Consider the following 144179-nt stretch of genomic DNA (forward strand, 5'->3'; position numbering starts at 1 on the left):
GAATCTGTGTAATGTCTAGACCGTAACCAAACAAAACCTGTGTAATTAGCCATTTCTCACCCTCCTCAGGATTTAGCAGAGGTGTTGAGTAGATGGAGCATTTTCTCAGGCGAACAGAAGGGTGAGGTGTTGCGAGTTAAATTGTCAGTTGTAAGGCTGTCAGAGCTGTCATGCGGACATTGGCTGGATTAGTAATATGACATCCAAGTACGAATGCATCAACTCACTGTATTCACTATGTTTTTACGACTATTATGAATGATTATGAGGATTGTATTAACCTGTTAGATCTGTGTTTGGGCTCTGAGATGATACCAACACTCAGTCACACACCTTTTACTCAAAACTACGTCTATCATTTAAACACACCAGTTTCTCACCTTTGTTTTCCCCCCTCCCTCCCTCCCTCCCTCCTCTCCATCTATTCCTCTCTTGTGCTCTCTGCTGCTGTAAAGCCTTTCCGTGACTAGCTGTCATTAATCTTCCCTCTCTAGGGGCAGGATCTTGACTGCGTGCCAGCAAGCGCTCATACAAAGCCAAGACAGCCAAAAACAGAGCCGCTTTTCTTGTTTCCAGAGCACCACGTAGTTTATACTCACGCTGCTGCAGCCCTCGGGGCAACGCTGCTCCACGCAAAAAAGGAATGGCTCTGGATGCAGCTTCACACATCACACCTACCGTAGGCTAATATGCATACATGTAGACACACATGCAGTTTAGCACACACTCCTCTATTTCTTCTTCTCACACTGATTCAGTTGTTCCTCTTAAAACCACTTACACATCAGGTATTGTTTGCATGCATGCTGCATAAAGTCAAAGTGATTTATGTATGTGCTTTTCTTTTGACAAATCCTTATAAAATTAATGTTTTAGGGTCTATATTTGATTATACTTTGTCACTATTACCAGTGTCTAATTTGAAATCATCTAATCAACAACACCTGCATCACCTTCTGTGAGGGGAAACACATATATAGTATAGTTCTATACATGCAAGTACATTATTCAGTACACTGCTGTTGATATTTGAGTGTGATAAATCCATTCACAACTATGTAGCCTAATCATACAACAACAAGAAACACCTAAATGAAAAGTACATGCAATTATATCCAAGGATACAATGTGCCTCATTAATGTTGAAGCATTAACTGAAGGTTTTTTCTTTTCCTCAGCCAACAAAAACAGTTGTGTTGTGTTTGTATGTCATTGTTCACAGTCTAGATCAAAATCAGTGTGCCTTCATGTTTTACTGCCTTTGTCAGTCTCCTGGATGACACTTTAACCCAGAGAAACTGTGGGTCACCTGACTGTTGTGTTGTCCTGGCAATCAGCTCTATCAGGTGTTCAGTAGGTGAACAAATCTCCTCCGTCATCCTCAGTGTGTTGGAAGCAGACTCTGGACTTTGTGTCTCAGGCGGAAATCACACATCGCAGCGCTGGGGAGAAGAATGGGTAGTGATTTCAACAGTTACCTGTAATAAAAACCCAGATCCTTCTCTATCATAAAGAGCTACTGTGAGGTTAACAGTCTATTGTTGGTGCTATAAATGTCAGTCAATGGAAAGAGATGAGAAAGAGTTCAAACTAAGCTGTGTCGAAACTCCTTTTGTGTGTGCTCCACTATGAGTGTATTGTCTTTAGGGTGGGCTTACTATTTTTCAGGAACGGGCTGGATCTTTCTTTGTTATCTTATCACAAGCCTTTTTTCTAAACCTGGTCCCCCTAGTTTCTGCTTTCCTGTGAGAAGAGATACTATGCACAATAATAAAAAAGGAAGGGGCCACCAGCAGTGGTTGTATTGCAAAATCTCCTTTTTTAACAAGTGCCCCATTCAGCCCTCATCAACCACTCCAAAACACACACATACTTTTCCCCCTTAGAACAAATCATCCAAACTCTACAAACCACCACCACATACTACTTAACTTACCCACTTCCCCTTGCCCTCAGATCCTCTATAGCCCCTTCGCTTCAATCTAGCAGGACCACCATGCTTTCCCGAAAGAGTTCCCCACGCATGCAGTGATCCAACCACAGGAACTATGCACGGTTTACACCTCTTACTAAATAAACATTAAGTGATTATAATGCTGATATGGTTCTGAAAAGCTTTCCACTCTTTATGTTTTTGCTTTTCTACACAAACCCACATCGTCTAGCTATATGGGTGCACAGTAATGTGCTCCGAGTCTATTGCAGATGATGTGAAATATGTTGCAAAGTCTTACATCAGATGGCCTTTTTATGGTGGAATTAAAAACATAGAACCGTTTTTAACCCATCTCTATTTTACCCTGTGCAAGAATTGTCTGTTTTCATATGTTCACCATGAAATGGCTTTTTAATAAAGGCATTTTAACTTCTTTGCCAGAGTGCCTTTTTTTCACGCTTTTGTGTTCCCTCGCACCTTCTTTGAGCTTGTTGGACTTTTGTTTTTGGTGTTGCATGTCGCATTACATTCATCTTAAAGAATCCATAGATAGATTAAATAATTTGCTTTAAGTGAACACTTTTAGCACTGTTGTTCAATCGGACAATATTTCCCTTAATGTGTTTTTCTTTCCATAGCTTTGACAGCTGTCTGAGAAACTTGAACAGAAGAGTTTAATGAGTGGTGTGAGTGTACAGTATGCGTGTACAGATCCAGGGCTAAGGTTGACTTAGACTGCTGTTTGTCTTAAGGATCAGACATGTCATGCGCTGTTCCGTCATTGTTTTCACAATCAATCATCAGTTATCACTTCAGATTTATCTTTTAAAATATTTGTACTTTTTAGCTTGTGTTCTCATGATTAACAGCAACCCAAAACCAACATCAGGCTTGTATCCAGTAAGGACCTGAATACTCATAAGATGTGGAGTTAGTGGGGACATAAAGGTAAGACACTCGTAGGGCTTTTTTAACAGTGCTCAGCGTGTTCCATCTTCCCACTTGAGGATTGAAATGGGCTTGTAATGATACTTTTCTAAAATGGGGTATAATGTGCCTACAAAAATGTGGTACATCACAGTAATTGCTTTTACTTCTTAAATACAAAGACAAGATAAACCCTATGTAATTACTACTCTTTTTATGCAAAGGACTCGCTAATAAAACTCCCCAAATGTTACAGGGAAGTATCTTTCCACCGCGTTTCATCTCCTCAGCCTTAAGGCAACAGTCAGGCAGTCGTATTTTATTGTGTTTTTTCTCGAGGGGGAACACATTAACCTGCCTCGTCTGTCACGCTAGCTCCAAGTTGAGTGAGTCAGCGTCAGCAAGAGAAGTTAGCATACCATTCTCACACATCAAAGGGAGGCTCCATGGCTTGGTATTCACACATACAATCCTTTTTCTTGACCAGTTATTTTGACTTGCTACAAACAACATATTGTGAAGTGTGATCTCAATGTAATGCCAGGTACGAGGGCATTAGTGACGATATACTGTACGTGTCAATGTTAAACATACTGGATTTTCCTGTCAGATAATCTCTTTATTGTTCCTTTGAAGTGGTTGTTAGAGGTGTTACCTGGGGTTGTTTTTTCATTGCAGGGAAACAAGAAGGGCATCCCTCTATTATGATGTTGCGCAAACGCACAAGTGAATTGTGTTAGCAATTAATGCATACAAACAAACCGCAAACCAAATACCAACACCCTGGCCTTGTGGGTGGGTTGAACAGTTTTAAGATTCCTAGTAGAGTATTTCCTGTTGATGATCCTGCTGAATTAGCTCTTCTAGAAATGTCACTGATTTCTTGAACTCTAGCACACAGCTGTTAGAGCTACTATAAACAAAACTAAATGAGCCATAAATGTAGAGCAAGGATTATTTTCATTTCTTGCAATGACAAGAATTTTGTTTGCTTTATTCAGATTAAGTAAATCCAACTACCAACTGGCCCATCGACTGCATAGCATGTGTGAAGGAACGTTCATCAACGGTCCCCAATACATCCAACGTGAAATAGACAGCTATAATGTTTACTTGATTGTAGCTTATGAACTTCTTGTTTTCATTTCAAAGCTGCTTTGTCAGTGTTGCTCTTTTCTCTTTAGAGCGTGCCCGGAAGCCACCATTGTATCCCAGCTCAACCCTGTCATTAGCTGGCTGAGTGTGGGCTGTACTGTTTACAAACAGCAGCCTGGCATGACCTGAGAGAAAGTGACACACACGCTATGCACTGCAACAACCCCCCCCCCCCCCCCCCCCCCCCCCCCCCCCCAGAGATTAACTGAACATGAAACAATAGACAGAATACCAGAAAATGTGAGGTATTAAAATGAGTGAAATTGAGTCTCTGTAATGGGATCAGTGTGCATGTATCAAGGAGTCCAATGACAAACAATGGAGGCTGTAAAAAGTATCCCTTTTGTACTCACACACCAATTGCTTCATATTCCCAATCAAACAGTCCCTTTGTCTCAACACTTCGTCCGTGTACAGGGAAACGGTGCGCTGCAACGACGAGACGTAGACAGATTATCTTGTTTGAATGGCTTTTCCAGAGCAGCAGAAGGCCAACACAACAATAGGTAAATTGTTGTAGGCGCAACAAATATAATATTCATTTAACATAGCCTTACCAATGGGGGCTGGTACAGTAACTGTTTGTATTTTAATAATACACTCCACCTCAGCTGGGCTGCTAATTGGGGCGGTTAGAGAGCGAAAAGCCCCTAATCAAAGAGCGCTATAACCTAGTTGTTATAGGAGACACAACAATGCAGGGATTGAAATAATTCCTATTATGCCTGCATTGGCAACCCAGTCTCATGGCATTTCGTGTTCACCAACACGATTTTTAATCTATTGATTCGTGTTCCCAACACGATTTTCCCCTTTGTTTCGTGTTGCACAGCACGATTTTAAAAGCAATGTATTTCTACGGGTAATGTGTTTTGTGCATAGGTTTTGTGCCTGCAGCACGCCTTTTTCTCCGGTCGGGTCGTGGAAGACCGGAAGCTGTGTGGTTCATAAAAACATGTCAATATCAAGCCACAATTATTGCTTTTATTTTAAATCGTATAATTTCGGACTTTAAATGGGGCTCAGAGCCTCAGAACACTGAAATCTGTATTTTTAAAATCTTTTTTTCCTTCTAATTTGTTATTCTTTTCAAAATAACACACTGTTATTTACTCACCAATAACACACAATTATCCTTGCTTTTATTTATTGCTTTAATTTCATAATCTCGTGCTTTTTTGGCGTCCGTCAGTAACTGAATTAAAATAAATATAAATAAATAACCGAAAACAGACGTAGGCATTTCGAGCGATTACCCAAGATCCTCAGCTATGGTTTAAGCTCGCTGATTGGATGTATTAGGCGCAATGCATGCTGGGATTTGGTGTTTTTATGATATGAAATCCGTAAAACATTTAAAAATAATAAAATAATACTTAATTCTGAGTGTTCTTGCCTTTCTCTTTGAAAGTCATCACATAACGACATTGTAATACACGGTTCGGCTGCATTAAATATTACAGATCTGCCGTAGTTCTTTATTTATAGAGCCCTGATGAGAAGACCTTTGGAAAAACTGGAAGAAATGCCGCCGAAACTGAATACTTGACGTGGATCATAAATATATCAACAATTAAACAACATCTTCAATTTCTCTTCACACAATACGTCTCCTTGCAGTATCAACACTAATTCGGCTGACTTTTACATTTGATCTAATTCGTAGATAGGTTATATTTACACCATAACGGTGCACAGCTGATAGAAAAGGACTTGTAGTTTTTAAAAATATTACTGATTTTCTTTGAATATAAGAATGTAAATACTGAGTCTGAAATAGTATAGCAATATGCTGTAAAATTATGTGAAAGCATGAATAAAACTACACATCTTCAGATGTTGTACATACATAAGTGTCCTACACTAATACAAAGTTATTATGGCTGTGTGTACCTTGTGTGCACCGCCTAGTGATTAAAGCACGTTATTGAATTATTGTTTTTATGTGTTATATTTGATTAAAAAAATATTAAGAGTACATACTTTCATAGGGGGAAAGTAGAAGGTCTGTGATAGAAATATAGAATATAAAAATAAACCTTTGAAAAAAAAAGATCTATCAAATATCTCTCCTGATTGTTGGCACTTGACAATCAGGAGAGATATTTGATAGTTGGTGCTTGAGAAGACTAAACATTTATCTGCAATTGACATGAATGGAAACGAGTAATAAAGTATATTCATTACTCGTTATTCTCTACTAATAGTTAATTAAAAACTGTATGTAATTGCTATTTTGCACATCCCTTTCAAGATTTCAAGATTTTCAAAGGTTTATTGACATATCATACGGTGTATGCAATGAATGAAAATCTTGGGTCACAGGTTCCTCAACAGCACATTACAAGACATCTATCAATATGTGTGTACCTCCACCATTAAACTGTCATATTCTGCACATTTCTTAAACTATCTACATACATAAGAGTATAAATTATGTATAATATCAGTTTAATAATAACCAAATAATAAACAAATAAGTGCTTCAACATAGTTAACATTGCAGGAAAGCAATATATTACTTTGTCAGGATTAATATTTATCTGCAGATAGATACCCCCAAAGTGTTTTTCTTATTTAAAAGAAGACCTTAATCTAAAGTATTATTTAATGTTTAAATAAAGGTTAATTCATTTTTCTGTTTTGCACCTCCTCCTATTAATATATTTGTAGATTCAGCACTAAACTGTTTTATTGTAGAGATCACTTATAGTATCTTCTTGATTTTTTATATTCTATATTTCTATCACAGACCTTCTACTTTCCCCCTATGAAAGTATGTACTCTTAATATTTTTTTAATCAAATATAACACATAAAAACAATAATTCAATAACGTGCTTTAACCACTAGGCGGTGCACACAAGGTACACACAGCCATAATAACTTTGTATTATTAGTGTAGGACACTTATGTATGTACAACATCTGAAGATGTGTAGTTTTGTTCATGCTTTCACATCATTTTACAGCATATTGCTATATTTCAGACTCAGTATTTACATTCTTATATTAAAAGAAAATCAGTAATATCTTTAAAAACTACAAGTCCTTTTCTATCAGCTGTGCACCGTTATGGTGTAAATATAACCCATCTACGAATTAGATCAAATGTAAAAGTCAGCTGAATTAGTGTTGATACTGCAAGGAGACGTATTGTGTGAAGAGAAATTGAAGATGTTGTTTAATTGTTGATATATTTATGATCCACGTCACATATTCAGTTTCGGCGGCATTTCTTCCAGTTTTTCCAAAGGTCTTCAGGGCTCTATAAATAAAGAACTACGGCAGATCTGTAATATTTAATGCAGCCGAACCGTGTATTACAATGACGTTATGTGATGACTTTCAAAGAGAAAAGCAAGAACACTCGGAATTAAGTATTATTTTATTATTTAAAAAGTTTTCCGGATTTCATATCATAAAAACACCAAATCCCAGCATGCATTGCGGCTAATACATCCAATCAGCGAGCTTAAACCATAGCTGAGGATCTTGGGTAATCGCTCGAAATGCCTACGTCTGTTTCCGGTTATTTTTATTTTGAAATTCAGTTCCTGACGGACGCCAAAAAAGCACGAGATTATGAAATTAAAGCAATCAATAAAAGCAAGGATAATTGTGTGTTATTGGTGAGTAAATAACAGTGTGTTATTGGTGAGTAAATAACAGTGTGTTATTTTGAAAAGAATAACAAATTAGAAGGAAAAAATATTTTAAAAATACAGATTTCAGTATCCTGAGGCTCTGAGCCCCATTTATTTTCCTAACAGACGGCAACAAAAGTCCGAAATTATACGATTTAAAATCAAAACAATAGTTGTGGCTTGATATTGAGTAAGAACATGTTTTTATGAACCACACAGCTTCCGGTCTTCCACGACCCGACCGGAGAAAAAGACGTGCTGCAGGCACGAAACACATTACCAGTAGAAATACATTGCTTTTAAAATCGTGCTGTGCAACACGAAAAAAAGGGGAAAATCGTGTTGGTGAACACGAATCAATAGATAAAAAATCGTGTTGGTGAACACGAAATGCCGTGAGACTGGGTTAGCATTGGAGTCTTGTCTTGGACAGTCTGATGCAGAGGTTGCGCTAGACTTTTAAGCTGCACGCTCGTGAACTGTCAACGGGGGGGGGGGGTGGACGCTCGCGGGAGCGTGCATAGCGTATAGCAAATACTTTTGTTGATCTGTTCGACAAAGTTAAGTTTGGAAACTATATAATTTCCTTTTGGGCGGGCATGCATAACACGACATAATACCAGAGCCCCGCTGCGGGGAAACTTTGGCGCTGTTCTGAGTTTGTTCTAATGACGGACGGCTTTCAGATTTTTCAGTCATTGTTAAAATAATTCCGTCATTGATGACTTTTCTAAATAAAGAGTAGGCTACAGGAAGGACTCAGCTGAACTTCAAATCAAATCAAGTTTTATTTATAGAGCACATTTAAAAGCGATTTTTGGTCGAGCCAAAGTGCTGTAGGCCTACATGTAATAAAAGCACACTACAATAACATAAGAAAGAAAAGACAATAATTGACAACAGAAATATAAAAACAAAACACAGGGAAATGTCAGGGGTCATGCTCAGCTCTGACTAGAAGGCCAGAGCTTAGAAAGCCATGATCTATGCTTATGTGTCTCAATCTTAATGAATAGTATACAGGAATAATGTTTCATGCAGTCTGAATTTCCCTAACTGAACCCTCATGTCTGAGTTTGTCAATAGGCAGCACATGAGTATTTGTGCTGACATGAATCCGTGAGTGGGTATTTTGTATTGTTAACGGGCTGAAAGAAATCCATCTGTGCCCATAGATGAATTAGCTCTGATTGAAATCATATGTGGTGCTGGTAACATTGGCAGAGAAGTTAGTTGTTTCTGTGCTTGGACACGATGATTGCCCTTGATGTGTCAGAACCAGTCAGAACTCCCCTCAGTCTTGCAGTAACTGCTGTAGTGCAGCTTGAGGGATGTGCGTGACTGAGATTGGCATTGGAAAGAGAGAGCTGTAGTTCACACACCAAATTTGGGCTTGTTTTATTACCTTCTCTTAGTGTTTAACATCTGTTAGATCACAATCATTCACACGCAACAACAAATATTTTGGATGTAATTCACACATTTGTCTTCCTGGACGCTTTAAACGCTGCATTTTAAGCAACAACACAGTACTAGTGAATTGTGAAAATCTTTTAAAAAACAAGGAGATTCTGTTTTTTAATGAAGAATCTGTATGCAAAGGTACAAGATTTTGGCAATCGAAAGCATTGTGGTTTCTGTTTGTAGTCAGAGTATCGATCAATCACATAAGATCAGGCATTAGATTGATGCAGGTGAACATTACGGGAAGTCAGGGGCAAAATGCAATTTCTGAACTAATTGGCTTTTATCTGATGTTGATTTAGCTCCCATTAGCTTAAACTGGCTACTTGTGAACCTGTGGTGTTGTCTCAACTTGTACTCTATACTGCCGTTTCAAGTTGTTATAGAACTGTAAACAATGAGCAGCATTCAGAAAAAGAGGTAGATTGTTGTATTTGTGAATTATATTTACGGAAAGTATATGTTTTAGTATACCATTGTGTGCGTAAGTGTGCAGAGCGTTTCTGATGGACTTTTTCTATTTGTATTCATTTTTTTTTACTCAATTTTTTCCTATTAGCACCCTCACAAAAGCATACTCTTAAAAAGGGAACCTTTAACTCAGAAATGTCCGACTGTTCTGAATTATTAAAGCCCACGAAATGTACATCTTCATTATAAGTGCATAGAGGAAGCCCAGGCAGATCAATTGTCTGCCTGGATACTTGAAATAATTTTAGTTTGATTGTATTTCTGATTTAATTTGTCAGTCTTTTCTATTCCTTAGCTTTGTTGTTAAAAGAACAATGCTGAGTGCAGGAGGTATACTTGGTTTAGATTTGTCACATCAGTATGGTTAGATTTTAGTTTAATTTTGTTGTCATGGGTTACTTTTATTTGATTAAATAAAACCATTTTGTTTCTCACAATAATGGCATTCATTTTAATAAAAGTACACAGGGATCCAGGCTATAAGAAATGGTGCCAAGCTAATTTTTGACTGCAAATAAGACCCATGACTATAAAGTTTGTTTAGACATAAACAAGCACAAGAAGTAGATGAAAGATGAATGCTAGTGAAGCGTGATAGTGGACAAGTGTTTCCAGTCAATCAAAAGTTCTGTCGGTCATTCAGCAACAGAGAAAGACACTTCATAACCTCTAAAGGAAACAGGTGCTGAGTCAGGAGGAGAGGAATGTCAGAAAAATGGGGAGGGAAGGGTAGCGTGTCTGTGTGTGCATATCGGAGAGAGAGGTGTGTATGTGTGTCTGTGAGAGAAAGTGTGAGTAACGCTGAGTGGAAGCCAGGGAGCCGAGGAGAGAACAAGGGGAGGAGACTCTCTGGGGATTGCGTGCGGACATCAAATGTTTACCTGTAACAAAAAGAAAGGGGAAGGTGTAGAAGGGGAAAAAAGCAGAGGAAAAAAGGCCGTGGTTTACAGGGGTGGGCGGGGACCCAAAGCCTAAAGCATGAGCTTCGCACGCAACTTAACAATACTACCTTTATGAAGACTGTATTGCGTTAGTCAGTGAGCACACACACTCACACACCTACACTTACTCACACACACACACACACAGACACACACACTTATTCATGATACCGCTGGTGTTACACAAACACACACTAAACGATGCGGTCTCACTGCAGTCACCTTGTAACCCTGGAAGAGAGGTGTAAAATAATTGTGTGAGTTCTAGATAATGGATCAAAGAGGCTTTGACTTTTTTGGGCCCACACATTTTACACCAAATAACTGACCCCATCTGTAGAACAGCTGGAGTTCCTGTTTGACAGAAGGGGTACTTGTGTCTATCCAAGATCAACCAAGCACCAAAACTCCTGAAAGCAGATGTTTGGCATTCCCTCTCGTCCCCGACTCTCTCTGCGGTTGCCATGTTCATTTTTCTTCATAATTAGCCAACAAATCAAGACAAAATGAGATTCAGCCTAGTGGAAGCCACAGAGAGCCCCAGTGATTTACAGACAGACTCTTGCTTTCTCTTGGGGTGTCTTTCTCTGTCTGTCTCCCGCTGTCTCTACATCTACAGTATCTTGGCTCTCCATCTCAAGGTTGCCTTATCTGTACCGAGAACAAAAAGCCTGGAAAATCTTAGGCTGGTGTAACACTGATAATAGATTACTTAACAATAGCCACAACAGGGATTTATATTTACAGCTCTTTATTATTATATACCTTAACAGTACATTAGTTATCTCTGTGAAACTGATCATATCTGAAGAGTAGTATCCTTATTAACTTTGAAATACTCTCCAGAACAATAACAACAAAAATGTTATACTTTTTGACTGTTTAACAGCTGAGGAAATATAATACACTGCATTTCATAAAATACTGTAATAATGACATTCATACAAAGTGTTCATAGGCCAATAACACTTAAAACCAAACACTCTCTGTGTCCTTTTTCAGTACTTTGTTTCTTCTCTTTGATTGGAAGTCAAATCTGTCACTCACAGCTATGATTGGCAGCTTGCGTGTAAAAGGCAGAGTTTTGGGGGATTTAGCCCAGGGCGTCTGCGGTCAGCACAATATGTGTACTATAAATAATTTGACTCTGTATGTCGTGTGAGTGTGTGTGAGCAAGAAGAGAGAGAATGAAAGAGAGGGAAAGAGAGCTACACACACTGGGCTCAGGGCTTCCTCTCCTGTGAGTGTCTGCAGTCAGAGCGCAGGTACAATAGGGAGCATTGTTCGTCTGGCAGGCCTCTGCGTGCCAGCTCCCCCTCCGTACCTGTGCTTGGAGACAGGTGTATTTCTCCTAGTCACGCATAGCCCAGGCACACTCCCAGCTGCCTACACACAGCCTGCCACTGAGAACACACACACACACACACACACACACACACACACACACACACACACACACACACACACACACACACACACACACACACACACACACACACACACACACACACACACACACACACACACACACACACACACACACACACACACACACACACACCTAGAAAAGCATACAGAGAGCAGATATTCATTTTATTCCTCACAGTAGATCCCTAATTTAAACCCTTAACATTTACATGTTTCTAATTCAAATAAATGTACACTTTAAAGCAAGATTAAACAGGTAAAATGGAGCCAAGATGTATGTCCTGTAAACACACAAACTTTCAAAAATGACACGCATGCAGTTAGACAAATGCATGCCAGGGTGGTATGTAGTATTTATCCTGTAGGAAATGAAGGTGATTTCTGTTTAAAGTTAGTTATTTTTTATGTTTTATTTTCCTTTACAAATAAACCTAGGCACCTGATGCAGGCTGAAACATTCTCATGGTCACACTATGGTAAGGCTCCAGGAAGCGTGTGCTTGTCCAAAGAAATTCCCCCTTTGCTCAGTGTAAGAGAGTGTTGGGGAGGAAGGAGGAATGAGTCATGTCAGTGGTACTGCACTGCCAGTCCAGGCCAACAGTTCATTTAATTTCTTCTTAAGTGGGAAAACATGTTTTAGTAAACATGATAACCCCTTTACAGTTTGACATCTTAATGCGGGGCAAGAGGGGGAAGGCCTGAAGGCAGCGAGAGATAATGGGAAATGACAAGTGCTCAAAAAAAAATACACTTTAATCACAAAAGTTGACATTATAATCTACTATGTTAAGACTAATATAGTAGGTTGGGGAGGGGGTCATTGATTACATGGTCTCCTTTGAGAAAGCCTCCCTTGCAAAGATCTGGCACCCTGAGGTGCTGGAAGTACTCCAACCCTATCAGTCTCATAGCACAAGAGGATTAGCTCCTTATCCTTATAGAAAAAGGGTACACAGCGCATTATGTCTCATTATGTCTCATTGTGTAGAGCAGGCACAGGCCATTTTTTAAAACCGTTTTCCCTTGAGTAATCTTCACTCATGCCACTGTGAAACCTTGCATTGACCCCGGTTTAGCTTCACTTTGCCCGTTCCCATGGATTGGCAAAGGAAGTCAGCAGGCGGAACATGAAATAACATAAGCTGCTTGGAAACCAAACTCAGGTTTCCTGGGTTATATTTACCATATTCATTTCCAGTCAAATGTAGAAATAATAACACCTGTGTGAACAGTGGAGCAGTGGGAAAAAAAGGAGGAAATCAAGTGTGGCAGGCTACTGAGCCTGTGGGCCATGCCAGCAGAAGGGCATTCTGTTAGTAGGAAATACTTATGTCTCATCTAGCTTTTGGTTTCCATGACATCAGCCCCCCCCATACACACACCTAATAATGCAGATCATACTTTAAGATGAGCTGATTACTTAAATAGCGCCAGCATATCCTGCATTATTGTAACCTTCTGTCTTTTGGTCTCATAGGCTCTTGCTCTCTATCCTGTCGCTGGGTTTTGGGCACTCAGAGCCACATAAGGAAACATTTGTTCCCAGTCTGGTTGAATAGAGCCTTGTGTTTGAGGTAGTCAAAGAGATACAAGGGGATAGGACATCCAAACAGTCCAACACAAGAGCTCTGCTCTGAAGCCCCTCTCTGTCTGAGCCGGGCCAGTAATGAATGTCCTCTAGTCTTAATCACTCTCAGAGCAAACACTGGAGATATGACTGGACTCCATTGTCCTCTCTATGTGTTGTATGTTGAAGCAGCAGTTGTAGAGGTCATTGCTTCCAGTAAATATTAGATTTGTTTTAACACAACCAACAGGTAATGACTGCACTGCTTGCATGGACTTTTTGCACAGAGGATATTGCCACATATGCATTTATATATTTCTGCATCACACATGTTAGAGTTGTGCCTTTTGATGTGCATGCTAGGCAATTTGTGCAATTTGCTGCTTGAGAATGTCTACATTTTCTCTTCACTCTCTCAGCCTTGCTCACCCTGGATTCCCTGATGCATTCTTTCTTTTTCCGCCCATCTGTGTGAGCAGTGTTCAGAATAGTTTTGTGCTCTCTGGATATGATTATCCTTGTCACACCAATCTGGAAAACATTTGTGTGCACATTAGCACATACCCAAGAACACACACTAGTGTGAGTAGAAACATGGAGGAGGAAGATGCACAAAGTATTCACTTGCACACATACAATCCTGCAGACACACGTGCATTATGCATGCACACATGGAGAAATAATCATTTTGCAAATCAATTGGTTTGGTTTCAAGGTGGAGTGATTGCTGAAGATGAAAGCAGGATTGCTGCTCCACTGTTTACAGTCATCACCTCGATTTAGATAAGAGATCATTACCTCTGCAAGATAATTGCCTCTGCTAATACTTTAATTCAGCCTTGATTAATGATTAATGAGCTTGGGGTGCAGAATGGCTTTTGTGGAAGAAGCGAGGTCAACACAGTGAACCAGATACAAATGTCTAACCTTCTATTTCTTTCTTTTTCTCAAAAGGAAAAAAATCCTTCACACAGCAGCGGTGGCTTAGGAATGCGAGACAGGAATGCTGTTGAGTTACTATAAAGGGGGTTTGATCACTGAAAACAATGTCTTTGTGTTTTCATCCCCAGCTCTAGTCACGCAATGCTGTGTGCACAAACCTCCAGCAACTTTCAACCCCAGCACACAAGAAAGCCATCAAGTACCTGCAATTGACAGAATTGCGTGCAATTCAGGTATACTCTAGGATTGTACTGGAGCACGGCCAAATGGGGAGTAAAGGAAAAGGTGGAGTGGAGCTTTACCTGCCCTAAAGTGTAATACACACCGTCATGTGGAGATCAGTAACAGTGGTATAGTGGAAGGTAAACCACTTTGACGTTCAATACATTTACGCCAGTATTTAGAAAGATGTTAATTCCTAGTGATAAGTTAATGATAGGATGATACAATCTAGTGTGTATAGAAAATATTATTTATGTGTCTTTTTTTAAGAGGTTATTTTAAGCCACACTTTATCAAAGACTTCCATAATTCACACACTCATTTACAGTATGTTTACAATGTTTTCCTCAGTGTACTTTTTCCAACATATTTTATTCATAGGGAAATCTAATTGTCTTATAACAATCACAGAGTAACACTTTAATTTAATATAACTTTCTTTCTGATTTTAGTCTTTGAGGTTCCAGTCCATTCCAGGGAATCCACTACTTGTCTTGAGTTTTAAGGGAAGCTATGATCCCAGAAATACAAGCAAGCCTGGAGGTGGTTAAGACATGAAAGTGAGGTAAGAAAGACAAGAGATTCATTCATGGGAAGGTGATTCAAGGCACCGACATCCCTGTATCTGTGCACAGCGACAGAAGATCAGTATTACTCACTCACATGGCTCACACGCAAACCTGGGATCAAACTGACAGATGAGTGATTGCACCATACAACATAATTATACCAGCCTATATTCATCACATAATTATTTACTTAGGTTATTATAGCCAGGTAATACAATAAATTGTGCAATTATGCAAACATTACAATTAATTTAATTTAAATCCTCAAAAAGTATAGTCAAAATTCCAGGAGAAACACTTTTTTATTAGTAAACAGGCTTGTTTAACATGGGTTCAAATAATGTGTGTGAGCAAACATGTTTCACCCTCCAACATAAGCAAATTATACAGTACGGTCAATTACACTCTACTGCCACTATTCTTGTTTTGATATGATTATTACATTTTATTTGTATTTAATTTTAATCGAATGTCTTACTCCTGATCTAAAAGAAATAGGTAGCATACAAAATCAACTCTATTTACCATCATGCTTTGCGCCCCTACGTTGGCTGAGGGCAGCATGTGCTGTGCTGCGCTGCTCTGCTCCAACTATGGCTCAGTGCTGCTCAGGCTCTTCACAGGAGCGCATCGTAGTACCGGCTACATAGACGCTAGCTGGAGCTCCAGCAGGGACCATCACTGCACTGGAGACTAAGGATAACCCGGCTACTTTTACTGCCTTATGGAAATAACCACACCGATCAATCTGCTTGATTTACCAAAGCAGCAATCACTTTACGCATTGGTTCTTTTGGCGCATAAAGAGGATTAAATGCTGCTGTTACAGCACTGACACACGTGGAGGAGTTATTGTTATTATTCTTTTTTTAAATTTATGATGGCAGCAGCTGATGGATTCAACGCAGGAGTTGTATATCGTCTTTTAGGATATGAGAAAATAATGTCTCTTTCACGGGATGAGTGGTGTACATGTCTCCTGCTGCCTAAGTCCTGCCGCTGGACCAGCCGTTTGTCGGACAGACGAGTCTCTTGGGATACTTCGCGCGTGTGGCCAGTGTCATAGTTGGCTAACTCTTTGATATGATTTGAACATCGATATTTGTTGCGGTGGATTTTGGCACAACGAAAGGAATATCCTGGAATATATTTTGAGAGCGATGCTCAGCAGATGGCCAGCTGTTTGGATACTGACAGAACGCATCTCCTCCTCCAGCAGGTAAGAAAATGACCTACCTTGAGCACTGAAATGTTTACTTAATATCTGTCATATTTAATGTTGTCATTGAATTATTATAAGCTGTAAAAAAAGGGTCAGGTTGTTCTGTGATGTTCCAAAGGGTACCAAATTAGGACTAACTTCATTGTATTCGCTGTTATTTCACAAATGAAACAACAACGTTGAATAGTGTCTGTTTTGACCAAAGGTTCTGTCATTATCTCAGCACACACTCATTTGGCCTATATATTCACAACCAAATCACTCTTAACAATCAAACTCCTTTGAGATAAGATCCAGTTAGGACAACACTTATTTAGTTAGTGTGAACGGTTTCTGAGGGGGTGTGTTCATACAAAAGTCCTGTCAAATTTGGATTCACCTGTTGATTGGGAGAGCACTGCTCCGTTATAAACCCTCAAAAGTACTCAAATTGATGTATTTTAGACACATGACTTGAATACTCTATTTTCAAATTGAGCTCTTTTTTCACCTGTCCTACACCAGACATAGCCATACACCTGCAGTCCCAGGTGACCACATACTATTCACAGAGCCACGGTCTATAATAAGTTATGAAAGGCCAGGTGCAGTAAAGTAAATGAACAGTGTGGATACAGTGACCATAGAAAGCGACATGCAGTCCACTCACCTCTCCCACAGTGACTCCATTCAGGTGAGAGTAAATCTGTCTCCAGAACTTTGCCCACAGGGAGGGCCTTCAATGTGAAGTGACTGTCAGTAGAGCAAGCTGCTGCTACCTGACACACGGCATGTTTATTCTTAAAATTCAGAAAGATATGGATGATGTGTAGATGCTCCCTTTGAGTGGAACCTGCAGGTGTATGTTAACACAACACTCTAGAGACGATGCACCCTAAAAAGTCAGGATCATGAATGTTGTACCAGTTCAGTGTAAGCATTTCCATCTTTATTGAGCATACTTGTGACATATGTGGCATTGTATTTCAAGTAGTTGTGTGTTCATGCAACTTATCTGATGAAGGAGCTTCCTACACCCCTTCAGCTCTCACTCCTCAATAACGTCCACTTCCTTAGTAATGAAGAATTCCATCTATTGTTGGGGCAGGGGACAGAGCCCCACTATATGTCTGTATACAGCGCAAAGCACAGACCGAGCACCCCCTCTCCTCCGACTCAGCACCCCCCACACACCCCTCCATTAAAGATCTTCTCCAAACAAGACCCCCTTTCTCCACTGAAGAGGGACCCTCTGTCTAATGCCAAGTGACTCTCATGGCCAGCATTGACGGTGGGACACTTGCTTCACAAAAGGAGCTGAAGTGTCAAATAAACTCGGTCAGAGCCCCCGACACACAAGAATTCCTTTATCTGGCACCCTGGGAGGCAGACAAAGACAGACTTTGTGTCAGTGAGCAGGCCTTGACTAAACACTGGGGCTTTTTTTACTCCTCTTCTACCAACTTCTGCCTCCTCTTCCTCCTCCTCCTTTTGTCGTTTGAACGGTGTAGCGGGAGCATGTCTGTTGATGTGACCCCGCTTGCCCAGCATCTGTCCTGCACACAGCCAACATCACCCCTGTGCTGTGTAAGCACCATACAGACACAGATACACCCCTTCAAACCCACTCTCCTACACCCACTTCTCTGACTGCAGCCAGAATCTTTCAAACTTTTCAGACCTACTTTTTTTATTTTGTACATGTTTGTTAGCTGAAAATGACCAAGCAAGAATTTGCTTTCTCTCAGGGCTGAGTGTGCTGGCTGAGCTGTTATATGATATGCTTGTGGTGAACCGCAGTAGAGAGCCATATACACACACCAGGGTCAGAGCCACTTAACAACCCTGTATTTACTCCACCCAACATTTCCTAAGAACTTTCTCATCACTAGCAATTCTTTGCATTAAGTTTCCGCTGTATTCGCATTTGTTTTAAACTTACATTTAACCATATTCAGATACTTATTAAGCTACCCACACCACCAAGACCTAGGATGATTAGCTTATGTTTGTTGTTACCTATGTGAATCAAGTATCATACACACTTCAAACTAAACAGACACTCTTTCCAAACTCTATAGTCTGCATCTTGAAGGTAAAAACCTAGTCTGAATGAAGCAAGCCGAGTGCTGGGAAATGACCTCATAAAGTGTTGAGACAACGTTGAAGCAGCGCCCCTGAGTTGTGGCCCTGAGCTGGAGCTTGCCGGCCCCTGTGACAGACATGTGCATCAGGCCCCCAGGCATGCTAATACAGGCCTGCCTGAGAGCGATAGTCCCCAGCACAGTGGTTAAGGTAAACAGATCAAGTTGCTGTGGCCGAGCGTGTTAATGGTGTGTTTATGAGCTTAAGTTGAGTGGTGATTTATCATGTCTAAACTCAAGGCTCACTTTGGGTCATGGCCTTGATGGAGCTCAGTATCTGGCTTATGTGTGTGTGAGTGTGTGTGGGGTTGTATGAGACATTGCACACAGGTGACAGTACCAACGGAGCAGTGTGACCCCCGATTGAACTATGTCTCGATGTCACGTCCATTGTCGACCTCTGAAGGGACATGTAATACATTAGGAAAACATTTATTAATTACCACTGTTTTTTTTAGCATAATATGCCCTCGGCATTACCTCATCAGACCCCTGGGGCACAAGCCCCAAATCGCAGGAAAATATCCTTCCATCATTAGTGTCAGATAACCTTTAATGAGCTCCATGAGAAATATCAGACTGTAAATAAGCTGCTGTGTATTCTTACATATAGAGCACCATTTACACTCAGTCTTTGTGCATTTGCGTCTGTCTGTCTGTGTGTGTGTGTGTGTGTGTGTGTGTGTGTGTGTGTGTGTGTGTGTGTGTGTGTGTGTGTGTGTGTGTGTGTGTGTGTGTGTGTGTGTGTGTGTGTGTGTGTGTGTGTGTGTGTGTGTGTGTGTGTGTGTGTGTGTGTGTGTGTGTGTGTGTGTGTGTGTGTGTGTGTGTGTGTGTGTGTGTGTGTGTGTGTGTGTGTGTGTGTGTGTGTGTGTGTGTGTGTGTGTGTGTGTGTGTGTGTGTGTGTGTGTGTGTGTGTGTGTGTGTGTGTGTGTGTGTGTGTGTGTGTGTGTGTGTGTGTGGTGTGTGTGTGTGTGTGTGTGTGTGTGTGTGTGTGTGTGTGTGTGTGTGTGTGTGTGTGTGTGTGTGTGTGTGTGTTTAGAATGGACTCTAAAGTTTGTCTGAACAGGAGAACTGTCATTTATTAGCAGTGCAGGAACAATGGGGAGCTTGTCTCCGGGGTGGTGGGGGCCGGTGGAGCCAGGGGAGGGTGGCCTGAGATTGGGCAGCAGCCTCTGACCAAGAACAAGCCCCTGTCTGATGGAGAGAACTGCTGACCCTTCCTGAGTAAATGGCACCTTTGTTTCTAGGTGTATGTGTTTGTGCCTATGTGTTTATGTGTGAGACTGAGAGAGGTTTTGAAAAGCTGGGAGCACTGTGTAAAGTTTTCTTTTCCTCAGCGCCTTGGTGATTTCCCCTCCATTTGTGATTTTCTCTTGACTTTAAGTTTTTTTGACAGATTCTCTGGGAACCTGTTTAAGGAATTGCATATCAAAACATGTCTATTTATGAACAGGTAAGAATTTGCCCTGAATTATAAAAAATGTTTATGCTGTGTTTTGAATTTCAGCTATGAGGACACAAACTTTAAGACCTTTTACTGTCAAGATGCCAAACAGAGGTGACCAATACTCCCATCATAGTGCAAGTGCCTTCAGTTCTTCACAACAGAGTAGCATGTCTATCAAGCTATATACACACAGCTAGGGACCTATGTGATGCTATGACAACAGACCAATGTTAAAAACGAATGAGCTATTTATGTTTTCCTTTGCCTTGTTGTGTGGTGCTCTCTTTCTACTAGCCTACCAACAGTTGTCTTCTCTCTCTCTAATGATGCTCATGAGAGAAAGATGCTTTGTCTAAACAGGGGTGGTAAGGAAATGCAAGGGGGGGGTGTAAGGGAGCAGAGAGAGAGGAGGGGGGGCGGGTAAATGTTGGTGGGTAATGGCAGCAGATTGCTGATTTCCTACAGGGAAACCACAACTTGCATAGAGGGTGGTGTGTGTGTGTGTGTGTGTGTGTGTGTGTGTGTGTGTGTGTGTGTGTGTGTGTGTGTGTGTGTGTGTGTGTGTGTGTGTGTGTGTGTGTGTGTGTGTGTGTGTGTGTGTGTGTGTGTTGGTGTGTGTGTGTGTGTGTGTGTGTGTGTGTGTGTGTGTGTGTGTGTGTGTGTGTGTTGTGTGTGTGTGTGTGTGTGTGTGTGTGTGTGTGTGTGTGTGTGTGTGTTATTCTGCTTTGGGAGTTATCAGGAAGTGGGAGGCTGAGACAGCTTTTGCTAAAGTGAGAGTGTGGCAGGGAGGCTTTAGAGGAAGTGGTGAACATAAGTGGGGGATTCCTTAAAATGATGCCTCTGGGTCTGACTCTTAAAGCCTGTCTTCTTTGATAAACCTCTCTCTGCACCTGGTGTTTAGATCTTTTAACTTGACTCCATGCATCATGGCCCGCTTTTCCCTATTGGGTGATTCAAATCTGGCACACTTCCTCTGAATTTTTATTTTAAATCCTGCTATCCCTGCTCTCCTTGACCTCCTGTGTGAGTACAGCCCTGCAGGAATTAAGTAGAAATAGCATTGGGGAGATGGAGATCACAGAAAGGCGAAAGGAAGATGGGAAGAGGACAGACTCTTTCTCCCAACATGCCTCTCCTCGACACACAGAGCAAACAGCAAAGACACACAGTACAGTATAGGGGCATCTGTGTTGGCCCGGACGCCGACAGACAGCACTCCATTCAAACTTCCTCAGCCACAGAAAGGCTGCATGCATCACCCACCTCCCTACAAGGACACTATGGATACACACAAGAGTGATTGATATGATATGCTAAGAACAGGCCCAAACGTTGCACTCACTACCATATGTTTTTATGGTGATGGATCGTCAGGTGTCTTCTTGGCCTTCCTTGCAAGGAAAAAAACAAAAAACTTTGTTTTGCAACGCTTTAAATACCAGATATTCCTCCTCCTGTTTTCTCACTTGTTCTTTTTTTGTGCTCTCGTTTTGGAGGGAAAATTCTTCCCTTTGTGTTTCCCTCTCACAAATGTCACATTCCACCGAACCTGTGACCATATTCAGCCTTTACTTTGCTGGGTGTGGGTTGCCACGGCAACTCAAGCGCGTTTCAACGAGTCACACCTACACAAGTAAGCAATCCTCATTGAGGAGTTGGGTCCGTTTTTTTCATTCGATCCACTCTTTCAATCCTCCTCCCTTTTCTTTCGTTCTCAGTGGAGAGGATAAAGGAGACATTTTCAGTGTGAAGAGGAGCGTGACATTTCCTGTGTGACCTCCCCGGGACACAGCAGACCACCAGGCTCCTCAGACGTGTGTGTGTGTGTGTGTGTGTGTGTGTGTGTGTGTGTGTGTGTGTGTGTGTGTGTGTGTGTGTGTGTGTGTGTGTGTGCGTGTCTGTGTGTGTGTGTGTGTGTGTGTGTGTGTGTGTGTGTGTGTGTGTGTGTGTGTGTGTGTGTGTGTGTGTGTGTGTGTGTGTGTGTGTGTGTGTGTGTGTGTGTGTGTGTGTGTGTGTGTGTGTGTGTGTGTGTGTGTGTGTGTGTGTGGTCCTGCGCTAGCTGGGAGATCTGTAAGAATCTTGCTGACAGCTTTAGGTGCGTGTCTTTTTTTATTTGCTTTGTTTAAAAGAGATTGAATGAGGTCAATTTAGACTCTACTAAACATATACAGTGCTATTAAGCTGGATTAAGTGTGCTGACATTTAGATTGTGCACACAAATTACAATGTCACATTAAAGCATGTAGGCTGGGAGGCAGATGCTCCCATGTGCAAGGCTCTCCCAGAAGGCCTGTAGGTTTGGCGGTGAAGCTACCACAGTGAACCCAGCTAGACTTGCTGTGGAAGTGGCTGTCAGTGTCCCTGACCAAAGTCTCAGATAAGCATACAGAGCCAAAGTGCTGTAATGACAGCTAAAACGACTGGAAGTTGTCCAGACGTCAGGCTGTCAACACAGTGCATCACTCATTCAACAGACTGAAACTAGACACATTAATTTTCCTCACTGGGTCTTTCATTGGATTTGTGTCACATTTGAAAAAGGATTTTAAATGTTGGTACTAACTTAAGGGCTGTATAAAATGGTTTTATTACGATTAATTTACATGGATTAATATTTGGACTCTCAATCTTTCAACAATCTTGGTTACAGTATTGTAGTAGAGTCTCTGGTTGGTTTTTTGGGTTGCCTTTGTGAATTTGTTAGACTCTGCTGCGCTCTTGAGGACAATGGTGGTAGCAACATCAGCAGTTTACTGGGCTGCATTTCCTCTTCTGGCCACTAAAGATTTGTGGTGCTAATTGAAAACCTTAGTAAGAACATGAAGGGCTTTCAGTAATCTTTGTATTCACATACATAACAGTTAACCATTAACACTGTCAGTCATGATCGAATATAATAATTAATAGTATTATATAACGTTTAAAGTTATGTAATCATAAGTATAGCTTTGCCAAATTCCTCAGTACATAATCAAAGTTCCTATTTAAGTTTTCTTTGTGCTGTCCCAGTGCGATTGGATATCAGTCATCATTGAAAATATAAAATATATTAAATCTCCAACAAACCACCAGTCTGTCAATATATTGATTCATTTGTATAGGTTTAATTGTTTCCATCTCTGTATTAATCCTTAACTTTATTTATATTATCTAAAGTCAACTTTAAAATTGGTTAAAATACCACTCTACAGCCAACCCACCCACCATTGTAAGGATATCCTGAAACCACGTCTTAGTTAGGCCTTATGTATACAAATGTCATTATACAACCTTAAAACATGAACTCCAAACTTATAATGTTGAAAATAATGTACACATTTAACATTTAGCAAAGTCTTGCAAGTTTTGGCATACTGATTGTTTTTTATCTATTTATCCAAGACCCTCTTTATTTATTCTAAATGTTATATAAATATGTAGAACAATTGTTTTATGTTATTATTAAGCATTTTCCACATAGAGATGAATTGTGTAGGACAACATTACCTATTACTGCATACCTTAAAGCAGGGGTGTCAAACTCAATTTCATTGCGGGCCACATTCGCATAAATCGAAAGGGCCGGTTGTAATTATATAAATATAATATATATATACACTGAACAAAAATATAAACGCAGCACTTTTGTTTTTGCTCCCATTTTTCATGAGATGAACTCAAAGATCTAAAACTTTTTCTATATACACAAAACAATTTCTCTCAAATATTGTTCACAAATCTGAAAAAATCTGTGATAGTGAGCACTTCTCCTTTGCCGAGATAATCCATTCCACCTCACAGGTGTGGCATATCAAGATTACATTACATTACATTACATTTAGCTGACGCTTTTATCCAAAGCGACTTACAATAAGTGCGTTCGACCAACAAAATACAAACTTGAAGAAAACAGAATCATATAAATACATCAGGTTTCATAGAGCCAAACATTTCAAGTGCTACTCAACTGGCTTTAGGTAAGCCAGTCCTTTATTAGTATATAAGTGCTCTGTTAATAGTTCTATCGCTCGAAGTGGAGTCGAAAGAGATGAGTTTTCAGTCTGCTGATTAGACAGCATGATTATTGCACAATAAAAGGCCACTCTGAAACGTGCATTTTTGCTTTATTGGGGGGGTCTGGTGGGGTCCGAAAACCAGTCAGTATCTGGTGTGAGGGGTAGGGTTAGGGTAATGTTGTGAATCGAGTGGCCCATGGTGGTGGTGGGGTTATGGTATGAGCAGGCGTATGTTATGGACGACGAACACAGGCCACTCGATTCACAACATTACCCTAACACTAACCCTACCCCTCACACTAGATACTGACTGGTTTTCGGACCCCCCCAGACCCCCCCAATAAAGCAAAAATGCACGTTTCAGAGTGGCCTTTTATTGTGGCCATTCTAAGGCACACCTGTCCAATAATCATGCTGTCTAATCAGCATCTTGATATGCCACACCTGTGAGGTGGGATGGATTATCTCGGCAAAGGAGAAGTGCTCACTATCACAGATTTTTTCAGATTTGTGAACAATATTTGAGAGAAATGGTTATTTTGTGTATATAGAAAATGTTTTAGATCTTTGAGTTCATCTCATGAAAAATGGGAGCAAAAACAAAAGTGTTGCGTTTATATTTTTGTTCAGTGTATATAAAATAATGTATTATATTACATTATTGCCTCTGAATTGGATTATTATCGGATAGGATAATAACTTAGTAATTAACTACGTCTGAAAGCAGAAGTCCAGGGCAAATAATTGCAAGTCTCTTCAGTGCACATGTCACAAAACGAGATGCATTGTGGGACATGTAGTTTATGGGCAACCTTCTTCTGTAAAGTGGCATGTAATCATATAATAAACGTATTATATTCATTGCAAGCTCTTGCAGGGCCACATAAAATGAAGTTGCGGGCCGGATTTGGCCCCCGGGCCTTGAGTTTGAGACCCCTGCCTTAAAGTCACAAAAGCATGTCACTTTTTTCAATGCCACTAGAGGTCAGGGTTGGATCCTTGTCTGGAAACACAACGGCATTCTCCACTGCTTACTGACTGTTAACTACTGCACAGTACATTGGAGTAGTCATTGGAGTCTACTATCTATCTGTGAGAATTGTTTTAGTTCAGGGGATGATTTGACTATTTGGCAGAAAGTATTACAAAATAAATGGTAAAACTTAATGGTTTGAAGTAAATAAGTTATCTTTAAACTTGAACAAAACTAAATGTATGGTTTTTGCAAATCTGCGAATATTAGAGAATGTTTCATTGTGTATAGATGGAGTAAGTATAGAGAAGGTGTCTGAATTTAGATTTTTGGGTGTTATAATGTCCAAAAGTAATTTTGTGTTGAATAAAGCTAAATATGTGCTTGACTACAAGTCAATGCGCATTTTGTATTTTTATTTGATATTGCCATATTTAAATTATTGTGTTGAAGTGTGGGGTAACACCTATATGAGTTAAAACCTTTAATTACATTACAGAAAAAGCTGCGAGAATGTTGCATAATGTACAACCTAGAGAACAAACAAACAATTTATTGAGACAGAATACTGCCAGAAAATATACAAAACAAATTTGTTTTAATTTCAGAGGATGAGCATCACAGGAGGAAATTACATCAGTTTGCACGTACTACTTTAAAGCAGATGTGTGTCTCTGTAGTTGGCGTAAAGACGTGGAAATCTTTTCCGAATGATTTAAAGGGCTGTAAGAACATTTTTATGTTTAAGAAAATGTATAAAGAAAGCGTAATTAGACAGTATGAAGTTGACTTGATTGTGTTCTGGTTTTATGTTTCAGTATTTGTAAGCAACTGTGACTGAAAGAACATTGCTTTTATTTAACTTTGTAATGGTTATTTAATTGTTTTAAAAAAAAAGGACTTTGTAAGAAGGGGCAGGTAAAATAAGGTTTTCTTCTCCCTGCTCCTTTCCACCATGCAAAAACAAACAAAAAAAACCAGTATAACTGTACATGTTTTGTAAAGTGTACATGTTTTGTTTTAAAATAACTGCCATGTGTGGAATAAACAAATAAAATAAAAAATAAAATTCAACTACCAACCACTGTTTCATTTGATCTGAAGAAGAATATTCAACATATTGTACAGGTACTATGTAACAAAACGGTTTCTCTGCATTTGACCCATCCTAGTGTTAGGAGCAGTGGGCTGCCATTATGTACGGCGCCCGGGGAGCAGTGTAGGGAACGGTGCCTTACTCAGGGACACCTCGGTAGCACTTGGTCTTTCCTGGACTTGAACTGGTGACCTTCCAGTTGCCAAGCCAAGTCCCTCTGGACTTCGCCACCACCGCCCCATGATCTGCTTCTGATTCAGCTCTTTAAACTGATTTCCTTTTGAATATTGGTGGTTTCTGTTAAGGTCTCTATTGTTCATTTTTGAAGTCCCTTTTCACTTGTCCTATCAGGGTGTGTGTGTGTGTGTGTGTGCACTTCCTTGTTGTGAAATGTTGACCTACTTGCTTTCAGGTAAAGAGATTTCGGGATATGTAGTTATTCAGGTTTCTGTCAGTTGGCAGTCATGGGAAGTATTGGCATTGGCAGAAGTTTTACACGTACGCAACTTGTTCACCTGTGTGTTGTGCCACCATTATTACATGTTTTAAGATAAATAGTTTCAAACTCTCCACTGATAACTTACTGTTGCATACTGTAATGTAACGATTATTTAGTGTTTTATTATATTTGCATAAAATAGTACAGTTTTCTTCTATTTGCCATCACAAAGTTAGAGCGTTGTATTGTGTATTTTGAGTTTAAACTGTTTTAATGTACAGTGGTGATTTTATTAGCGTGCTCTTTTCTCCTCTTTGCTTGACTGCCCATAACTACAAAGTGTCATTGTTTTCTTGGTGTGCAAAATATTTCTGCAGAACAGTTGACTGCATTACAGTGCATTAGCCACTAGATGCTGCTCTTGCATAAGACTAGAAAGTATGGGGAGAACATTTCTTCTGTAGTACTTATAGCAGTTTTCTACTTGTAATTCCTTAGGTATGACAGTACACTTATTCACTCTTTGATTTTCATTTGTTGTCCAATTAGCTTGTTACTATCCATTAGTGAAACACATTTCCAGAACTTAGAACAAATACAAATCTTTGTGAAAAGCTGTCTCACAGATTGTTTTTAACTTTTCAATATGTTTATTTGTAAATTGTTAAGTAAAGATGCCATTTAATGTATTTTACAATCAGTACATGTATGCAAGTCTTTCCAGGCCATAAGACTGTTAAACACCTGAACTAAAAATATCCATAACATTCACCTGTTTGCAACTTACAAATGATGTATCACTTGTCACTATTTCTATTCTATTGTATTGTATTTACTTGCACTATTTTATCTGTTTATTGTGTTGCACTGTTGGAGGAGCCTCGGACCTAAGATTTTCATCGACATAACTACACTGTAGCTATGTACGAATGACAATAAACACCTTGAATCTTTAGTCCCAAGTTGAATCACTAGATGGCAATGTGGTAACATGAAATACGTTTTCCCCGTCAGAGAAGTCAAAGCTACTCAGCATGTCCGGGTAACCCTGTGATCTATGGAGTAATGGATGAAGATTGGCATTATTATCTTCTTATTGCCTCTCATTCTAGCTCATCTCCCTTTGAAGATCAAAGTGGCCGTGTGCCTCTGTGTGTACCGACACTGATAAACCCAGAGTGAACTCCAATAAAGCCAACTGCTCACTTTGTACATCTGTCGATCCTAACTCCTTTCTGGCCTTACTTCAAAGTTAGAGATTTCAGACAAAAGAAATCAGCAAAGTAGAGGATATCATTTTAAATGTATAGTAGTGTAGTTCAGCAAATAAACCAACAACAGACAAGCTAAGTAGCAATGCAAATCCGTAAACAACCATCTGCAACTAGTCTGGTTGTTTAAATCATGATACGGAAACTTGGTAAGTCCTTTGACGCTTTGTTGGCTTCACTCTGTGAACTTCCGACATTGCAGAACATTGAGAATGAATGAGAGAAAGATGCAGGTGACATGGCCAAAGAACAGGTGGGGCTGCTTATTATTGTGTGACAGTAATAGCACAAGTATAGTGCCAATTACAGTTTAGTTCCCACTGGTTTCCTGTATGCGTCTACTGTTTCAGGTTTATGTGTGGAACGTACAGTCATTTACAGGCCCAAGTGGTCATTCACAATGATTGTTCTTTCATGCATATGGTTAAACCTACAAAAAACGTTCTTTGTGTTCAGATCTGTATTTCAGACCTCGGCAAATTGTCCTTTTGTTGTTTCTTTTGAGAGCTTGCTCACTTTTTAAGCTCTTCCTTTTTTTCTCATTGTGTGTGTGCTCTACATTTTTTAACTTTCACCAATTTGCTTTAAGCTTATGCGATTTCTAGTTATGAATATGAAGTTATTCAGGTTTCTGTCAGTTAGAGATCATTCGAGGAAATGGCATGTGCAGAACTTGTTTACACATATTTCATTTGCGTGTTGTGCAGCCATGTGCACATAAAACATGTTCACTATAAATAGTTTTACCTCATTTAGCCATACTGCATTTTATTTAGTATGTGTAGTAAGAATCACAAGGTAAGGGTGTGTAGCACTACATTGTGTTTATGTATACACACTTATTCAAGCCTCTTGCACTGATAAAAGTCTACTTTCCCATAATCAGCTAATCAGAGTTCTCCATTTTGATTGGTCACTGAGGGGACTTTATCCACCTTGAAGACATGTGCCAAGTCACACACACACACACACACACACACACACACACACACACACACACACACACACACACACACACACACACACACACACACACACACACACACACACACACACACACACACACACACACACACACACACACACACCTTCTAACCTTTGTGATATTTTATAAACTGTGTCCTTTTGTTTATTACCAAAATCAAATTTGAAACAAAGCGTATCAGTTTCTTCTAGTTTTTTGTTATATTCTCAGTGAAAGTGGAGGTTTGCCTTTTATAGATAGCTTGTTGACATTAGCACTTGCGTCAAATCTCATTTTCAGTGTTACAATTGCTAAGCCACACAGCAGTGAATGGTTGCAACACTTCTACATCCTGCTTATCTTCTCCATCTCTTTCTGTATAAACTTTCCTAAATTACTCATCTCTTCATAATAATCGATCACCTAAATTCTTCAGCAGCTTTTGATAACCCCTACCGCGCGCTAGTGGAGCTGAGAACCTGACCAGACGTGTCCAAGCCAGGCAGGTAGAGTAGGAGCTCACTTGCCCTCAGGGAAACGTCCATGTTTTTCCCAAGCTGAGGCAATGTGTTGAGGCATGGCAGAGTGGGTAGAGTGAGCAAGTCAAGGTGGAGCTTTTGATAGAGGAGGAAGTCTGAATGTTTATCTGTCTAGTCGATTTCTCAGGTAAACCTCTGTCTGTTCAAGTTAATCATCAACTCGGGGGTTTCTGTACTTTGCAGGCAAGCGAGGCATTAGGAAAACATGTGTTCATTAACTGCATTTTTCACATTTTAAACCTCAGAATGCATATGCTGGCTGTTGTGTCAACCACATGTTTGCGGCAGTGCAATAAAGCATTAAATGGTGAGCCTTTTCTTTGACTATTTCTAATGATTCTGTGTCTTTGCTCCCTGTGGTTGATGTTAATGGGGTGTTGTTAGTGGCAGCAGCTCCTTTTACAGGCCTTCTCATCGTACAGCAGCACCCCCACTTCTCTCCGCTCAACACTGTTTCACCCTTCCACGGGGGAACCTTCACTGCAACACTGGGCCCTCAGGGATACCATTGGCAATACTTCAATTAAAAACCAAGGGAACTCCTAGTGCAATTATATGAATAACTACATCTTCCCTTTATGCCGCTACCCCCAGTCAGTACTGCAGCTCTTAAATAGCAGTGACCTAAATGGGGTGCACGTGTGTTGGGACGTGTACAGCTGTAGAAAGTGAATTTTAGAGCTTAACTTGTAGCAAAGCTGGAGCACACATAGACGCGTGCACCTACTCTCAAACCAACCTAAACCCAAGAGGAACACATTAGCGCCTGATGCTGTTGTAAGCTTGGGTTTCAGTGTGGTGTAAGGAGGGGAGTTTATGAGGTGGGTACGTATGTTTGTGTGTGTTCCTCTGTTCGTTTACAAAGCCTGCACTCCTCTACTGTCAACGTTGCCTACCTAGCCTCTTCCAGACATCTGTCTCTCCCTTACACACATACAGTATATGCCTCTGTCACCTTCTCAGTCAAGTTCATACAAGCTGCAACTTGAAATCGAACCCGGTGTCCCAAAATCTGTGCATATTAAAACAGGTTATCCACCTCCAGATATATTGTTACTGCAGTGACATTTCTAAAATCAGGATCAACTGTATGAATAGTGCATTATGTGCACTGTGTGGCCTGTAAAGGCAGGGAGGTATGGGAAAGTTGTACATGTTTACTTTTACTTAGAGGCTTGATGGAGAGCCTGGTGGCCTTGAGGACAGGGCAAAGGTCTCGCAGGTGAGGTCGGCCTTTTCCATCCCTTCCAGAAGTGTGGCGCCATGCATCAACCCAGCTGGTCTGTCCTCTGGATGGCCACGACCAGGCAAACCGGGAGAAAAGGCTGAGAGCAGTTTGAGAAAAGGTTTTGGAAAATGTGAGTGAAGTGGTCGGGGACCTGGTGGTTACTGATGGCAAGTTTCCCTCCTGCCAGCTGCCAGCTTATCGACTTTAACGATGTAAGCGAGCGATGGCCAGTCCCTCTAACCCCTGGGTCTCCGTGTCCTTCTTGCCCGCCAAGGCAGCAAGAATGGCAGCAGCACACCAATAAAGCCCCACATGGTTCTGATTGAGGGGTATTAAAGTTCACTTTTCTTCGCTGGCGTTCACCTATTCGCTGAATCATGGAGATCAAAGAAATTGGAACAGCCCGGCACGTTTGATAAAAGTTGCGCCTCAAAGGTCTTGCTTTCTCAAATTGTCTCAGTGTAGACTTCTTTAATAATCTAATGAACAGGTTTGCTTAAATAATATAACCACCAACCTAGGGCTGAACTGATTTCCCAATTAACAACTTTTTAACACAACAGTTTTTCCTTGCTTTTTTAAAACCTTTCCTTTAGGGCACTGCAGGGCAAAAATGATTTGTTAGTTCCCTTCTTACTGTAATTGTAATCCTACCTTTCCTATTACCTTGTTCCCTTCTCTTCTCCTGCACTCTTCTACTGAGCTGTTTTGGAAGGAGCTCCAGGGGCAGTATTCATTTAAGAGTCGGATATAAACAGGCATTAAAAGGCAGCGTGGTCTTAATTAGCTGTAGCTGCTGGTATGTTTGGTGTGATTGTGTAATGTTTATACTTCAGTGTGTGTGTGCGTGCGCAGGCTGTGTCAGGTCACCTTGCTAATCACCCTGCCTGCGCTTTATTGCCCTATGCGATGTTGTAACGATGCTGTAGTGAGAAAGACTCCTGTCACAGTGACATTGATGACTGATAACTTTTAATATCAGCAAGAAAAGAGTCAAAGTTGCTTTTGTAGCACAAAAGCACAAATACATACCTTATCTTACTTTTTGCAAGATTATGCCTACCTTTACATCACTAAACATTTTAGAAGTAACAAGACAGAATGACACTGATTTGTCTTTCTTAACCAACAAATATCTTGCACATTTACAGAGGCTCCCATAAGGCTTGGCTCAGTGTGTGACTTGCTTTTCAAATTGGTTGTTTTGTGGAAGGCAACAGAAAACACATGAGCTGGCAGAGTTTATGAGGCAATGTAGTGTAGTTGCGGTCTTTGAGTGCAAACTGTGTGCGTATGTGTATTCCAGAGCCAATGGTGTACTTATCAAGGCTTTCTCATCCTGACCACCACTTCTCAGGTGTATATCACTGATCCTACAGTGATTATGAAAAAAATAAGTGTCTAGTTCCGTAAAACTACCTGCCCCTGTACTGTACAGTAAAGCTATGACATTTTGCCCAGTCATAAAGGAACTACAAGAACCATAAAAACACCTTATGATGTCTGGGTTTCTGTAGCCAGGCTATTAAGCTATAAAGCCCTATTGTAAAAACCTAGATTGAAGCGATATAGTAGAGGAGAGTGCAGCAAAGATGAAAAGGGCCATACTTTCATAAACCTACAGTGGGCTTGGTTCTTACCGGGAAGCACACAGGAAAATTCTTTGAATTCCCCGGCCTCACACCCTCACTCTACTTTTGCCGCCTTGCAGCCAATACCTCTGGCTACATGCACTTGTTTGTGGCACGTTTGACGTCAGTTCCTCAAATAAACGAGGTTCCTCCCTCCTGCTTAAAAAATATCTTTCACTTTATAGCTCGTACATTGGACTGAATGTGATAAGAGAGTATTAGGTGCAAAGGGATATTTAACCTGGCCAATACACTAATATTTAGCTACTACTGTGTAGGTGGGCCAGATCACACAACTGTCTGACCATACTGACTCACTAACCCTCCCCGTTTCCTTTATCCTTCGCCTCTTCTATCTATCTTCCTATAATTGTGTCCCAGACCCAGACATGTCCATAAATAAACGGGGTCTCCCTCTCCTCAACCAGACCCAAGCCATGTTTATGTTCAGGCCTGTGATGGGGGGCCATCTGGACCACTGGGCCATGCCTCACCGCCTCTCTCTGGGCTCAGGTGGAATCAAGATGTGCCACCAAACACCAGCATCTGCCTAATGGACTAACAGAGGCTTAAAACATAACCATCGGGTCATTGGAGATATATATTTTTAAACTTTCATTGAAGATTAAACAATCCTTGACTCGTGTTCCACACATTTTAGTTTTAACACTTTGCAGTCTTAGCGTAGCACTTCAAAACAAGAAAATAAAACGACTTATCAAAGAGTCACTCTTGTTTTATACTGTAGTTATTTATTCTGTACCCCCAAGAGCATTAATTATTTTTGTAAATGTTCAGTTTTCTATTTGTAATTAGGCTAAAACTCAAACTGTTAGGTCAGGATGGCATAATCTTTCAGTTCCTGCTTTACTTTTATGCAATCTGCAAAGAAAGTGAGAATATTAGTCATGACAGACAGTGGAGGAGATTTAGGTGTATTTACATTACCTGGATGTGGTCTTCATTTCATTTGCTCCAGGAGCCATGCTATTAAAACTAATGAACACTTATTACCTCAAGTTGGATCCTGAGCTCCTTGCTAAACATCTCTTCTGTAGCTGTTTGTTTTACTTGTACCTGATTATTCAAACAGAGCAGTAAAACATGTGGCTGAGTCTTTGCCTCTGGTCTTTACAGGTTGTCTCATAAACAGTCTGATCTATGATTCGTGATTGGACCTGAGAGTCACAGTTTTTATAAGAAAGAACACGGGTGGTCTTCGTTTTTTTGCTAATCATCTTGGACTGAAACTATAGTATTTTATTTACTGTGCAATCTGACGTCCTACATGTCAAATCTTCAGGATGCTATGTTGAGTGGTTTTATTGTTGAACACATTGCAGGCTTTGCAAACTTACATTTATTTGTGTATTTCCATGTCCCTCGTCTTGTCGAGGGGGAATGACACATTTTCTTGGTATGCTCAAATCAAGACATCTGCTTTGCAAATGTGAAGGCACATGGAGACTGCTGTAAGACTCCTCAGCTGACACACAGTTTTATGTATTGTGATATCAATAATGCTGACAATAAGGACATGCTTTTTGTGTCTCTTACTTTTATTGTAGGTGGAAACAAATTACATCTAAGTGTGCTAAATTCACAAGAGTAAAATGCATGCCTCTTGTTTCTAACCATGCTTCTTATTACGTTTAGATTATGTTATGTTAGGATTTTTGAAAATATGCCGTTCCTACAGTTTCAATGTAAATGATGTCACCAGTCTCATCCCATCGCCTTTTTATTATGTTTCCACACCAACAGGATTGAATAGCTTGATGGCTTAATAATTGTTTGCTGATCGCCAGGTGTCAGAGGAAGATAATTAGCCGCAACTGTGTGTGTGTGCAAACAGTATGCCCATATATATTTCTGTGTACATGGCAGCTTCAAAGTGTCACTGCAGATCATCGGTGGCATTAGAGAGTATTAGTGAGTGACACATGAGTGTGTATTTCTTTTCCCCTGCTGAGACCTTTGTGCTGCATAAATCAGCCCGAACAGCTCGGGTATTGTTGAGGGAAGGAAAGAGCCCTTTCTTTTGAATCCTCTCCCGAACACTTGTGGTTTTTAATATGATATGTGCATACGGAAAGCATGGTCAAATAAACAACGTGTAAAGTTTCCCTGTCTGTACCAATCCGTCAAAAAGGAGATGGAGCTCAACTTTCACCCTCCGGCGATGCTTCACTCCCACCAAACCCCTCCCACTGCCCCGCAGCCCCTATCAAACCCCAGCTGGAATTTCCCTGGAGTCAGAGTTAGCCATTTCTACTAGTTTAATGAAATATTGTTAGAAGGCAGGCCACTTAATGGCACCTTTGTTTGTCAAATACAAGATAAAAGTGCACCTTCGAGAGAAAGGGGAAGAAAAAAAAGGAGAATGGGGAGGAGCGAGTGAGCTAAGACAGAATGCAGCGATAAGCCTGAACATGAGAGGCAGATTGAGGGAAAGACAGACTGGAAGATAAAAAAAAAACCTTTCCTGTCTGCATTTCTGACATTACCTCTGCACCCTTGAGGAGAAAGCCTATCAGCCCATTTAGCTGAAACCTTATATGGTGAAATTAAACAGTAGGGCTTCGTAAGGCTGCTATGTCTAGGTCAAAGCAATGGCACTAACACTCTTGTACTACATTTACTTAACAGGCTTATCATTGTAAAAATCTGTAATTGGATATAGAACACAGGGCACCACACCTATACATCTAGCTCCATTATAAAGGCCTGTGCTGGCTTGATACTTGGACTCCACCTACGTCAGTGACACAGCTGGCTCTCTCTCTCTCTGTGTGTGTGTGTGTGTGTGTGTGTGTGGTGTGTGTGTGTGTGTGTGTGTGGTGTGTGTGTGTGTGTGTGTGTTGTGTGGTGTGTGTGGTGTGTGGTGTGTGGTGTGTGTGTGTGTTGTGTGTGTTGTGTAGTGTGTGTGTGTGTGTGTGTGTGTGTGTGTGTGTGTGTGTGTGTGTGTGTGTGTGTGTGTGTGTGTGTGTGTGTGTGGTGTGTTGTGTGTGTGTGTGTGTGTGTGTGTGTGTGTGGTGTGGTGTGTGTGTGTGTGTGTGTTGTGTGTGTGTGTGTGTGTGTGTGTGTGTGTGTGTGTGTGTGTGTGTGTGTGTGTGTGTGTGTGTGTGTGTGTGTGTGTGTGTGTGTGTGTGTGTGTACACACAGGTTATAGACTATATCAGTCCCTGTTGTACTTAGTCGTTCTACAGTTTTGCTCTAATGGGTTTTGAGACCTCGCAACAGCACGGAACCTCCTTTTACTACCCGACTTTCCCTGTTGGTACTGAATATCATAGAACATGCTGGCAACTCGGCAAACAATGGAAAGAACAGATTATAACATTACAGCATGACGTTACAACTACATATTTAGTGCACGATTGGGCCCTGGGCAGCTGTGTAAAGTAAGTAACATAAAGAAACAGAGCAGGACAGATTTGTGCCAAACATTGTGAGAGAATATCCTGGCATGCCTATGGAAAGAGTTGTACGTCCTCAGAGTATCTTAACCGTAGCTACTGAAGGAAATATTGAATGCTCACTGCAGGGGCCTTCCTCTGTTCTGTCCTAGAGAGAGGGTGCCTCCGAAGTGCCTGATAGCACACGTTTTTCTTGGATGCCTCACAAAGTCTCCCCACACATCTGAAGATGTATTTTTATCACAGAACAGATGACAGGGATAATCCTTTGGTATCTTGCCACCCTCCTTTCAACTGACCGTTCACTTCCTCTTTTGTTTTGGTTTCCCTCCCTTTCTTTGCCCCCTCTTAGCAGGGAATCCCTCCCTGTAAAGAACGGTCAATTAAGTAGTTTAGTTGAGACCATTTTGGAGGTGTTGATTGTATGAAAATTCAGTGACAAGAAGAGGGTTGTGACTGGCCTTCCAACAAAAGAAAAGAGGGAAATGGAGCCTTTTTGATGAGATTATTTTACCAAGGAGAGTTTGTGTCACTTCTGAGGGGTTGGACACAGACCTTTGAAAAGTGGACCACAAATGAAGCAGAGATATCTTCCAACCCCGGCTGGTTTTGTTACACAAATGGTTTAAATCAGGTATTTAGGACATCACAGACACGTTTGTAAGTGTATCATTGCTGACCTTTTTCTTGGATGTTGAAAAAATGTCACAGTAACATCAACAAAGCAGAATAACACCCTTGTCTGTCCACACACACACACACACACACACACACACACACACACACACACACACACACACACACACACACACACACACACACACACACACACACACACACACACACACACACACACACACACACACACACAGTTTCTGATCAGTTTAATAAGATTATGTACAAATGACTAGGCTTATGACACAGCAAAAAACATGTGATTAGGATTCATAGAGTTATGGTTTTAAAGCTTTTAGCCATCTACTTTTTTCATTAAGGAAAATACATTTCACAAGTTCAGCCCTGCAGTTTCCTTTTCCAATCTTCTGTAAACTTTTATTCAAACAAAGTTTTATAAATAAATGTACTTGTCATTTTTTTAAATAAAACTTTCATTACATGTGATTAACAGAAGTACACTTCAAATGCATTTATGTGACTCTGTCCAAAGCCATTTTTAAGTCTGTAGGTCTGTAAATTGTAGGTAACATTTATTAGTAATTACTTGGAGGTTGGATCTTTTCTTATGCTTCTCAAACTAAGGAATTCCTATTCAGCACACACTCAGCCGTACAGGCACATCTAATCCACCTTAAATTGATGCGTAGCAGGCTATTTATGCCGTCAAATGTTAGATTCAAATGGGGCTGAAAGAAATGCTTTCTGTGTACAAAACATAAACGAGATGTGCTTTAGAACAAACTCCGTGCTGTGCTGCTGGAGAGGAGAGAAGAGGTAAGGGAGAGGGAAGGGGAGGGGGATAATTGCCACATTAAGGGGAAGGAATTCAAAATAAAAGTAATCTCCAAATCCCTTTCACCCCCCAAGAGGTTTACAGTGAGCATGCTCCGTCTTGTTGTGAGACACAAGGAGAGTACAGAGAGAGTGAAATGGAGATGGAAAGAAAGAGGGCGAGGTTCTGATCGAGGTAACCAACTGGCTCCTTACCAGGATGAACTTGTGTGGGAAAAGTTCACCCAGAAGGAGTAACTTTGTATGGAAAAGCTTTTTAGCCATCTCTAAGTTGGTTTTGCCGTGTTTGTATTTGGGTGAAGTAGCTCTGATGACCTTTGCTGCCAAAGCCGCATTTGCATTTACTGTTCTTTGCCGGCACCTTTCCCACAGTGCCCCACTCAGTAGCTGAATGGTGCATCAAGACCAAGGAGCGTGTTTTCAGCCTAACCAAACACACTAGCTAATTGCACTGACTGGCACATCTTCAAGAAAAGTATGGACAAGTGAAGGGAGTGTGGACATCATTAAAATCAGCTGCTTATGTGTTTGGTTGGACTTAAAACAAACTCTGGGGTCACAACAGCAGGATTGAAAACCAAGGTAGCTGAAGGCTTTCAAAGCACACATTCTCCCTTGTCTTTCTGTCCAATTTGACCATCAACTATAGGGACTTTCTGAATAAGCATTAGCTGTTTAAGAAGTCACTCCATCGTGTTCTTTGTCCGAAGATGAGTAAATTGCCAAAAGTTGCGTTGAGGCTGTGTCACCTTGCGAGCTGCAGAAGCGGGGTTAAAGGCCTGCTAGATTCTACTGTATGTCACCTCATGGTTTGATCTCTCACTAGGACATATGGTGCGGTGTATTTTTATAATGTAATCATTCCTCCTCCTGCATCAACACAGTTAAAACTTTCTTCATGCTGGGGCAAGAATTCAGTCAAGAGCCCTGCTGACCCAGACACAGCAGAGCATACACAATGAAACTAGGGCTTTGGCAACACACAAAGCACACATGGACACACAACAGCACACACTTGCCTCACAAAACAGTTCTTGCTGCCCAAAAGTTGCTTCACTTCCTGCAAAGTTGTCTAGAGTAGCTTCAGTATTGTCTTACCGTATTTGACATCTCTGTTATTAGTGGAAACATGGGTACATGTGAGCCCTGATGAGAGTTTTTATTGGTGCGATGTGTTTACCTGACCAAATATAACCTGTGGTATGCTGGAGTGAGTCATCTTCCGCTGTGAAGGAGGGACGGCAAGGTCAGCTAGAGTTCTTTCCTGCAGGAGCACTTTAAGTGACACTGATTTGGCTTTCAGGTAGTAAAGGTAATTAAGACTATTGAACTAGCCTATAATTATGGCCTCTCCCCATGCGTCACCTATGTCTCTTTCTACTCAGATTATCAGCTGCAAATAGCTATACTGTATGTTGTTGAACACCTGTTTAGTGCTCTACCTATGGCGTTTGTTTCTTGTGTTGCTGCAGACAAAGAAATACTTCTTAAACTTTCCATTCAACTTGGACAGATGTATTAACCCCAGTGTTAGAGAAGTTATTGCAATCGAAAGAAATATCACCTAACTTGCTGTGTGGCACAGGAGAATTAAAGGCATGATTGAATGGGATTGTCTTTGCCCCCCTCCCAGCTCATTAGGGAAGCATCAGCCTGGGTTTCAGGGTGATGACAAGCTGATTTGGTGTGATGGGGTGCCCCTTCGGATGAACATGCCATCTCCTTGGCTGCCGGGTGAACACTGTGCTCTGTGTTGATGGGGACGACGGGCACCGAGATCACATTTCCAGCAGAAGCAGGAAGTGAAAATTGGAGGGTTCCTCTTACCAGGCCTCTTCTTTCCTCCCGGTCCTACACAGAGGCAAACTCAAACCATGTGTGTTCTCACCCCATGGACCTCCGCATAAAGCCGGACTGCCTGGCTTGTTGGCAAGTGCCGCGATCTTCTTAACAACATGTGATCTCAGGAAACATTCAGGCCCTCCCTCTTGCCATTGTTATATGAATCCCCCCTCTGTGTAACGCCATTGGGGTCCCTCGGGGAAAGTGGTAAGCGATTCCTCTCTGTGTCCGGTCTCCAAAGACACCCCCTCCCTCCTGCTTGGAGCTTTCATTCAAGGTTAGGCACACGATGAATGTGATTGAGGAAGTACAGTAGTCTGTCCCCAGGGCCAAAGGTCGTTTCCTGATACTCAAGCTGCCACGGGTTAACTAGGAGCAGATTAAGAAAAATGGCTTAAACTCACAATGACAATGGATGAATTAGCCACCGATAGTGATGTAGTTACACAGTAGTTACAAGAACTGGTCAGACTTTGTTTGTAGTTTGAAGCCGATGGAAAACATAATGTAATCATTACAAATATTTTGTTTATGATTTTTTTTTTTCTTTTCGTATGCATCTATATTTCTCTTTCATGTTGGAAAAAAAGGGCCTTTAGCACTTACCTCCCCTTAAAATCACCCATATCACTTATGTGATACAAACTTGCAAATAATACAGTGTAAAAAACATGTCACAAAGGGAGCATCAGTCATCTATTTCAGAATACACATGTTCACTGTATTAGATGTATGCATGTATGCATTTAAGCTACCTTAGTGCATTTTGATTTAAAATACCTGTATACCTGATTGTGCACAGTGTTGTAAAAGTCAGGATATTCTAGTCATTGCTGGCATGGGAATACCCCTAAGATGAGGTATTAATGTTGATGGAAAGCAAGGCTCAGGCTGTTTAGATGAAATACCTGTCTTTGCTTTCAATCCTTGCACTTCAAAATAACTGTTTACAGAAAACATCCACTGATGAGGGGATAATCTGTCAAAAAAAAGTGCCACTTCTTTCTTTCTCTCTCTTACTGACTTCCCTTGGTTCCTACATTTTCATGAAAATAGTTAATTCAACCCCAACAAGGCATATAGGCATTATAGTATTGGAAAAAGAAAATAGAAAAATAAATGTTGCTGTGTTTTTTGCATTTCTGCAGCCGTTGTCATGCCTTTTTGTAAAGGGTTGTTCAGATTCCTGCCTCGTTCTTCTCCTCTGTCTCATGAGAAAGTCGTCTCTAACCTAACTCCAACCACCCATTTTTTGTAATGAGACACATTGTATGGACACCTGTGGGCTGCCATTTCCACTGGTGGGTGTTTGAGGGCTCGGGGCGTGTCAGCATTGCCAGCTTTTAATCGAGACGCGTTGACTAATCGCCCAAGGATTAGCCTCTTAGACAAGGCCTCTTTCATTCTGACACTCCATATACCTCGAAGACTTTGTATGGAGATGGAGAGGGCGGGGGCGAATACATTTTTGCGGGGCTGGGGGTAAGTACAGATGGCAAACTGTACCTGGATGTGCTTTGTTTGATCATGCCTGAGGCATCTTTCCCCAAGTTCTCTAACTGGAGACAGCTCTGCATATTTCTCACAGCAATCACATATTGTGCCTCAAACAGCGGAGAAGAAGGAATACGTTTGCACCGCTCCTTCCCTTGTGCTGTGGTTTAACGTTAAAAAAAACATTAAATAATTATTTAATATTGAACTGATTTTGAAAAACATATTGATTGTACCATCTCACTACACCCCTTTCAAACCCTCTTCATACTGAATGGATGTTTCTCCAGAACATTACCCTTTCTACAGCCCATTTATAGACACACACACATCTACACAGACATTCTCTGGGAGAGATTGAGTTTAGCATGCTGTGAATGGTTTGTGTATGTGTGTTTGGGAGTGGGCTGTGGACCTGTATATTGTTGTATGTAAATGAAGCGGGGAGACACCGCCAGAGCACTCTAGCATAGCTCGAAGCTGATGTTTCCCAGACCCCCTTGCTGTATATTTTAGGGTTTTATGAGGTCATTTGTAACACATAGCAAATAAACGCACATAGGCAACCCATGCGAACACAGTTGTAGGCACAGTTATAAGGTCAGAATCCTTACATTGCACATGCATCTTTTAATGACCAGTATTAACTGTTTAAATGTACCTACGGTCAACTGACTAATGGCAAAAGAGCATTCCAAAGATTAAGCATAACACTCCTTCAATCTTTTTTTTTTAATAAAAAAGGGGATTTAAGTAGACGCATCAGAACAAGAGATATTATCTTTTATTTACACACATTTCTTTTCAAACCAAGTGCTTGCCATAACCCTCTATGCATCTAGTCTGGTGACAGATTGCCTTATCCATGCATATAATATCCTACACCTGACATCATGCAATAACTAATTTGCAAGAAAACACATTTTTTGTCCAAGGTCCTTGAAATAAAATTCCCTTATATTCAAGATTCTCAAGGTGTGACGAGCCGTTTTTCAGGAATCTCCATTTGTACAGTTTACTTCTAAAGCCTGTTGGTTTCAGATTTCACACACCTATCAGAGTAACCTGTTACATACTAAGCCCTCCCTGAATAGAACAGGCTGCAGAGCAAGCACAGGCCAAAGACAAGCTTGTAACATGACAAAGGAGGGCAAACAGCACAGTGATTCTTCTCCTTTTCAAAGGCTTCTGTTGGGGTAGCACGTTCCAGTGGTCCCCTATTGTTCCCTCGATTGACTCTGACTAAAGTGTGTGTTTGTACAGAGCAGCCCTTAACAGGCAGGCTGGGATCATACAAAGTTATTCTTGTGTCTGATTTGTCATGATGACAGCTTTTGTAAAGGTCACGCCTGTGTGGCAGGCAGGCCGGGCTCAGGTGTGCAACGGCAGCCACGTGTTTGCTCAGTGGTCTCATGTGTTCTTTCAACTGTGTGCACACTCAAGTTGCCCTGGCTCAAGCAAACATAGATGAAGAAATGTGCAAGGAGGAAGACATGCGATTAAGTATCAGGCTCGTAGATTAATAACAATCTCTGCCTGGAAATGGATTGGAAAATTATTTTTATTTTGTTTAACAGGGGGAATTCTCAGAATCTGTTTCTCTGTACTGTGCTTGCTCTTGACTACATACTGTGGCATGTTATTTGTGTAGTCAAAGGAGCGGCCTGGAAGCCTGTTTCACACAGCTGGTGTGGAAAATGATAGCAAGGAAATACATAAAAAGTACTAAACCATTTATGTTTGGGGAGATAGAAAAGTAAGACATACTTTACAGCGAATGGGAGGAGCAAAGTAGAAGCTGAGGCTGCAGGATATGAATAGGTGTGTGTGCATGTGTGTGTATGTGTGTGTTAAAAGGTGGTGTTTACGAAGCACAGGGCTGGGAACTAAGTGTTTGGCCCTCCAGGTGTGTGTGCTGGTGGTTGTCGGGGCTTGTGAGGCCCGCTGCGGAGGTGGCAACGTGACAGCGGTAATGATAGGTTGTGGCGGGTGAAGACATGAGTGTGTGTGTTGCTGCAGGCAAGTGCTACCTTGGCTCATAAGACACACACACACGCACATACAAGCCTGCGCACACAGTCAACAATGTACCTAAAATTCAGACTTCACATCCCACGCAGCCGGAGCAATTAGGCACATGACATCAGGACAAGTGAACACTTGCGAAGTGAGGAGGGACACGTTTTTAAGTCTGGGGTCAGATGATCATTAAGCAACCAGCTCTGTCAAAAATACAGGTTGTTGAATCAGGTGACAGAGAGTTCAAGTTCAGGTTGAGTTGTAATCTAGCACAGCGGGTCAAGTGCCTCTGCCCGTCTGATTGTCTTTGACCTGTTGACTTAACAAGATGATCTGTGTTTTTAGCCCTTCAGGGGGACTTGACACCAAGACTTACAATGCACACATACATGTGAGGGTCTAACCCCCTGATCCCACCGGAAGCGTCTGCGCCGCGCTGCGACCTCCTCCTGCGTCGTAACCCACCAGGCGCGTTTCGAAAGGTTGCGGAAGCGGAGCGTCGTGTGTGCAGCCTCGCAGTATTTCACCAGACCCGCTGTGCCGCGTCAAAAATAGGATTCATCCTATATTTTAGAAATTCCTTGCGGCGAGGAGCTTCTGGGACGCTTCGAGCCGCGGCGCAGCGGGTCTGGTGGAATAGCACCCGTTGACTAGAGTGGCCGCGATCGCTAAAAACGCCGCAGTGCAGCGCAGCGCAGACGCTCCTGGTGGGATTAGGGGGTAAGGACAGAGGGTGTCGTTTTCTCATACTGATGCTACAAACTGTGCTGTTGTATTTGTTGTAAAGTGTCTTTATTGTAAAGTATTTTTACTGTATGTACAGCACTTTGGCTCGAACAAAAATCGTTTTAAAAATGTGCTATATAAATGAAACTTGATTTGATTTGATACGTTTGAAGCCATATTTGATTTTGGTTTAACCTGGTTTAAAGAGCACCAAAGTGAAGTCTGTAAACTATCAAAGGCATCCAAAGTTTTATCCAAGTATATTTTGCATCCAAACATATTCAAGCACTATTTCAATTTTAGATTTTGAACCTAAACAAATAATAATATTTCATTTCACATTTTCATTTATAATTTAAGAGAGAAAATAAGAAAAACAGTCCATTGCACCCTCAGAAGATCAGTTTTAAATGCATTTGTCAAAAATAATTCTGTGTCATATTCCAATTTCCTCGGAGCTTAATCCTCTAAAAATAACTTTGAGGAGCAGTTTTCCAATCCCCACTTACATGCTCTTAGTCACAAAAGACTCTCGGTTCTGCAGATGTTTAAATTAGTTTCTTGTTTTATGACAAGCACATACCTGGAGCTCATTAGTGGGATCTCCGACACACTACCCTCTCCTGTCATTTACAGTAATGTGCTAAGATAATAGTGTTGCTCGACAAAGATGCTCATTGTTGTGGCTTGTAGCAAAGCCTTGCATCTCTGGGAAACAGAACTTGCTGTGGCTAGCCACCCCACACAATAAAGCTCTCAGGAGGACCTTTTCAGTGCTGGGGCGCTCCACAGTGGTCTCACCACTCCGGCCGCATCCGTATACCCGGTGCTGCGCTTCTCTCTTCTGTAATACCGCAACAATGCACACATACACATGTGCACATATAGTACAGGGGGAGAGACAACAGGCGAGCTATTGTCTTTTCTTATATAGGGTGGACTTAGAGCTACTCATGTCTGCATGTCTGATCTCAAAGTATGGACTGTTTTTTCTTTAAGACTCCCAAGTTGCTGCTAAATGTCAAGATGACTTTTAAAAATGTCGGCTCCCTTTCAACCTCTCAAAAGTAAGACTTATAAGAGTAATGACACAGAGGGCAAATTCCCCTGTCATGTTGAACTTTGCAACTTTCCTCAAACAATTCTCAGGAGCAAAGTAATAAAAATGTACTCCAGGACACTTGAACAGTAGGAAGACATCGGTAGCTTTTATCCACAAAGATCAGACGCTATTGTGAGGTGCATCTGCATAAATCCTTGTGAGATTATTTTCTTTTACATTTTTATGTTCTGAATCGAACTCTAATGGGGCTGAATTCAAAGAGGATATTTCCTGCTGTCTCAGGGCTTAGTGATAGTTCAAAGCCTTCCAACTGTTGACAGCAGCTGTTCTTCTCAGGAGCGCAGACTTTGTCAAATAAAGAAGCTACTGCTCAGCTTTAGTCAATCACAACAATACAACACTATAGATCCCCCACTGTAAAAGACAGCTTCATGATTTAGATAGTATTAAGCTGTCTGGAGCATTATCAAAGCTTCCCTCTTCCTACTCTGACTCTTGTTGTTTCTCTTCAGTTCATTTATTTTCCAGTCCCAGAGACGGCAGTGCCCAGAGGCGATGTCAGTGCTTTATATTTGTGATTTCTTTTGGCAGAGGAACAATGGTTTAGTTTAGACAGTGCATTCCTGATTATTGACACACTTTGGTATGGAGGTGGATTAGTGAGTGCCTTCTGATTCGTCTGCCTTGGCTCGGGAGCAACACCTGGGTGTATCCATGACAACAGGCATCACAATGAACAGTGATTTCGCCACCAACCGGTTCGACAGAGAGTCTGTGGTGCTGCTTGTGGAAGGAGGGTCACTTAAGTGAGAAGAAGTGGGAAATGTTTACTTGAGACAAAGCACACAGTGAGTCCTTGCAAAAGTGCCCAGCTACCGTCAGAATTTAATTATACTTGCTCTTAAAATAAAAATCATAAAATATGTTTATATACAGGTTTATATCATGAATGTTTATAGTTATATAAGGTGGAGATAGTGGTTTCTGCAAGAGGAGCTGCTTGCATTCTGACGGCCCTGATTACCTGTGTCCGGCTGGCCCACATGTGGTCTGTGGTGAGATGCTCCGATAGCTGGGACTAAGGCAGCATTGTTAGCCAACAAGCAGTTCACTGAGGGTTTCCAAATGACCTGCGCCTCAATCTTATCAGTAGGAGCCCACAGGACCCATATCAAGCCATGGCAAATACTTCCACTGACATCATGACATCATGGCTCTTCCCCAGCTATATTTTCACCCTCAAGAACCTGCTACTTCATGGCAGCATTAACACTTTTAACCACATATTGTCTTTCAGTTGTAATTTGAATATACTCCCATGTAAAGGTGTCCTGTGTCCCGCAGACAGCTTTTGAAATTCTTCCCCTTTTTTACAAGCAGTATTATTGTTGGTACAGAACTTGCAAAGACATGCACATTGCTTTTTGTTTTATTTAAAAACGGAGACAGTCATACAACATTTTCATTATTGATTTTCATATAAAAAATATGAATCTACTTGGTTTTAATGTTTTTTTAGACATGACATACATTTTTTGTTTTAATAAAAAAAAACAATCCAATTGCTTGTTGTCCTGGAAGGTTGTTTGAAAGTTAATTGATTGACTTCTGCAATCTGTGTCGTGCATCCCAGAAGAGTATTACATTATACTGGTATCACATACAATAGGTAGAGGAGCAGCAGATTACTTGGTGTAATGTTTGAATTTGTCCTCACAGTGTTTCGGCTCAAATGTTTAAGCGTTGCGTCAAGGCTGGGCATTGGTTAGTTACTTTTTTGTAATTAAAAAAAGTTGTTTAAATCTTTATCTTTTCCTGAGTAAAAAAACAAACCTTGAAAATAAGCTGATACTGTAGATATGAGTGGTTGTTAAGAAGAAAACAGTGTGTCTTCATAAAGTTACTGTCCAGAGGTGACTGTAGTCTAACGCAGGAACTTTATCTCTTACTTCTGAAACTGTGTTACTAACGAGCACTGATAAGTGAGGTATTTAGGGCAATTGACTGAACTGTCATTCACAATCAGAGGTGATGTTTCCTGGCAGGCCAGACAGCTGACAAATATGCCAAGTGAAGGGAAAACCCATTAGTTTGGAGTCCATTTGAGTCACTACATTTCTCCAACCCACTCAGTCTAGCTCACCTTTTGTGTAGAAATAATGATTTCTTAATATGTTTTTAGAGATTAGAAATGTCCTGTACCTTTTGAAGATACGTTTCCCATGAGCCTCGTATAACCATGCCAATCATAAAAAATATTGTTCTTCTCACACCCTGGGGAATGTGGAAAACCTGCATAGATAAAACCCTGAGCAGTTCCAAGACTTGTTGCATGTCAATTGTCATAGCCACCAATATAATAACCCTTTACAGTATATGTAAAACATTTTGTGTATACTGTTGATAGTTGTGAGGTTGAATTTCTTTATAGACATAAAGAAATTCAACCTCAAAATAATTAATATTCTCGAGTGAATGTTAAATAGACGTCATTGAACTGGAAATGAAGGCAGAGCAGAATGGAACCGGACCTAGCCTGTTCAGGAGCCCTCTGGCTAACAACAAGTGGTTTTGTTTGGCACTGTCCCTTTTGTTGACACTGCAAGGTTCTCATGCCTATTAGGTTGCTGTCGGCGAGCGGGCACCATGATGACATGTCCCGCACAATGCCACTGGCTGGCACATTGTCACATTATCACCTGCTCGCTTGACTGGGATATTTCTAGACAGCTCGAGTAAGGTGCACAAGCATTTTCTTTTTAATTGAATAACTGTAACATCCCTTGCATAGATGACACAATCTCTTGCGAAATGTTTTTTATTTGTGCAATAATGTTTTTTTAAGACACTCTTTCATCCTCAATGTGTAATCAGTCTGTTAGCTTGGTCATGCTGATGAGGAAGTCCTGTTTGTTATGTTTTCTGATGGCTCATCTCTGTGCTGACTAAATTCTCCCTGCCAATAATAAAGAGTTTGGTTGTGATCTTATGGCGTAAGGCAGCGTGGGAAGTTTGGTGAACTTCCTGACCCCACGCAACACCGCAGCACATTGACCCTCATCACGTGACAAAGGAATGTTCCACATCTTTTGTTTTAACATCCACGGCACTCATGGAGTTGAGAGCAATTTTGCATACTATAGAATGATCACTAGCTTGGCATTTTGCCTCCCCATTCTCCTCCAGTGTTATTCCCAAACAGGATTTGCAGGCAGCTCTCTCCTGCATCTTTTAAATCACTTCAAGTGCTACTGAAGCCTTTTTCACCCAAAGCGGGCACCAATCTAATGGCATCATTTGGGCCTGCACACATCCAGAGAATCGACCCCTTTTTTTTCCACGTTTAAGGTTTTGTGAACAGGGGAAAACAAAAGGCCTGCCCATTGAAGCGCATCTTTGCTAGCGGGCTGAATAGAGGGGCCCCTTTCATGGCTGTTTATGAGCACCCCTCTTCAAAAACACACATACAAATCACATCCAGTTCTCCCAGTGGCTCCTCTGATACGAGGATGATGGCAGGGAGCATAGGGGGCTGGAATCTTTTGGTGCCTCTCTCCCCTTTCATATGTTCCAGTTGATGAATTTCCACCCAGCTTTACTATCGGATCCATCGGTTTGTTTTAATGGGCTGAATCACCTGTTACATAAGAGCAGGTCAGGCATCTCTCACGAAAACATCATTAAAATGTTTCATAAAACAGCTGCTAGACAGAAGGATGAAAAAGCCAGGTTATTAAACTGTCTGTTGCCTTTGCTGTTTTAAAATGTGAGATACAATTTATTGGGATATCATCTATCATGACACCCTGCAGCATTTTAACTACCAAAACAGTGTGCATCCAAAGTATAAATCGGGGCTGCAATAAGTGTTTGTTGATCAAGTCATCTACAATTATATAGCATTTGTATTATTCCTTTAAGAAATCTTTTAGGCAATATTGATACAATTGTATTGTTACAACTTCACAACTTGATTTTTCTTTTTCTACATGTCACTAAATTAATGTTTAACCATGGATAAAATACAATAATTAAAAACAAGAAAAGGAACCATTTAAACAATTATAATAATAATATCTAGTTTATGCCCCATTTGTTTCATTGTTATTCCATTTAGAATAAAAAAAAGAAGATCAGAACGTAGTATACAATTCTAAATATACATTTTTTTAAAATGATATAATCTGATAAACAGTTCAATTATGTAAAACTAAGAAATCCATATTTCAGGAGCTGTAGCTGATTAGAAAATATTGTGCATTTTACAAAAAAAATGCATTAATTATTAAAATAGATCAGATCAAATTGATTTTTCATTTTATATTTTTATTTTTGCTATTATTATTATTGGAAGCATATGGGTATTTCGGATGGTTTCATATTTTGACCTGTTTTGTCTTTAGATCTATTGATCTGTTATGGAAGGAAGGTTGGGACAGGATTTAGATGCTCTCTGTAGAATGAAGAAATTAAAGGTCAAATTTAAACTTTAAACGAACAGCAGGACATCAGAAGTTTGAGTGATGACTCAAGTGTGCTGTGTTCCCAATTTTTCAAAAAATGATGTTTGCAAACTCGTATTGTTCAGCTGATAAACTGTGCTGTAGACATAATTAACAATGTTGCAAGGTCATTGTGGAAGTATTATGCCCAGGTGTACATAGGTCCAACAGTATATCTGCAGCGTTATTGGCTAAATTATATAACTACATTTTAAGGATCACTATTCAACTACTCACACATTTAAATTAACGTATTATTTACTCACATTACTAAATATCATGTGTGTTTAATGCCTGCTTGTGGGACCAATTTTACAGTATTTATCTGCATTAGTGTGCACATGTTCATACTCAGAGGAGAGAGGGAAAGAGCATATATACTCATGCAAACGTGTGGATGCATGCCTCTTTCCTGAGGTCAGATATGAAGGTCAGAGAGCTGACAGCTTTTGAACAAATTGCAAGTCATCCCGCCATGAAGTAGATCTTCTTGTAACTACCTCTTCCGCTCTGTGTCATATCTTGTTCAGCAGGTAAGGTTTGATGGACAGGAGGAATGCTGGCTGAGGGTTTTGTTTTGTAATGGCAGTCCATTCTTTGGGTGTTCTTGAGCAAACACAGTGGCGCTATGTCCTGTTTTTACTGGTTTCACACGTCACTGTTCAAACTCTCAAACAGACTGGTCCCCAAGAGTACATGGAAGAGAGCAAACAATACTTCACTATTCTGACCTTCTGTTAACTTGGTACACATTTGGATACACACACACACACACACACACACGCTAGTTTGGCAGCTAAATCAACTTAAGCAATGAAGACAGGCCTAATGTTGATGTAAATTAAACTTGTTTTCTTATCAAAGATAATAGATATGTGTGGATTTTCATGATCCATCCCTACCAATACGATTTTACTCAGTTTTGGTCTCAGTTGAAACTTGTTTTTTCAACTTCTCTCATTTAATTGTATTTAAATAATGTTCCATTGTCCACATATATGGAACTTTTTGTTGTTGTAATACAACGGGTCTCATAAACTTGAGTGTTATATGTCATGTTTAAGTAGCATACAAGTGCCACATTTCAGGCTGCGAGTGCCGCTCTAATTGAGTGCTACTTTAATGTGTGTGGGTCAAATGCACGGAAAAAACTGTGGGAAATCTGTGGGAAAGTTTAAAGCTCATAAAATGATGGATTTCCAAGTGCTCCCTTAATTCCAACAAAATGTATTTAAACAGAAATGTCTATTATTATTATTATTATTATTATTATTATTATTAAAGGAATGGAAAAATATAGATGAAACATGCAGTGCTCTCGGGTTGGTGCACACAACTGTGTTTCTCGGGCTGATTTAGTTTATGTAAGCTTGTGTGAAGTAGTTAGGTGCGTATGTGTCTGGACTTGTGTGTCACTGCAGTGTGCCTTTCTAGTTCTCTCATACAAACTTTTATACAAACAGAAAGGAAGCAAACAATACCTACTGCTTCTATCCCTCTGTGATCCCCTCTTTACTGTTTCTTTTCTTTCTTCTTGTTTTAAATCTGTCTCCGATATACAAGGCATTCCTTTGTGGTTGTGTAACATGATTTGAGGCGAAAAAGCGAGAGGGCAAATGAGACAGAGAGAGAGAAAGAAAGAGAGAGGTTTGTCTTGCTGGATTTCATGTCCTACTGTGCGCTCATATTTCTCAGCTCGCTTCACAGTTGTGGGTAGCTGGCTTATCGTTGGCCTCCTCAGCCCTTTCCGTCATGCGTGGCCTACGATAATCTCTCTTGTGTACTGTAAACCGCCCCTAATAACCCTGCACACGATTAAAGCAAACATCTTAATAATGGCCTGCCTCATTATCAACTCACACTGGGAAAATGAGTGGTTCAACCTCACCTCTGTAATTGTGCGTATGTGGCCCAGAAATAATCCAAAGAACAAAACAACCTGCTTATTTGGTCAATCTTACACAAGAAAAAACACAAGCCTGTGGGCTTTGACGGATTTTCATATTTTGACAATTGAATGGATTTCTTAGCATTTTATGTTAAGTAACTGTTCCTGATGAATCTTAGTATATGTCTTGATTTTTATAAAGAAAGTCAGCAACAATGAGAGTGAGGGGTAGGATTACATGGAGAGTGTTGCTCTAGAGGGTGCTGTTTACTGAGGAAATGTGCTTTCCTCCCCCCTCCCTTGTTACGCTAACTAATGCTCTAGAAACGTAATGTTAGTAAAAAGGTTTAAAATGTGTGTATCTTTGATTTATTGCTATAAGCGTATGTTCTTATTTTCAAAATATATATCAGATCAGATTTAACTCCCAAGGTAAAGTGAGACAAATAATACAAATGTAAAAACAATAACATTGATTCTCGAAGAAAAATGTACAGTGTGTGGTATTGTGCTGCAAGGCTTCTTTGACATGACATTAGGCCATTGTAATCCTTCTCTGTGTGTGTGTCCTCCTCACCTGTGGTTTCTACTATGCTCACACACACACACACACACACACACACACACACACACACACACACACACACACACACACACACACACACACACACACACACACACACACACACACACACACACACACACACACACACACACACACACACACACACACACACACACACACATACACATACATACACATACACACAGGCTAACACGCATGTGCACAGACATACATATACAACCCCCCTGCAGATATTTACACAAGTTTCACACAGCCAACAAGGTTAGATGATGTCAGTCAGACCGCCACTGGCAGAACGGAGATGTGGAAGAATGTGTGCTGGTTTCCTGCGGCGATATTGCAGGGTGAAATCCCTAACATCGCCTGTGTTTATGCTTGTGTTTTAGTTACAGGCCTGATACTTGCATGCTTTAGAGCTTAGATGGGACTTCTGCTTCACTTACTCTTCAGCCTGGCCCAGGGGCATCCTCTTCCCCAGCCTGCCGCAAACAGGCTCATTCCAGGCATGTATGGAGACAGTAAACAAACACAGTAGCTTGCGTCATGTGTCTTACATCCTTTATTCCCTATATGTACACACAGTCAAGTATACATTCATTTAAACGCAAATCACTTTAGTTCTCAAATACAAATAGAGACTGTCTTCAGTTAAAAGTTGTTTTGTAAAAGGTGATTCATGCTCAAAGTCTAAAGGTCTAAATTTAGAATGAACACAACCATATTTCTCTGTTTATCTGGACCTGTACTGCCATAATAAGATCATTTATAGGGAAATTAGATTGTGGTTGTTTGCTTATGTACTCAGGGTATTTGAGGAGGTCTTTTTTCGTTGTTTTATATGGTTTGTATTTCGTCATGAGTGACGCCGGCTGCACCACTGAGGTCATAAACGGGGAGGAGAAAGTTCCAGTGCCAGCGACTGAACTCACTTTTTATTTTAGTAAATATGCTAAATTTAGAGCTCGGCTGCAGCCAGAACTTCATCCCAAACTCCCTGAATGACACACCTTTCGAGAAGTGACTCTCAACATCTGCTATTTTTATCATCATTTTTATTTTCCACTTGTTTTTGTTCCTTCCTCACTCTTTTTCAGACACACTATAAAATGATGCAGTCCTGTTTTTCATTTATATGATTTGTTGGGTGGATTATTATAGAGAGGATACTAATTCCCACTAAAGGAAAGACATGCTTCATGAGTGTTTATGAAAACTGCGCTCTGACGTTAGTAGCAGTAAGGAACCAGTAACAAGTCCTCTCTGCTTACACACCCTCCTTACACTGCTGCCCAGTGAAAGGTTTGTTGTAATGGTGGCATTTCAACCCCTGAAAGTAAGATGGCCAAATGGATAATGGGATTTGGTTTGCCTTTCTGGGGCGCAAACCAAGCCGTGACAGTGCATGAAGTTGTAAATGACGGCTTCTGCTGACTGAGACAAAACCTTACACTACTAAAAGTCTAGCCTTTTTTAAGTACAGTATTGAAGCGATGTGGTTCTTATTCTGTATGATGTGACATTGATGATATCCACCCGTCTGTTATTTCTATCCCTGAACTATTATTGTCAAGCAGCGCACTGCACCTCTGAAAAGTGGTCAGTGTTTTGCAACCTGGTCCTGCCGGTTGAGGCTTTGAACACTTTTTCCGTTTGTACCTCATATTACATGCTCCAACACTGTTTTACCTAAATGAACCCAGCTGAACAAACGGATAGTGAAGAGTTAAGCAGATGGAATATTATACTTTAGTTGGTGTGTGAAGTGACGTTTGTCTTCTTTTGATTTTTTTCACAGTGAAGAAATCCAAATTCTTGGAATGAGATGTCAACCTTTAATTGCTTCCCAGGGATCCTCTGGTGAGTATATAATGTTTCTAAAGACTGCAAATAGTCTCAGTGTGCTGATGGTGTTTCAGTGTTAAAGTTATCTTCTGTAAACCTCTATGTCTTAGCCGTGTCCCTATTGGGCAAGCTTAACTGTCATAACGTGATGTTATATTCATTTCGCCAAGCTTTTTTGTCCAGTAGTGTTTTACTTTACAGATCGTGTGGCTTACGCAGATGTGCTGACTGTTTTTACTATCCTAAACAAAGCGGACATATGCCAGGGACTTTTAGTGTTACTGTGGTTTAGGCTTATAAAAGTGACGCAACACCTACTTTAACTGTTGGCACAACTGGCAGCCAAATGTTAATTATTTAGCTTAACATGAAGAATTTAAACATAATTTACTGGGTGGTATTTGTTGTGGTTTACTTAAGAGATTGTTCTCATCCTCAAAATGACATTTTAACACAAACCGTTTAATGACACTGCTTTTTAAAGCCACAGCCATCAATACTGTTTTCTGACTGTGCTGTAGCCTGGTACTCAATGTACTTAGCCCTTCTCCCACATCCCATCAGCCCCCCTCCCTTTCCACTGGTGCCCCCTATCCCTTACTCCCTCATTCAACTGGTCCACCCTCTACCAACCAGTGTGTGCCTGTCAGCATGTCACCCCAGGGTGATGCACCTCTCTCAGCCCCTTGGGGCCCTTTTGACTCCGCAGCACTCCGTGTTTGCCCAATCATTTGGGAGCCGGATACGGGGATGAATTGTTAACTACAGCAGGTCACCCTGTGCCCCACAACCCCCGGCCCTCTCTGCGCCCCCCCGACCTGCTGTTGACTCATCTCCATGGCAATGGGGCAGGAATTTGTTTTCTCTCATGCGTCCGCTGCCAACAAGCTCCCCGCCACCCTCCACCACAACCGCACCACTCTTCTCTTCATCCTCGCTGCCTCTTAGTATCCAATCAGAAGGCAGCTGGAGAGAATTACATGGTCAGGAAATGTTGAGGGTGCATCCCGCTGAAGCTGTGCTGTCACTTTGCTTTGCTGGGAAAGAAGGCCATGGGGGGAAATGTGTGTGGTTTGTTTGGGAGCAGTGGCGGTTCTAGACCAATTTGACTGGGGGGGCCAGTTATTTTCTGAGGGGGGCATAATAAATGCAGGACGAAAAAGAGAACTAGACAGTATGAAGTAATTGCGCTTAAGAAAACAATGCAATACAGTTATTGGTATTTGTTTCAGTACACTTATTTATTTCAGATAGATCTTATAGTTATTACTGTTAGCTTCAGCTTAAGTTATAGGGCAATGTTTGCACTAACACCATATTCATATAAAAATAAAGGCAATGAACAGTTACATCTCTACTTTACATAAGGGTGTCTGCACAATCTCACATTACAGCAACAAAATCCTGCGGTTTTTGGCAAACCGAGTACCAGAAAATATACATTTAAAAAATGTCACTTTATCAGAAAAAAACATTATGTGTAAGCCTTATCAAACCTCCTCCTGCAGCCATTTCGTTGGCCATAGTTAAAAAAATTAAGTGTATGTTAATTGTTTTGCTTTGTTTAAAGTGGACCTATCATGCTATATTTGAATAATATATTGTAGGGCCATACCTATATAAAACATGTCTACGATTTATTTTTTTCAAAATACCAAACAGATCATGCATTTTAGCCATGCCTCATTTCGCTCTATTTGCTCTTTTTTAGCCCTGTTTTTGCAAGGGCTGAATCTGTGAGAAGTCTTCTTCTCTGCTTTTGTGGCAGACTACAGCGCCACCTACAGGCCCGGCATACGTACTACAGCGTCTCCAGCGCTTTCGAACGGCAATGGCCGTGGCTGTCTCCTCCTGATAGGTGGAGAGTTGCCCATATAGGCAGAGCTCCTCGTTTCTGACGTCAGAGATATTTCAAATCTGTATCAGATCCGTTACAGCCCCGTTTTTAGAGATTTGGGTATGGAGGAAAAGAGAGAGGGTTGTGTTTTCTGACACTTGTTGAGTTCCATGACACACCGGGGACACATATTCATGTATAAAAGACGTATAAAAGTGCATTTTGCATAATAGGTCCCCTTTAAGAGAAACCTTAAACAGAGCAGGCCTATACATTATAGTTGTGTACTAGTCAATTTTAACGTTCTATAGCACAGTAAAATAGTACAAATAGATCCTGCTTTCCTCTTTGGTAGGATTTTGTTATGAAAAATACTACATTTAGATTTTTGAGCTGAAATCATGTCCTATTTTTATTCTAGCACAGTTTTCAGCAGTTCATTTTCCCTCATTTCAGTGGCCGGGTGTGTGTTTGCCTCCACACGAGTTATTAGCTTAGGGCAGGTGAGTGTTTGTCTACCCGTCTCCCTTTATGAGGTGAGTGTTTGCTCAAGGAATGCACCATGTCCGATTTGTCATTGAATCTTATTGTTAAGCCCATCCATCTGATGCCTTGAGGTTGAGTTGCGCTGTGCCCCGGCAAGTGATAAATATGTGCTTTTCTTCTTTGTTTCTCTCTTTTGCTCAGTATATTTGCACATGTTCCTAGATGAAAATGTGACTTGGTGGAAAAGTATTAGGGATAGTAATTGCATTCAGAATGAAAAAGCGGAGTCCAAACCTGCATCAGGCAAAAGTGGAAAGTTAATTATTAAACATCATGATCAAGTTAAATGTCAACAATTTTAGAGAGTTTACAAAATTGATGAAAACCAGAGTTCGGGACCAGCTTCTGCTCGCCATCTGTCACTACATAGAAAGTTTTTGTTTAGGACTTGGGTCAGTCCAGATAGAAAAAATATGAACATTTCGTCACCCTTCAATAACGCATTATGCTAAGTTATGTGAGAAAGAATGACGTGATTTTGAGGAATTACTTCTATCAAGGCACATCCTGTAGATACATATGAACTTTGATGAGCAAAGTTGGTTCATATCTTAAAGCTAATATAATGAGGAAGCCTCAACTAATCCCTCCTAGTGCATGTGTGTGGTTAGCAGTGTCATTAAAAATGGCATATGCAGTTTTCATGCTTGTTTATTTCCACAATCTTTAATATTTAATATCCTGATAGCAAGATTTTTTGTCTGTTTAAGTCACTATTTATTTAAGTAGATTTATTTGGGTGTCTGTGTGAAGAGATGCATGTACAGTAAGTGCTTGTATGATTGTATAAGTATATTTAATTGTGTGTGCCTGTGTGTGTTTGTGCGGCTGTCGTCCTGTGCCACCATCTGGGTGGTCCTCACGGCTGGTTTGAAGGTAATCCCCCTGTCCCATAAATCAGTGTCCGGGCTCGGGCCGGGAGCTGATGCTGTGTGACCATTGGAGCGAGGGGCTTGAGGCACTAAGCCGAGACCCCAGCCGCTGCCCTGGCCTGGCCTAGCCACACGTCAGCTCTCCACACCATCTTTAAAATAACTCGTTATGCATGGCTGACTTCGGTAAACGGCCTCAGTGCAAAGTCAATTTGAGCCGCAGTAGAAATAGAGGGCACAATCATTAACTGTAGCACCAGAAAATATATTTTCATAATTTATAACCTGAGCAGTCCGTGACTCCAAAACCTTTCCCTGCATATTAGGGGTGTAACGGTATCAATATTCGTCTCGAACCGTCACGGTTAGGACGTCCCGTTTCGGACGTCACGGTTCGGCACATGCAGTCACACGACGAATACGTCTTTTTTTTATGAGTGGGAAAAAAGTCTGTCACTCAGGGCAGTATCCACACTATATATAATCCAGGGGGCGGTATTGCGCCTAAAAGCTATTTGCCAGCCGACCTTCAACAACAAATGAAGAACAAGAAGAAAACACAACAAAACAAACAAAACACAAGAAGAAGAAAAGTTAGTATGGCGATCCAGATTGTCACCACACGATCCGTCCCCCTGCCCGATCGGTACTGCGCATGTGCGAGATGGTCCGCCATATTGGACAACTCCGGACGGCAACCCAAGATGGACACTTGACACAGTGGCTTTTAGCAAAGCTCAAAAAGAAAACTCGAGAGGGATGAGTTATTGTTATTACAATGTGACGTCACTATTATTTAACAACTCTTTTTATGGGGTTCTTTTATTTGGGGTTAAGTACATTGTCAGAATAAGTGAGAAATGGATTTAACTTCTGTTAGACAGCTATCATACTGAATACATATTTACTGTGAATGTATGCAAAAATGTATGGCATATGGCATAAGAACCCCATAAAAAGAGTTGTTAAATAATAGTGAAGTCACGTTGTAATAACAATAACTCATCTCTCTCGAGTTTTCTTTTGAGCTTTGCTAAAAGCCACTGTGTCAAGTGTCCATCTTGGGTTGCCGTCCGGAGTTGTCCAATATGGCGGACCATCTCGCACATGTGCAGTACCGATCGGGCAGGGGGACGGATCAAGCCCCCAGGAAGTGCGCCGGAGTCTGATGAGAATATTCGTTGTGGCCAAACGGCGGTACTACACTTCCTTTAGGTTGTTGGGCCTGGAAACACTTTTTCCCATTGACTTACATTGGGAAAGAGTGGTCTGTAACTCGTTGGATAATTTTTTTTAAACTAAATAAACAACCCAGTATGAACACTTGTATAGCCCTTATTAAAAACATTCGTTCCTCAAGTTGTAAAAATGTGCTAATAATGTTATTCTGAGAGTTATTTCCCTCTGCATTATGAACGCGCATCTAACCCACGGGACCGCGCCGCCCGGCACGTTCATGTTACGTGTTCAGCACTACATGCGTTTATCTTTACCCATGGATGCACAATAAGAACGGACCCATATCGCATTGTATGATTAAATCTTGTACCGTACATGTTGTATTAAATAAAGTTAATATTACTGACGTTAGATTAACGTCCCTGTAGCTTATTATTGCACTAAGAAGCTTATTGCACTGTGTGTGTATATATATATATATATATATATATATATATATATATATATACGGTGCAATAACTCTTTCATGCTAAATGAAGTCCTGTTACAGCGTAATATAAGTAGGCTACATAACGATTGATGTGCACATTAGCATAATTACTAGCTAGCCGCTAGCTGCTAACTGCCGCCTCGTTAATATCAAATCCATCATAATAACAACACATTACCATGCTGTCATGAACGCACGGTGCTGTTACGTGTACGCAAATTGACATGCTTGATGTGAACGAGCATTTTGGTTAAAGTTGCGCATGCGCTATGAGCGCACATACGGGTACTTCTCAGGCATGCCGGGTAATCTGTGACGTTTCACTCTCTCAAAAGTTGGGCCATTTTATCATCATGCACTAATGAGCAACTCTCATAGGAATGAATGAGGCCCCGCCTCCCACACTGTACCCAGTTCTTATTATACATCCATGGGACGGATCGGGTAATGACACAGATACACAGGAGCTAGAACAGGCATGGGCAAACTAAGGCCCGAGGGCCATATACGGCCCGTTGGGCTTTTTAATCCAGCCCGCCGAATATTGGTCCACAATTGTCCAAATTATAGTAAAGAGCGCATTCATTTTGCCTTTTTCCTGCAATACCCGGCATTTCAGTTGATCCCACTAGATGGCGCACTTGACTCTAGACACAATTTACCTTTGCTGGAGTCTGATCTATTCAGCTGGCCCCACTCGGCAACCAGGCAAGATCTAAGAACCAACTAGGTCACGCTTACATCGGAGGGGGGCGAGATTAACCTGAGCCATAACAGTTCATGGCGAGTACGGCAAATACAAGTTGTTACAAGCAGTAGCGCTGAGCAAACCACACACTTGTAAAAAAACACACTTTATAAAGTCTGGCAACACTAACCAGGCTTCGTGTGATTCTGTTTATTTGTACCTTACTTTGACAATCCGTTCGCTGTTATTGATCATTGTGGAGAGCAGAGGCCTGTACTACGAAGCCGGTTCAACCTAACCTGGATATGTTTGAGTTAGACGGTTGACCTAATCCAAAACATACGCGCTCTCGCTAAACGGTCCTACGACGCGGGTTATCAAGTGGATCGCTCAAGCCAGCCGTGCCCTATCTAGTTATGGGCGCGTTCACATGAAAGGTATTTGGAGCATTCGACCAATCACAAACATGGAGAAGCGCACTGACAGCGCAGCGTCATACTTCCTGAATGAAAAGTCAACTATAATATTAGACATATGAAGAAGTTAAACTTTAAACATCCATGACTTAAACACTTTATCCAGGAAAAAAACACATAGTTGCACCTGCAAGGTGAATACAGCTGGTAAAAGAAAAAGTGTTTGAATGCATACATTAATGCGGCTTTCACACCAGCGCTTTTCCCTTTCTAGCTCCGAGCTAGAGCTTTTCTGGTTCAGCTCCGGTTTCCCTTTTCTGCTCCCACTCTGTTCACACCGCCCAGCACCCGACTGGTGCTGCCGCTGCTGCGTCATGACGTCACCGTTTACATCGCTGATTTGCTCCCCAACGGCATTGCGGCGCTCACAACAACAACAACAACAACAACGGGGAACTGCGTCGGGTCGATGATCGTGTTGCTTTTAATCACACGAAGCCAGAATAAATTGAATAACGACTTCTCCAACCTTATGCTTTTCTCCAGAGTGCCGTGGTTCATTGTTTATTCATGTGTTTCTGCAGCATTTACCGACCGCTGCAGTGTTGTCACCTGCTCTTCCACGGGAGTTTATTCTCCTCCGTTAGCTCCCGGTTAGCTCACACTGCAGCGGCCGCTCTAAAGTATTCACTGTCCGACTCACACAAGCAGCTGATACATATCCCCAGTTCCCCTTAGCCTAAGTGAATGTGTGTCAGTCTGAATTGACGCTGTTTGGTATCACAACCCTGTTATGAAAGTTTCTCTGGTATAAAATGGGTGATGTTAGCATAGCAACCGAAGTTAAACTGACTACTTGCTATTGCTATCCTATTGTGGCATAAACCGTTTTCTACAGGCACATTTTACCGGCGTATTTTTATTATGATTCTACTTGTGATAGTCGTACACAAAAACCTGTACAGCCCATGTATTGATTCCATTCGATAGCTGCTATAATACAAAACAACACGTCTGCCTCTCTCCACAATGATCAATAACAGTGAACGGATGGTCAAAGTAAGGTACAAATAAACAGAATCACACGAAGCCTGGTTAGTGTTGCCTGACTTTATAAAGTGTGTTTATAAGCACTACTGCTTGTAGGCAGGCATGACAGTCGACCCATGTTCAGGGGAGGTGGGTTTAGTTTCCTGCACGCCTCGACGTAAGAGAGACGTAAGCGACGCCACCTCTTAGCTCCGAAGCTCTTGCCTCTAGACCGACAATTTTTTGGAGCTGGAAGTGAACCGGATTCCGGAGCTAGGAGCCGGCGCCGCTGCGGTGTGAACAGGAAAAACCGGCGCTTTTCAGGCTCCAGCTCCGAGCCGGAGCTGAAAAAGCGCTGGTGTGAAAGGGGCATAACAGGTTTATGATATCACTGCCCCGTCTAAGACACGATCTGACTTTAATTACATTTGACTCAAGTGTTTCGTCAACTTAATGTGTTGCTTAAAAATAATACTTCTGCATACAGTAGGCTATGTGACACTGTGAGTGTTGCACCGTTGCACGGCCAGATACGGCTCAAGAAGCTGACTCAGATAAGGAAATATATGATACATTATGATGTGATATGCCGCGGACTGTACTTAATGTTACTCTGATCCGGTTACTTATGTTGTGGCAGATATTTAAGTAAGCTTTCTTAACGCTAATGTTATAATAGTTAGATTACTCTGAAGATGGGAGGTGATATTCTATTAATGTTCACGTTCACACAGTCGGTGATTTTTGCCGGCCGTCTTTCCTGCAACGGCAGTTTCTCCTGTAATATGACTTGATCGCTTTAAACTCTGCACACTGAGCTCTGATTGGTCAGGAGGCAGTGCTTTCACTGAGTTGATCTCTTATCCTGGAACCTAACCTGCTCCGGGGCAGGTTAACCGCACAGCATAAGTTACCATGGAGATCTAGCCCGCTAAAAAGAGAACCAGCGTCGTAGGACCGGAAACCCTGAGTTTCCCCTGAAGTTAGCCGGCTAAGCGAAAATCCTGCTTCGTAGTACAGGCCTCAGGCAGACATTTTGTTTTGTATTATAGCAGCTTTTGGATGGAATCAATACATGGGCTACATGTGGCTATCACAAGTAAAATCATAACGAAAACTACGCCGATAAAATATGCATTTAGAAAACGGCTTATGCCACAATATGGCAACAAGTAGTCAAGATAGTCTGATTAGCTTCGGTTGCTATGCTAACTAACATCACCTGTAGAATGCCAGCGAAACTTTCTTAACAGCGTTGTGATGCCAAACAGCGTCAATTCAGGCTGACACATATTCACTTATGGGGAATTGGGGATATGTATCAGCTGCTTGTGTGACAGTCAGTCAGTGAATACTTTACAGCGGCCGCTGCCGTGAGTTAACGGGAGAATAAACTCCGGTGGACGAGCAGCGCTGCAGTGGGTGGTAATGCCGCTGAACCACATTAATAAACAATGCACCACGGCACTCGTATGATTAAAAACTACCCGACGCAGTTCTCTATTGATGTTGTTGTGAGCGGTGTTTCGGAGAAAATCAGCAACGTAAAACGCTGTGTGGGTCATAAGAAGGCACGTAAACGGTTACGTCATGACGCAATAATTCACCTTTGAATCTGCATCTGTAACAATGAGTTGACCAAAGAAAAGAAAAGTCGACAATGAGTGCGACATGTTTAATGAGGAGTGGACAGCTACATATTTTTTCACCGATCTGCTACTGGCCCGGCCCGTCATAATGGCCCCGAGCCAAACAGTTTGCCCACCCCTGAGCTAGAAGAACCACCTGCTTCTTTTAAATCAGCTGTGTGGGAACATTTCGGGTTCCCTATGGACTACATTAACGATGGAGTGCGAGTGGTGGATCGGACGAGGACGGTGTGTTGGTGTTGTTCGACAGCGGTACGGTATGCTAATGATAACACACGCCAAACATGCTAAATCATATCAGAAGGCATCACCCACATTTGCCAATCACCGGAGCCCGGCAAAAGACAACAGCAGTTCAACAGCTCATCCCCGCTGTTTTTAAGAAGCCAAGAAGAGACATGAAAGCCGAGAGACCAAAATAAATAACGGAAGCTATTGGCATATATATTCAACGGCTATGCGCCCTTGAAACACTTTCTTATTATTTATTTTGTAATATTTTCAAGACATTCTTTTTAGTTTTACAGCTTGATGAAACCTTTTTGTTTGATATATCAGGCATTATAGATAATATGGCCATCTGAGTGTGTATGGTACTGTTTGTGGTTTGTTTTTAACTGTGTAATACAGTTAATTATTCAAAATGTTAGAGTTCCTTATTTTTATACTGAAACTTGCACTACTGTTCAAAAATAAATAACAACAAACCTGGAATTATGCATTTGGGACTTTTCTTTTCTTTTTCTTGTTGTACCGAACCGACCCCCAAACCGAGGTACGTACCGAACCGTGAATTCTGTGAAGCGTTACACCCCTAGAATGCATATACATGTGGTCAAAGCTTTTTCATTATGCATATATTTATTTTTGCTTTCGTCAAATATTATCAAAAGGTTTTTACTAATAATACAATTTGTTTGTTCTGACTGGTAGACAACAGCTCGAAGCAACTTCTGATGGCTTTCTAGTGAGCTGCTCTCAGTACAAATGTTTCTGTCTGACTGAGAGTGCTGAGATTAAAGCTATATCTCGGTCTTTGTAGGGCCTATACCTCTCTCGGAGAATGAGGAGGGAGGATGAAGGCCTATCTGAGCTGTCTGGCTTGCATACAGCTCTCTGCTGAGCTTTTATCTAGGGAGATTGGTTGCAGCTCTGTCCAGACCCGGCTCCCGGGGAGTGCACAGTCCCGAGACCTGTGGCATTAATAAAGATAATGCTGTTTGGAATAATAACAGTCAATTCAGCCCAATAGAGGAGAGAGACAACAGAGTGTAGCAGAATACAAAAGAAGCCAAGATGAAAGGCTGAAACATAGGCCTGTGCACCTCTATGGCTTTCTTGTGGGAACTGATGGAACCGTTATCAACATGCTCGCACACAAACAGCACTGAGAGGGACCCTATGCCGATTTTGACCCTCGGGTGCCATGACGCAGAAATGCAATTTGTTCTTTTGTCTGCCAAGATCACAGAGGGAGAGCAGTGACTTGTCTTTCTTTTATTCTTACTTGTTTTTTTCTCCTCTTCCCCTCCTTTTCATTCTCTCTGTTCCCCCTCGCCTTCAGTGAGTGTAATTTAGTTTGATGAGCAGGTGGTCTTTTTTGAATCTCACAGTACTTTTGGCTCCCACCTCTGGCGTGTGGAGCTTTCAGTCGAAGTCAGTCATGTAGGCCAGGATTAGAAAGGGTGGAGGAGAGGAGGAGGAGGAGGTCCAGAGTGTTAGTATTGGCGACCTCAGCGCCCTGCAGTCAGAACCATGCAGAGTGCCGATTGAAAGAGTTATTTTGTTGCTAAAGCTCTCAGACGCACCCCAGATGGCTTTTGTGCGGGCCGGGGACATGTTTGGTGACAGGGTTAAAGCAACAGAGTCCTTCAGGCTTGGTGAGGCTCTGGGCTCAGCAGGTATGGCACTGTGGGCCAGACACACTGAGAAGGCAAAACGTTGCCGTCTCGGCACTTTTCCAGCTTGAATCTGAACAGTGGACCGAAACAAAATAAGTGGATTAGAGCAAATAGTAGACATACTTCTGAGCACACCCTTACCACACACACCCATATGCATAGTGAGATTTAATCCTCTGAACATCCACCCAGGTTAAGATTTATTGGAGCATCTCATCTGATGTCACATAAGACAAAAGAGCTGGTGAGGGAGGGAAAGTGCTGTGTCTGCATTTCCAATCCAAGCCCTTTCTCCTGTAGCGCAATATTCCCTGGCCAAATTATAAACTGCTTTCACTGTTTTACCTTTGATCTCCCTTTCATCACACGCTGCTAATTATCCAACCCTGTTCCTACTTAAAGTAATTTATGGCCCATTACTTTATCTGTCCAACATTCCTCTGCAATAATCTCCATGGTGACGCCTAGACAAGCAATCAATATTTTGTCAATAATGCGTTACAGGTGTGCTGATCTGCTGTCTTTCTTATTTTGACTTCTTGTTATAAATGACCTTCTGCCCTTGAGCATTAGGACTTTCTAGCATGATTCCAGACTTGCATTATACATGTTATCGAGGAATACAACAAAATGTGATGCATGTTGTCCAAATTGGAACATGTTAAGGCCAACAAATTAATCAGGACTATAACTTTGATTTAATTATCAATCTGCTAATTACTTGTACTTTAATTGTGAAGTCTGTGAAATATCAGAACATGGTAAAACAAAAATCACAGGCTTCAAATTCTATCTTTGGTTTGAAGAAGAGTTCTAAACCCAACATTTTTTTATTAAAAAATAACATAAAACACAGAAAAGCATAAATTGATCATATCTGGGAAGCCAGTTGACTGAATGTCTTTAAACTTGCTCAATTTATTCTAACTGTATGTTTGCTTACACAGCCTCAGTGTTCACTTACAATTATGCTTAGAGTAGCTGTATATGTGTTACTGGAGAGTGTTAGGGGTTCAATCAAAATGTCACCCCACAGTATATACAGTAGCTAATAAGAAGACAATGTCATAGTGAATGTTTTAGGTCTGAGCTGTAAATCTAAGGGGGAGTGATTGTTCGGACCTACTGTTCACCATCCTGTGTTTGTCCCTCCGAGTGTTTGTCACGGAGGTTTCACAAGTGGCCGCTTCTACTCGCACTGATAAACAGCAGGGATTGGATCCAGACCTTGCTGGGTTTGAACTGAAGCCCTGGGGCTTGTAACCACACAGACCGGTAATGTTAGTCATTTGTTTATTATTGGTGATATTTGCCTGCTCCTAATCCCTGGCCGGATTAGCCCTGATGTGTTCCTCATCCCACTTTTTTCCACTGTTTCTGGCATTTCATTAAGACGTTGTGTCTTTTGTCAATATGTGCATGCACAAGAAACACACACACATGTGTATGCAATGGCGTGCTTTTGGTTTGTGTGTTGATGCATGAATCTGGTGCCATTTCACATGTGTCGCTGAAGGATGTTTATAATCAGGGAGGTTTGACAGATATCTAACCTCTAACTTCATCCCATGTAACACAGTCATCAGTGTCAATAAGAAAACTCTATTACTGTGGCTGATACTTTATCCCATGCCAGGGCGTCTTGATCTGTGGCTGTGCTTGCAGCTTGAGGCGTGTTCGGATCTACCAATTCAGGGCTGTAGAATGTTTTTTTTTTTCTCAAACGGAAACACACAAAAAGCCCTATAGGAACTAATTAATCAGAGACGTTGAACGTCAGCGTGGCGTCACTGGAAATCGGAAATTACTGATGCCATGAGGGAGGAGAAAGTGGTCAGAGTGGTGCTTACAGGGTTTCTTTACCGATTGTTAGTTCATAGAGGGAACAGGGTTTACTAAGCAGACCTAACTTTTTCAGTGTGACCTTTAAAGAGCTCACACTACCAAACAAGACCACGCACATGCACGTTAACACGCCATACTTTTTTAACCATAATGTCTTAATGGGTGAGAAATTCCATAAAATCTGCACAAACACTTGGGCCCCGCACAAAATCGCTCCTCCCTAATTCCTCCCACAAACGCACAGAAGAACATACACCAATGCAAGACTGACAGACAATTATGACACAGACATGTAATTATCTATGTTTATGTGTGTGGGCTTGAAGGCCAAGAGGTTAAGCATGAAACTTTAGACATTTTTTGAATACTTGACTACATTTTTTCTGTGTGAGAACCTCATGTCACTGAATGGACCAAAGTGTACTCCAGTAGACACGATTTAGGGAAAGGCAGACTCAAGTTTCAAGTCATTTAGGATACATCCATGGAAAGTTCAAAGTTTTTTGAAGTACATCATTCAAGATGTAGCATTTTAACATTTTATTTCCAAACCCATGTTGATAATTTATATAACTATAACCCTAATATCTATAAGCACAAGTATACTTATGGGTAAAGTCTGACAAAACACTTTGTTTATCTTTCAAATCTCAATGCAAGTCTTTAGGCAGGTTTTGGAGCAGTCAATTTATAACTCTCCTGATTTGGGTCCGATTTTTGAATTGAATGATGCACAGTAAACCTTTCTAACAGTATCAGACCCCTCCCAATACATCTTTTGTTACCCTCCACACAAAGTGTTTTTACTCACTGCACATGGAAGCTGTCCAGCTGAAGCGGTCACAGCTGAGCTTCATGGGGTGTTGGTTAATTGGCAGTTTTTCGTAAGTGCAGTTATGCTCCACTATGCATATCTTCCTCAATGTCCCTTGCACTATTTGCCTTTTTAAAGTGTCCTTTAATTGGCAGCACAGTCACAGTCTCCTGCTTTACCATCCCCTGTGGTACCTGAATGTGACCTTTTTGACCCTGAGGCCCTGGGGTGAAAACCTCATCTATGCGGCCAAAACCAATGACTGTTAACCTGCTTTTCTTTGCAGTCTCTTTTTTTCTATTTGTGTTTCTGTCTTTAATATGAGTTTTGAAGGTGATCTCTTTTTCATGGGGACAGTACTGGGCCTCTGAAAAGCTAAATCTGCTTGTTTCAACACCTCTTCATAAGCCTTACCTTTCCGTTGTTTTTGTGAGTGCCTGCCAGCCTTAGTCAGGCAGTTCTGTCAACATGGTAACATGCCTGCCTCCTCAGCCCTAAAGCGAGGCCTCTTATTTGGGCTCTAGGGAAACCTGACTAGTACATCTGATAGATCTAGCCACAGCTTCTCCCTACACATCAGTCAATTCCAACTGGGCTGCATCAGCAGTACTGAAAGACCTGAGAGTACTGTGATCCCACCATGGGGTGTATGGCTGTGGCTCCTGCTCCACTACACTTTAATCCCCTTCTCTTTTAACCGCAATGGGAAACATCTGTTTACTCTGTGTAGGGTACAGGCCCACCATGGGAGAGGCTGTTTACTTTCACTCTTAAACTAACATTTAACAGCTTCTGTGACCACTCCTGGTTACTTCCACTGGGTTAAAAAGGTGATGGGAGATCATTTGGTGACATCTTTGTTTGTTTCATCACCACTTTTGGTGCCGATTAGAATTGTCTCCTGACTTTTTCCCTGCTAAAATTTGGCAAACAAATTAGTTATGCACGCACTGAATGTCCGCCATGGGAGAAAGTCTTATTTAAGACATGCTTGATGTAACTTTCCTATCCTATCATCAATACCCATAGTCACCCATGTTTATTTGGTAAGAAAATTAAGCGCAACAGAGAAGCATGCTTGTCAAACTATACACTATCCATCCATCCATCCATCTTCTCCCGCTTATCCGTGGTCGGGTCGCGGGGGTAGCAGTTCCAGCAGAGAGCCCCAAACTTTCTTTTCCCTGGCGACATCAACCAGCTCTGACTGGGGGATCCCAAGGCGCTCCCAGGCCAGCGAAGAGATATAATCCCTCCACCTGGTCCTAGGTCTACCCCTTGGTCTCTTCCCAGCTGGACGTGCCTGGAACACCTCCCTAGGGAGGCGCCCAGGTGGCATCCTAACTAGGTGCCCGAACCACCTCAACTGGCTCCTTTCGACGCGAAGGAGGAGCGGCTCAACTCCGAGTCCCTCCCTGATGACCGAACTTCTCACCTTATCCCTAAGGGAGACACCAGCCACCCTGCGGAGAAAACCCATCTCGGCCGCTTGTATCCGCGATCTCGTTCTTTCGGTCATGACCCATCCTTCATGACCATAGGTGAGGGTAGGAACGAAAATGGCCCGGAAGACCGAGAGCTTTGCCTTCTGGCTCAGCTCCCTTTTCGTCACAACGGTGCGGTAAAGCGACTGCAGTACCGCTCCCGCTGCTCCGATTCTCCGGCCCATCTCACGCTCCATTGTTCCCTCACTCGAGAACAAGACCCCGAGATACTTGAACTCCTTCACTTGGGGTAAGGACTCATTCCCTACCTGGAGTGGACAGTCCATCGGTTTCCTGCTGAGAACCATGGCCTCAGATTTGGAGGTGCTGATCCTCATCCCAGCCGCTTCACACTCGGTTGCGAACCGATCCAGTGAGTGCTGAAGGTCGCAGACCGATGAAGCCATTAGAACCACATCATCTGCAAAAAGCAGTGGTGCAATCCTTAGTCCACCGAACTGCAGACCCCCCTCCCCCATGACTACGCCTCGAAATCCGATCCATGTATATTACAAACAGGATTGGTGACAAAGCGCAGCCCTGGCGGAGGCCAACCCTCACCGGAAATGGGTCCGACTTACTGCCGAGGACCCGGACACAGCTCTCGCTTTGGGAGTACAGAGATTGGATGGCCCTGAGTAGAGACCCCCTCACCCCATACTCCCGCAGCACCTCCCACAGTAACTCCCTGGGAACTCGGTCATACGCCTTCTCCAAGTCTACAAAAACACATGTAGACCGGATAAGCGTACTCCCAGGCCCCCTCCAGGATCCTTGCGAGAGTAAAAAGCTGATCCGTCGTTCCACGACCAGGACGGAATCCGCATTGTTCCTCCTCAATCTGAGGTTCGACAATCGGCCTGACCCTCCTTTCGAGTACCTTAGAGTAAACTTTCCCGGGGAGGCTGAGTAGTGTGATGCCTCTGTAATTGGCACACACCCTCTGATCCCCCTTTTTAAATAGGGGAACCACCACCCCGGTCTGCCACTCCTTCGGTACTGTTTCCGACTTCCACGCAACGTTGATGAGACGTGTCAACCATGACAGTCCCTCAACACCCAGAGCCTTCAGCATTTCCGGGCGGATCTCATCCACCCCCGGGGCTTTGCCACTGTGGAGTTGTTTGACGACCTCAGTGACCTCCCCCCGGGAGATTGGTGTTGATCCCCCGTCATACTCCAGCTCTGCCTCTAACATAGAGGGCGGAGTTGTCGGGTTCAGGAGTTCCTCAAAGTGTTCCTTCCAACGCCCTAACACTCCATCAGTTGAGGTCAACAACGTCCCATCCTTACTGTACACAGCTTGGATGGTTCCCTGCTTCCCCCTCCTGAGGTGTCGGACAGTTTTCCAGAACAACTTTGGTGCCGCCCGAAAGTCCTTCTCCATGTCTATACACTAAACCAATATAATCCGCCATATAGAATTTTTGCAGATGTGATCATTGCTTAGAATGTTCTACAGTCTTTGTCCCTAAAGTTGTGTTCTGTTTTTAGTGGTGAACAAGTTGTTTCTGTACAGACAGGGAGCTACGACAAAGAGATGCAGCAGTGTAAAACAGAAACAAGAAACTTCGACAGGAAATGTAATCCAGAAGATACTACATTCTGTCTTATTTTACCGGTGTGTTGTCAGGAATTTGTGCTGTAGTACTTACCATATGTCTTTCCAGTTACATCACAGCATTTCTATTCCGGTTATATACTGTACTACGCCAGCAACTTTTTTTCCCCTAATTTCAATAATGTTTGCATTTAACCTTTAGAGACTTGAAGCCTGCTTGTCTTGTTTTTGCTGTTACCACGAGGTACTGCAGCTGTACACACTCAGGATTTCATGTAGCAGATGTCAGCGTTGCATTAATATCTATGTGCACTCACAAATCGGACCCAAAATAGATTAACATGGACATACAAAAAGAAAAAGGCTCACACACATCTGCTAATTTTTTACATTAAAAAGCTGTGGAATCAAGGACTTTTCACGTTACAATTGCACTTTTACAAAGAAATTGCAGAGATTAGTTTGATGAATTACGAGTTGAGCATGTTTGAAGTCACTGAAAGTTTCGCGCTGAAATCAATGGAAAAACAACTCCTGCCAGGAATGTTCTAAATCCCAAAACTTGATGTTCTTTGGTTTGGTATGCTTTGGAAAATGGTGGTGAGCAATGTCAAGGAGGCACATATTTGTATATTTTAGCCAAAACATATAAAAACCACAAGTACAATTATTAATTGTTCACAGTTGCTGTAGAAGTTACCCGACATCAGTTTCCATTGAGTCCAAGTTAAGGCTCTGGTGATCAATTCCCAACTCCTGGCCAGTGGAACTGTGTGACTGAATCGGATCCTGACCTCCACAGGTGTAGCAGGTGATCTGAGGGATGAGTGAGCTCTTCCTGGGGTAACATTAGCTCCAGCCAGCTCCCCCAGTTGCCCTGCCCCAATTTGCCCTTTCCTGTCATTTTATCTGTACATCCATTGCAATCCACCTCTGCTCCTCCATTCCACTGGCGGGTCTCCATCGCTGGTCTTCTCAGATGTCTATGTGAAGAGAGAATTAACCCGCTTGAGTTGAACTTCAGTTGGGCTGACTGACAGAGTCCTGACACCCGATTGTAGGCAAAACTGTTTCAGCTTCCTGCCACCCACACTCTCCCACCCTCTAACCTCCGTGGTACCAAGGGCAAAACGAGTGTAGACAATTCACTACACAGATGATCTATTTAGGATTGTCTTCTAATGATGAACAAAGAGACAGTAATTGTTTTTTCCGGACTCAATAGAGAAGTCATTTAAGTTTCCCTAGAAAGTTGCAAAGTCATATTAGATTGTGTTGTTGTTTGAGCCAGAGGGACATGCTGTAGTTGAAAGGCTTTCTGATTAGTAGTTGAGACTTAATGTAGATCCTGTAGGGACAGAGAATTGTACTTCCTCCAAATGTCTGGGTTTAATTAGACCGACCAGCCAGCCAGCCAACCAGCTCTTTTTACATTGTCACTTACAGTAGATTTAAAGAAAACTCAGATAGTTGCCAATCTGATCACTCAAGCTAAAATGTGCAGAGCTTTTAAATGTGTTCAGTACGATAGAAGTGTACAAATATTTGCATGCTCACCATGTATTACCACTCTTACTTTGCTTATTCAACCAGTCATGTCCTTATTTAACTGGTAACTCAATCACTTAATAGAATAATTACAAAAAACACAATAAAGTAATCGACCCAGGAACACTTGACATTAATTTAAGCAGAAGAAACTGCTTAAACACATCAGTGTTTGGTAATCTGAATAGGACTTGAATCATTTGCGAATCATCTTTCATTTGCATTCCTGCCAAAAGCACTATAAACATGTTTCCACATGTGCTCATTCCATAGCAAAGCTGCCAAACAGCAGTCAAGCACTGCTGAAAGGAGGCTTATCACAGCCCTTCATGATTTTCGTTGACAAATAAATTGTTTTGTTTTGTTCCTATTCAAGGTAATATGTGGCTTTACTGTAGCTACACTCATTGCAGTTTGTTATTATTCCATATATGTTATGTATAATGTATTGTGTAAGATTATATGCACATTTTGAACCAGTATTTCCGGGCCCTGCTGAAACTTGTATTTGCGTACTTTCACAAAGACGAGAGGGTGTGTGGGACAAAATCTGATTAATCTCTATGTGTGTGTGTGTGTACAAGTGTGTGTGTGTACGAGTGTGTGTGTGTGTGTGTGTGTGTGTGTGTGTGTGTGTGTGTGTACGAGTGTGTGTGTGTACGAGTGTATGTGTGTTATGTGGACCCGAGCTCTGAGCTTTAAAAGTGTGTGTGGACTTGCAGGCCTCAGCTAGGAGATGTAATCTGATTTGCAGAAATGAACGGGTCGTTTCACATGACTGGTTTAAAGGACCACTGGCGCAAGGTTGTGCCAGCGTCCCTAACTAGTTTGTGTGTGTGGTGTGTTTTTGTGCATGAGCTTGACGTGTGGAATAGCTCCATGCATGTGTGCTTGCATGCTATACACCTACATGTATTTATTTGCTTTCTCAAGTGCCCCTGCAGAAATGTGAGCATGTCTTAGTGCAGGCCACTAAACAGTATAGATAGAAAGGTGTTGAAGTTTGCTACGCAATTATTCCATTGTTCTTGTTTTTAAATCAGATGTATTAGGGAAAGGTTGCATGGAAGTAAGGCCACTGCTAATTAACAGCCCATTACACATCTGGAATAAAGTACAGCTCTGCCTTTCACTCTGATACAGTTTGCATTTGCAACTTTCTGTTTACACTTCTCTTATAATCACAGCCTTATTTTAAACTAATGGACCATCAGAAATTATATCACATAATTGAAATCATTCTGTAGCCTCAGCCCTCTTTAGAGGACTACTGAGATTAAATCCCCTTAAAGCCTCGCCTCGGAAACCTCTCTGTTTTTAAGCATTGTTTGTTGATATTCTTTTGGGGTGGAGATTCTCTGCTGGATGTGGTCCATCATGTGATTTTCATTGGAGGGTGGCCGGAGGAGACGGCCAAAGTAAAGCAAGTGAACGTGTGTTTGTGTGTCATCTGGCCTTGTTAATAAAAGCAGGTTGTTTTCCATCTGGGGGTCATCAATTGTGGTCATCACATACACAAGTGAAAGAAGGTGACTATGCGGTGACGTGTGGAGCCTTGTGTGTGCTTGTTGGTGTGTCCGTGTACATGCTTGTTATACACATAAGCATGGACCGAACGTGCAAGTTGTGTGTGAGATTGCATCGTGTTCATGCCTGTGTTTGGTTGTGTTCTTTCTCTCCCATGTGTGGAGAGCTCATAAGCAGGATGATGCAGTGAGCAGGAAGCACTGATCCCATCAGGCGTGTCAGCAGGGGCAGTTTTTCATAAAGTAGTAATCTCACCACACAAAGGGGTGTCCAATATAAGAGAGAGCCCCACACCCCTGAGCTAATCAAGACCTGACCAACGCTTCTCCTGGCTTGCCAACCCTCTAAACATTACCTCATCTGGAGGCTTAGCCTAGCCACATGCTGCTCCAGCCTACTGGTCTACATGATAACTCACTTAGCTCAGTACGATAGCTAGAAAAAACTGAAATATAAGAAGGGATATATAAAATAAATGAGACCAGCACACAACTACCTATGGTGCCTGGTGCCAGGGAAAGGTATTTTAAAAGGGAGAGGAAAGAAAGAATCATTTTACCATGTCCTCAAAAAAACTCTGGGAAGCAATTTGCCGGTATTCAGTTTCTCTCCCCGCTGTCCTGTTATTGCTGTTTTCCCCTCAACTCTTGGAGCCTTCAACCTGAAAGGAGGTTTTTAAGTTCAGGCTTTGTGTCACTCGGAAACAGTACATTTGTTGCCAAGGTAACAGGTCTGGGACAGTGAAACTAAGAAGCTGAGTGCACCTTTGTCCGGGAATGGATGAAGAGGGACTGGAGTTGTCATTGGTCCAGATAGCACAGCTTTAGTCTTAAATACGTCTAAGAAACCTCTGATCAAGAGAAATGTCTTCATCCAATATCTACCTGAACTGTTAAATCCAGCACACTACTACATTTCAAATGAAAAAGCCACTTTGACTGCTTCGCTTTACCTGACCTGCCAGCTACTGTAGTTTCACTGAAACCGAGATTTCCAAAAAACAGAGTTCCTCTACTCCAGGTTTAGCTTTTTAAATATTAGTCATATATACTGGAGAAGGTCTTGACTCATGTTGTCATTGTAAAACCAGATTTGGTTGACCAAAAAGCCTTGGAAAAAAAGTATTGTGATGTTTAGAGTCATGTAGAAGTACAATTATCCATTATGAGGATTGTCAGAAACTCTTAGAAATGTTGTGTTGCATACTTCATTTTGTTTTCCATTCTTCTGTTCTGTTAATCATCTCATGAATTCTCATATTTATTCATCATTCAATCATTTTGTTCTCCTCCTTATCTTTTTCAGATGATCTCAAGGGAGCACCCAGAAGAGGCTGAGTAATAGAAACATGAACTCAAGAGATTCAACAGGTAGGGATGACTGTTTTTTTGTTTGTTCTTTATTCAGTGGAATATGTGATCACACACAGCGCAGCCTTATTATGAAGTGACAGTTGCTATAAACAACCAGAGTGTGGTACATCCACTGATAAAACAGAGTAGCAATGGTTCACATATATGTGAGACATGAGCAGGGTGGTGGCACTGGCTTGATTCCCATGTTCTTGCTTTTTTTTATTGTGTAACTCAAGTCATGACAGCATGGTAAAGAATGCAGTGGCACAGAGATATCACTTCAAACACGGCGTCTCTCAGGAGCCTCAGATCCTTTCAGTGAAACTGAATGAAGATATGCTTTGATGGCCCACCACAGAGTCGGTGGCTTTCAAAGAAATCTGTTGATGGGCTTGTGCGGGGCAGCCAGCAGGTTGAATGAGTGGTACTGTATACGTGCGCCTCTCAGGGTGGCCGTGGGTGTTCTCAATGGAGGTCAAACATGCTTGACCCCAACATGAGTAGACTTTTTCAATAGATTTAGGCTCGCATAATCTTTTTTTTCTCCTTCTAGCGGGTTCTCTAGGTAAATGAAGGGGAACAGTGTGTGTGGATGGCAGGCTGCCAGTAGACAGGTACAGTAGATGTGCTGATGAGGGAGGCAGATAGGGGCCATTTTCAGTCGCATGCCCCAGGCACAGACAGGCGTACACGGGCAGGCTGAGATTCAGAGGCAGGTTGGGACCTGGGTCTGTATGCTGATGCCACTCTACTGGCTCTGCTCCAAAGTGAGGCATAGGAGAGAAACGTGGGAAGGGAAAAACAGAATATAGGTCAAAGGGAGCCATAGAGAAAATCAGGTGAAAGGACGATTGCTGAGTGGTGTTGAAAAAACACAAACAAAAATGAGGGTAGATAAAACAGTGTTAACAAAAAGCAGTAGAGTGGCTCTGGCTTAAAGTTAGGAGAAGCAGGCTAGAGAGCAATGATTATGTGTGAGGCCCAGGGGAAGCAGAGATAGGAGGGACATGAAGAAAGAGTACGCGAGTGAGGCCACATCCTGTACGCTGGTGGAATATGACTCCTCACAGGTAAGCCAGCTCAGAGGTGCAGACAGGCAGAAAGAAGATGAGGAACACTGATGGATGACTACTTATTCTCTGACATGCCGTTCCTTCCCCAGGCAATGAACAGGCGGGACAAGCCGGTCCCGCCACTTTGGCTGAGTGGAAGTTGCGTGGGCGCAGACGACGTAATGTCATTTTGTTAGAGGTTGTATGCGCAAACACAAGTAAAGCAGATTACAGATTGTCAAGAGGCCACCTACCTACATTACCTCATCTCGGGCTGCTCTGTGATGTTGTGAAAAAAGCAGATGTTGTACACTGATTAACTCGCTTTCATTACACAACATATTCAACAAACTTTTGTACTTGTTGTACAAAATAATTGTTATCATCCTCTTCTTAACTGTTCCTGCACTTCTGACAAATATTTTATCTTTTTCTTTTATCATTGAAATCAGACACTTGCCTAAAGCAATTGTAGGTTTGACATCTCAACTGTGGTTTTATACTGAAAAGCAAGTGGTTCCAGCTGCCGCGCAGCAAGACTGATTTGTGATTTGTGTCCACACTACTGGAAGCAAAACAGTTTTTGCCACCACTCATAATGTGATCATTTCAGCTAATGATGAGGCTCTGCGTGGTTCATCCACTACTTATTCACAGCCAGTTTGAAACCTCATGCTCTTTTCTGTGTGGAAAGATGGTAAAATCAACAAAATCTGCTGAAGGCATTATCGGAAAAATAACCTAGCATTGACCAATTCTGGATGTTTTATGAATCTCTGGTTGTTTTAAGTAATGGCACTAAACAGTTACTTTAACATTTAAAAAGTTAAGTTTCCAGAAATTATTAAAGCCTCTTATTTACTTCACTAAGGGTATGGGAAACATGTGTCACTGTTCAAGCTGGTGTCTTTTTTCCAAGTGGTTTTTGGCCTCAGTCAATCATTAGTTTGTGTATTATGTTTCTAGGACCATTCTGAATCCTGGTTTGGACTGAGGACCAGCATCCCCTGCAGCAGATGTTTGCTCCTGGCATGTCTGCAAACAGCATGAGCTCCATCACTGACAATCTCGCTCTCAGGATCCACGCCAGCAACTTAGACTTGGAGATGCTGTGAAACAAACTCTGCATGACAGTGCAGTGCGTTCTGCTGCTCAGACATTAAGGAACAGATCAGTCAACACTGTCTGGAGAGGCTCTCATTCGGAAAGTTAACTTGATAAAAGATGTTTATCGCAGTTACCACAATGGATCCACACATTGTTTGACTTTTTCTAAATTGAAACTGGATTAATATTTTCCCGTATACTGTATGTACATCTGCTTTTGATATTCCGTGTTTATTTACGCTGTTGCTCATACACTGCAGTTGTGACATATACTGTGTTATTCTGGATACAGTATCAACAAGCGCTGGAACTGTAAATGGAAAATAATCAAATGGTATTTTCATTTTTAGGTCTGATATTACAGCACTTGCCCAGTGCAGCAACATACGAAACTTATATTGCTAAGAGCACAAAACATGTGCACAGTACTGTGTAAAATACATTTGAACAGATAGGATCAAGATTTCCCAGACGATTACTCATTTATTGGATTTTTATCTTCTAATTGCGATCACAAAGAAGCCATTGTAATCAGGGTGCTTATGAATGCAAATCAAAACCATCTACATTTCACATAGACATTTTGGCAGTCTTTGTTGTTTTCGATTAATAATCCTGTCAATGAATGTATTCTGATGATGATTTATAGCTCCATAACTTTAGTTGTCTGTGAAACCTAACAGAAATAAAGAACTTGTATCCAAGCTGCTGTCTGTTTTTTTTTATTATTACAACTGTAGATCTATGAGTTTAACAACCAATAAGATGCTTTTACGATGTTCGTTAATTGTGTGAATATGCGTTTAGTATTAGTAATGCTGACTTCATTACTAGCTGGGCAAGTATGTGCTAATCGGCTGCAAGGAGGACTATCAGGTGATGTATCACTCTCTCCTGCTCAGGCAGTAAGAAGCAGAGTAGAAATGAAATTGGAATTACATGACATTTAAATATTGATTATCTGAACTGCTTATGGAAATCACAGAGTTTTACTAATGTGACAATAGGTCAAGATTATAGTCTTACAACACTTCTTAAAATGTTTTGTGCAATAAGCTCATTTACTTTACTTTCTTTCGATATTCTCTAGGAGTACAAATGAAAATAGAAAGTGTGTTTGCGGCTTGGTTCAGTTTCTGTACAGCTTCTATGTATGATGTTATTGGAGAAGTGCTTAATGTCACAGTCTAGGTCAAAATGAACAAAATTAAACTGCAGGGAGTTTTCACTACTTTGTGCATGAAAATCAGTTTAAGCGAGTTTAACATTTTAACACTGACTTCCCATTCAACTGTCTTTCACTGTCAATTTCAGCTGTGATTCAATAAGGTTCGGCTCACGAGGGGGGAGCTACAGGCCCTGCGGGGGATGTGGGTGCGGGAGTGCGGGGAAGCAGAGTTGCTAAGGGGGTAATTATTCCTCGAGGGGTTGCTTATTGTTGTCTTTCTCTCTGCGATAAAACAAAGCGGACCGGGTTAGCCTCCTATAGCAGTGTGCTCAGGCTTTTATTCTGGCGCTTGACAATGTTCTGACAAGTTCTTCAAAGCATCATCGGGATCATATTAAGAATCAAATTTGTGAGGGACAAGGTCATCTCCATCTGTAAAAGAAAAGGGGTGTGAAGGCCCCGGCGCTGATGTTTTGAAAGTTGAGTTTCATGACATCTTTATGGCCCTGCTTATGGTCAACAACATTAGCATGTCCACAATGGACTTCCCTACTTGCCTGCCTCCCCCTCTTTTATTTTTCTCCCCCGCTTTTTCTCACACACATACACAGCTCAGGGGAAAAATGACCTCTCTGCAGCTCTCAATTCACCGCACTTCTATAGCCATGAATGGACCGGCTCAACAAAAGGTGACATAATTTTCTCAGGGTTTGATTGGCCCCCTCCATGCCACAAGATGACATCATGCAAACCCCCTCCCTCTCCAACGCATCACAACCAGCACAAGCACACCAACCCTCCACTCCATGTTCTTGGATGCTGGGTTCCCAAGACAACAGAGTTAGGCCCTGGCTGTGGGGCAGGACTTGGCAGTATTTTGCAGCTTGGCAGTCCATAATGAACTCAGGCGGCGTTGCTCTTGTGTTTGTGGTAAACAATCTTCGGAAATGATAGGAGACGGGAAGAAGGGAAGGGATAATATATATTTTTTTATAATGGCGGATTCCATCTTCTTTTAACCTTTCCTTTAAAGGGACCATTCATGTAATCTTCTTCAATAACACATGTATTACAGCAAGAATTGTCAAGCCACAAACTTTTAATGTCAAGCACAAGCTTATTGTCAACTGCCGAGCTCTCACTTGAAGCTCGGCCAAGTTTTGGTACAAGTGTCATTGTTTCTCACTTTCTCTCTCATGAGGTTCAAGTGGGGGGGGGGGGGGGGTGTGTGTGTGTGTGTGGAATGGAATAGGGTTGCCTTAGAAGAGGGAATAATTAATTGAGACAAGTTTCTTCAATTTGCCCTAAATGTAGTTTTATTTTCATCCTTATTCATCTTATCAGGGGTATCTGCTCTGATTGAGAAATATGAACTTTTACCCTCTATTTAACAATATACCCACAATCTGAAAAAGTACAGTAATTGGGGTATTCCTCCATTTGTCACTGTATGGTGTCAAGTAACAAGTTCTGAGTATTGGCTGACTTGCTCAGCTCGGTTCAACCTGTGACCCTGACTAATAAATGTCCCTTTTCAAGCTGGTTTTGCATCCAGGAATATTAAAGGCATAGTACAAGACGAGTATCACATACATACACATGGCCATTTCCCCTTGGAATTGTTGTTAATGAGGATCATTCAAAGTGAGGCTGACATGCAGATTTGGAGCCAAACCTTATTGGTTCCAAAGACGCCTTGAAGCACACTCCAAACCATTTCCTCAAATTGGAACTGCATCCCAAAAAGAAAATTACACAATTGCTTCTTGGTCTTGGGGCATGTCCATCATTTTTGTTGAACGTTACATTGTATTAGAGTCATGTACTGTATGGTCGTGCTTATATATACTGGTTTTAATGGGAAAAGACAATCATTTTCTACTTTTGCTTTTCCCGTACAGCCTTCTGTCTTTATCTTGCCCATCATGCCAAGTCTCTATTCACTTTAAAGTGCACCTCATTAAAGCTTTCATGCTTTCCTTTTCTTGCTGTTCCTTGTGGTGTTTTGTGATTAACTGTGGTGTGCCGGGTTGGCCCCTCCTTGGACTTTGTTGGAAGAGAGCATAGCTTTGGTGGGTTTGTGAGCTTGGATGAGCGCTGACTGTATCGGTTACCTCTGGCATGTTGGGAGTGCGTGGGCTCCCATCGTCTATGACGTTGATTCACTCAGCTCTCAATGCACAGGAGAGATGGTGGGAATCCACTTCTTTTCTTTTTCTCTGTATTTTCCACAATTGTTCTTAATTGAGGTTACCTTTTTTCCAGTGCTTTCGAATTTGTCATGTGATTTACCTTGAGTTTATTATGACAATATTTTCCAAAGTTAAAAGTCACAACATAAATCCAGAGTAAATTGATAGGGACAATAAGGTTATATACTTTCCAAACATCATAAAAGAAGCGGCGATCTTTGTGGTTTATTCATGGTGACAGCCTTGATTGGCAAGGTGACATAGAGGAGGCAGTTGCATGGGAAACCATCCCTCAGTCTGGGCACCCTCTCCATCCCGCGCCTCTCTCGCTCTCTCTTAATCCCCATTGAGAAGGGGAAGGGGAGACTCGGGAAGCAGGAGAGGATGAAGAGGAGGAGGGGAGCAACAGAACAGGCCAAAGGCTTCACTGACATCCATGGGAATCTGCAGATCCATTCAGTCGTAATTATTAGCATCAATGCAGAGAGGCAGTGGCAAGGCGAGGGGCGGGGGCAAGGGGGTGTGGGAGAGTTTTGGGGGTGCGGTTGGGCGGGATGAGGGGGTGTCAGTCCAAGATGGAAATCAATCACCAAAGGAGCCAAGAGGTTGTAATGAGAGAGGGAGAGAGAGAGAGAGGTGTTGAACAGGGTTACTTTCCATTATAGCAAAGACGATGTGAGCAGCATTTGTCAGCGCAGCATTTCCCTTTCCTTGGTGTCTGGTCTCTGGAGAAGTGATTACGAGAAAGGAAATATTTATAGACAGAGGAACTAAACAGTACATCATCAAATAGGAAGCCAGTGTACATGACCATTTGATCTCTTATTAAGTCAGTTGCCATTTGATTTTTATGTTGTAGGTCAAACATGACTGAGAGTAACCTTTAATGAATTACAGTCAATGCTGATTCACGGCAAGTCCTTGTATATTAGGAATTTAACTTAATGTATCCAGTATTGTTGAATTGCCTATGATGACACTTTTGTCATGCAGTTATATCAGAGGATTTTCTTATGGATGTGTGAGGGTAAAATAATTCATGGTCTCGCGTGCTTCCTGCCTGTCTGCGTGAAATTAAGCGACATGGTGAAAGTTCTCAAGTCAGGGATGCCAGCCCTCTGTCCCCTCTACATCACACATCACCCTGACTGGCTATTTCACTCCTGGATTCAGAATTCCTCCTGATCAACCACCTCAAACACTTTGGGTTGTCCCTGCTTGGTGAGAACGTCACTCCGAGCTTGCTGAACACCACATTTTGTACTTTTGCCAACTAGCCGCAGAGACAAGTCTGCCCGATGGAATTATGACTAATGATTTTTTATTTTCTCCCTTTCTTCATATGAAACTGTAAAAAAAAACTTCCAGCCGAGGGTATTTCAGCACTGCAGCTGTAGTGCTTGCCTGACCTTTCACTGATTGTCAAAGAGGAAGGATCAGATTTTAAATGGAAGACCATTTTTTTTAGGTGCGTTTTGAGTGTTGCTCATTGCTTCTCACTGTGAAAGAAAGGTCATGTCACAGGTCAGGTCAGCACTTATTCTCTTCCTTAGAAGGTCTGGTGATACTCTGGAGTTTACCTTGGGAAAAACAGTCAGATAGAGATGTCTCATTATGCTGCTGGTGAATTTAGACAGAGGGTGTCAACATGTCAGCTTCAGGGATAACATATTTCTTCTTGTGAAGCTGTCAGAAAGAAATATTACAATAAGTTAGCCACGTTATTTGTGCGATATGCTTGCAGCATTACAGGCTCTGAAAAACAAGATAAACATAAATTATATTCTGAAACCTCAAATAATGCCTAATGTGTTAACAACAAATTCATTTTCTTTATCTCAAGACTAATGCCCAGAAAACACATACTTATATTTAAATGTACAGTGCCTCTAGTACAAATATAACTCATGTTAGGTATAGTTTATTTTTGTATAATGTTCTTTAAGGCCTGAATTTTCAACTCAAGTACTGTAGGTATATATTGTGATTTAAATAACTCCCAATGTTATTTGTCTTTTTTAGAGTTATAACTTGTGATTTCAGTGTATCTCATACATTTCTAGCCGTTCTTTGCCTCCCACGCTGCAGGAATCCCCTGGTCGGAGAAAAAAGTGACCCCTTGACCCACACACACAAAGTTCCTTTTTACATGCAGCACTTGAATTTCGTCTCCTTATGTGTAGAGCTGGCAGAGGGGTGAGGAACAACGAAAAATCACACGGTCATCTATCACAATGAAAGCACGGACAAGCTGGTGGTGGTGTGTCACTCACGCAGTGACTCTGATGTTTCTCCCTTGTCTTCCTGTACAAAGTATGAACCATTTGAACTGAGAGCATTAAGGTATTGCACAAACATAGACATGAATCTCACAAAGCCAATCCCAGTTCCAGATAAGACCTGTCATTCCTGGGTTTGGGATGGTTGATAGCCATCAGCTCTAAGGGTAGTCAGGTCCTGTTTACAAAGACAGTGAGGCCCTCAGCTCCAACACACACTTCTGCTTCAACCCCGTCACACATGTACGTATACCGGGATAACTATCTCCCCTCCATTTGCACACAGCCAAGGACATAACAAAGATATGAACAAAATCGACACCATCTACGCCTTTCCCACCTTCTGTCAGGGACCATGGCATACTGATAGTTAAAACGGTCTTTATACGGAAAAGTGAATGAGCAACAGGACGCATTATAAATTCAAACTGCTGCTTTGATTTTAATGAGTTGATATTTAGGCTGCTAATGGTTGACACCAAAGAGGCTAAAGGTTGAACCTAGCATTTATCCTCTAGTCAAGAAACAGAGGAAGCCAAGACTAAATTGGGGCCTGCTTTTGTATCTTGAAACTCAGGGTGATCAAAATACTGCAGACTCAGGGTTTTTCTTCACTTGCGTTTGTATTTCAAAGGCAGCTTTGTCTTCCTGTTCATCCTGTTGGAAATGTAGCCCAGAAAGTTGACGATTTGTGATCTTATCAGTGAGCCCTTGAATGTTCTTGTCTTCGCCAGAAATTCAAAACGCTTCCTTCTTCATCTCAGCTCTGGGGTCAAAACATTCATAATTCTATAGGGGATATCATGTTAAATACATTTTAGATGGTTCGACATGTTACATAATTATCACATTCACAAGTTATTTATTCTTTAAATAAATGGAAGTTGACCAGTTCTGAGATCTCAAAGTCTGTTTACTTAATAGTTTTTAACATTTTACTTTTCTAGTTTCCTACCTCTAATGTCATGCAATTAAATATGTTGAATATAATATCTGATTTTATCTAGTTAAAAGCTACCAAAATTGGTGAATTAAGTTAAGTATAACTCTGGTCTAGTTTTTCTTAAACACAGAGTTTCTGTTTACATTGAATGTTACTCAGAGCACATATGTGTCTCATTAAAGATAACAAATGTGATTGATGTATTTAACTCCTCACAAAACTTATAAAAAGGCCTATTGAAAAAAAACATTTGAAACCTTCGTTTTTGTTCTTCTTCCCTTTGTGCCTTTTTTGGCAAAAAAAGCTTCTCACATTCTCTCCACATATAGTTTCATGAAACAGTGTGAAGGCTTGGCATCCCCCACATTAATGTGTGAATGTGGAAGATAGAACCACAATGGTAACAAACTAAAAAAGGGACCCTCTCCTTAAAACATGGCTCATTACAAAAGTGGCACAGTTCAGTAAAGCGTTTAGTGAAATGAAACATTTATTTTCGGTGCATATGGTAAAGCAAAATGGGAATATATTTTGTATTGGTAATCTATTCAATGTTGACACTTTAATGTCCTCCAATGATGATGCTAATTATAAATGAAATCAATTATTTTATGGACATTTTAAAAACATCTGTCAAGTATTTCTAGAAATTAAGCTGTGTGTTTTAGCAGTTCAGAAGTGTCTGGACACGACTCAGAAAGTCAATTTCCTAAAACAACACAGTAATTGCGCTGCGCTTTTCCCCTGAGTTTCTTTTACTGTGCTCAGAAACAAACATCAATTCACTCATTCGAGGGGATTTTATTTGGATAGAGAATTGCTTTGGCCTTTGTCCAGTCAGAGAGAGTTCTGAAGTAAAGTGCAGCGGTAGCGTCTGTTAGTGGCAACATATGACGCATAATACAAGCTGATCAGGAAAGGTGGAGCAGTAAAATCCCCCTTTTTCAGTCCCAAAAGCCAGACCCTTTGAATATGGATGTGTTGTGTGACACATTCATATGCTGTGGCACGTTTTGATTTTTTTGCGGCCTTTATAAACATACATTAATGGCTGACGGTGAGTGTGGTTTTAGGTTGGGTGCCTGACGTTACTAACTCAAGACTGTGCAACATTTTCCAGCAGTTGGCTATTCTCTCTCTGGGGACATGTCCAGCCAGCCTCTTCTGAAAATCTGGTTGATAGACTCCTGTGCCTTAATGCTGCCTTGAGAAAATGCAGGAACTTCTAATTGCGAATTTGTTGCTTTGTTTGCGTGCTTCTCTCAGGCGTGTTTAATATAACTATTCAACAAATGCCTGTATGATTCAGCTCTTGCTGTGAATGCAAAGTTTTATTGTTCTCATTGCTGGATAAAACATTTTCCCACGTTGAATCCTCCTGAGAGTGGCCATTAGCAAATAGTCCCATCCACACCTGCAGCAGTTTTAATGACATTGTCATCATTGCAGGGGAGTGTAATATGGCACCTGCTGGGATCAGGCACATTTTCTCATGGAATAGAAAACAAATATCTTCCTGGTCTAATTAGAAATCACACTCAAAGAATAAAGGTAATATAATTGAAAAAGCAGCATACTTATTATCGACTCTTCTTACCCAGTTGCACAACCATTGTTCACCAACTACATTTAAGAGACCTAACTAAAATCAATCTGATCACACTGTACTGTCCCTTGACGTTTACTGAGAATCAAGTCAAGCTGTCTTCTTGTTTTGATACTTCTTCTCAAATGTCATGCAATGATTTAAGGCACATGGGAACTCCCCTGAGAGAGGGACAGCAAGAGTGGGACTTATTCAGTATAACAGATAGAAGTACAGTAAATGACAGGGATTTTGTGGTGATGAGGGGGGGAATATTCAGCTCAGCTATCTAAAGAATCCCTCCAGCATAGCTACATTTCTGTTTATGTGTTTACAACCAGGGCACAGAGCTGATAGACATGGGACAGGGTGTGAAGCTGCGGCCTCACAGCTGGAACCAAGCTTTGCATATCACATGATTAAGAGCTCATGTGATGGCCATAATGACAGCGGTGGTGGTGGTAGGGTTATGGTCATGGAGAGGTTACGACCGGCTGAGGAAGAGCAACAGTTTATTGACACTGGGGGGACCAATTAACTGTGACACCACAATATCTTTTCGGGTTTTCATATTCAGAACTTACTCTTAAATCAGTGTCATTTAATGCCATTTAAAGGCACACAAATGGGGGAAATGGTTTTATATGAACATAGAAAGTGCTGAGTATTATTGATTACAATCAGTGTTGGATGAATGAATGCAAGTGAAAGAGTATGTCTTGGGATTATAGCACATCCTGTCAGCTGAGCTCCCTCCCTCCCTCTGTTGCTCCTCTTAACAGCTGGTGCTCCCAACTGCATGCTGGTTGGTGTGTGGGTTGAAGGGGTCTCTCCTCTGGGTGTCCAGATGAATCTGGGCTCGGCCTGGAGTAGTGCTCTGGGGTTACCTGACCTTTTGACCCCTCGGTTAACCTCTCAACTTCATCTCTCCCCAGGGCCAAACACATAGCCATACTGAACGCATTAACCCACTGACCCCCCTCTTTCCTGCTTATTGATACACATGGCACTTCATCCTAACTCAGTAGTAACAATAGCTATTATCTGCCTCAAGACACTCATTTGCAAATAATATGAAATGTAAAATATGCGGTATGATAAAGTATTTGAGGTGACCACGAAAGGAGGCACTGCATGCTCAGAACATGCAACTGCTGAGTGGACAGGGGCAGTTTAGGACACAGTCACGCTGACAGCAGGCTCAAAGTCTGTTTAGCCAGACTTAGCCAGAACTGTTCAGCAGCTCCTGATCGGAATTGAAGGCTGAGTCTCCGGGCCTGTAGGCTGCAGGACTGCCAGGCTGGTCAGGTGGAAGGCTCGCGGCTGGGTGACTGCCGCGGGGTAGCACCACTCCTCCCTCAGTCCCTGATCTGCCCAGCGTGCACAGGACTTAGGGCAAAATCTGGGGATTATCTCCGCTGCACTTCCACCCCTACCACCCACTGCCTCCTCGCAACGCAACACCATGCAGTCCTCCACCTCCTTCCTCCTTCCTCCTTCACTTTCTGTCCTGCACCTGCACAAAGACACGGGACTGGACACACACATATGAACACATACACATTTATTTAAATGACTGAGGAGTTGAAGTCCTCTGGCATTATAAGTACACATTTCAAACAGTCCCTGCTTTTGTATGAGCAGCCTTCACGGTCAAACACTTTCTGTGAAATGAATGGATGTTTGCCAAAGGTGCATGAACGGAAATGCTTTATTGTTCTTGTTTTAAATATATAACTCACCAGTGACAGACAAGTAACATAACTTGTTTTTCATGTTCTTCCTCAGTGGTTACTCGCCCACACAGTCAGTCATCACTCACTAATCAACTCAGCAACTCAGACAGCATTTGCAATGAGACATATAATGTACGATTGACATGTCAAAATACTTCTTTTGACAGTTTTTGTCTTTTTACATAAATTAAATATATGACCTAACACTTACCTTTTTGTTCATGTACAAACATTTCTTTACTTTTGGTGTAGCTGTAAAGTTACTTTAATTAAAGTGTTTGACATAAGTGGTGCAGCCTTTAAAAGTGGTTTGCATGATTAGACAGATCTTTCTATTTGTTAAGGGTTTAGAATGAATACTTGTTGTGAAAGAGATTATAGAGTGCACCAAAGGCCCCTACCTTACTCTCTGTACGGCCTCGCTCCACAGGACATGTCTTTAAAAGGGATCTTGTGTTTCATATCCCCATAACTCATGGCCTACTGTGTGCTCTACCTCTCCTGTTTCTGTCACTCTGCCTTTCTTCCTGTCTTATACTAAATAAAACACCTCACTCGTGCTAATGTGCTGCCTTCACTTATGATGTCATGTGAGTGTTGACAAGAATCTTCTCTCTGTGTCGGTAAAAAAAGCAAACAGTAGCTGAATAAGATGACTACTGATAAGAGACATTACAAAAAACAAATCAGCCTTTCACAATCAGATTACATCAGCTAGCCTGTAGCTGACCCTGCGAAGCAACAACAAAAAGCTAGAGATACAAATCAAGCGGATTCATATTATAACATTTAAGATAAAATGATTCAGATCTGGTTAACAAAATAAGGCATACAAAGATGAGAGATATTACTTCATCATGTTGGAATTGAGATGTGTTTAATTCAATTATATTCTCATTCTGCACCATCAATTGTGCATTTTCTCTAATACAGACCTAAAGCTGCAGTGTTGCAGCTGTGGGGTGGGATCTACTTGGCACAGTGACATACTTTTTTGTGTTAAAGCTGAAGTCAGAGAGATGTATACTGTTCCATGTGCATTTCATTGCATGGTGTTGATATTGCATATCAAAATGTTGTATTGGAAGTGAAATGTATTAGAGTTTTGTAATGTCTCCTCTGCTCAGGCTTGGACAAGCTAAACAAGTTAAAATGGCCTCCAAGAAAGTGGATGTGTGGGGACATGTTCTCATGGCGCTGTCTGCTGCAGGCTTTGGCTCAGTCTCCACGCTAGAGGTGGCAATGTGTGTATGCATGTGTGTACGTACATCCCCCTGTATATTCGAGGGGCAATGGGAGGAGTGGTAGGGAGCACGGACAACAAATCATGGGCCCGATGCCAGGGGAGATAATGACACTGGTGAAAATGATTTTGGGTAATTGGGGCGCTGGAAACTGTGGAAAAAATGATGTCATCAAGTCGTTTTGGCTGCTATCTAGAACCACTGGTTTCATGGAAGGTGGCAGCTTTAACTTGAGGAGCAGAAAAAAGGGGGAGGAAGGAGAGATAAGGAGTTGGAAGGTGCTCAAGGAGGATGTAGGTGAGGTGGAGGTGAGGGGAGTTTACACAAGTTCGTGCACACAGGGAGGCCTGTGATGGATGTGATATGGAAGGGATTACGTGTTATTTTGCTCGTTCTTGGTATGCTCCTGTGCACAAGGCATATGGCATATCTATATGCAGAGCATGGTGGCAGAGCCTTGTGTACTATAAAGGAGATGTATCCTCTCTTACTCCATCGCCCTCCCCTGACCCCTTTATAAAACATTTTGCATGCACGTAGCCACTGCACCCCTCCCTTTACCTACCTGTGACTGCAACCACATTACCCTCACACACTGCTGGCAAAAGGCCACGGAGGCAATGTGCAGACCATATTTGCATGCATTGCTGAATACACACCACACCTGACACACCTGGCAACAGCATTGCATTACTTTTCAACAGCAAATTATAGCATGGTCATCTCTTGATCCAGGTTACATTTCTGACATTTAAAGAGTAGAAATCAGTAGACTTTAGACCAGCATCTTTGGTCTCAGTTATGCGGTTTGATTTGTTATCAACCAGACACATACAGTACACCTCAAACAGAAACAGGAAGTATTGTGGGTAATACAGGAAGTTCAGATAAAGACCTTAACTCTGGTGGTTCAGCGAGATCAGGATTAACAAAAGACAGCAAACATTTCTACAGTAGGTTTGAAAGAGACTGCTTGGTTTCATGTTTGGCTTGCTTTAATCTTTTATTTGCTGCCCTACTGTTGGCAGGGAACATTGAGCAATCCCTTTTGTTCAAAGCTTACAGAGGACTTAACAAGAACAAACAACCGTAGTCCATAGAACTTAGAAATGTGATTGAGATTCACAATGCATGATGGAAAAGCAGATATATGTAATCATTGGACATGATAACCTTTGGACCTTATGTGTGCACCTTTAAGGTATCATTTGGATCTTGAATTGAGCGCGGCCCACAGTTTGAGGTGAAACCCAAGGCCTTAAAGTGTAGGTGGGCCTACTGTGTTAGCCTAGCTCTGACTGCACCTGGGACTGGTTAGCATCCTGGCTAGAGATAGAGCTGCTGGAAAAAGTTCAGCTCTGTGGGAGAGGAATAAAAGTTACAAAGAGAGGAAGAGCTTTCTAATTTAAGCATGACGTGAATGCTGCCCGACGTCTTGTAGACATTCTCAAAACCTACAAATCAAGTCACACATGTTCAGCCTAATCTCTGTTGTACTACATCATACACAGTAGGCGCAGATGCCTCACACTAAGACCGCATTTCATTTACATTAACAAGTCCTTTGCATATGGCTTTGCAAATGGAGCGAACCACATTGGTGAGAAATGAGAATACAACATAGCTGTAATTAACAGGCTAATTTAATAAGGGAAAACAGCGCTAATAATATGCCATTAGTACTGGATGAGATTGCAAATTAATTAATTCACATTAATGAATCTACTTATTGATTTTACATGTAACCCTCCTGTTGTGTTCGGGTCAAATCTGACCGATTTACTACTTTCATCAATCATAACTTTTTTGTTTTACATTCGATTGCATTAAGGCTTTATGATATCCTTCACAGTAGACATTTGAACATGTAAAATTGCACTTTCATTGAATTTTGGATGATTTAGTCAACTTTGTAACACCCATGGTGTTCCCGGTCAAAAATGACCGCCATGAAGAAAAGGAATTAGTAACCATCCGGATCAGATAAAACACACACACAAACACCCACACCCGCACACACACTAGATGTGTTTTCCACCCAAGCGGCAAACTGTGGGGTAGAGCCGGGAAGCCAATACGGAAGTGCCACACACTGCAGTTAATATATTGGCCGATAGGCGATGGCTGCAGAAAGGAGCAATTTCCATAGACCCCCATGTTAAAATGCCCGATTTTACAGCAGAAAAAAACATGTTTCTACCCCTGGCTCCATACATTTTATTATCGATATAGTTAGATTCCACCTTCATGATTATGGATCTGTGAGTGAATTGTTTTCTAACGCGACCCTTTACATTTATATTAGGTCTTAAAGTTTGTGCATACATTAGGGCGTGGTCACTTTGATTGACAGATACGTGCCTCACTGTCAGCTAACAGCAACTTGTCCAATCTGCTAGGCTACAACCATAGAGGCTACAACGTTAGTTAGTTGTAGTTACTGTACTTGATCCTTTAGCTGTGTTCGTGGTGATCGTGCCTGTTAGGGAATATTGTTACAAATACCAGATAATTAAAATGTCGTGCTGTGCGCTTGAATGTACTAACAGATCTTCCAAGAAGTCTACTTTCAGCTTTTTTCGGTGAGTAAAATGATAATATAATACATGTTAACCCCGTTAGCAGGTGTTTGTGTGCTTGTTAGCTTAGCCTGTTATGTAGCTTATTAGCCAGCTAAGGACGTAACCCTTTATACATATATACAGTTTAGTTTATGATTCAGCCTTGGGTAAGACTTTTATACTATATGGCTATGACGCCCATAATGCTAAACGGGAGCAAATGTTAAAAGGGGTGGGCCGCCGGAGTCCACGCCGCCGAAGCTAACGGGGCTGCAGGGTGCTAGCTCGCTAGCGCGTCCCGGCGGCCGTAGCTAGCACCCTGGGGCTCCGTTAGCTTCGGCCAGCGGCGGAGTCCGGCGTTATAACTGGAGATCAAGGAATGCATCGTAACGCGGACTTGGTTCGCCTGCAGCCCGCTGTAGTATTAGCTAAATAAATGATGTTGAGCAAGGCTTATTAAGCTGAACACCGCCACAATTATTCTGCTATGTATCGGTACTTATTTTATTTTATTAACGTGTGAATGACAAGCATTAAGAATAATACCAAATAGCTAATTATCTTGCAGATTGTCTCGTTTGATTATGAATGTAACGTTTATATAGTGGAACTACACTGTTTTATCAAAACCAAAGTGCCACGCAGTGACTTGGTATGCATGTATTTCAGCAGGAAATGTGCAACCTAGATGACATTTACCAACACAGACTATATAGAAATATTTGTAAAAGTTGTTCATGCGTTACTAAGTGAATATGGCATTAACCCAATTTGCTCCAATTCAAACACTGAGTAAGTGCATTGAACAAATCAATGACTGGATGTGTCAGAACTTTCTCCAATTAAACAAAGATAAAACTGAGGTAATGGTTTTTGGAGCCAAGGCAGAACGTATAAAAGTTAGCGCTGAGCTTCAGTGTGCAATGTTCAAAACAACAGATAAAGCCAGAAATCTAGGTGTAGTCATGGACTCTGACCTGAGTTTCAACAGTCACATTAAAACTGTTACTAAATCAGCCTACTATCACCTAAAGAATATATCTAGGATTAAAAGGACAGCAGGATTTGGAAAAACTTGTCCATGCTTTTATCTTCAGTAGACTCGACTACTGCAATGGTGTCTTCACAGGTCTCACTAAAAAATCTATTAGGAAGCTGCAGCTAATTCAGAACGCCGCTGCTCGAGTCCTCACTAACACTAAGAAAGTGGATCACATCACTCCAGTTCTGAAGTCTTTACACTGGCTTCCTGTGTGTCAAAGAATAGATTTCAAAATACTGCTGCTGGTTTATAAAGCACTGAATGGTTTAGGCCCAAAATACATTTCTGACCTCCTGCTAAATTATGAACCATCCAGATCTCTCAGGTCTTCAGGGACTGGTCAGCTTTCTGTCCCCAGAGTCAGAACTAAACATGGTAAAGCAGCGTTCAGTTATTATGCTCCAAATATCTGGAACAAACTCCCAGAAACCTGCAGGTCCGCTGCAACTCTGACTACTTTTAAATCCAGGCTGAAGACTTTTCTTTTTGTCGCTGCTTTTAATTGAACTATTCATATCTTAGACTGCACTGTAACTTTTATCCATGTACTTTTTTCTTTTAATGTTTAATTGACAGCACTGTAACTTTTATCCATGTATTTTTTCTTTTAATGTTTATTTTATTAGCTTTTCTTTTTAATGACTGATTTTAAATGCCATTTTCTTAATCTCTTTCATTTTTTGTAAAGCACTTTGAATTGCCTTGTTGAAAAGTGCTATATAAATAAACTTGCCTTGCCTTGCCTTGCCTTAACCCTCCTGTTGTCTTCGGGTCAAATCTGACCGATTTACTACTTTCATCAATCATGTTTTACATTCGATTGATACTGAGAGCATGTTAGCTTAGCTTCTTAGCCTGAGCTAGGACTCGAACGTCACGCTCGTTGGCAGCAGGTCCCGCCCTGTCCCGCCTCGGCTCCGCCTCAGCTTCGCCTCTTTGCCCTTATTTGGAGAAGGTGGGAGTTAGACTCTGACGACACCGTCGAGCCGTTAGTGGCCGACTCCGCCTACTAAGGGCTTCACGGCAACTCTGCAGAATCCTATGGGTGACGTCACGGACCCTACGTCCATTTATATATACAGTCTATGTTTCCACCCTTATGTGCCCATCCCCCCATGTGAATCACACCTGGCACACACAAACACACACACAGAACAATTTGATACATTTCCCGCTCTTATGTGTCCATCCCCCAACATGGATCACACCTGGCACACGCAATACATGTTCAGTGTCTATTCTTTGTATATTTACTGCAGTTTTTCATGTATACCAGTAGTCTGATACAATATTTACAGTTTGAAAGGGTGTTAAATTAAATTTGGTGATGATTAATGGTTTTTGTGTTAATGTAATAGTTAAAACAGATGTCACAAAAGTGAATAAAGTCAGTACTGTATGTTAGACAGTGGGACGGATGGTTAAACCTTTTATATAATTGTTGCATGTTACATATAGTGTTGTGATTTTAATGTTGTGCGCTATTTAGCGATGAACTCTTTTTATTGACATGCTTGTTTAACCTCCTCAACGAACTGTCACAACAAAGACTTTTTCACCAATGATTTTCAATGACTTTTCCATGACTTCTCAATGACCTTTACCTAATTTTCCATGACCAAAAAAAAAATTACCACTGAAAATGGTTTATTCAACATGGAACAGGAACATAAGGTCTGCATATGAAACATGTTGTGCCTATCTAAAACAAATCAAATAGTAGGCTTACTAGCTTCTACACGCTAAAGCAACTGTAGTCAGGGATGCAAACTCAGGTATGAAAAAGGTGACAAGGATCCGAGCCCCCCCCCCGATCCCACGGAATATCGGCTTTAAAATGAGGAATAACAGAGGATTTTAGCAGTCAGAACAACTAAAGCAGCAGTTAATAATAACAGAAACGCCAAAGAGTCACATCTAATAGAAATATATTAAAGCATTTATTTGAATTGTGTAGCAGTCAGTTTATAATTTTGGCAGTACTGTTGAGCATTTTGAAAATGTATTTTCATGCCTCTGTGCAAGGCTTAGTCTTTATATCTGTATAGCCACTGGTGTAAAGTAACTAAGTTTATAAACTCAACAAGTACTATATGTGGGTACAATTTTGAGATACTTGTACTTTATTAAGTATTTCAATGTTTTGCTACTATGTTCTTCTACTCCTCTACAGTTCAGAGGTACATGGTGTACTTTTACTCCACTACATGTATTTAATACCTTTAGTTACTTCACAGATGTGGATGAATGATGTGAAATCTAATCAAGTGTTGAATCATACTTTAGTTCCACCTGGAGTAAATTCACCAGCTACCCTGCAGTATACAAAGTCATTCAAACTAGCTGCACCTTCACCAGCTTTGAGAACACTTTCATGATCAATCATTATAAAACATATCATATATATTATTCTGAAATGGACCAATCTGCACGATGACTACTTTTACTGTCGCTACTTTCACTATATTTTGATGAGAATACTTTTCTACTTTTACTTGAGGAACATTTTGAATGCAGGACTTTTACTGTAACAGAGTATTCCTACACTCTGGTACTTCTACTTTTACTTAAGTACAAGATCTGAGTACTTCTACTTTTACTCAAGTACAATATCTGAGTAATTTTACTTTTACTCAAGTACAATATCTGAGTAATTTTACTTTTACTCAAGTACAAGATCTGAGTACTTCTACTTTTACTCAAGTACAATATCTGAGTACTTCTACTTCTACTAAAGTACAAGATCTGAGTACTTTTACTCTAGTACAATATCTATACTTATACCACCTCTGTTTATAGCCTATGAGAAAAACTATTAGAAAACGAAGGCTAAAGCTAACGTTAGCAGATGCTAGATAGCGACCATAGCATTGCGACAGAAAAAGGTTTCAGTTCACATCACGCTCTGCCCCTCTGCTCTGAACACCTGAACGGCCCGTTCTAACAGCTTTTCACCAGCGGTGCAGTCTGTGCCACAGTGACTCCGCACAGTTAACGAACGCACCGTAGATAATGTAGCTGACCCTCATCCCGGAGCAGCAGAGTTCAGCCGACAGGCAGGAAGACTCGAGCACACAGCTCGCGCTTCATATATTACAAAATAACACCATGCGCGTCATGATGGCACATACTGTAACAGCTCGCGACCGCAGATTATTTCGGCGGTTAGATAAAATGTAAATTATATTTGACGCAACTTTAGTTACATTTCCATGACTTTTCCAAAACTTTAGGAAAAATATTGTTTTCCATAACTTTTCCAGGGCCTGGAATTTGCATTTTGAATTTCCATGACTTTTCCAGGTTTTCAATGACCGTACGAACCCTGAAAGACACAGACACTGCTAATTGACACACCGGCACCCAGTGAAAATCAGCGATCTCATTCGCCAGTTGCCAAATCCACTCCCCCATAAATACGCCGACTACCTGCTAGACGGGAGCTATTCTTCTCTTGACAGTTGCTGCCTCACCTCGCCGCAGATCGAACCGGATCGGATCCCTCCTGCTCCTCCTCACCTCGCAGCAAATCGGACCGGATCGGATCCCTCCTGCTCCTCCTTACCTCGCCGCAGATCGGACCGGACCCTCCTCTAACCATCGGATTCAACGCTGAAACAAACTCCAGATAAAGGGAAGTGGCTATTTCTCCTGCTTTTGGGCGTCTAGTTTTACGTCACGAAAGTTACATTGTTGTCTCCTCCCCTGAGTCTCTTTTTGTTGTTAACCGAGGGCTCCGCGACCAGAGGCTGACGGACAGAGTGCGGCGGGCCGGCAACGTGGAAATCCTGGCACTGGATTTCCTGGAAGGGACTTGAACCTTGCACTTCTGCCTGGCAAAAACCCGGAGTTGAGTTCGCCTCTAAGCGGACAGGACTTTCAGGATTTTATCAACCCCTGCTAGAACTGTAATTCTTAAGTAACTGTTTTATATTTATTGAACATTATTTTAACCTTACGTTATTTTAAGTATTTATCAAAGGAGTGTTTTTAAGGTAACTTTGTACACATAAACCATTTTACACCTATTGTGCTGTCCTTCTCGCTGTATTGGTGTGGCCGGGAATCCGAATCTTTTAATATAAATTTGATGTTAACAGGCCTCACTAGGCTATTACATTAGTGGCGTTGTCGGCAGGATTCCTTTTCCACACCATACAGTGCAGAATGGCAGATGAAGAATATGAAGCTGCAAGGCCCAGTGGGTCATCAGAAAATGGGGGCAGGCTAGAAAATAGTCAGCCTGTGGTAAATGCAATGATGATGCCTTGGTTTACGGGTGTCCCATGGATCCCAAAGTTCAATGGTGACCGAAGCAAGATGTGTTTTTCTGAATGGCATGGGCAGGTTCAGGCAATGCTGAGGGCACAAGGGTTAAATGAGGAACAGAACATTTATTTTATTTTTGGGGCACTTGAGGGTGATGCAAAAAGGGAGATGCGGCTGCTTGACCTCAACAAACTCTCAAGTAGCAGTAGTTAAAGAGACTGTATGGACGTGTAACCCCAGTAGCCCAGCTTCGGACGCAGTTTTTCAAATGTTACCAACAGGAAGAGGAAACTGCTGCTTCTTTCCTTCTTCGGCTCCGTGAACTATTCCACCAATGGGAAGAAGTTGAACCAGCTGGCTCAACCCAGGATGAGAGGACTATCCGAGACCAGCTTGTCCTTGGTTTGAAGTCCGGTATGGTACAACAGGAACTTCAACGGCAGGTGCGTAGAAATCCTACAATGTTCTTCCGTGAGGTGTCTGGTGAAGTTAAAGCATTAGAAACTGAACTAAGGATGGAGTCTGCCTGTGCATCACGTGTTTCAGTGCCACAGCCACGACCGGTCATGGCACCACCTAGCCTGGAAGAATGGAGAGAAACAGTAAGAATGAAAGACCAATAAATGAAAGACCAACTGTCCATTATTACAGAGACTCTTACAGAAGAGATCAGACGCCAACTCTCACCACAAAATGCCCCAGTTGGGCACAGAGACTCTACCCCACCCCCTAGCAGACTAGCTCAGAGAGGCCATAACGCATCCTCCCCCAGGCAACAAAGGTTTGAGTGGGACCAACGTGGCCAACCTATTTGCAGAGGCTGTGGGCAGGCTGGCCATATTCAGAGAAACTGCCAGCATGTAAGGGGGCCGTTAAACTAACAGCCTCAGCCACTGAGAGCCATGTGGTTGGGGAGGGGAATCAGGGAAACCAAGCAGACAGGCCCTCTATTGTTGGGTAGTGCCCAGGGGTTGACATACTAGTAGCAGGAGTAAAATTGCCCTGCTTGCTTGATACAGGCTCACAAGTTACGCTGTTTAGTGAAACTTTCTTTCAGAAATGGTTGAGTGGAGAACAGAAAAGAAACCCACAAGATCTGCACTGGCTAACGCTCAAGGCAGCCAATGGACTAAAGATCCCCTACACCGGGTACGCCAGCCTGGATTTCTCAGTGGGAGGAGTCACTGTGCCAGGAAAAGGAGTCATCATTGTCAAAGATGAGTGTCTGAAGGCGGAAAGAGGTATACTAGGGATGAATGTGATTTCACACTGCTGGAAAGAACTGTTTCAGGGTGTCCACCCCGGGCTGACTGCATTCAGAGCCACCATGTCCCAACAAGCCAAAGGAGAGTGGGAACGTGCCTTTGCTGTCTGACAAAAGGTGTCACAAATCGATTCCTCGGATGGACCGGTGGGAGTGGCCAGGTTGACCCGCCAGGAATCAGTGGTTGTGCCTCCAAACAGCGAGATGGTGCTCTGGACACAGCTGTATGGGGCAGAGACCAAGTCAGATTTTTGTGCCCTGGTGGAAGGACCAGAACGAGATGACTAGTGGCAGGTAGCCCGCACCGTTGCCTGGGTGGTGAAAGGACAGCTCCCCATAAGGGTATGTAACCCAAATCCTTACCCAGTCACAGTACCCCAACGGCGCCCACTTGCTAATGTCTTCCAGGTTGAACCAAGCCAGATTCGGGGAGAAAAGGACCTTGTACTGAAAGCCTCAGACCCAGGTGTAGTATAGGTGGATGTCCAGGTGAACCGGGTCACCGTTGAAGGCCAGCATCCAGTCAACCTGCTAAAAGGGGAGGGATTGTTGACCGAACAACAGCAGAAAATGGACTCCCTGTTGCAGCGATGGCGGGATGTCTTTGCAGCAGGGGATGAGGATTTTGGTCAAACTGATGCAGTCCTCCACTCCATCCCCACAGGCTCTGCACCATAGCCGGGAGCGCTACAGGCCAATCCCACCAACCCTCTACCCTGAGTTGAGGAGCCTCATCCAAAACCAACTTGATCTCACCAGAATGCGTGACTCCACCACGACTCCTTAACACCACAATGCGTGGTGGAGTCACGAACTTTGTTACATTTACGTGTCGGCACCACGCAAACAACCCCTATGTAAAGTGAATGAGGCTCCTTTGTCGTGGTGCACACACGCAATACTACAACGTCCCGCAGTGAGCTTTTATTCCATAAAACGTTTTTTAAATCTACTTTATAGCTTGTAGTAACTCACGGGAGGCTTCTTTTATTTTATTTGTATTCATAATAATTTTTATTTTTCGTCGGAATGTAAAAATGACATTAGTTACGAATTTTTGCTCTCAAAAAACTGCATTGTGTGTAATACAACTGTGATTTGTATTAAATTAGTTAGTTTTTAAGGAAGGCCAGAGCTTCAGCTGTGTCAAATAGATTGTTCCCTTTAGTTAACGTTATTTAAAAGATAATGATCATGTCTCCTTTATTGTATTACGAGCGTCCATTGGATAACGGAGAATTGTACACCCGGAAGTAAGTATTCTCCTTACTGTCGATTGATTTTACAGTGATATCTGCACTACTCATCAACTCAAGAACACCAGATTATCCTTGTTAATTACACAACATTGATTAGTTTGAATTGTGTACAATGCTTTTGTATTTTCCCCCTTCGATTCGGAGAAACAAATATTTTGTCGGAGTTTTAGGATGGCCGAAGACACTACACTACCCAGAATCCTCAGCTATCGTTTGGGACTACACCATGTGCTTAGCTTGACAAACCCCGTGATCAGTCCTCAACCTCTGTGATTGGATGTTGGAGTGGCAGTGCGCGAAGTTTACACAGAGCGTCAAAAAGGACTTTGAAATGGAATGAAACCCATCGACGGCACACTATTCAAAACAGGAATCAAACGTGTCCTACCCCCCCCCCCCCCCCCCCCCCCCCCCGTAGGTCACAGGCTCCTCCAACAGTGCTACGCAATAAAACAGATACACAGAAAAAATTGTGAAATAGTGCAATAAGAGTATACAAATAATATATTAGATAAATAATTGCCAGATGAATGTTATGGATGTTGTGTTTAATAATCTTATGGCCTGTGGGATGAAGCTGTCTCTGTGTCTGGTGGTTTTAGTCCGGATGCTGCGGTACCACCTGCCAGACGGCAGCAGACAGAACAGTTTATGGCTGGGGTGATGGGGGGTCTTTTATAATCCTGAGGGCTTTCTTTAAGGTTAACCTGGTATTTTTACTCCACTACATTTATTTTAGTTACTTTACAGATTTGGATTAATGATGTGAAATATAAACAACCCTTAAATCAGACTTTAGTTACACCTGAGTAAAATTCAGTGAAGGTGATTGTCAAGTGCCAACAATCAGGCGAGATATTTGATAGTTGGTGCTTGAGAAGACTAAACATTTATCTGCAGATCCGTTTAAAGCATATTCATTACTCGTTATTCTCTACTAATAGTTAATTAAAGACTGTATATAATGGCTATTTTGCACATCCCTTTCAAGATTTCAAGATTTTCTAAGGTTTATTGACATCATATACACAACAGTGTAGTTATGCAATGAATGAAAAACTTGGGTCACAGGTTCCTCAACAGCGCATTACAAGACATCTATCAATATGTGTGTACCTCCACCATTAAACTGTCATATTCTGCACATTTCTTATACTATCTACATACATAAGATTATAATTAATGTGTATAATATCTAAGCCCCACGGACCCGAGCTCGGGTCCAAAAATGCTATATCTGAAGTGTCATTCATGAAACTATTAATGTTTCATACCCTTTTAAAGGTAAGAAACTCCGCTAACTGACAATAAGAACAATTGTCAGTTAAAAAAAACACGAGTAATACCAAGCCTTTGAATTAGCATTGAGCGAAAAAATGCTAACTAATGCTAACGCTTTTTTACACACAACTCACGGTAGAAATGCCCTTATTACTATCTTAACTGCACAAACAAGATATACGATTTAAAGATGAGACTCCACAGATTCCACACATGTAATGTCATCACTGTCCGACCTCGAATTCTTGGAGCTATCAGCCAGAAAAGAGAAAGTAAACAACATCCGGTTTCAAAAATATTACAATAATTACGTCTTATCTTTTTAGATTTGTGATCAAAAGTTGTGTTCAACGGAATAAAAATGCCGCTCAAGGTTAATCCAATGTCTCTGTGTCACGTAGAAATGTTTACTGATAATCCATCATCATATTTATGGCAATATACTGGGTATAAAGTTTTGCCGTCCAGGCTTGTACTTTCAGATATGTTTCGTTTGCTTCTCTATTACGTCCGCAATGGTAATGTTTACGTGGATTTGGGAACTGCCCATCGATTCTATTGGATGTAATGGTTAAGAAAAAGGTGTAAATCACCCAAATCGACCAATGGGTTCCAGAGATATGGTCCTGCGTAAAGTATAAATAATGCCAGCCAGCTTAAGTACATTACGCAGGAGACTTTACTTATTGTTTACTACGTAAGGAAGCAGGACCCAGAGCGCACGGAGCACAGAGCGGACAGCAGATAACGGAATTGCAGTTGTATTGCTTATAGATTATCAGAACATTTCAAAGGGGACACAGCCACATTGGATATTAACCTATGGATTAACTACATCATCGTTTTTATCGTGTTAATGCCATTGAAGACCACTTTAGACCAGACAAAGAGGAAGGTAAGCCATGTTAGCCTAACGCATTAGCGCTAGCGCCATTTGTTTTGATGTACGTTTTTGTTTATTAACGTCGCAAGTTTGTATCTTTCAGTGTTGAGGTGGGCATCGTTAGATTCTGTGTCTTTACGATCATAAACGATGTGTTGGATGTGCAGCTAGGATAAGTAATAAGGGAGCTAGGAGTGATTTTCGGTGCAGTAATAGGTTAGCATTTTTCGCTCGGGGCTAATTCAGAGGCTCAGAGGATAACAGAGTAGGCCTATGTTTTATTTTATTTTATTTTTATTTTTTTCACAACAGTTGTATTTGGATGGAATGAATACCTATAGTGATAATTCAAAGTGATACAATTATTTTTACAGTGAAAAAGTTCAAATGGAACTGATGGTTCCCAAATTACCCATAGGTGAGTCCGCTTGGACTTTATTTGTCTAAACCTCTCTAAAAAGGTCAAATTTCACTTGTTTTGCATCAATCTTGATACAGGGTACTTATTATATGTTATAGTTTGGATTCCTAAAGCTTTTAGTCTACTAGCCCATCATTGAAGGGTGGTTTTCACTATAAGTAATGAGTTTTTTTAGGCGGACATTAGAATTTACATGTTTTTACTGTGTTCCATCTGAATTTACTTTAAAATAAAAACATCTATATTGATTCTGACACTTCTACATCCAACTCACAGATGTAACCTTGCTTTGAGAGAAAAGATTATTAATTTACCCCTTTTAGAAGTGAAGATATAGTCTTTGTTGTTTTAGTGGCATTTTCGAGCCTGAAACCTGAAAAACAGGCTCAGGGCTTAAGAGGTTAAAATAAGTGCTTCAACATAGTTAACATTGCAGGAAAGTTTATTGTCAAGTTCCAAAACAAACCATGCAAATTAGACTTTGTCAGGCTTAATATTTATCTGTAGATAGATACCCCCAAAGCTTTTTTCCTATTTAAAAGAAGACCTTAACCTAAAGTATTCTTTAATGTTTAAATAAAGCCTTATTAGTTAGCACATCCTCCTATCAGGCACTAAACTGTTTTATTCTAGATATCATTTGAGTATCTTCTTGATATTTTCTATTCTATATTTATATCATTGACCTTCTACTTTCCCACTATTTTGTATGTACTCTTAATATTTAAATGTTTTCATAAAATATAACACATTCAAAAGTGCTTTACAAAAATGAAAGACATTAAGAAAAAGGCATTTTAAAACAGTCATTAAAAAGCAACACAATCTTCCTGCATTGCAATTACTCTAAACGTGTAATAACGTGCTTTAACCAGTAGGTGGTTTGGGTAAAAAAGCTGTCAAGTTTACAGTGTTAACAAAATAAAATATACTGCTGTTTCCGGTTTAGTTTACGACGAATATTATTTTGTTATTGTTTTGATATTTGTAACACAAAAGCGATGGAAAAAACCCATAGCAACACATAAAAGATGGTCTTAACATGACCCAGTGGTCTAGTAGTTAATAAAAAACAATAATATCAAAACAAAATATTACTACTAACTTTATTGTGAAATTAAAACAGAACGGTAAAATAATAGTTTCCGGTCTATTCTGATGCCCGATCTACCCCCTAGATATATAAAGAACTACGACAGATGTGTATCTTTAATGCAGCCGAACCATTTATTACAATGCATTCATATGATGACTTTCAAAGAGTAAAGCAAGCGCTGCTGAATAAAGTATGATTTTATCTTTTACGAAACGTTTTTTTTTCATATGGAATGCAGTTGGAGGTCAACCAATCACAGAGCTTGAGGACTGATCACGGGGTTTGTCAAGCTAAGCACATGGGTTGCATTCCAAGGGCCCATTCCAATAGTCCATTTAGCTTAGGAACCTTCCTAACCAAGTGAAATGACCCGGAAGTACGTCACTGGCAGCCATGATAAGTGCCGTTCCAATTCTCCAAATGAAAGGAAAGGAGGTTTCAAACTTCCTTTATAACCTTCTTTAGCTTAGGAACCACTGGACCTCCCTAACCGAAAGGAGAGGAGAAAATGCTGCCCCACAATGCATTGCAGCCGCAGCATTTGCCGTCACTCAACAGTCACGGACACACGATAATGGGAGAAATTATATCATGAAAGTTACGGTGCTTATTACGCATTTTAAAACGTATGTGGTAAGTTGCCAAAGTGCTTTGTTTTGAACGTTCATCAGTATTATAATCAAAAAGAGAAATATGAACGTTAGTTTTTACTGAAATGATCAAATAAAGTCAACATTTCACTGAGCTGTGTGGGGTTGTTCAACTTTTAAAAGATGTTTGAATGGTGATATACACAGTGATAGATGTTAAGGACTAACGTTTATAATAGATACATTTGTATTTATTTTAAGATATTTTAATAGTTCATACAATCATACGTATTGGGATCATTTGTATTAATGTGGACCGGAGGGAGAGGGTGACGAGCATAAGTTTCACTTTCCTTTTTTATTTCAATTCCAACTTTGGTCATGAAGAATATGTTTCTCTGTTGTCCACGTTCATAAAGCATAAAGCAACAGCATCAGAGCACGGTGCAGAGTCTCTAGATGAGTTTACAGTAGTCCCTCGTTCTTATTAAACATCCATGTTGTAGTCCGCTGTATAGAAAACTGTAGTTTCCATAGTTTCCCCACAGCAGCAGACGCACATTCATGACGTCCGCTGGCGCATCATAAACACGTCGGATAGTGAAATGCATTCGGATTCTCTAAAGTACCGCGGTCTCTTCTCCTAAGTCCTTTTGAATTCTCCTATCCACTATCCCTTAACCCCGTGACGTTTCACTCAGAGGTCAAGGAATAGGAGATAGGGTTCGAATTTAGGAGCTGATTTTTGGATTATCGGAACGCAACCATGGTGTAGTCCCAAAAGATAGCTGAGGATTCTGGGTAGTGTAGTGTCTTCTGCCATCCAAAAACTCCGACAAAATATTTGTTTCTCCGAATCGAAGGGGGAAAATACAAAAGCATTGTACACAATTCAGAACAATCAATGTTGTGTAATTAACAAGGATAATTTGGTGTTTTTGAGTTGATGAGTAATGCAGATATCACTGTAAAATCAATCGACAGGGGACATGATCATTATCTTTTAAATAACGTTAACTAAAGGGAACAATCTATTTGACACAGCTGAAGCTCTGGCCTTCCTTAAAAACTAACTAATTTAATAAAAATCACAGTTGCATTACACACAATGCACTGTTTTTTGAGAACACAAATTCGTAACTAATGTAATTTTTACATTCTGACGAAAAATACAAATTATTATGAATACAAATAAAATAAAAGAAGCCTCCCGTGAGTCAAGCTATATAGTAGATTTTAAAAATGTTTTATAGCTCACTGCGGGACGTTGTAGAAATGCGTGTGTGCACCACGACAAAGGAGCCTCATTCACTTTACATAGGGGTTGTTTGTTGTGGTGCCGACACGTAAATGTAACAAAGTTCGTGACTCCACCACGCATTGTGGTGTTAAGGAGTCGTGGTGGAGTCACGCTTTCTGGTGAGATCAGGTTGTCCAAAACATGTTGGACACAGATGTTATCAAGGAAAGCTCCAGCCCTTGGGTGGCACCCATCGTATTGGCAAGGAAGAAAGATGGATCCTGGCGCTTTTGTGTCGATTACAGAAGGCTCAATTCTCTGACTCACAAAGATGCCTACCCCCTGCCAAGAATTGAAGAATCCCTCACAAGTCTCAAACAAGCTGCTTGGTACTCCACTCTGGACCTCGCCAGTGGATTTTGGCAGCTGGAAATGGACCCAAAAGATCGGGAGAAGACGGCATTCACCACCCCCATGGGCCTCTACGAGTTCCAGAGGATGCCCTTTGGCCTTTGTAATGCCCCAGCGACTTTCCAAAGACTAATGCAGCACTGCCTGGGAGGACAGGTCCAGGAGTCTCTACTGATTTATTTGGATGACGTGGTAGTATACTCCCCTGATTTTGACACCCACATTGAACACCTGGAGCAGGTTTTTGAAAAGCTGGCCTGAAGTTGCAGCCCCATAAATGCCACTTGTTTCGGAAAAAAGGTCACCTACCTCGGACACGTCATCTCGAAGGACGCAGTATCCACAGACCCTGAAAAGACCGCCCCTGTAAGGAACTGGGCAACCCCTTCAACCATCAAGCAGGTATGGTCATTCCTTGGATTTGTAGGATATTACCGTCGATTTGTGAAGGGCTTCTCCAAAATCGCTGCACCCCTTAACGCTCTCCTAGTAGGTTCTGCTAGCATGCGACAAGGGAAGAATGCCGTGGATTGGACTGCAGACTGCCATGTGGCATTCGATGCTCTGAAGACTGCGTTGGTGAGTGCCCCAGTTGTGGCCTTTGCCGACTTCGCAAAGCCATTCCATCTCTACACTGATGCTAGCCTAGGAGGATTGGGGGCAGTGCTATCACAAGTACAGGATGGCAGGGAGAGGGTTATAGCTTATGCCAGCAGAAGCTTACACCCCACTGAAAGGAACGACAAAAATTACAGTTCATTCAAACTGGAGTTTTTGGCCCTCAAGTGGGCTGTCACTGAGAAATTCAAAGACTATTTGTGGGGCAACAAATTCCTGGCTTTTACAAACAATAACCCACTTGTCCACCTGAACACAGCACACTTAGGTGCCACTGAACAGCGGTGGGTAGCCCAGCTGGCAAACTTTGACTTTGACTTGAAATATCGCCCTGGCTCTGCAAACCAGAATGCTGATCTTTTGTCCAGGTTGCCACAAGACGCAGAACCCACCCAGCAGACCCAAGCAGAGACAGCAGTGGTGGAATTGGAGGACACCCCTGAAACTGAAGACCATTGGAAGCATTGTCAGGAAGGAGACCAAGCACTGGTCCAAGTGAAGGGGTGGGTGGCAAGAGGACACATCCCACTACCTGAGGAAAGGAAAGCCAGTCAGCCTGCAGTAAAACGTCTCTTGCGAGAATGGAGCCGGTTATACATCCAGGAAGGTGTGTTGAAGCGGAGAACCCAAGAGCGTCATACTGGGCTGAACCTCTCCCAAATTGTGGTGCCCACTGGCAAGACACAGGAGCTGTGGGAAAAGTATCACCAAGCCTCAGGACACATGGGCATAGCCAAGATCGATGCCCTGCTGAGGAAGACTTTCTACTGGGTAGGGATGGGAACTGACCTACAGACATGGGCGTCCAATTGTGCGAGCTGCACCCAACAGAAAAAGGGCCCAGAGGTAAGAGCACCTTTGGTTCCTATCCTAACATCATACCCTTTGGAAATTGTCTCAATCGACTACCTGTCTCTTGGCCGGCATGGCGACACTTACCCTTATCTATTGGTTATGACTGACCTTTTCACAAAGTATGGATGGGCTATCCCTACAAAAGACCAGACGGCAGCCACCACAGCTCGTGTTCTCTGGCGACACCTCATCCAGCCATGGGGTTGCCCAGAACGTATCCTGTCTGACCAAGGGGGAGCCTTTGAGTCAAACCTGGTAGCACAGCTGTGCAGCCTTTATGGGTGTGTGAAGGTCCGAACCACAAGGAAACGGGGCCTGTGAAAGATTTAACAAGACTCTGTTGTCTCTTCTAGGATCATTGAGCTTGGCGGACCAAGTACACTGGCCAGACCACTTGCCTTCTCTGCTCCAGATGTATAACAATACCACTCATGAGACGACTGGAATGACCCCACATTTTGTAATGTTTGGCCGGCATGCCCACCTGCCTGTTGAAACTGCGGTGAGAGCACCACCACTGACTCAGAGACATGACCTGGTAGGCTGGGTACATCAGCATAACCTGACCTTGCAGAGAGTCTACAAACAAGTGGCAGCAAGGACCAAAGCAAACAGACTGCGAGACAAGGACAGGTACGATCGGAAAGCAAAGCACCTCCCCTTGTTACCCGGAGAGCGGGTGCTGTTGCGAAATTTCCGCCGCAGAGGGGAGGGAAAGTTGGCGCCCCACTGGCAGCCCCAACTCTATGTTGTTCATGATCAACTACGCCCCGGCCTGCCAGTTTTCCAGATCAGGCCAGAAGGAAAAGAAGGCCCTATTAAGACAATCCATCGTAATCATCTTAGGCCTTGCCCTTTCGATCCAGCTGAATGGTACTTCAGGTATATTCAATCTCTGGGGCATGATGTGGTACATCATGCCCCAGAGATTGAAACAAACTCAATCTTCCCCAATTCGCTACTTCCCAGGCCCTTGTTGTTGCCTTTGACCCTTGTGCCCATAGTAATTGCTCCTCCCACAGGTCCCGTAGGAGAGGACCCTGTGGCCCCACAAGAGCAGAGAAATGCATCACCCCTACGAAGGCAAAACAGGGGTAGGCCTCCAGACAGGTATGGACAGTAAGATTGTCGGGACGACAACTGTTAAAGGGGGGAGGAGTGTCACAAAGTGAATAAAGTCAGTATGTTAGACAGTGGGACGGATGGTTAAACCTTTTATATAATTGTTGCATGTTACATATAGTGTTGTGATTTTAATGTTGTGCGCTATTTAGCGATGAACTCTTTTTATTTACATGCTTGTTTAACCTCCTCAATGAACTGTCACAACAAAGACACAGACACAGCTGATTGACACACCGGCACCCAGTGAAAATCAGCGATCTCATTCGCCAGTTGCCAAATCCACTCCCCCATAAATACGCCGACTACCTGCTAGACGGGAGCTATTCTTCTCTTGACAGTTGCTGCCTCACCTCGTCGCAGATCGGACCGGATCGGATCCCTCCTGCTCCTCCTTACCTCGCCGCAGATCGGACCGGACCCTCCGCTAACCATCGGATTCAACGCTGAAACAAACTCCAGATAAAGGGAAGTGGCTATTTCTCCTGCTTTTGGGCGTCTAGTTTTACGTCACGAAAGTTACACTGTTGTCTCCTCCCCTGAGTCTCCTTTTGTTGTTTACCGAGGGCTCTGCATCCCCTTAACAGGTCTGCATCCCCTTAACAATTGTATGTTTTGAGCTGTACTGTACTGTACCCAATATACAAGCTGTTAATAAACTTTTCAATCAATCAATCAATCCGCGACCAGAGGCTGACGGACAGAGTGCGGCGGGCCGGCAACGTGGAAATCCTGGCACTGGATTTCCTGGAAGGGACTTGAACCTTGCACTTCTGCCTGGCAAAAACCCGGAGTTGAGTTCGCTTCCAAGCGGACAGGACTTTCAGGATTTTATCAACCCCTGCTAGAACTGTAATTCTTAAGTAACTGGTTTATATTTATTGAACATTATTTTAACCTTACGTTATTTTAAGTATTTATCAAAGGAGTGTTTTTAAGGTAACTTTGTACAAATAAACCATTTTACACCTATTGTGCTGTCCTTCTCGCTGTATTGGTGTGGCCGGGAATCCGAATCTTTTAATATAAATTTGATGTTAACAGGCCTCACTAGGCTGTTACACAAACACCAAAGTAAGGGGGGGGGGGGGGAACGTACACAACAGGAGGGTTAACAAACTCACATTATCACACAAACTTCACCAGAAGTAAATCAAGCAGTTGGTACACCGAAAATGGGGCCAAAACTATATATATCTGTAGAATAATTTCTTTATTTTTCATCACAATTACCAAGAGTAAGAGCATATTCATTTTTACAGGGTTGCTAAAAGAAATGAAAGCATGGCAACCAGGAGATGCTTGTGTTTAGCACTCTCACTGTGTTTAGAACAGGTTTTCAAATTGAATCCCCTTTTCCTTCCTATTTATCTTTAATCTCTTTTGCTTTTTTCTATTCATTTGTCATTAGGATGTATTCCATCACCACTTGAGAATTTATTTACAAAGGCTACTGTGCCCTAATCCCCGAATGGACCTTCCCCTTGCTCTTACATCCAGCCCAACTTTTCACATTATTGCAGGTTTAGAGCAGTGGTTCCACCTCCATTGCCAGTTGGCTGTGATCCTTGTTCTGGCTCCAGCATCTGCACCAGTACAGCAGCATGGCAGCTCAGTCCAAAGGGGGTTGCACAGACTAAGGGCCTTGGTCAGAGAGGGGGGCTTCTCTCTTGTGACGCAGTTACTACAGAGGCAGGGTGAGCCATTTTTACTGTATCGATGGGGCGATGTTCTACACTGGCCAGGGTTGACCTGACTAGACGACCACAAGCACTTGGCTGGCTCCGGCTCATTTTTGGGCTGTCAGCCCACCTCCATGTTCTGTGCTCCATTTGGGCTTTCTTGATCCGTCCCAAACAAAACCACAAAAGTGAAGGAGCTAATGCAGTGAGGTTGCTGAGCAGCTCTACCCAGCCGCAGAGCAGTGAGGTCATAGACTGTATGCCCCAGCCTAATGCTTGGCATGATGCATGGGAACTGTCTTTGAATCTCTCTCAGCACCCCTAACCTCCTATCCCCTCTACTTTCCCTTCTCCATCTCTTCCCTCTCCTACACTCTATTACCCACCTTTTTGAGTGTCAAGGATCTGACTTCCCACACCTCATCATCCTTCAATTTACGAACATATGGTATCTATATCATGGTCGTACTCTTCTTTGAATATCTTTAGTTCTCATCGACCAATAGTGAACCAGTTTTCCCACACAGCAAAAATCATTAGTCTCTACATCTTGGCATTACAAATGGTTCTATGCCGTGACGTGATATGTTAGCTTAACATCAGTGCTGCCAAAACAGGGCTATATGGTAAGGCAGACAGGATTTCATATTCAGATACTATTACACATCACATACGGGTATCAACTTTTGAGCCAAACGTATAGTTTTCTCAGAAGGCAACATATCCCTTTCATTTCATAATTGCTGTATCGTGAAACGCGGCATAAAGTATTTTTTATGAGACAGGCATAAAGACACAGAGATTTACTGTGGATGGTTAAGGTGTTGGTTTACATGTTCAGAGACACAGGGACTTCTCTCTGGGGACAAGAGGAATCTGAAAAGTGGCAATGGGGTGAGATAAAATAGCTGAATACAAATATATATCCTGCATGCTGGATCCCGCTTTCTAGTATTTTGTCCACCAATATTGCACGGTGCAACAACATAAAGCCTACCAAGCAATTGTAAATAGGAAAGAGGAGAACTTGAGATTTCCTCTCAGGCCTGCTCTGCAATGACTTGCACACAAAAGACTGTAACACTTCCACAGCTCAATTACTGCCTGGGCAGTAGCTCCAAAGGCTATTTATTTTTTTGGTACCATACAGTGTTGAATGGTAATATGCCTCTGTTGTACAAACTGTGCTGCACTTTTATACTTGATGAGACATGCACGGCATGAGAACATATTGCTTGTCAGTCATACATCACCTTGTTCTAACACCTTCACAGACACAAAGGTGCCAGCATTGTTTCTATAATGCTCTCTCTTCCCAGGGTTTAATTCTTTACAGTGGTAAAAAAAACCTCACTTCCTGCATCAGAACGTGTCATGTTTCTGTCTCACACAAACAGCTCCTTGTCTCGCAGTGCAATTTACCTATCCCATAGCCATGAGGGCTGTTGTTCCCCTTCGCTTCGTCAGAGCACAGAGCACAGTTCACTGGGAGGACAGGCCTTTATAGATGTTGTCTTGGTGATACACATCCACTCGAGAATGAGACAGGGTTCAAATGATGGGATGTCATGTATGTGTATGAGGGAATGGTGCAGTTCTTTGTGTTGAAACGTCTTCAGTTACTTAAGCTAGTGTACGACTACAAAGCTGTAAAAAATGCAGGATTCAGGTATTTTTGTCAGGGAGCTTGAAGCGAATGTCCATGAACCTTTACCTCCATGCACAACATAAAACAGAAATGTTAAATATCAATGGTTAAGATATGTGCTAACTCTAAAAGAGTCCAGCATGACCAGGTCATGGTGCCACAGAAAAAGGTACATGAGCCCCACCCTACTGCGACTGCCTACTGTGCCGAAGGCCTCAGGCCAAGGGTAATGACAAGTGTATGAATATGCACTGCTCAGACTTGTTTTGCCTGTCACTGTAGCTGGAGAGTATCAGTCCAAAGGAACTGTCAGCAGCTTTGTATCTGATGTCTCTTTGCATGGCCTGTGTGTGTGTGTGTGTGTGCGCACGCACGTGCACGTGTGTGTGTTTGCACATGCACGTGTGTGAGCTGGGTGAGAGAGCAAAGGTGAGCTATTAAGAGGAATAAAGTATGTGAATTGCCCTGCATTTATATCTTGGCACAACAACCCATACTTCTCCTCGTCCGGTACTTTGACAGTTGTGGCTCGTTAACAGATTGGATACAGAAAGGTTTCCAAACTCCATTCATGCCTTGAAATGTAACAATTTCATCGTGCGTCACATGAAAATCCTTTTTTCTAAATTCACCATGAATCTGTCATCATATTGCAGTCTTTCCAAATCTTACTTGCTCCTTATAAACCACACGCCTTAAAAATTAAGAGGAAAATTAAGGGGGAGGAAGAAAATGAGATGAAAGAACTTGGGCTGGGGGTTCCAACATTTTATGATATTATCCTGCTTGTAAATGCACACTAGTGATGATTTCACATTAGTCGAAAATCCTTCATAAGTCATGTAGCTGCACTATGACAAATTTCTCAAAGGCTCCATTTTGCATGACCATAACTTGCAAATAGATCAGGGAGTCAAAAGCTATTTAAAAAATATGTCGGTTTGACAGATTATAAAGAGGAAGGTGGGTGGATGCTTCTGCAACCAAGTCTGCCTCCATTATTCCAGAAACATAAAGATGGATCACAAAACTGTCATCCATTCAACAACCACTCATACGAAACTGTAACTTCCAATGTTGTGATCAGCCACAACAGATCACAGATAGATGAGCAGCTTATAAAAATGCATCGTTTGAAAAGGTTTGATACAGCTCTGCTCTTAATCCCCACATATGCATCAGTCATAATGCTGTCTGACTGAATGAAATATGTCTGTAGGGCTGTTGGGAGCATCATTTGTTTCGAGGAATATAATCCACACTGAGCCCACTCAACTATTCTCCCACCTTCACTTATAGACTGAGCAGCTTGCCTCTGAGAGGGGGTGGAGATTCATATTGTGGTGAGGTGACACGTCAACACATTACTAATGGTGCTATGTATCAACAGTGTTTTCCTATGCATTATTGTAACTACAACGAACTTTGAATCAAGCGAAACAATAATCTTTACCTTCTGTTCTTAACCTGGGGTTTTTCCACATTCATATTTTCAGTTTGCTGATTGCATCGTTACATGCAATATCCACCAACAAATGTATTTGCAATGGTTCAAAATATAACGGAACGGGAGAACACCATGCAAAGAATTTCAGGGTAGCCACAACATAAACAACACGTTCAATTTCGCAATTGTATTATACTGCCTATTACTTTACAAAGATCCGGAAATTGCATCCATACAAGCATGCAGGGAAAAACACTGCATGGTTTGCCAATATATTACATGATCTCATATTTAGACTGACATGTATCCTGAGGTGACACTAATAAAGAGCCAGGCTTCTTTATACTGGCTACATGTTATTTTTAGACTCGATTTTAGGATTGTATTCATTATTATGTCCCTTCCAGCACCCTGATCCTCAGATTTGTCGCTTCAAGTCATTCCAGGTTCCAAATACATACACAAAGTTCTATAAGACTTTACAGTTTATATCGATTTACACAAAACTCACTAGCAAGCATAAATAATAACCAAAGTAACAAAACAAACAAAAACAACCTAAATTAAGTAAATATGTGTGACAAAAAAAAGGAATAGGGCCATGAGGTTCAAGATGAAATAAGAAATGTGTTCCAGTGTCCAACTTACAAGAAAGATAATTCAATGGCATATTCATTGGATTTTGTAATAATTATGTGGAAATATTGCTTATTCGTGTATCATAAAATGTCAGAAGATAAGATGAGAAAATTAATGATATCTGGGAGATCTTGCCTTCAAATCATGTATTAAGTAATGTATCTAAGTCATGTAAATCAATTTATTTAAGTGAAATGTACCTACTTGTCACTGACCGTACTTTGAACCTCGATTTTCATTTAATCATTTATTTCATCCAAACATGCCAGTTATTCTTCAGCACATTTGTTCCCTCGTTGCGCTGTATCTATGCAAACAGGCCACTAATCAGAAAATCTGAGTCATGCAGAACCCATAAACTGACAGATTGTGCCCAGTAAACTATGCTGCCGGGGTGAGACACATAAACCGGTATGTGCTACTTTAATGCCACTCTAACATAAGCATCTAAAGCCACCATTATTTGCCTACTCCAAAATTGTTACAGTGAATGCTGAGCTATACCTGACCAGATTAACTCTGTTCTGAGGGAATGCAACCTCTGTGTCCTTCACTGACTTTTTGTTTGTTGAACTCTTTAAATCACTGTTATTCAATCCTTCAATCCTTCTCAGATCACCCCCAACTCTACACTATCAGGTGTGTTTGTATGAGTTCAGTTGTACATCTGTGTTACTTTCATGCAACAACTTGTTTAGCTTGTTTTGAATCTATAGAGACGGATGGAGATGACAGCTAGTGTGAAATAATGGGACTGTATGGTAAATATGAAGACATCTTAGTTGCCTGGGGTAGAGTGTTAAAACTGAGGCAGCTCTACCTGCTGCTGCCTGTCTCTCAAGAACTAATTGAGGATCTTCTGTGTGTGTGTGTGTGTGTGTGTGTGTGTGTGTGTGTGTGTGTGTGTGTGTGTGTGTGTGTGTGTGTGTGTGTGTGTGTGTGTGGACAGAGGAAGGTACAGTGAAAACTGACAGTACTGTATGTAGGGGTAGGAGAGTATACGTGGTATTAGAGAAAGCTTCAGTGGTTTGACAAAATAAATGTCAAGAGCAGTAGCGTGGGGTGGGGAAAAATGTAGGGGAAGCCAATGTTTTTGGGTCGGGGGGGGTGGTCAATAACGTAACCAGATGAGTGATTACAGCGCCCGGTAACATTTTACACACATTTGTATCATACAGATGCAGGACTTGTACACGCCTGTTATCTAAGCGACAGGTCCGCATGCACTCTCCAAATGAAACTCTCTCGTCTTATTAATTTAAGCATTTTCTTATTAATTTAAGCATTTTCTTATTAATTTATGCCAACCTCCCCCCACCAATGCAATACCAGCCGCTCAATGCGCAGTGCAGATTCGGTAATTAATAAATAAGAAGCATTCATTCACAAACTAAATCAGGAGACCTTTAAAGTTTTACGTTCACATCAAAGTATCAGTATGCGTTGTGTTGATAATGGACGAGACCCGCCGAGTCAGCGTAAAGTTGAGACGATCTCTGTTTAATGTCTGAATCTGATAACAGATAAAATGATCAGTTTTACATACATTTCCCTCAGTGACTCCTCTCATTGCTTGGAACGTTTACAAAAAGGGAAGAGGAAACGTGAGGGACACAATATATACAAAAAGTAAAATCACAAAGAAAGGAAATTAAAGTCCTCACAACAATAAACTCCTGAGCACAGCTCTCCGACCTTGCCAGGTATTTAACATTCAATAAAATGAAGAACACAGAATACAATAATATAAAACACAGAATGTGTGTGATTATACAAAATTAAATTAAATAAACCCCACTGCATATTTACATCTGTTACACTAACACACACTGCAAGTGCAGCAACAGTCCTCGTCTCTGTAATTAGTTCAGTCCGTAGTCCAAAAGTAACACAAAAATATAAACAATCTCATCTATTCAGGTGATCGGGCCCTATATGGCATGCTATCTGCGGTGCTGATTTTCGGATAGCAGCACCCTGTGCTAATTAAACAACTGCAATAAAACAACTACTTCAGACTGAACACCTGCAGCTAAATCCAGGCAAGCAATGCACAATAACCAACAGAACCACATCAGAAATGGCACACATAGCTACACGGGCAGTTCAGGCAACAGGTATGCACAGAGAGAAAGGGGTGTGCATTTCACTCACCCTATTTGAAGAGGAAGGCCATTCTCCTGTCTTTCATGGTAGCGAAGTGGTCAATAACAATGTCATAGAACTTCCCAGCGGCCTTTAGGTCCTCCACAACAACAGAGTCAATGGATATTGTGGCTAGGTTGACAAGTCTGTCCTGTCCACACGTGTTCCTCAGATACGTTTTGATCCTTTTTAGACAGGAAAAGGAGCGCTCTGCTGATGTGCTGGTGGCTGGTATCGTGAGCATGAGCTGGAGCAGCTTGTAGACCTCGGAGAGTGTGCCCTGTAGGTCATCCTCAATAAGAAGCTGTATCAGCTCTCCTGGTGGCTTGTGAAACAACCTGTTGTTGTACAGCGTGTGCAGCTCATTCCTTAACTTCTGCTCATCAAAGAATGGATACGTGTTGATCAGCTGAGCCAGCTCACTGCTGGGAAATGCATCAGGGTTGCAGAACGATGTGAATGATGTGTGTTCCAGTATCCGAAAAAAGTGCAGGTGCTCCATATCTGCAAATCTTTGGGTCATGTGCAACACTATGCCGTCAACAATCTGGAAGTAAAGACGCCGGAAAGACACAACCGTTTCCTCGTCTCCTTCTTGGTGCTGGTTAAACCCTTGCTCCAGGTCGTCCCAGCCGCGGCGACGTCGTTTACGTCGGGGCACAGGATCGCCGACTGCTTTGACCGTGTCATCGTAAATGCGACTGAATGTCTCATCTGTTCTTGTGGCTTTGAGAGCGCTGAGAGTGCTCATGATCCGATCCTGGCATTTTTTTATGTCCGCCGTCTTGCTTTGCAGAACCTGGAAGAGTGGTTCTGTGAGGCCGAAAATGGACTGAAAGACCCCGAGCAGGAAGGTGAAGTCAAAATCCTCAAGTTTTTGCTTCAAGGAAGCACTCTGTGCAATGGTCTCTTTGTCCCATCCCGGCTCTGTCATTATCCTGTCAAAAGCTATACAGAGCGACCCGCGTCCTTCATGGATGGCGTGTACTGCGCGGCTTTTAAAATTCCACCTCACAGCAGAACCCCCTGGTACACGCACAGCTCGATCAACTTCAGACAGTAGTGCTGATCTCTTACATGAACGTGAGAAAAAATTGTGGAAGGCATCGAGATTGGCAAAAAACAGTTTGGCTGCTTGGATGTTGTTTGTGCCTTGTGCTAAAACCAAATTTAATTTGTGAGCATAGCAGTGGATGAATAGCGCATTGGGGCAGTGTGCTTTCACTAAAGCCTGAACGCCACCGTGCTGTCCACTCATGCAGCTTGCTCCGTCATAAGTCTGACAAATCAGTTTGTTTGTTGGGCTGTAGTTCCCGATGGCTCTCATGACAACTGATGTTACAGCTTTTGCATCTCTTTCTAAGCTGACATCAAAAAAGCCGAGGAAACGTTCACACACACTGCCTTTTTCATTCACATATCTGATTATGATAGTGAGTTGGCACTTATTGGAGATGTCTGATGTGTCATCCACTTGTACAGCAATGAAAGGAGAAATGTGTATTTCTTTATCAGTCTCATCCTGGATACAACGAGCTATGCTCTCAATTATGTCATTTTGTATGGTGTTTGACATACCACTGAAGACTGTTGACGATCCCAAGTGCTCCGCGAGTGCAGTGTCAAACTCTGCAAATGCACGTACCAGCTCTACAAAATTGCCCCTGTTAGAGCTGCCAGCGGCCTCATTGTGTCCCCTGAATGCTTGCTCTTGACGTGCAGGGCAGCAATGATGAGTTTCCTCAGAATATCCCGGTTCTTTTTTACTTGTTCGTTGTGCTTCTTTGTGCTAATGGTTCTTGCTACATCCAGAGCCTCGTCAATCCTGACGCGTCTAAAAAGCTTTAATTTCACAGCACAATCTATATGATTTTTAGATTTACCGTGCCTCTCAATTGCCCGTGACAGGTTGGCAAGGTCGATGAATCCTGAAGTTGCCCAAGGATTGTTCAGGGAGCACGAACCCTTGTCAAAAAGAAGACATGGCCAGCAAAATAGACGCTGAAGTTTAGCGCTTCCAGTTAGCCACTCCGTGCGGACATAATTGTCCTCATTGAACGTCCGATTAGATCCCTTATTCCTCTGTGTACACAGCTCGAGTGTGGGCGTTGTCCTGCCATCTGCTTTAATTTTTAGTTGCTGCTGTAGCGGAAGTTTAGTGAAGTTATGCTTAATTAAGTACGCCAAATCTCCTCCCTCCATAATGCTTCATTTGCTTGATCATTTCTAACGGCGGTGATGACAGTTACAGTATTCAAATTGATGTTGATGTGATTGGATGGCAGTGTCCAATCAAATCGCCAGCCGCCAGCCGCCCCTGAAGGGAAGCTAGAGGCGGCTGGCTTCCCCTGGCATGGCCCTGACCAATCACAGGTTGGCAGGGGCATCACGTGGGCCTCATCTGATTGGTTAATCCCTCAATTTTTTTTCACCAAGGGAAGCTAGATTCTGCTGGCCTCCTCTCGCAACAGTGAATGCAATCTACTGTTTCACCATGACATCTAGAGGGGCGCTGTTTCACTCTTTGTAAAATACTCAATGAGAATGGGGGAGAGACGGAGAGACGGTCCGGCAGGAACACACAGGAAAGTAGAATTACAGAAACAAAACAAAGTGTTTTTATTTATTTATTTAAGTTATAACTACAATCCGAAAAAACAGGGGAAGCCTGGCTTCCCTTGGCCTCCGGGAGAAAACGCCACTGGTCAAGAGGGGTGGAGAGATGGAGTGATCCTTAATGGCGGGGTGGAAATTCTGCTCTGACACAGGCTTGTCAGCACTTCCAGCCGCCATCTGAGAGCGCTGCCATTGCTATGGTGACTGCCGAATGTTTTCTTTAATAATAGGCAACTGTGAGCCCGTGAGCATCCCCCTGTACAGATACACTTACTCATACTTTAACGACACCTGTCTGAGAAGCCGTCTTCTGCAAGCCTGATGAGCTCAACAGCTACTGCAAGGAAGTGTGCATGCTTATGTATGCGCACACACACATACATACACATCCTTTACAGATGAGTGGAGTCATCAGTGCAGTCAACAGATTGGAAGTCAAACTCTTCATGAAAGAGGCCTGAAGGTAAAGAGTTTTGACAAGGAATCTGTCTCGCTGTCTCCGCTTGACAAAACAAAAGCTTACTTACATTCGTTGGAACTCTGGGGAAGTAAAAGGAGGAACAAATTAGCAATATTGTTTACGGATGGATGTTTTTGGGCCTGCATCTGATGCTATCACTACCCCCTGATGGTATCTGACCTTGTAGTGATCCTGGTAGATGCACCAGGGAGGGAGGCTTGGTCACGTCTCATTGCTGTGAGCTTGATAACATGCGGCTGTTTACAGCTCTGAAATCCCGGGGTTTTGTCCCATGTTGCGTCTGCTCACTTTTATTTGTATTTGATCATTGCAAATGATGTTCCCTCACTTCCGATGCATCACACCTCACAATCCCGTGTTGTACTGTGTTGAGATAAATATGATAGCTGAAAGGCAAGATGTACTCACTTCCATATAAACTATGCTGTCATTATCAAAGTATAAATCTGCCAGCGACTGACTTCACGTTCACCATAGAATAACAACCACAATCATAAAAAGCGTTTTTTTTCACGTTCACACTCAGATAATAGCCTATAATTCTACTTGCTAACCTTGAATGCAGAAGGTGCTTATTAAAACTGAAATTGATATGGCTCTTTATCTCCAGTTGCTTGACGCTTTTGTTCAGTATGGGAATGGCACTTTACCCCGAGTGCTTGGCAGTGAAGGAGGGGGTCATTTTGGCTCTGCGGCCTGTTGTGTCTTTGTCAATCACCTGGTCCTGGGAGGAAATGGCTGTCTGTGGTTGCATGGGCCAGCAACATCCTGGCAGGCACCTAGGACAGCTGAAACCATGGGAATGTCTATCGAATTGAAACTCAGGGCATTTATATTATTGCACTCGCCAGTATTACTGTGAGTACATTGTTAAAGCAGTGTTCTTATGGGAAAGGGTAACCTAATGGACCTTTCGTTGTTTAATTAATTGAACACGATTGCTTGCAGGATTTGTGGATTGTTGTGATCATGGTTTTTATAATTTGTTCTTCCTAATCAACTGTTCTTCCCTGCACCGGGTGGATCATTCGATAGTCACATGCCAACAGAACTGTTGTTGGACAGTGAGGCTGACAGTGTAAACCTCATTTGTCCTCGTATTGCATGCTTTGATAAAGCCAAAACGTCATGCTGCATTTACTGCTGTAGGCCTACAGCAGTTTTCTGCCAAAACTAAGGAGAAAGACTAAAAAGAAAGAAAGAAGGAAAGAAATTAAGCCCTTAAGATTTTAAATATTATGACAATTTTCTTGTCCATCTTCATTGAATATGTTTATCTGCGTGGCAGAACAAATAGCTATCTATCAATAAACTACTAACATTAAAATAGTGTCTTTATCGAAATGGTCGCCCCTCTGAAGGTCCCTAAATAAACATATTCTTGCAGGCTATTATTATTTTTCAACAAGTACAGTCAGATTTAAGCAACGTGCATGTGAGTCTGTATATTTGGGAATGTGCATGTCAGCACCTGATTGAGTGTAGCTTCTGAGTTCATATGGAGGGTGAAATGTGAATTGGGAAAATAATGTAAATATACATTTTAGGAAAGATGGAGTAATCTGGTTGTAGCAAGCAACAAGTGGCCAAATACAAATGTAGCTGTTTGGCTGAAAAATACTTTCCAAATGATTGTATTATGAAACGTGTTTGTTGTAAATTCAGATGCAGCTTCTCAGGGCCGGTAGCTCAGTGGACACTGAAGGATCATGCTCTCAATGATTTGCTCTTAGAGGGTTGATGCCTTTAGATATTAGTAACAACAATCTACATTTCTCTCATCTTTCCTTTTTAATCTGAGCTACAGTATATGACTATACGGCAGTAATCCAGCAACATATCAAAATATGTTGCTGGCTCAGGGAGAACGCATTACGAGGAGAATCCATGTAGTTTGTCATCATTTGAGGTAAAGCTCAGTCATGATCCTGTAATCACTCTGAACCCATATAACAAAGAACAGACCATGCAAGCAAATCTGATTCAAAGCAATTTGTTCAATTATAGGGAGCTGGAAAGTGAAAACCGATACCCGGTATGAGAATTTCGTTCCACTCCATTCAGGAAAAGAGTGCTGCAAAAATAAATGTCTGCTAAGGCCACAACTTCTGCATTTCTCTCATAGCACTGTGCAGTGTTGCTTTTCACTTTGTGACACATTTGTTGTGCAATTTGTTGTGTTAAATCGATGACAATGGTAGAGGTGTGTTGAGTGAGTCTGGGACAGAAGCCGGTATAGTGCCAGGGTTACTGTTACTGTCATCAAGGGAGACTCAGGGATACACATACAGTAACTAAAAACACATCCAAGAATACCAATTATGGTTCATTTTGAAGGTCCAGCAGTGGAAAGCAATTTTCCATCTGCTCTGTGTCTGTTTCTTTTATGGTCCATTCTATAAAATCAAATGGGAAAAAAAAAACACAAAATAAATATGTAATCAATAATAACTGTTAATTTTGTATAACAGGAATGTTCTATTTGAAGTTGTAAGATCAACATTCTGAAAACCTTTAATCTAATAATTATATAAATAACAGCTATTGTATTTACACATAATAAATAGGATGTTTGTCATTATCTAAATTTAAACTTTTACAATCTTGATTTTAAGTAACTCAGCTTGGTTAATAATGATTTAGATAACATATTATTACACAAAAGGACATATTATATATCAGAAATAGATACGTCAGTGTATTACATTTTAGATTAGAATATGATAATATCTCTATTTTTATTTACTTACTTCTTGTTATAAAAATCATGGAAAACCTGAGGTCAGTTCAGTCAGAGAAAATCAACTACCCTATTATATATATATCCAAGCTCATGTTATTTCCAAGTTATATTTCACTTGGTGCAGACATTTTGAGCATGGTCAGATGGCTAACCTTCTTGAGACACTTTGACATCATCACTGTCGGCTCAACACAAAAATATGCACTTTCACTTCTCTCTGTTTTGTCATGTCTGACACGGGTGATATTATGCAGACACATTTTCTGAAGGGGAAGTTCTGCTTTGTGTTTTTGAACACACCGTCCTGTCAGTCATTCCCACTGTGTGGTGACGTGAAGATTTCCGAGTAGTATTCCGTTATAACCTCTGTGGTTTGCTGCTTCTCTTTTCTTCAGAGATGGCTTCCAGAGGTGCATTCCCTGTGCCATGGGGACTGAAATACACACGCATTACCAGCTGTAGCCTTCTGGAGTGGGGATTCTCAGTTTCTGTATCAGCATGCTAACTCCCTTGTTCTCATGCCCAACCTATGGCTGTGGTTGTATGTGTTCCATACCAAAGCATGGGTTAAAAAATCCCAATAGCCTTTCAAAATCACAGTTAATGTGTTTTTTTAAAAGCTGCAGTAAAAGTGTGTGTCATGCAAAAGGTCAAGGATTTGACAAGAACTGAACTGAAAGCTTTCCCGTAAACTACAAAAACGATTAAACATCAAAATGTCCCAGGTTATTATGGAAACTCCAAAATCCCTTCTAAGATTTCATGTTTTTGTGGGCAACATGTGTCAATAAGTAAAAAAAGGAAAATAACGCACATTACCCCGATGCATGTGTATCCAATATAGCCACACATGCACATATGCACAAAACAAGAAGTATTGTGTACCATTGTGAGTTGCTGTTCCGGGTGCTAAATTTATGGTGAGAACACAGCAGAGAGCAAACAAGCAGGGAAGTGCAGGATGCTTCATGAATACTAATTTTAGTGCTATTAGCCGAAGGGTTACCACATGAGAAAGATGGGAAAAGCCTGATAGCAGAATCTGATAAACAGGGGGGAAATTGTTTTTGAGCAACATCACAAACCTTTATTCAATTTTTGTCTAAAAGCACGTGATTTTACCACCAATATTAGCATATTACAGACAATACAGCTTTGTGAGACTGTTGTGTGAGATGGTGACCCCACTGGCAAAGCACTGCTGTTGTGGGTGGAAATAACAGGCAATAACCGCCTCAATGAGTAGAGCCAGTACCCTGACATCTCAGGTACCCACACTAGCTTGATGTGCCAAGCTCTGACCTCACTCCTACTCCTGACTGTGTCTGTGTGTGTGTGTGTGTGTGTGTGTGTGTGTGTGTGTGTGTGTGTGTGTGTGTGTGTGTGTGTGTGTGTGTGTGTGTGTGTGTGTGTGTGTGTGTGTGTGTGTGTGTGTGTGTGGTGTGTGTGTGTGTGGTGTGTGTGTGTGTGTGTCACAAAAGTGTCAAGAGGACATCTGTGACAAAAACATTCACTGGTCTCCCCTTTAATAATCCGGTCCTTATTTTCCTAGTTTTTTTGTAATCCTTTGCCCCTGGGGATGCAACGAGTTGGGATTAAAGAATATTTAATGGATATGTTGGATATGCCCACAGCTTCCATGTTTCAAAGCCAGACTATAAGAATTGGGTCAACTGCCAAGAGGAGGTGATTAAGGTTTGTCTGTTTGACAGGCACCCAAAGCCTGGCAAAGGGAGGTAAACTTAACTCATGCACCTTATTTCTCATGAAGGTGAAAGATGAAGGCACCCACCCAAAACCTGTAGAACTGCAAGGGTTGACTGCTCCCCCCTCTCTGAACATTTACACGCACATGACCTCAAGCTCTGCATTGATCCAAAGCTATTACTTTCTTCTTGGGCCTATCCATTTTATACTTTATTATTACCACTTCTTGACCAATGACCATACAGCATTTTAATGGAAAAGACGCAGACAAACATGACTTATCTTTAGATTTCAGCACTGAAGCCAGGGGTGCAAGAAGAGCTAGGCAATAGTGTTATCTTGGAGACAGAGAGGTTTGCATGATGGGCTTTACTAACGTCACTGGTTCTCCCCTTTACTGGTTTGGTTACATTACTAGTGGTGTCTTAGGTGATTGCCGGGTCTCAAAATGTCTCATGTCCAGTAAAAGCCAACAGGCCCTCTGCTGCAGCAGGCCTGGCTACGCCTGGCTGACACTGTGCTGGGACTGTTGTGCGCTGGGTTGGCTGCAGATGGATGGAGCTGCCAGATAGCTGCGTCAGAAGCAGCCAATAGACAGAGAGAAAGGGATAAACAAAATCACTCCACTATGTTTAGAACCAAAATCGAAAATATGTTGATTCAATCAGAATTAAGTATCTTAGTGTTGATGAAAGTAAACAATATATTGATGTATAACTTTAGTGAGTTATGTTCTCATAGCTATCCAGACAGATGGCTTGTGGTGACCTGTTACGGTTTTGGCAGGAGATTGTGTTTAGATTGTAGTTTAGTGTAGGTTTAGATTATCCTCCCTTGTGGTCTATATGCAGCTCAGATATTTTATGTTTGGTAATATGTGTCAAGTACGTGACTTCAGAGCAGATATGCCGCAATTATATTGCAATGCTTAATGGTTAAACGTCATGGTTCATGGTTTACTGTTGCTTTTGCTTTGCCTGTAATGCAAAACAGGTGAGGGAGGCAGTACCACTGAGGCACGGCCTGAGAGGTTCACCCGTTTGGATTGGGCAGCCCCTGCCCATATATACCCCCCCAATGCAATGTCCCTACCCTCACCCCTTTTCAACCAGACCTGGTCCATTAATGATATCCATTTTAGGAGGCGGTTGGAGAGGTCCTTTTAAGTAGCAGCGATTAAATAGCTTTTTGCCTATGCTTAGCAATGGTGCTGCTCTGAGCAGTAGACCATTACATGAAAATAAACCTAATTATTTTCTGTGCCATTGCAACTGTGGCCCCCAGACTCCAGCTGCAAACTCAGACTATTGCTCTGGCTTCAGCTCCTGGTCCCCATGGAGCTCAGCCTTGCCTATGTCTGTAAAGCTAACCCAAAAAGCTAAAAAGTACGTTTGATTAAATTAACCAATAACTGGAACAATGGTTTTAACTCTAAAATCATAACCATCATCAGATTCTGTCTAGTACTAGGTGTCCTCTTTCAGGGCATTAACTCCAACTTGATGTAAGCGGGTTTGCAAAAAAGAACTCCAGGGAATATATCTGGTAAATCTTAATCTAATAATTCCCATTTGGGCATGAATACATATGTAAATGAGGCTGGAGGGGTTGCTTAAACAGGGCAAATGGTGTAAGTCTGACATGCTACAAACATGAACCATATGTGTTTCCCTCTTTGTCTATAAATGCAGTCAGATGGCTTTGTTCTAGCAGTACCCCCTAGGAGAAGGTTCTGTACAACCCAGATCTCAATGTTTCCCCCCTGTCCCCTTCCCAGTTCACCCTAGGTCCCTTGAGGCAGCCACAGACCTCTAAAGCCTGCTGGAGCTTCGTTTCCTGGAAGATCCTCCTCCAAGTGTCCCCCTGCCAGATAAGGCTGGTGTGTGTTTGTGTGTGTTTGTATGTGTGTGTGTGTGTGGGTAGTGGCGGTGTGGCTAGAATAACTCTAAATATCTGTGACCAAGCCCAGAATAACTGCATTATGGAGGGGAGGTGGGCCGGAGGAGCCAGAAGGCAGGATAAACCACATTTACTAAAGAAAAAAGTATAGGAAATAGATGTAAATCCACTGCACCATAGTTTGAGTCTAAAGTCTCAGAAGCTAGGGTTTGGCCAGGTGGCACGCTGCACAGGCCGACTGACTAGGAAGTGCCTTTCACAGTGGGAAATAGAGTTCATTGCTTGGCAGCTCATGTGTACTGCTGGGAATGTGACAATGAAAAAAAGAGCATTGCCTACAAGACTTAATAATGCCAATAATAATCGCTTTGCACTCTGTCTAGACGAGGAACGGTTACATTTGGTGTGTGAGGGTGTTTGGGCGCGGGGGGCGGCCACTGCTGGAATGGGTGAGTAAAGTGAGCATTCTATTGAGGTCTTAGTTTGGCTAATCTCCCCCATGTGACAGCACAGCCAGATTTGCTGCCATGGAATGCCACAGGCTGTTGTGCTCGGGACAAAAAGAGACAGAGGCTTAAACTGCAGGGGGGCAACACTCCGTGGACCTGGAGAGCAGCGCAGCTACGCCAAGGGAAAAAAATTCTCAGGGTTTCCACACACACCCCTTCTTCTCCTACCATCATGAACACTCATCACCAGCAGCGCACGTAACCCACTAACATTATGACACACGTGTGCACACGCACAGTTCTCGCCCGATTCTTGGGGGGGTTTCACATTTGACCACTCTGCCTCCCCCATCTCCCTCTTCCCCCATCTGTCTCTAGTCCATACAGTGGTCCCTGTCCTGCCCCACAGTTAGCTATGGAACACATCTGGTCCACAGTCGCACAGGGTACACAAAGTGTTCCCATGAATGCCAGAACCGTGGCGAGGACAAACAATACAGATCCTGAGGGTGGATCGCTCATCTACCCCAACATTCAATGTTTATCTGCCTTCCCTTTTTGTGGCGCACATCATCTCAGGGGAATAGAAACCAGCAGAAACGGCCTTCTTTTCACCCTGTAGTTACAGACGGTCATCGCAGCTATCAATTGTGTGCAAGTTTGTTGTGAGCGGTTCCAGTTCAGCTCAAAGTGATCCCATTCAATCCATCTTCTTCGAGGTTTTGAGTTTTCCAGCAATTAACATTGCAATCATAACAATAATATGTTTTAAATGGTGGTGAGTTACATTTTGTAATTGTGAAGTAATGTGACCTCAAGCTTAAAAGTAAAAGAGAAAAGGCACAACAGTCAGAACCTCAGATAGACGCCGCTCACTGCAGAGCACCATTTGAATATAACCGATACATGTGCACTTCAATGGATATGCTGTCAGCCTGCTTTCTTTGCAGCAACTTGTAACTTGTTTGGGGCTTAGATACAATTATAACCTCTCAGGCGATATAGGTGACCTATGTCACAGATTCAAAGGCTCAGCCTCAATCCCCTAACCCAACCAGCCTTTCACAAACCAGCCAAATCCCCCAGAGCCCCAGATCTCCAGTCTGGGACGGACGTGAGAATCCTTGTCTAGTATGGGTAAGGACATGCAGTTCTGTCAGTGTCAACTCCACCCCTTTCTCCCCTCTTGCCCCCCTCTGATGCTTTAATTAAATAAATAATCAGGATTTGCATCACAATGGCGCCCAGGGCTCTTACCATTAGTGGCCCGTTTGCCATCAGAAGTCTAATGAAAATGTAACATCACCTAAGCCCTCCTTCACAGATTCTCAGATTAGCCATAGCAGACTAGAAGAGAAAGCTCGGACCTTGAGTTGGTTTAATTCTTTTGTATGATAAGCATCGGCTCCCTAAATCCGGCCCTGCCAAATCCTCTTGAGAGGGACTAAGTGGCAGAGCTGAGTGAAGAGAGAAAAGAGAAGAGGATGGGACAGGGGAGCAGAGAGGAGAGCAGACAGGAGAGGAGAGAAGAGGAGAGGAAGGGACAGGACAGGAGAGGAGAGGACAGGAGGGGCGGTAGCCAAGGCAGCCATACCAGGCTCAGGCTAGGCCAGACCCCTCCTCCCTTGCCTGCCTCCGCCCCATTGCCCTCCCTCCTCAGCTGTCCCGGGCCACAATAGGCTGAGCATCTTTTGTGGCATTAACGGTTTGTAGGAGCAAGAGAACAATGTATGAGAAGTGAGGAGCGCGGGGTTCCCACACACAGGGCCGACATGTCCTCAAACCCCCACCCTGCCACCCCTCAAAGACGGCAACCTGCACACAGCTGATCGGGGCGCCCCTCTGTGCCCCCCTTTTTAAACAAAACACACTTTCCTCAACATGCATGTACAAACACACTCTTACAAAGCAAACACTCACGCACATAAATATGCATTGCTGGTTTTGACACAGATATTTGCTCATGTTTAATGCATGGCAAATAATTTATGACATTGGCTGATGTTGTTGATATAGCTGCAAATAAGCATGCGCACATGCACTTGCAGTTTAATTGCCTGGTGAGGCCATAGAGGGCCGGGGAAATCCTTTTGTTGCATGAAGGGTGAGGTTTTGTCTGCGATCTTGATTAATTTGTACTGTCATATGTGGGAGGGGTCTTTCACCGGGGGCTGCAGGGTGGGAATGTCACTTACTCTGGGTTTCTCCCTGTCAAATGGACTGACAGTGAAATGGAGTCTCCATGAGTGAGTTCTGAAACGTTTGGCTTAGGCAGTTAATCAGCAATGAATCAAATGTGCACAAATGACTTATCTGCAGACGGAAAGTACAGTTGTGTAAAATGGTTTATTAAGTCATGGTAAACACAATTCTGACACGTATGGCAAGTATTTTCCATAAAAATCTTAATAGACTTTCTTTCACTTTCGTTCTCTGTAGGACATAGTTTGTTTCCTGCAGTTAATCAAGTTTGATTGCTATGATATGTGGACTTCTGTGGAAATCTGCATCCTGGAGGAAATATTGCATACACAAGTTGATTCATTATGAGAGAAGTAAACAATGGAACATGTTTTCTGCTTTATAGTGTTGAAACAATTGTGTCAATTGTGTGCCAATGAATTTCTTCCAAGCCAACGTTGATGACAACCTTGTAAGAACTGTAATTATCCTATTCTAGATAAAGTTGTATTCTTCTTATTTAGATTTATTTTTTCACTCTCTTCTTTCCTTTCTTTAATTGTGCTGCACATCTCTGGGCCTGCAGGAATGGTTGGTCACATGTCATGGCCAAGCAGTGGCCGCTTTGCCACACTTTCGCGTGCATCCAGCCTTAGTTCAAATTAGTGTGACTGCAAGCTCAGCAAATGTGATTTTGTGCATGACAGAAAGCAAGCCTGCAAGTGCGTGTGTTTATGCATGCATGAGTCGCTGTTATTCAAACTAAACCAGAGCATTTAGTCCCCTAATAGCTCAACATTACCCTGAATTGTTAACCCTGAACATTGAATTCCCTCGGGGCTGTTGTATAATTGAATGAGATACAGACACATGCAAAATATGGATTCTGAGTAAGTCTTCACGTGCCATCTTCCTCATTTATCTTGTATTATGTGTGCATGCGTTTGGAGTGAGTCCTAGTCACCCTGTCAAAATGTAATTGTGATAATGTGTAGTAACATGTCTTTGCCCCCCCCCCCCTTTCCTATGCTCTTCCTCTACCCTCCCATCATCCAATTTAGCTGTGTGTGGCACACAGTGGATTCCCACACTCCACTGCTCTTGTGCTGTCAGGCCCAATCAGAGACCGGATCTGTATTGATTTTCAGCCACCTGTGCCAGGCGCCTTGCTGCTACAGGGACTCCCCACTCCCTTCCTCCTCTGCTCTCCTTCCCTGCCCCGAGTCCGCCACCGTCTCCAGGGGCAACTGACGCACAGTGTGCAGTGCAGTCCATTTGTCACCAATTGTCAGCGTTTAGCAGGGCAATGATGTGTGGCAAGATGGGGGAGGAAGGGAGGGGAGGAAGGAGATGTGGGGGCAGATCGAGGGGGTGGAAGAGCTCCCTCCATGGGATGAGAACCACAACTCTGTGTGTGTGTGTGTGTGTGTGTGTGTGTGTGTGTGTGTGTGTGTGTGTGTGTGTGTGGTGTGTGTGTGTGTGTGTGTGTGTGTGTGTGTGTGTGTGTGTGTGTGTGTGTGTGTGTGTGTGTGTGTGTGTGTGTGTGTGTGTGTGTGTGTGTGTGTGTGTTGTGTGTGTGTGTGCGTGCATTTTCTTCTTTGCTCCTCCCAGTATAGTAGCTGGAAAACTTGAGTCTCTAAGTCAGGTAGGCACACTCCCTTCCTGCACACACTCCTGCCTGTTATCAAACCTACGGCTGTCTCCTTCATTCACAGTATGCTGGGCTACACTCGCTGTACATTCCAAATCACCATAACCTGATTTGATTTTCAACAGGGGACTATTGAGTTGCACCAGCAATCTACCGGATTGCCTGGGGACAGTATTTGTTAGCACAGAAAGTGAGTGAGTCCAATGTCCTTGTTTGTTTTCCTTAATAACCAAAGACTTTTTAAGAATGTCAAGGGCTGGATGTCATTAGCGGGGTGCGGCTGGTCCCTAGTGAGACAAGGCCTGAGTTCAGCTTACTCACTTCCAGCTCTGAGTCAACAGAGAAGGGGCAGTTTTCCGCCATCACAGCGCCCATCGCTAAGTCCAGACCCCAAACTCAGTCAGGACTGAGAGAGGTGCCCCAATTTGAGAGGAGATACCAGTCCTATAATGGATCTGTTTTCATTCCAGGGGAAGTGGTTATTTAAGTAGACTATGGGGAGAGCCCCCTTCTCCAAACATCCACAAAGGGGTTTATACTGTGAGGTGAATTGGTGTTTTGAATAGAGGAAAGGCTATCAAGGAGACTTCTTTCTTTCACTGCTGATGAAATCATAAGCTCTAGAAGGTACTTCAAAGAAATGATCATCGTCTCATTCATGTTAGTTGTTGCAGACGTCTCTGTCACACGGTTAGATCGTCACATATCACTATGATGAATCTCCTAGACTCCATAATTCACCTGCAAACCAATCAGTCCGAACCATTCCAAATTTCACATTTTCTTTCTTTTTCTTTCAGAGCACAAGGTTGTAAGTACTGTTGCAATGACTGGTACCAGTCTTCAGTATACCTGCCATCATTTAGTTTGTCATTAAATCTTAAGAGACTTTAGACTTCCACCTTGTTAAAAGTATTTGACACCTTTTTCAGTCCAAGGCTGACAAAGCAGCTCAGATCCGTTAAAGATGCCATCTAAATATTTCTTACATTTACTGAAGCAAACACAGATGAAATGCTTTTGATATACAATCCACATAAATGGCCCTTTTCATAGGCTGCCAGTAAAAAGTGTTGACTTGGCCTTGACTCTAGGTGCCTCCAACAATTATGAAAATATGATGGGTGTAATCTTTAAGAGTGCTTGGTGTGTGTTTAAGTCTATGTTTATAAGTGCGTATGGAGCTGGGGTGTTTTTGGCAGGTTGCTGCTCTGTTTAGTGCCACTGTGCAGTCTAAGTTAATGGAGCTGCAGTAGGGGGTGTTCTGATTGCACAAGCGCCTTTCGTCTGCTCTCCTCCTGTGCTGCACTGCCAGTGAACGAGTCTCGGGACACGTTTTCAGGATCAGCTCATGTAAACACAGACTGACCATTCCTGGATCCATATGGAAGAGATCATTACGCGGAGGGTGGCGTTACGCCTCTCATAGTGGGGCCATGGGATCACATATATCCCCACCCTTTCCACTAAAAATCTCCCCAGTCCTCTTCTTCCGGAGAGCCCTTCACACAAAAAATACAGATCTTGCAACCTGGCAAGCTCTTAGATGTCAACGACTGAATTCCTAGGCTTGTGGATGCTATGAGGACTAATTCTCAGTTATCAAACCTCCTTAACAATATAAAAGATCATCAATATCAAACACATCTTGCTCTCCTGTGTCCTGAAGCTTCAAGGTTAATGAGCTGCAGTGTAATTACTGTGCTGAGGACTTGCTTCTTCTCATCATGGATGACTGGCTCGGGATTAACTCATTACCCCCTGTCCTGACCGTGCAATTAGGCCTTGCACCACAATTAAGACTCCATGTTACGCCTCACTAAGCACTAGACACAGTGATTTCTGCCAGCGCACCATCACTGCAACCTCTCATACCCACTCTGCGGATGATCGCTGAGCTACGGCCAGTCATTGTAATGACAGCTATTGTTTCTGCTAGGACTATCGGTTGAATGGTATCGATTAGGTCTGGTGTGTGCTATGAATCCCAAAGCTCTTAGACGGACAGGCACAGATGCAGAGGTTGTGGGATGTCTGTGGATATTGCAGAGTCTTCCAGACGTCTGCCAGGGTGGCCCAGGAACAATGCTGCCCATCTGGAAACAGCTTCTCCTGGGCCTGTGCAATCTGATGGATGGGGAGATCTTTCTAGAATGTCCAGCTGAGCCTGCTGACAGCGACCCAATCAATCACCCCTCTCCTGTCCCCACTGAGGAGGAACCCACCTCAACTAAGACCCACAGGTCAAGGGTTCTGTCAAGGCATCTTCAGTTCCTTACTCTTGTCCCTTTGCCAAAAGCCTAATTTGATCATGTTGAGTGTTTCTTTATGCTGGGAGTGTACATTGTGCATCTACTTGAGTCAAATTCTGATTATTATTTTACTTGATTATACTGGTTGTGCTTACTACCTCCTTTGTTTTCCTAGTGAACTGCTACCCATGGCGTTACGTTTCTCTATTACTTTAGGCAAAAGGGATTCAGCTTGGTATAGCTTCTTGAAAAAGGTAAACAACTGAAAAAGTGGTGTAAGATGTGGATGTCACAAAGACCAAGTTTACTTGTAAGATAAAACATCCCATTCTGTGATTGGCATTATCCACTTTCGCAGCTCTAATGGAAACCACAATAAACTATTTTCTTCTAACAGCAACAGTAGTCATACCAATAAATCATTTACAGTAGCTGCTCTGTCTGGAAAGCCTTGGATCTACGATCAATACATCTCCACAATCAGGCTATTTTGACAGCTTCACAATCTATTATCTTGTCAGGAACTCAGACCAGAATGTTAGTGAAAAGCACGTCTTTCAACCAATCTCCTGTGCTGTGATTGATGGGGTTTTAGGCTTTGTTTCCTCTGCTCTGGAGACTTCACTTGTCAAGAGACATCTCAAATTTCGGGTAATAGTCCTCAGTTGCAGTTTTAGACATAAGTAGAACCACTGGAAATATAGAGAGTGATTGATAATAACAATATGTTTATGCATTTATATTGGGTAGCATTCAGTGAAAACCAAGTCTGGGATTCTTTATACACTGAGACATTAAAAGAAAAGGGGAGAGAAAGGTGGGGCGATATATACAACTATTTAAAGGGCCAATGGGAGGCCTTTCTTCCTGTCACTCAGTTGGCCCACCTCGGCACTTGTCAGTCATAATGACAAATGGCAGCGCTTGATGAAACAGAGGGGTTACATTATCACTTCCCTAATGAGGCAGCTCCCAGCAGGAGGGGGAAAGAGGGAGCAAGACAGGCAGTATGGAGGGAGAGAAGGATAAAAAGGAAGAGGGGAGACCGCTTTACTGTTGCCAAATACCCATGGCTGCCCAGAAAGTTTATCAATGACCAGAATGTTGGATTGCTTTGGAGTGCTGAAACTGTGATCAGTTATATAAGAGCATCTCAAATAATTTCCTTTGCATTGAAATGTCATTAAAGAGTTGGCACTGATCATATAAGCCTACCTAAGACACATTTTTGAGCTCATCCATCTATATTTGAAACTGACTTATGGAAAGCCATGTAGGAAAACAAAACAGCAGTGAGGCACATTTAAACAGTATCATTACATAACTTTCGGTCATGAAGCCAGCAAGGACACAGAGGTAACGAGATGTGTTGAAATAATTCTTTGTTATTCACAAGTTATGTGAGGATGCCAGTTTGTTGTGAATGTGGCGTGGTAGCATCAGCCGTAGCCAGGCCAGAGGACGCTCCCAGTGGCCCTGTGTCGCTCCTTGTCTTCATGGCTGGCTCTGGACTTGGCGCTTGAGTCCGAGGGGGAGATTATCTGAGCTGTCTGCCTTCAGGAGCTCTCAGGGTTTGTGTCTTTGTGCAGCATTTGAGCTGGCTGGGAGTGCGCCCACCGAGAGAGGGGAAATGTGTTTGACATACGCTCAGCGCACATGGTCGGGGAGGTTGGAACAGCAGGATACGATTAATGACCACAGAATAAGATTGTTACAATATGGCATCCCTCACCCCCACCTTCTTCACCGTGGGGCTGTCATATTTCACGGACTTGCCTGCCTCTGTGTGTTTGTAGTGTGTTTGTGTGTGTGTGTGTGTGACTGTGTTAGGAAGGGGCCCTTTTATCCCCTCTTTTTGTTGTCTCTCTTTCTCTCCCTCTCTCTCTCTTTCTCTCTGTCTTTCTCCGTTGATGTGGGTCATTGATATGCAACAGTGCATTCCTGGATCTTACAGGAGAGCCTTTTCTCATGGTTATTGTGGCGTACTTTGGCAGATTAGACACAGGGACACAGGTCCTTGGACTTTTGTCATGGTCTAGGTTTAACATAAAACCTGTACTTTAGAGGTTAACAGATCCTTGAATCAGCAGTTGTAAAACTGAAAGGAACAAAAAAGAAAGCAACTGTAGGGCAACAAGTTGTGTACCCAATCCTATGAATTTGTGATTCTGTGGTGATGAAAATGTCCCAAATTTGAATCAATAAAGTACCTCTTATCTTATTTTATGAGGTTGTGTTTAATCTCTATTATTATTAAAAAATAATAATAGCCTTAATAACAGGGTTCAGCTGACACACTGGTAACATATACATTTTATTTTTTTAAATTAAGAGAAACTTTTAAAGGTGGTTCATGTGGAAAACAATAGTTGTGGTGGTTATAGGAGGCTTCTTTGAGTGATCCTCCGAGTTCTGGGGTCAGTGCTCGAAGCCCAGAGGGCCACAGAGGCATGGATGTGCAAGGGAAGAGAGGGCAAGAGGAAGGAGAGGAAAACCTTAACAAGGTGTCAAACAGGCCTGTTGGATCTTTGCACATGAGCACACGCATAGCTGAACCTGCACTGTGATGTTTGTTGACACGTCTAGGAGAGAATTTAGAAGTTTTCACAGCTATCGTAAATCAGGAGAGGGCATGATTTTTCCCAGGGTTAGGAGCTTCATCTTACTTGCCTTTGGCTAATGCCAATTGGGCCATCGAGGCCCAACAAACACCAGCAGGCTTTATTACCATGACAACCAGTGTGTGTTCTTCTGCAGTTCGAAAGCTTCTCCCTGTCATCTGCTATAGGTCAATCTTAACATTGATGGAGAAACCTGGAGTGTTTAAAGACAACAGACACAAAAATAAGCTGCGTTTTATTTTGAAAGAACAATTACTTGCTTTTTTAGAAGTTTACACATGAAATGCGTGCCTCCAGATTCTTCTTTTCCTGACGTCTCTTTGGAATTTCACAGCAAGTTACAGAAAGTGACAGAGAAAGGGAAAAGAGATGGAGAATTAGGGAGAGAGAAACCTGGCAACTTTGACTCTGTATTTGGGCATGGCACTCGTTTATCGACATCCCAATTTGTGATCCAGAAAAATCCACATTTGTTCTTCATCTAGCTAATGTCAAACAGAGGCTTCGCTTTTATGGTTTAACATTTGTTCTACTGTCTCTTCCTCCGAAGGTATTGGCTAGTTTCCTAATTTAACACACAAAAAACATTGGCCTAACACATAGGTCCAATAGAAGTACACCTAATTCTCTGTAGTTAAGCAGCATTGTTTTGTTTTATGCATTTAACATGTGGCACACTTCATCACCCTCGCCATGTGCTCAACACACACACCTGTTAACCACAGCTGCTGCTGCAAGGCACTCTGGGACATCATACTAATACCATTTTCTCTGAGCCCCTGGCAGAGAAAAAGCGTATGGAAAAGATTACTTTTTTTTAACAGCTGCCAAATTAGGAGGAGTTTTAAATCATCTATAAACAGTGCCTCAGAGAGTTCAAAGCACTGCAAATTAAGAAAACACAAGCGGAAAAACATCTTCACCATTGTGACAACACAGGAAAACTCCACTTTGACAAGACATGAACAGGATTTAGTAGAAATTATGCAAGAAGCTCACAAGAAAAATGTAAACTATTCAGAAAAGTCATTTAAAAGGGTTACTGGGACCCCTCTGCGGCTTATGGTGTTATTAAAGTTGGCGCTCTAAGTACGTTTGGCTTACTTTAACATTGAGATTGCATGATTCAGATATTATCGCAGATATCTACTGTAGAGTTAGCTTTTTCTTTAAAAAAAAAAAGTTTTCCCTGGACCTAGTTTCCATGGTGTGAGCTTCTTGCAGCACTTTTTTTGAAACTTTAGTGCATGTGTCATCACATCACATGAGTTTTTGTGTCGTCATGATTTCTTTCTTAATTTGCAATGTTGAGCTCTCCAGGGCTTCTCTCGAGCTTTACTAAACGATAACCTGCCAGAAAAGAGACATGACCATTAACCAGATGAAACTCTCTGAGTGGAATGGTCATCTGTAATAACAACCACTCTCTGAAATTAGAATTGAATAAAAGCTTCCTGCACAGAGCCCTCCTGCACCCTGTTTCAAAGTATTCCCTTCTGCACACGATGAGGCAAAAACTGCTGATGCTTCAGAGGTAGTTGGAAAGCACTAAACTGCCTGTGGAGAAAATAATAGGAGCACACAGCAGAACAAACCCAAGCCCTGCCCAACCCCCATCCAAAAACTGCTACCAATTAATGCCCTAAAGAGGCAGCACACATAACTTTGTGAAAGTTGCAGGACAGAAGCAAGAGCGAATGATTCCGTTCTCTTTTGGAAAAATCCATCAAATTAGGTTTCTAATTATTCTTCAGATATTTGTTTTAAAGCCAATGCATATTTAACTTGCAGCTTATTGTCACTGGGTTATGTGAGCAGTCAGCTGTTTTGCCACAGTAATCTACCCTGCAAACCTTAATCGGCAAGTCACAAGACACTCGTCTTCTTAGCCACTTTACTCAAACTGAGTTGCTGCTTCTGTATATTAAAGTTAAGGGATATTTGCTTTATTTTTAAGGGAACTCAATACTGTCTGCTTCTCCCTGTGCTGTCAGCATCAGGCCTGGGGGGTCTGCTTAGCGCTCTCTGACAGAGCTCTGCATGGAGGAAATTAGACCAGTGAAGACCCCATTGACCGTAAGGCATTCTGCCCATATTTCACTAAGCCTCTCTCCCAAAGGAAAAGGCAGCAGAAATGAACCATATCAGAACACATGCCCGGGTATCGGGGAGGTCACGAAAGAGAAGGGAGTGAAAACCAGGGAGTTTAAGGAACCCAGATATACACACACACACACACACACACACACACACACACACACACACACACACACACACACACACACACACACACACACACACACACACACACACACACACACACACGGATGAAAAGAGGATGAATAGAACAACAAAAAAAGAAAGTGAAAAAGCAAAACAAAAACTGTTTTTCATTTCCTCCTTTGGTGAGTGTGTGACTCAGTGAGAGAGAGCCCACAGGGTGTGTGTGTGTGTGTGTGTGTGTGTGTGTGTGTGTGTGTGTGTGTGTGTGTGTGTGTGTGTGTGTGTGTGTGTGTGTGTGTGTGTGTGTGTGTGTGTGTCTTTATGTCTCCATGACAAACTGAGTCACTGTAATTAATTGGTTTACTGCCATGTTAGGCACCGTCTTTCTCAGGAATCTGCATCTGGCCCTGAACTTTACTTGTACATGTTAGTTGAGGTATTAACTTATTTGGACAAGGGATTAGGTCTCACTGGTTGTCCCGTAGATGGAATGGACAAACATAGGGAGGTATGTTTGAGATACTGGGCCCTGTAAGTAAAGAGATGGCTGACGACAATACTCTGGAGCCTAGCTCACTGTAGTCACAGCGACAACTAGTAACTAATACCTCTGCTCCCCCAAAAAGCACACACAAATACACTACACACATTACAAATACGTACACTCCCACAGCACGTAAGACCCTTCCTACTCTCGCTTTGAAGTCTTCAATCAACATTGTTGTTCACGCTGTTATCCAGTAGAGGACAAACATGAAAGATAATTATAAAGCAAAGCAAACAGAAACTTTACAAGAGTCCTCCTGTTAAGGATTCAGTAGCTAAACAAATACAAATAAAAATGTTTAGAATTCATGGCAGAAAAGGAGATAATTGCAACTTTAAAAGATAAGAAGAACATTTGAGCTGTTGGGTATTTTATACATAGAAGTGGTCACAATTTAATGGAATGAAACAACACAGAAACTATGCTGCATTCCTATTTGGCACGTCACATAATCTCTCCATATGTGTTACAGCTACGGGTTTTGCTTTAAGGATCAACTGCCAGAGCCCGGCTTATGTTCAGCTCTCATGCCCTGTGAGAATAGTATCAGTTTTGCTGACATGTCGATTTGCATCCCTTCAAACATTTGCCCAATGGGCATCTGCACTGTAAAACGATATGATCTGTGGAGATTTACCAGGTACAGACAAGGGAATTAGCAAAGACAAACTACTGTATCCGTGGTTGGTTGGACAGACCAAACTTTTCTCTCTGTGTTTTAATTGGAAACAAATGTAGTGTTGGATGGAAAATCTCATTATTATTTAAGAGAATCCTTTTTCTAAGGCAAGGGGGATAGTAAAGATAAGGATGAGAAAGCTTGATTATGTTAATCTTGTAGACACACCTACTTGATTCATCATCTTGTATGGGCCCTTGGCTTGAATTGTGGAGAGTAGGCTTTATTTTTGGCAAATGTATGTGTTCTTTTGATTTAGTTACTTGGTTATGCAGTATATGTTTGTCATAAGATTTTACATACTATGTTGACATGAGGCCTACAATAATACGTGAGTTTATAATAGATCTTTGCATTTGCACATTATTTCCCAACAATATCAAATTGGCTAATCTATAAAGTGCAGGTAAGCCACAATCTCATAGCATCCCCTGAGTTCTTTAGGCACAAACCCACCCACTGCCAGCCCTAACCTACCTTGCTCCCAGACTGAGCTGGAGCTCATGAGGCCTCAGACACACTTAATGGGATTATGGTAATATAATTTTGTGACGCTGACCTCGGGCCGGTGCCAGGTTTCTTCCACATCCTTAGACAAAGGCAGGGAGCTCACCAAGGGTTCCAGCAGCCTGGCCCAGCTCGGCCTCTTGGCACAAACTGATGTCCTCATGGGCCCAGAGTAAGATGGATGGCTGGGGGGCAAAGTCTCACTTCCTAAGTCTACTCAAACAGGGAGCAAAATCAAACAGTGGCAAGTGGGACTGTAAACTTAAATAAATAAAATTCCCCCGAGAGGGAGTCGACTCAGACGACTGTTGTTCAGGTAACTCTTCTGTGTTAATGTATACAATAATCAAGATGCTTCAGGATGTAGGAAATGTGCCCTCCCTTTGCTCCCAACTTGAATTAGCACATAGCAGTTTTTCAGCCGAGGGTGTAGCGTCCATGGAAACGGCCTTGTGGTCAGCTTGTCTTTTTCTGTGATTTAGCAAGGGTTTCCTCCACTGGATGTTTCTTATTGGTATAAGAAAGGATTTTATGGACTGGACAATTTAAAAGCAACTCATTGTGGTGGTCTATTGGAACTGTCCCATAGGTAATCTAAACAGAGGAATGGTTAGCAGTAGAGCAAAAACACAAATTACAATACACTTGTCACAAGGTTTATGAGATTATATTTGAAATAATGTATTTTTGCCTTGATATAAACAGTTTTTGTTGTAATACTGTAATAGGCAACACATGCATGCTAGACTACACATGTCATGGTGATTTAGGTTGCAATATGTTGGACTGCTGTTTGCCTCTTCATCTTGTTTTGTCTTGTTTTACTTTGTTGTGTATTTTATTGTTGTCCAGTCTCAGTGGGTGTATCACCACATTTTTCCCCGCTTTCTTTTATTTTCCTCTTCCTTTTGCCTTTAGAAAGACCACCCATAGGGTTCGGAGGGGGCAGACGTCTCTTTGGAATAATAATGGGGTCGTCCTGGGAAAATTGCCCATGGAAAGGCCTGCCTGAAAAAGAAAAGAAAGAAAAATTTGGTCTCGTTTCCGATCCTTCTTGGAAACATTCATCAGGGCACTCCTGCTGTTTGGACGGGAGCAGTCCCAATCATAGCCCCTAACCACTCATTGGCTGGGTCACTCTGCCACTGCCAAGCCTTTCCAAGTCAAAGTCAGAAATCTGTGGCACAACGTTTAGAAAGGATGCTTTTTATTTGTTTTCTCTGTTTTATCTTTAAACATATAGTGGTTTTCTTGCAGAATACACAGACATGGTTAATTTCAAAGCAAAGTAACATTACTTGGTATTGCTGTGCACATTATCATTACTCTTCACAGGCTGATGTGTGGAACAAATTAAATGTATCGTTGTGTCTGTGCTGCTATTGGGCAAGGCTGTCGGCACATAATAGCCCAACAAATGAGTCACCATGGTCTCACAGAAGGGAAGCCTCGATCATGATGTCATTCCCTGTTTGGGTGACACTATTCTGATGAAACACCATGAAAGTGGCCAACACCTCCCAAGTATTTTTTCTGAGGGCAAAGGTTGGTTCAGATACTATAACTTCATTTCACTAAACTCAATAAACTTTTATCCCATGCACACAATTTCCAGTTGTGAGAGGTAAATGTAAACACACTCATTTGCAGTTTATTATCATCATACATTTAAATCAGAAAAATACATTGTGATTGGATTTCATTAAAGGGGACATTTAAAATCAATGTTTGACCGACAAAGTTATTATTTATGAATAATTCAAGTAATAATTTATATAATTTTGATTATAATTGCAACCATTATATATATATGATTGCTCATTTAACCTTTTCAGACTTTGCACCCCGGACAACAACCTGAGAATGAAACAATTGAGCAGAAATGTTCTGGTCATTCGAGCTGGAGGAACATGGACCTGTGTTTACTAAAGTTGACTTTTTCCCTTTTTTGCTGAACAGAAATGTTGGCTTTAGTTCACCTCTCAGGCAACATCTTCCATCAGGAGCCAATCATGTCCTGAACAGCGAGTTACTTTGCTCGGACAACATCAGGATATAGTGAGGACGATTGCCAATGGTTTGAGTCGGATAAGAACTCCTCCTAACAACTGTCCATGTATTTGTTAAATCAGCTCCATAATGCCATTCAACTAGTTTTTCTCACAGTCTTTTGTGTTTCCGTTTGGAGACTTTACCATACTCTGAACTATTTTAAATAAAAAATAAGAGACCCATCATCTTAATATCTCAGTCCTGTCAGTCAATAATTCCTTATTGTGGAAGTAAGAAAGGTGGCTTAATACGTTTTCTTTCCTTGTGAACCTCATGCTCCACCATTCTGCTCTCCCCCGAGCCATCACGAACTGGCCTCCCTCTGCCCTGCTAGGCCCTGAGGCCCCGCTGCCCTGCTCCAGATCTGAGCCGCGGGGGATCTAGTGATGGATGTGCCTCAGGGGGGCTCCCTGTGGGAGGTGGGCTCACACACTCTGCTCCTCACCGTCACAGGGGAAGATGTCAGCCTTCATTCTTAACCAGAGACAGTCGAGTAAAGCATGTGGTAAGATCACTGTCTTGATATTAATGTGTTTTATTTTTCACTGGTTTATATAACACAATATTGTTTTAATTATCAGTTTGAAACAAAGTTACAGAAAAAGCCAAAGCAGAGTTAACAAAAACAAAGAAAAACATAATAAACAAATTCTGACATTTTATTGTACCAGGATAAAAAAAGAATAAAGTTACATAATGGGACTGACTTTAAATCACAGTTCTAACTGTAGATATACTTTTACTTTTTAACACCTGTCACCAGTCAGTGAATTTCATGTCCCTAACCTAGAAATATATTGAAAGTTTGTTTCAGATAACAATGTAAATCTGTTCTGGAAAATTCAAACTCATAGTCACTAACATGCATTGCTAAATAATTAACATTACCAATATATTAGTATGGTAGACCTCAAGTAGTAGTAGTAGTAGTAGTAGTAGTAGTAGTAGTAGTAATAGTAGTATTTAATTGACTCCTCTTTACATGTTGGTGTATTGGAGAAAGAAAACATATTTCCTTTTTACCAGGAGAACTCATTAGGGAGTTTACAGAGGAGATTAATGATCATCAAAAACGATTTAATTGCAAAAACAGTTTGACAACTTTTTGGACATAACACTATTATTATATTTTTTAATTGAGTTGCCTGTGCAATCTAGTTTAACAACAGTTAAGGAAACTTTTGTAAAACTGTCCAGTCATCACGGTGAGATGAGGAGCAGTGGTGGGTGGCAGAGAGAGGTTCACTCGAGTTGATGTGAGGAAAGAGACGTCATCTGTGAATGAGCCTCAAATTTCAACACAAAGCTATAGTACCTGATTGTGTTTACACAGCAGCTGATTTATTAAGGTCAGCTCTATTCCTTTATTACTTGGCAAGTAAATAATAAACAATATTCAATGTCTAGTTTGTTTCTTTAAGCTGTCCTGTATACAGGCGGGGGAGGGGTGTGGACATACGTCTTCTCGATGGTAATAATGGAACTGTGACCTCATGGTCTGAGCAGCTAGAAGCAAAACTACTGTTCCCAGTAGCATAATAATAATAATAATAATAATAACCAGTTTTCTTTTTTCGCTTTACATTGGTTTAACAATAACTTTAGCAAACTGCTGCAGTACATAACCGATTAGCCTGCGCTGGTTAATGCAGAAATGTGATTATCTGTGTCATATTAAAACAAAATCTTCTTGTTTTCTATCGCTTTATAAGAACATAAGAATAAGACCACTGTCTGAAACATACAGGTAAAACAGTATAACACATGCTCAGAATTAATGGCACAAGACAATCATATATTTCTCAAGGTTTTGTTTTTATTGCAAACAATATAATACAAAAGATAAGCTTTTAAGACAATGCCATGTTTACCTACAGAAACTGCATTTAGGAGATGACAAAATAGGAACTAATGATACAGAATATAAAATAAGGAACACAACTTTTTTCCAAAAACTATCTTGTTGACCTTAACAAAAACAAACGTCGCAACTTCCATACTCATTAATTAATTTGTTAGAAAGAAAAGGAGAACACTTCCAGTTTTTCTTTTTTTTTATAGAGAGACTCATTGTGTAATTATATAAGTAATCTGTACAATAACTAAATCCTGAATAAAAGAAACTTTTATACGGAAACATTTACAAATGATAAATAAACAAATCTGTACCACATATGACAACAAACTAATCCACAGAGGAACTTTTCATCTCAGTTAGCTGCTGCGGAATTAAAAAGATAATTGCAAATAGTTATTTCCAAATAAAATTAATTCTAAAGAATAAATTAGGAAAACGGTTAGAAAAAAGGATGGAGCTGTAGGAATGATAGAAGCACGCCAGACTCAGACCTGCTGGCTGCTGAGGAGAATCAGGTCAAAGGTCACTTCCTGCATCTCCTCAAGCAGGAAGTCAGAACTATGCTGTGGTTTTGACACTGCAATGCCAGAGGAAAGAGCCTCTCCACTGTGGTTCCAGAGGCACCAATGGTATCAAGGCAGTACCCAGATAAAAGTAAGCATTGCTCGGTTACATGAAGCAACACAGTAAGGCCCCTAGTAGAATAACATGGCACCTGCTATAGCGTTTCCAACACAATACTTTGAGCTAAAGCAAAGAACAAGAACATAAGTCACTAAGTCACTATTGACACTGTCATATCATGGCCAAACAAATGTAATCTATTTCGAACCTGCATTGTTCAATCCTGCATCTCATGGAAATTACAATAAAATATGTACAGTACAACAATTCAAAGCAGAATGTAGGCTTTAGGTATAATAAGACGGCAGTGTCAGTAAACTGATGTTTCTTGCTTTTGTACAAAAAATACATTAGTGAGAAGTAAGGCCACTGAGGGTGTTTTTACCCGGCATTCCCGCTCGTTCAGATGTGTTAAATCTTCTAAACGTGATGATGAGGATGCTGATGACACAAAGTATGACGATGATGAGAAGAGCAGAACACATACACAGTACATACTAAAATATTTATAACCAGTATGTCCTCACAGAGGATTTCACTTTTTTAAAACATTATATCTAAAAAAATATAATCACAATTCCAACCGATACAAAAGGCACTGTTGTGAGCCAATCCAAAGATATATTTTCAGTACTATAAAAAGAGTCCTTTCATGTTTTTCTGTTGGCAACGAAGGGTGTGGCATGGTGGCACAAAGGACCCGGCAGAGAGAAGTCCATGCATGTGATGGGTGTTGTACAGTCAGTGCCGAGGGCCGCCTCATGGCCTGGACAGCTGTGTGTAAATGGGCTGCTGCTCCCACTGCTGCGGACTGTGGGTCTGGGGAACAGAGGGCACCCCGGTGGTGTCTGCGATCGGGGTGTACATCGGCCTCTGGCTTGGACTCATGTAGCTGAAGGTGGGGTACAGGCCGGAGCCTTGGCCAGCCGCGTGGCTGTAGTAGGAGTTGGCACCACCTTGGTGGTCTGAATAGTCATACTGTGCTCTGGTGATGGAGGGGTAAGAGGAGCTGCTGTAGTGCTGCAGGTTGAAGGACCCGTAGGTGATGTGCTGTGGGGAGCCCTGCTGCTCACTGTAGTGGCTGGGGCTCAGCTGCTCTGTCTTGATCTGGGTGGTTCTCTGTTGGCCCGGCTGGCCTTGCTCTCCTCCTCCACCAAGGGCGGTCAGAGAGTGCTGCTGCTGCTTGGCCATCCAGGCGTGGGCCCCGACATTGGCCGCCTGGCTGACAGAGGAGCTGCCGATGCCGTAGCCGTTGGTGTAGCCGGCCTGCACCGCTCCATTCAGCCCAGCATGGCTGTGAGGGGGCAGATACTGATCAAACTCATCGACATCAAAGCTCCCCATGTTGGAGATGACCTCGCTGCTCAGTTCCCCAATGTCCACAGCGCCAAAGTCGATGTTGAGCTGGCGACTGGTGCCCTCTTGCATGGGGCGCCCCTCACGCTTCAAGTCAGCTTTGCTGGTAGGGAGCTCTGTCTTTGGGGTGGTTGGGGGTGTTGGTGGGCCCTGGGACTGACCTGGATAGAGGAAAGGAACTGTTAGCTTTACAGTCAAAATTAAAATCACATTTACCTGCATGATGGGCTCGTTATGAAGTTAAATACCATGAAAAATGGCGTTTGTTGGCACTAAACTGACAGGTGTATACACATGGCTTGTAATCATGAATCAGAAACAGCTGTCTGCAAAAGGCTTATAAATATTAACTGTGTCACAATGATTTACGTTTTTTTTTTTTTTAAATAAATCCTTTTATTTTTCTTGAATTCATTATTTAATATATTTATTTGTTTTCTTACCTGAGTGGTCTCCTGGAGAATGCACCTCTCCCATACTAGAGGCTGGAGAGTCGGCCTGCTGCAGAGCCTTAAAGATCGCGGTTGGAGAGATGTGGGTTTGCTCGCCGTCCTCGGGGTCATTTGGGCCGTTCTTCACAGACTTTCTCCGCCTTGGCTGATATTTGTAGTCGGGGTGATCCTTCTTATGCTGCACTCTCAAACGCTCAGCTTCTTCCACAAACGGGCGCTTCTCGGTTTCGTTGAGCAGTCTGAAAATAATACGGAGAATTGTAAATTAAAATGACCAATCAACAACAACCACGTCAAATGGTTTTTACAATAGTTAATAGATGAACAGTGTACTGAACTATTGCATCCATTGTTTCAATATAAATAATCACATACAAAGCACATAAGAAATGTGCGCATTCTTAGCCGTGCATGCACTCAAATATAGAATGACGACGTGTATCACAAATTAACACTCAATAATAGAGAGAAATATAATTTAAATGCATGAGTTGACTGTAAAGCACTACGTGAAACAGCAGGCAGGTGTTGCATTTCATCGAAGGAATCGTGCACTGTGCACAGAGGCGCGTACAACTCAATGCAAAAAGTGATTGAGAATGCAAAGCGAACCTACCTCCAAAGTTTGCCCAGGGTTTTGCTGAGTTCCGCGTTGTGCAGATGCGGGTATTGATCGGCCAACTTCCTCCGTGCAGCTTGAGCCCAAACCATGAATGCATTCATGGGTCTTTTGACATGAGGTTTATTTTTATTTGAGCCATTAACGCGCACCGGCATGGGCACCAGCGTCCAGTCGTAACCCTTCAACACCTGGGACACCGCATCTCTGATACACACGGGGAACTTCTCTTCGTCTCCCTCTTTCTTGTAGTCTGTACCCAAGAGGAGGTGGTTGTCGATCGGCCGGGTGTTCTCGGTGTCCGAGCCGGAGCCGGACGGGCACGGTGAGCCTGCGGATTCCTCAGACATGCAGGGGCTGGGAGCGTCAGAGTGACACTTCTCCTGTTCTTCTGTCATCTTCAGGTAAGGGTCGAGTAGATTCATGCGAACAAATTAAACAATAACTGCTCGCAGTAAAAAAAGGAGAAAATCCTTCTTTCTAAATCCAAGTGCTGTGCCCAGAGTCTGCAGTGACAGGCTGTGAGGGCGCACAGCTTCACTTGCAGGGATGAATCCTTTCAAATAAAAAACAAAAGTCAAAAAACAAAAGTTTTTGAAGCTCCTTCGAGTTTTCACAATTTTGCAGATAAGAAGGCAAATTGCAAGTAAACGCTATGTTTTGGTCAACTTTGCAATTGTGACTGAAGAGAGAATGGTGACTGAGAGGTCTACTCTTGGAGGATTGCTGAAGAGTTTAGAGACACAGGAGGCGAAGCCTGGATTTATGTTTGACGGCAAGGGAAAGGATTGGGCGAAACTGTTGGTAGGCGGAGACGTAATATGACTCTCCCCTGAATAACTCTTGCAGTCAACAACGGCGAAAAACCAGCTCGAGTTGGAAAAAGGTGTTTTTCCCCTTATAATCTTGGTTTCATTTCAATTTGAGGTATATTTTTTTCTTTTAAAAGTTAATACCTAGGGCGTAGAGCTACAATTACAAATCATAACTGCAGCAGTTTACTCTAGTGTTATTTTATAGTTTCACTATAATGATATAGCAATATTAAAGGAAATAAAATACATTTTCTTGAATTTTCTTTGAGACACAACATTAT

The 144179-nt window shown here is 42.0% G+C and overlaps 1 protein-coding gene and 1 long non-coding RNA gene across 2 annotated transcripts; one reads left to right on the forward strand and one right to left on the reverse strand.

Moving 5' to 3' along the window:
* Positions 1 to 15201: 15201 nt before the first annotated feature.
* On the forward strand, positions 15202 to 76650 carry LOC117548513. The gene is made up of 4 exons (XR_004569345.1): positions 15202 to 16486; positions 53000 to 53061; positions 73738 to 73802; positions 75806 to 76650. It is a non-coding gene; the product is annotated as an uncharacterized LOC117548513 (long non-coding RNA).
* A 63318-nt stretch (positions 76651 to 139968) lies between these two features.
* On the reverse strand, positions 139969 to 143806 carry sox9a (SRY-box transcription factor 9a). Its single transcript, XM_034220016.1, has 3 exons — positions 143081 to 143806; positions 142456 to 142703; positions 139969 to 142173 (listed from the first exon to the last, which is right to left on the reverse strand). Exons 1-3 carry the CDS (start codon positions 143506 to 143508, stop codon positions 141416 to 141418), a joined length of 1434 nt encoding a protein of 477 aa, XP_034075907.1. The 5' UTR covers positions 143509 to 143806; the 3' UTR covers positions 139969 to 141415.
* Between the last annotated feature and the right edge of the window lie 373 nt (positions 143807 to 144179).

This window comes from Gymnodraco acuticeps, unplaced genomic scaffold (assembly GCF_902827175.1).
Source record: "Gymnodraco acuticeps unplaced genomic scaffold, fGymAcu1.1, whole genome shotgun sequence".
Classification (NCBI taxonomy): domain Eukaryota; kingdom Metazoa; phylum Chordata; class Actinopteri; order Perciformes; family Bathydraconidae; genus Gymnodraco; species Gymnodraco acuticeps.

Excerpts from the sequence above, each read along its gene's own strand:
- sox9a (XM_034220016.1), bottom strand. The coding sequence starts at position 143,508 with ATGAATCTACTCGACCCTTACCTGAAGATGACAGAAGAACAGGAGAAG. Across the intron at positions 142,704-143,080 it reads ACCCTGGGCAAACTTTGGAG|ACTGCTCAACGAAACCGAGA; the intron begins GTAGGTTCGCTT and ends TATTATTTTCAG. Across the intron at positions 142,174-142,455 it reads TTCTCCAGGAGACCACTCAG|GTCAGTCCCAGGGCCCACCA; the intron begins GTAAGAAAACAA and ends TCCTCTATCCAG.